The 112,006-nt window shown below is 41.7% G+C and overlaps 4 protein-coding genes across 4 annotated transcripts; 3 read left to right on the top strand and 1 right to left on the bottom strand.

Annotated features, from left to right (window-relative positions):
• The first annotated feature begins 9,543 nt into the window (after positions 1–9,543).
• morn4 (MORN repeat containing 4) lies at positions 9,544–19,668 on the top strand. The gene is made up of 4 exons (XM_080739760.1): positions 9,544–9,612; positions 16,152–16,266; positions 18,223–18,332; positions 18,953–19,668. Exons 1-4 carry the CDS (start codon positions 9,546–9,548, stop codon positions 19,099–19,101), a joined length of 441 nt encoding a protein of 146 aa, XP_080595886.1. The 5' UTR covers positions 9,544–9,545; the 3' UTR covers positions 19,102–19,668.
• Positions 19,669–35,869: 16,201 nt separating this feature from the next.
• st3gal7 (ST3 beta-galactoside alpha-2,3-sialyltransferase 7) lies at positions 35,870–45,312 on the top strand. The gene is made up of 7 exons (XM_080739758.1): positions 35,870–36,253; positions 37,616–37,739; positions 38,395–38,744; positions 39,714–39,900; positions 40,945–41,085; positions 42,038–42,187; positions 42,723–45,312. The coding sequence occupies exons 1-7, from the start codon at positions 36,135–36,137 to the stop codon at positions 42,807–42,809; spliced, it is 1,158 nt and encodes a 385-aa protein (XP_080595884.1). The 5' UTR covers positions 35,870–36,134; the 3' UTR covers positions 42,810–45,312.
• A 3,020-nt stretch (positions 45,313–48,332) lies between these two features.
• hps1 (HPS1 biogenesis of lysosomal organelles complex 3 subunit 1) lies at positions 48,333–105,216 on the bottom strand. The gene is made up of 17 exons (XM_080739757.1): positions 105,058–105,216; positions 104,379–104,513; positions 101,717–101,859; positions 99,572–99,680; positions 98,726–98,886; positions 67,698–67,800; positions 65,392–65,482; positions 64,074–64,138; positions 61,788–61,955; positions 60,201–60,380; positions 57,826–57,902; positions 57,240–57,380; positions 53,164–53,228; positions 50,862–51,007; positions 50,239–50,352; positions 49,803–49,885; positions 48,333–48,616 (listed from the first exon to the last, which is right to left on the bottom strand). The coding sequence occupies exons 1-17, from the start codon at positions 105,172–105,174 to the stop codon at positions 48,454–48,456; spliced, it is 2,061 nt and encodes a 686-aa protein (XP_080595883.1). The 5' UTR covers positions 105,175–105,216; the 3' UTR covers positions 48,333–48,453.
• Positions 73,064–74,115, top strand: LOC308296471 (malate dehydrogenase, cytoplasmic-like; the record flags this gene model as incomplete). The annotated part of the gene is made up of 1 exon (XM_080739759.1): positions 73,064–74,115. Exon 1 carries the CDS (start codon positions 73,114–73,116, stop codon positions 74,113–74,115), a length of 1,002 nt encoding a protein of 333 aa, XP_080595885.1. The 5' UTR covers positions 73,064–73,113.
• Positions 105,217–112,006: the final 6,790 nt, after the last annotated feature.

The following is a 112,006-nucleotide window of genomic DNA, read 5'->3' as shown; positions in this document are numbered from 1 at the left end:
AAAGTCAGCTTTTGCCAAGTGACATTGGTAGGCTACTAGAAAGTAGGCTAATAGTAGCCTACAACTTAAAGTAGTAGTTCACCCCCAAAATGACCTTTTTTTCTATTGATTACTCCAGGCCTGGAATTTCATCATTTTAGGGGCAAGGCCACTTGGCCTTTGTGTTGTCCATTTTTGGAGGGCACAAAGGCCAAATGCCAGGGCTGGAAGGCCATCAAATAAAACAAGATTTTAGTCCATGGAAAGAATTTGTTGAATTTAAGGGTTAGGGATGATAACCTAATCTGCAGTGAAATAGATACATGATGGTATTTACAATCTGAGCCATGCTCAGCCCCGCTTGCCTGACTGCGAGCGCCAGACATCTCACACTACGTTTCACTTCGGGATGAGAGTCTGAAATTGAGGGCAGACATTCTATTTCGGCGGGGGGGGGGGGGCTAAAGCCTATTGACGTCACACACACACACACACACACACACACACACATACACACACACACACACACACACGCGACGGCGACGTGGCGTGACATTGCAAAAATACGTTTTATTTCTCATAACATATTATATGTCTGCATGTTTACGTTAGTGCAAAATGGTATTAAAACGTGAAGAAACGGCACTATTTCATAGTTTATTAAAATAATACGAGTCGAGTCTGACTCCGCCATGACAGTTTTCACGGACCAATCAGAGTCCACTAGACTCTCACGTGGGCAGAGGACACCAATCAGAGTCCACGAGCGAGTCTCACGTGAGCTCAAGAGCTCTGTTTGGAGGGGGCTGGGACCGGAGCAGCCACACCACGTGCCCCAAGCATACAACCCTGATTGGCCCATTCAATGCGCCCGCTCTTTGGGCGCTTTCGAAATAGATTAAAATGTGTGCAGCTTCAGTCCACACTACACACCACCCACCAGCAGGGGGTGGTGATGTGCGGACTGAAGTGTCAGGCTACAGCCCCGCACCAATCAAAGTCACTGGATTGGTTTAAAGATGAGGACTCGGCGGAGTTAAGATTTCAGAATCTCAAAAAGGGACACTACATGACAAGAAAGAGACACCGGTGTCTACTGTCTACATATTACAAGAAAGAGGTACAGTCAGATGGGGCATTAAGGCCACTGTGGCCTCAAGTCATGCCATTGGTTTGAGGGGCACAAGGCCAAACAAAGGGGCAATGACGGCCATGGCCTTCATGGCCTCCATGAAATTCCTGCAATGGATTACTCATACCATGGAGACTTGAGTTTAATCATATTTTTGTCGAATTCCTAAGACAAAACATTGATTATAGTAAATTTACCCCCATTGATTCTGGATGGGGACCCGGATGCATTCTGGTCCCCATCAGGAATCAATGAGGGTACATTTATTGTAATAAAATTATTGTTTTAGGAATGTGACAAAAAAAACAACAAAAAAATATCATTGAAATCAAGTCTCCATGGTGTGAGTAATCAATAGAAAAAGGTCATTTTGGGGGTGAACTACTCCTTTAAGTCCTACTCTCTAGTCTACTGCAGTGGTTCTCAATGTGGGGAGCGGGGATACCCAGATGATAGATATTAGATCAAATTTGAAGGACTAAAATTAAATAAAAATGTGTGTGTGTGTACGCGCGTGGCCGGGCCGTGTGTGTCATTTGTGTGTGTAGCCGTTCATTTCAGGGTTGTGTGCGTGTGTGCACGTGTGCGTGCACGTGTGTGTGCGTCGTGGTGCATCTGTGTGTGTGTGAGTGCAATCTGGCTAGCCATCATCAAGGAAAAGTTTGTCGCTCTTTTCACTTTTGCAGCAATGTGGAAGTCTGTAATCGAGAGACTAGTGTGAGTGTGACTCAACAGCGCCACTGGTAACCAGCTGTATTGCAGCTGAGGCTACAAAGTAGCATACATAGTAGTAACGTGATAGTAACACACGGACAAAGCTATCTATATGAGACGGTGTCACCAACGCTCAAAAATCAAACCAAGTTTGAAGTGAGCAGTGGATGTGAGCAGTTCATTTCGTTAAGCTATAGACCCTGTGTGTGTGTGTGTGTGTGTGTGTGTGTGTGTGTGTGTGTGTGTGTGTGTGTGTGTGTGTGTGTGTGTGTGTGTGTGCGTTGTTGTGTGTGACTGTGGAGCAGTCCATGTAAACGGGGCTACTGGAGATCTCAGTTGGAACTGTTACCCCGCAAACCGATTCCGGATAAGCGATTGAAGATGATGGATGGATGGATGGATATTAGCCTACTGTATGTTGTTTATCACTTTGATTCTTTTTGAGTCTGAAAATCTACAGATCAATCTCAGAAAATGTGAATATTGTGTAAAAAAGCATTGCAGATGCCCTAGCACCCCAAATCATAACTGACTTTGGATACTTCCCACTGGACTTCAAGCAACTCTGACTTCAGAAGGTTGACATTCTCCCTACAGTATGTCTCCTAGGGTAGATACCCTCACAAAAACATGCAGTAATCCTGGTCTCTATACTGCCTCCCCCTGGCAAGCTGGGGCGCCTAATGGAGGGGAAAGGAACTGGTTGGAATAACGTGTTCCTTCCACGCGCTACGTCCAACTGGGGAAACTCCCCCCTGTCAGGTGAAAAGAAGCAACTTGGACTACTCGTGCATAGAAGGAAGCATGAGGTCAGTCCGGTGTCTCCCCAAGCACGGCAGAGGTAGAGCAGAGCCCAGAATTACAGCTTAGGCAATTGGCACTGGGTGAAAAAATGGGTTACAAAATCTATAAATATTTAGAAAAAAAGCAAAAAAAAAGAAGGTTGACATTTCTCTAATATAAATCCTTGTTTTGATTGGTCTCGTGTAATATTGTGATATTTTGAAGTTTTAACAAAAAAATGTTTGGAATAAATAACCGAGCGTGCAATGTATCTAGAATATATGAATGTTTCAAGAAATATATTAACATTTCAAGAATATTTATTTTTACAAAATATTCTAATTTTCTGAGATTGATCAGATCTGTATATGCATATAAATTACATCAAATAATCATATTCAAGCTTGGATGAGGTAAGGTTTACTGCAAAACTAAGTTCAACCTCTGACAACCGCTTTATTAGCAGACTCAGGTCTATTGAAATACATAAATAAAAGACAGGATAATAAAATAATTAAAAAGGTACAAGAACTAATACACAGCACAGGCAGTTACACACAAGTACTTCAGCCAATAGTGTTTATAAGGAAGGAAAGGAAGTGTTTCCTCAATTAAAATGTTCCCTGTCCTTCCATAGCATACTAGATTTCTTATATGTCAAGCCTGCAACAGAGCAGCATAGTGCAGTGTGCAATATGCCTTAACGTTAAACAATGCAACTTTAACATGAATTGAAGGATGCATGTTCAGGGGTTTTCCATGACAAAAGTCACACAAGGGGCTATGTGTGGCCCCCAGGGGCTTCTGGGTGCCACAGGTTAATATGGCACACTGGGGCCCCTAGATGTAGCCCTTGGTGTGACTATTGTCATGGCAGACCCCTGAACAGTGTTTATGTCAAGTTTGGTGCAGATTGGACGAACGGTGCACCTGTGGCACCCAAGGGCCCCCAGGGGCCTCTGATTTTGTCCATGGGGGCTAAATGTCAATTCCTTTTAGCTTAATCTGTATAAAAGTACAGACTGCTTAAATATTGTTTTTAATAGTTACAGTCAATCAAAAGTTTGTTTTTGCTCTCCTGTAAAATTCTGAAAATGTCACTTGGGCCCTTTGCGCTCCAAGCCCTTGATATTAGGCCTATGTTGCAGGATCTCAGCTGTGCAGACAAGTCATGAACATATAAATGAAATAAAACTGGAGACAGAAATGTGCTTATAGCACCATTGCTAACTCCAAATGGGATGATATACTACAACCACATTTGACACATGGTCTGGTGGGTGTACCAGTAGGCTAGCCTATAGGATGCTCATAAGCACTCCTCCTTTTGGTTTCATTGAATAAAAAGGCTTTCTGTGATTAATCCGATCAAAGGCTCTGGATGCACTCTAAAACACATGAGAACAGAGAAATGTTTTTCTTTGTATTTGATCACAATTTCCTTGAGAGCATATTTACACAGGTCAGTGCCATGCTTTGGTTTAAAGCCAATCTGATTATCAAAAGAATGTATATATAGACTACCCAACACCTCTATCAAGAAGGATTCTTTCTTTCCATGAAGAGAGACATGATTAACTACTTTATAGGGTACCGTTAATAGTCCAGGAAAAGGCTCTAATTACTTTCAAACAGTAGCCTATGCAGTTTCATAAGAGGTGTGCAATTGTGCATTATACTGTACACACTTAAAACTGCTGGGTTGAAAAATAACCCAACCGTAACCCAGCGCTGGGTCACTATGGGACGCACCCAGCGCTGGGTTGTCTTAGCCCATGTGCTGGGTTGGATCATTTTAGCCCATGTGCTGGGTTGATCATTTCACCCAACGTAGTGATTGAAATTAACTATATCGCTGGGTTAAATGTGAACCATACACTGGGTTGTTCATTTGCCTCATGCTATTGATTCAACTTCTCAGGTTTTGCTTTTCACACCATGCTAACCTTTAGGTTTGTTCCAATATTTAGCAATTCAACATTGTGGTGCATATATTTATTATGTATGCACTAATGAAATGCTACAATCAGAATAGTTTAGAGAAAATTAACATAGCAATCTCAGAATTACTATGGACTATTCTCTTTCAAACCTGTAGGAGGAGGGAGCTCAACTTTAAGCTAGCAGCCTAGCAGTTAGGGTTAGGGTTTAAGCTCAAATACTGAAAAATCTAATTCTGACATATGACAGTCAGCTTGCCGAGGCAGACACATGGAAATGAAACATTTAGCATTTTTAGCCCCGAAAGCTTCGAAAATATCCCTGGAAACCTAGAAAACTGCTTCCCAGCATGCTTTGCATAACGGGACCAGAAGCGGGAAAATTAATAAACCAACCGCTGGGTTAAAAATAACCCAGCCAGGCGTTCAACTGCATTTGAAGCCCCAATAACCCCTTTGACCCAGCTTGAACAACCCACCAGTGTGTTTACAGTATACCAAATAACCCAGAAGTATGACCCAGCAAAATCAACCCAGCAAGGTGTTTACATAAATAACCCAGCACTTTTAAGTGTGTATGCCCTGTGGTCTTCTCTAGAGCATGTTGCACTTGCCTTTGTTGTCTAATTTGAACATATTCGAAATAAAACTTTTCACTCATTCATTCATATAGCAGTTCAAAAGGCCTTTCAAAATGAAAGAAAAATACAGATCATTACACTACAGCCCTGTTAGATACATAGCCTAATAATAACAGATATTATGATAAAATAAGATATTGAAATGCAGCTGTCATGGCAGCAACAGCAGTAAGTAAGGAAGAGTGAAACACAGGAGAGGGTAAAAGAGTAGAAAAGCCAAAAATAAACATAAAGAGTTAATTAAGTGGCTTGGGAAAGACATCCATCCCTGACATTTACACACACGCACGCACGCGCACGCACACACACACACACACACACACACACACACACACACACACACACACACACACACACACACACACACACACACACACACACACACACACACACACACACACACAGACAGACAGACAGACAGACAGACAGACAGACAGACAGACAGACAGACAGATAATTATTGAAATTCAAATTATTTTGGTGAGTAACCACCATCCAACGTCATTTCTACTACATTATACGGGCCAGCGTACCATTTTTTTGCACCGTTGTCATTGGCGAACGGTTGCACGGCAACCAACTACCTCCCAATGACAGCGCTAGAACCCTTCCAGGCTATGGGGTCTTTGAGGAGAAAACGACCACAGTAACTGCCGGTGTTTGACGTCCGACGTCCCCGTAGCTCGTGCAGACGTGCAGCATCTACACACCTATAGGATTCCATGTTCCAGAGACGGCGGTTGTAGTGCGCAGGTAATTCGCCTCACAATTGGGCTCGTATTGCTTAGGCTGTCATTTTTATGGAGTAGGTGTGCTTTTGCCAGGCGCTCATATTCAGACTTCTATATTGTTCTGACTGCTATAGTAACGGGAGGCGGCGTCCTGCTACATCGTAACGGCTGTCAGGTGATCCCGATTTCAGTGGCGTCAGTTCAGAAAAAGCTATGGCAACATGACTGGTGTCTTGCGCGCTTGCAGACACCAGTCATGTTGCCTTACCTTAGCAACAGGCACGATTACAGTAAATTTTATTATTTCCCCCCTGTAGCCAAGGTATGGCAGCTGCCATAGCTTGCCATACCCAATTGACGCCTCTGCCCGGTTTATACACCGCAGTACGAGGGTGTCGCTCTCGCGTGCCAAAAAAAAGAACAGATCTACAAGCTAACAATGCGTCGCTGGCTTGTAGATCTGTCCCTTTTGACAAGCGTCACCCTCATATATGATGGAGAATTAAGTCTTAAAATTCAACTGCAAATAGTAGCCTATTAACTTTGTTAATATAGGTCTATAGGCTATAGGCTATTATGGTAGAATAATGATGTACAGTAGGCCTACATTATTTTTACTCAGTTCTCGATGAAATGTTTTGTATACATGATTGTTTTATTTCTATTTGTCTGTCATTTAATGTTGTATGAATTGAGTAGGCTACAGAGGGACCCCCATTTAAATAAGCCTAACAGCTGTCTTGTGGTCTTTATCCTTTTAGTTGACCTTGTATCAGTGAACTGTCCTGTAGGCCTACTATGCAAACCTCTAATAAAGTATTCAATCCAAAAAAAATAAAACAAATAAAATAAATAAATGGGGATCTCCTTTTAGTTGACCTTATACCAGTGATTTGTACTGCCATGAAACTGTACTTTTCCTATGCAAACTTCTGATAAATTCTTCTTCAATCAATCAATCAATCAATCAATCAAACAAACATCTAGCTCCAATTCTGCAGTGGTTGGAGGTGATCTATAGGGGTCTTCAATGTTTTTTCAAGCCAAGGACCCCTGAGAGAGAGATGAAGCTGGGATTCCTATAAAATTGGGTTGCAGATTAAACCTTTTCATAGATAGATTCAGACTTGTTTGACAACAGTGAATGTTGGATTCATGTAACAGTGTATCTGCAGACATTTAACCACTTAAATTTTCAATACTTAAACTTAATTGCGACCGTAGGGAGCAGTTAGTATGAAAACCTCCGTCTTCTTCTTCTTTCGTGTGTCATTCACACGCCTCATGTCACGCTCCATATTTGGATGTCCTATTTGGCATATTATGTCATCAGTAAGCCCATATCTGGGAATGCCCATATACTGTATGGACATATTGTCAGTCTCATGTGGTCTCAGTGCGACCTCGCATTTTGCATCATATGATGCAGCATCATATGATGCAGAATGCATTACTAGTCATGCTGAAATACTAAAATATCTCAAAACACAGATTGAACACAAAAAATAATTCGGGATTGTGTTGATCGTGTCCCAAACAACAATAAAATAAGATCTGGTTGTCCCAGAGGTGAAGTGGGCCTTTAAAGGAGTAGTTCACCCCCAAAATTACTTTTTGAAGCGGTGAAAGCCGCTTCCAAGGTGTGGCTTTGTCTGTCCCGTGCATCTCTGCGCTCTGATTGGTTAGTTTTGTCTGTCCCGTACATGTCCCGTGCATGTCCAGAATGAAGAATTGAGGATTGTTGGCCAAGCTTCACATGGCAATTTGGCTCTCCAGACAAAATCATTAATTCAACTAAAGAACATAGAAAGTATAGATCACAGAATGTATAGATCTAGAACACATAGAATACAAATTCACCGCTTCACTTCGAACCAAGGTTTGATTTCTTCTATTGATTAGTCACACCATGGAGACTTGAGTTCAATATACAGGTATATATATATATTTGTCACATTCTTAAGACAAAACAATATATATTATAGTAAATGTACCCCCATTGATTCTGGATGGGGACCTAAATGCATTTCAATGGGGGTAAGGGTCAAGGATCAAATAAATTTACCCCCAATATTATTGAACTCAAGTTGGTGTGACTAATCAAAAGAAAAAAAATCACACCCAATGTGAAGTGAGCGGTGGTCGTGCTTGCATAATGTCTTCAGACTAGGATTTGAGTCTAGGATGTACAGGCTATGCTACACACACACGTTTTGCCATGGCAGAACGCTGAGGAAAAAGGCTACAGACATACGACATATGACATCACTAGACAAACATGATGCTACGTACGCACATTTTACTATGGCAAAACGCTGAGGAAAAAGGCTACAGACACACGCACAGCCACGTATAGGAGCGGTTTACCACTGTTCAAAAGTCATTTTGGGGGTGAACTAACTACTCCTTTAATATAGCAAGGGCCATTCCCAAGTTAGTTATTGAACCCTTTTAATCATGGCGTGAGCTTGATGAATAATTCAAGTATACTGTAGGCAGAATGGCTAGAATTACATCTCAGTAGCTCTCTTACATAGAAGTGTTACGTTTACAAGTCTTACACATTGTCAAATAACTCTAGTTTTTAGTCTTTTTTTCCCCATAAAAACGGTCTGTGACCAAAATGGGTTGCATCCCTATGTTTGAGAACACTGGCTTACAGTAGGCTTTTCTTGTCTAGCGTGTTACAAACATGGCGGTTGCACTGTTACATTCTATTATTGACTCCAATTAAACCAAATCAGTGCCAAGTTCCTTGTGCACATTGCCAGTAGGTCAAGTAACTCCCTCCACCCCAAATTCCTTTCAAATCGGCGCTATAATAGTCAACATTTTTTCACATACAGTATTGTGTTACGTTTTTAAGTCATACAGTACATATACGTCATCAAATATGGATCTACACTGTGAATATGACCTCAGTGTTGCCTGGTGATGAGTGGTGATAACCGCTCCTACATCTGGCTTTGTCTGCATGTAGTATGTCCCACACTTGCCAGAAACCTTGATATCGTGATGTCATCCTTTTCTGATTGGCCAATATAAATGCGTTTGAGGATTGGTCAAGCTTCACGTGACATCACAATATATCGGCAACCACACTTGCAATTTCCCAGAATTGCAACTTTATAGTTTGACGCAGCAGCTCCAGAAAACCCCACTGGGTGAATCCACTTTAGGAAAGATTTGTCTGTGTATGAAAAAAAAGAAGAACATTTACATTACAAGTAGCTGCCGTAATGTTTTTTGGAGCGGTGAAAGCGCTCCCAATAAACAGGTATATCCGTGGGTATGTCCGTGGGTGGCTGGGTGGGTGGCTGGGTGGCTGGCTGGCCGTGTCCGTAGCCTGGCAATACCTTGAGTGGCCACACACAACACACTAGTTAAAGGAGGGGCGCTGTTTTGTGCATGCCAGGCACACTCACCACTCACTCACAGGCACAGTTTACACTCACTCACTCACTCACATGGGGTACAGCTGCTCAAATTCACCGCTCCACTTCGAACCGAGGTTTGATTTTTTTTTTTACGTTTGTTTGTGTGTGTGTGTGTGTGTGTGTGTGTGTGTGTGTGTGTGCGTGTGTGTGTGTGTACTGTGCGCGCACTGTGTACAGGAGGGGTGACCATGACTCTGACCAGAGGATCTTTCACCTACGCCAGTGGAGAGGAGTACCACGGCGAGTGGAAGGAAGGTAAGACACACTGTGACACCCTGGCTGTTCATTTGATTCATTAAAACCAGTAAAGCATCTGTGTCATTTTAGATTTGAGCTATAATACGTAACAAACGAAAAAGTCTGAGAACTTGGTACATGTTAAGCTATCAATCATCACTTAGTTAGCATTACCCATATCGCACCTCTCATACACATTTCACTTGGTCTCTTTATATTACACCTATTGCACTTGCCAGATTACAAAACACAGGTAGAACTAGTTATAATCAATCAATAAATAAAGGTTACAATGTGCAATAACATGTGCAAAGGATAAGTAACAGAGGACCTCTCCGTTACAGACCGTCGTATCTCCACATTCACTGGTCAAAAACCTTGTAACTCCACCTTTATTTGATTTTGGTCAAATGATACATGCAGGTATGTAAAAACACATGTATGTATTACCTGAAAAGTAACTGTTTGACATAAAAGGTTTCTGACCAACAGCAGAGAATAATACAAAGCGTGTTGTTTAAATACAAGATACAAGAAGAGAACCCCTGGCTTTGTTGTGACAGTTATTAAAATTAAGCTAACTGTAAGTAAACGCAATAAGAGATACAGTACGTGGGAAATGCAGTATAGAGTATCGGTCAACTACCAATATAATGGTTTCAGGAATGCACAGTCTCCGGTGCACAATTAGGGAACCGGCAAATAATGATATTATACGAATTTAACAAGGACAAAGGAGACTGAGAGAACATTTTGCCACCAGCAAAGGTAACAGCCTGTTCCCATATGGCTTTGGAGCTCATTAAATGCTTCGCCTGGGATCACTTTTACTGTTCTCATTAACTTTTATTTTTGTAGTCCACTCACTTCTTTCAGAAAACCTAGACTAATACTTTTGCCATGTCCAAACTAGAGTAGGCTAACATGTTCCCTGGGTAATATTATTTCCTTGTGGTCATGGACATTAACCGCCTGAGCCCCGTTTTGTACTTCGTGGTATGACGGCGTCATGCAGAGGAAATACCCGATCTACACGCTGGTAACACGCCACATTGTGATACCCTGTGAGCTTGTTGATCAGTGTTTTTCTGTATTTCTTCAAATACACCCCCCCCCCCCCCCCTCTATCCCCTGTAATGGCATGCCCAAAAAAATAGGGATGCCAGGGTTAATGTGGTTAGAGGCTTTTATGGAAACAAAAAGGAAATGGTAAGTTGTATAATGTTGACAAACACACTTCACAGGTAATCGTGCCTGTGACGATCATGAAAGCTCAAGCTATTAAGGCAAATCCTAATTAGCTAGCATTGGCAACACCCCAGATTGACCGGCTGTATCTTTGTCAAACCTTTGGGATTAGTTGCGACCGTCAGGGAGCAGTTTACTACCAGTAAGACTCCCTAATCGGGAGATAAGCGACCGTTGGTCGCTTATCTCCACAAATATCACAACCTCCACCTCTCACGTCATACGGGTAGCCATAGTTACACCTGGAATGTTGAATCTCCATATATGGAGATAACCTACGCATCACACAAAGTCTGACCTCACCAGCCCATACTTGGGCATGGACGACTTATATCTCCATATACGGAGATGGCCATATATGGAGATACGATGACATCACAGAGTCCACAGCTGATGATGTGGCGTGATGTCATACAATACACAACAAGCCCTATATAAAGGGGCAATTCTCACCAGGGAAGAGAGCATTGCCTGGAATGTTGAATCTCCATATATGGAGATAACCTACGCATCACACAAAGTCTGACCTCACCAGCCCATACTTGGGCATGGACGACTTATATCTCCATATACGGAGATGGCCATATATGGAGATACGATGACATCACAGAGTCCACAGCTGATGATGTGGCGTGATGTCATACAATAAACAAACAAGCCCTATATACTGATGCGATACGATGACATCACAGAGTCCACAGCTGATGATGTGGCGTGATGTCATACAATAAACAAACAAGCCCTATATACTGATGCGGAGATATGAGCAGGGCAAAGGTGTGACGTGTGACCGACCGACGGACGGACGGCCGGTGGAGGTTTTCATTGCGACCGTAAGGTCGCAGTTTAGTTGCGACCGTAAGGTCGCAGTTTAGTATGAAAACCTCCACCGGCCGTCCGTCGGTCACACGTGCGGTCGACCGCACGTCACACGTGCGGTCGACGTGTGATGAGGTCACGATGAGTCATCTATGCCCAAATATAGATTTCTAGGTCAGATGGCCCATAGAGTTTGTGATGTCAAACCTAGCAACCCAATATAAACAAACCTGATGTCAGACCTGAAGTATCCTTTTATACCCATATATGGAGATACAGAGATCTCCATATATGGGCATATTAGAAAGCCCATATATGGGCATATACGGATGACATCAGGGATATCCATATATGGGCATAAAAGGGACAAGGGCTTACAGTTAAGAGATCTCCATATATGGGCATATCAGAAAGCCCATATATGTTCATATACTGATGACATCAGGAATATCCATATATGGGCATAAAAGGGACAAGGACTTACAGTTAAGAGATCTCCATATATGGGCATAAAGGGACAAGGACTGTTACAGTAGATATAGAGATGTCCATATATGGGCATAAATGAACAAGGACTGACAAACACTGAGATCTCCATATAACCTATGGGAATATAAGGGACGAGGACTGTCAGCTTGTAGACCTATTTTCTAAATATTGTTGTACATTAAAAACTTGAAATGGGTCGTTCTGCATAGTACTTGGGATTTGTTGATGTAAATGTTCACATAGAGTGTAATAATTGGTAAAACAAACTTTTGGCCTATTTGTGGAGATAAGCGACCAACGGTCGCTTATCTCCCGATTAGGGAGTCTTACTGGTATGAAAACCTCCACCGGCCGTCCGTCGGTCACACGTACGTGCGGTCGACGTGTGATGAGGTCACGATGAGTCATCTATGCCCAAATATAGATTTCTAGGTCAGATGGCCCATAGAGTTTGTGATGTCAAACCTAGCAACCCAATATAAACAAACCTGATGTCAGACCTGAAGTATCCTTTTATACCCATATATGGAGATACAGAGATCTCCATATATGGGCATATTAGAAAGCCCATATATGGGCATATACGGATGACATCAGGGATATCCATATATGGGCATAAAAGGGACAAGGGCTTACAGTTAAGAGATCTCCATATATGGGCATATCAGAAAGCCCATATATGTTCATATACTGATGACATCAGGAATATCCATATATGGGCATAAAAGGGACAAGGACTTACAGTTAAGAGATCTCCATATATGGGCATAAAGGGACAAGGACTGTTACAGTAGATATAGAGATGTCCATATATGGGCATAAATGAACAAGGACTGACAAACACTGAGATCTCCATATAACCTATGGGAATATAAGGGACGAGGACTGTCAGCTTGTAGACCTATTTTCTAAATATTGTTGTACATTAAAAACTTGAAATGGGTCGTTCTGCATAGTACTTGGGATTTGTTGATGTAAATGTTCACATAGAGTGTAATAATTGGTAAAACAAACTTTTGGCCTATTTGTGGAGATAAGCGACCAACGGTCGCTTATCTCCCGATTAGGGAGTCTTACTGGTAGTAAACTGCTCCCTGACGGTCGCAATGAAAACCTCCACCGGACGTCACACGTCACACCTTTGTTTGTGTACGGTGTGATGTCATATATCTTCAGTATGACATCACACCACATGTGTACACAAACCTTTGTGTACGTTGCTGTGGCAACAGTCTGTTGTTGCTGGTCTGTTAGTGTACGTTAGCAACCACCTTAGCAACCATGGTTTTACCCTAGCAACCAACTGTTTACCCTAGCAACAACTGTTTACCATAGCAACCATGTTTTTTTACCCTAGCAACCAACTGGGCATAAAAGGGATTCTGTTAGGGATCTCCATATATGGGCATAAAAGGGATTCTGTTAGGGATCTCCATATATGGGCATAAAAGGGATTCTGTTAGGGATCTCCATATATGGGCATAAAAGAGATTCTGTTAGGGATCTCCATATATGGGCATAAAAGGGATTCTGTTAGCTGTTAGTGATCTCCATATATGGGCATAAAAGGGATGCTGTTAGGGATCTCCATATATGGGCATAAAAGGGATTCTGTTAGGGATCTCCATATATGGGCATGAAAGGGATTATGTTAGGGATCTCCATATATGGGCATAAAAGGGATTGTATCCCAGATGATGCCCTGTTAGGAGATCCACACTAACAGAATCCATATGGTCCTACCGACAGCTGCTATAAGCCAACCCTGGCGATAAGGTCTGAGTCGAAGAAATGCTTCTTTCCTGGCAAGAATTGCCCCTTTATACTGTAGGGCTCGTTTGTGTATTGTATGACATCACGCCACATCATCGGCTGAGGACTGTGTGATGTCATCATATCTCCATATATGGATACATAAGTTGCTCATGCCCAAATATGGGCTGGTGAGGTCAGACTTAGTGTGATGCGTAGGTTATCTCCATATATGGAGATTCAACTTCAATGAGTAACCATGGCAAACTGTCAACTGCCCGTATGTCTTGATAATTGGTAAAACAAACTTTTGGCCTATTTGTGGAGATAAGCGACCAACGGTCGCTTATCTCCCGATTAGGGAGTCTTACTGGTCTTTAAACTGTTAGAGAGTGAACTCTTACCAAAGTGCAGCGTGAGCGTGGAACTAAAATTGAAGCTAATAAAATGGGTTCAATTTCATCCTGATTGGACGAAATTGGTGAGCCACCTGAAAATGGAGAAACTGAGAGACCTTTAGCAATTATTACCAAAAATATATAGAGGTTTAACTTTTAAAATGTCATTGTATTAACCCAAACATACAACTTACAGCACCTTTATCATCCGGGTTGTTGAATAAACTGTGTACATTGCACCGTACGTATACGTTCCTTGCACAGCCAACATCCTAAAGTAGAAATCCCGGCTAAAAAACCTGCTGGCTTAGGGCTGCTGTAATTCCCACAGCACACAAGGCAGATGGGACTCCTAATTCAGTGGTAAACCTTTAGCTGACATAGGGGGAACGGTACTTAAAGACCCATGTGACATAATGTGTGCATGCTTTATACACCACAGTATGAAGTAAATATAAAACCACAGGTCAAAGTACATCCCTCCATCCATCCCCTGACATTTTAAATAACATAATTTGCGGGGAAATCAGTTAAGAGGTTTAAAATGCAATTCATAACTATTTATGTGTGAATACATTTTTATTTCAACTAATGTGTTTGGTATAGTATGTTTGTTTATACAATATACTTATATACAATATACACAGTTATTACTAACTAAAGGGGAGATAAATGCCATTTCTCCTTTGTACATAATAGTGTATTTGTTGATGATATGTATTATTGTGTTGTTTTTATGCTATGTTGATGAATTGAATACATAGGACCGCAATAGAAACAAGTACCCAGGACGTTTTTGTTTTCTCCTTTTTAGCCTTAATGTCTGACTGTACCACATGCTGTTTAATTTTCTTTGAGTAGTAGTAGTATTCAATACAATTTAAATAAATGCTGGCAAAACTATACAATCGGTACTATCTCCGCTGCCCAAACTGGTTTTTGGTCTTTGTTTAGCCGTAAACATTTTGGCACTTGCGTGGCAGACCAGAGTTTGAATCCCGACCCATGGGAGACATTCAAGGACATTTCTCTTGTAATGAAGTTTGTTGTGTGTGTCTAGTAGTGGAAAGTACTTTTACTTAAGTACTGTACTTAATTACAACTTTAGGTCGCTTTTCGCCCTTAGGTGTCTTACTGGTACTTATACTCTTGTTCTTTTACTCCACCACATTTATTTTAAAACTTTAGGAACTAGTTATTTTGTAGATTTTTATTATCATTACAAAACATATATATACAGTTTGGAAAACATTCTGCATAATGAGCACTTTTACTTTTGGTAATTTAAGTACATTTTGATGCCAATACTTTTGTACTTTTACTCGAGCACATTTTGAATCCCAGACTTTTACTTGTAACAGAGTATTTCTAGATTGCAGTATTGGTACTTGTACCAATACTACACAAACTGTCAGTTTGTGTCAGTTTGTCCGTTTTTTACAACTGTCAGTTGTAAAAATAGTTTGCCCTCCTGGCCCCCAAAGTTGTGGAATAAACTCCCTGTCGCACTTAGAACAACGGACTCACTCGCTAGCTTTCGCCGTGGACTGAAGACTCACCTTTTCAGACTCCACCTAAACCCTTAGCACTACTGGATAAATCAATCACCATACACGAGGCTAGTTAGCATTTGTTTTTAGGTTTTTTAGAAACCTTTTTTCTTTACGGTTTTTATTGTTTTTTTCTAGATAGATATTCATTTGCATTTGTTATATTGCTGTTGATGTACTGACATATTATCTTGTTTATTATTGTGATGTTTTATCTGCTTATTGTAAGTCGCTTTGGATTAAAAGTGTCTGCTAAATGCCTAAACTGTAAACTGTACTTTTCCCACCACTGTTTCCTCAGGTCGGAGGCATGGGGTTGGGCAGCTCAAGTTCCAGGATGGGACGTGCTACACAGGCCAGTTTGAGAACGGGCTCTTCCATGGTTCCGGTGTACTGCAATTCACAGATGGATCTAGGTGTGTTCGGGAGGGAAAGCGTCACAAAGATTTGATCGACTATGTTCTAGGGCATTCACCAAATATTAGAATATTCGAACATTCGAATATCAAAGTCACTCTTCGACGTTGTTCACCGAAGTCGAATATTCGCTTTTTTTTTTTTTCCTTCATGGTTTATAAAGCTTGGCTAGATAGGAAGTCATAAGAACCCTGACAAGCACTTGGAATTGTAGATATTACATTTAATGTAATGTAAAATGACTCGGTTCCGCGGATAAATATTGTGAAAATAGCAGATCTACATGCTCACAACTTGAGCATGTATATCGGCTATTTTCACAATGTTCGCCTCTTGCTTACTTAATATTTGACAGTTTGGCCAGTCCTGTCAAATATTCGACTATTCGAATACTTTGAGGTCGAATAATTCGAATACTAAAAATCACTATTCGTGAATGCCCTGCTATGTTCGGTGAAGATGTTTGTCGTTTTAGTTAAAAATGAGCGAACCTAATTATAGCCCTGTGGGACTCCGGTCAGCTATCGTTGCTGTCGGGCAGAAAGTAGAAACCTCTTATCTGATCTCCATATTCGAACTTTTTGCGTTGCAGCGTAAATTACTTGATCATAACTACAGTGTCACACAAAAGTATCGAGTAGTATAAAAGTATAGAGCTTGTCGATCAGCTATTTTTGCTATTTTGGAATTTGAATCCTGAAAAGTAACAGTTTTGGACCCGGCAGAGACGACACATGATTTAAGCGGTCAAATCCATTTGTACCTGCCTTGAAATTAAAAGGTTTTAGAACCACTAGTATTGTAATTGCATAGCAGACGTGAAGTCCACATACCGGCCTCTGACAGTGTAATCAAACCAGTTCTGGAAAGAGTTCCAAATGTGATGGAACCGATTCCGGTTCCACGATGTTGGAGCCCGGTTCCTTCAGTTCCGGATCCCAACCCTACTTGCAGAGGCGCCAGTGCCTTGCTGTTAAAGGGGTCATGACATCGCTTTTTTCATGTTTCCTGACCTCAATTACACCCCCAAAAAATTTACATTCAACATTCAGTGGTTTTTCTGTAATCTGCAGTTTTTGGAATAATTAGGCTCAGAAAAGTGGGTTAATTTTCCTCTGGATGTACGCATCATCATCCAGGGGAGGGTGTGGTTGTAGGTGAGGGTGAACGCAACAACTGAACTTGTAAATGGTAAATGGTCCATTCGAACGATACAAACACAGTGGAAAGTAACATCAAAGGTGATACACCCTCCCTGTACGTCCAGAGGAAAATTAACTCACTTTTCTGAGCCCTCTAAGCGATGTAAAGGTGGGTCACAGCGGTGGGGGTGTGATTTGCATAGTCTGTTACAGCAGGGCTTTTCAAAGTGGGTGACGGGGCACCCTGGGGTGCCGTAACGGCAGTCCAGGGGTGCCGGAAGATAATTTGATAATATTTGGAATTTATTTGGACACTTGAAAAAATATTTAGTTATTTTCGGTCAGTTCTAACCAAAATGGCTATTATCTCAACACTTTCCTCGCAACATAATCACTAAAATATTGTCACTGTCGGGCAGAAAGCTTGTATCTCCAAGTTTCAAATGTGTACGTCTTTTGGTAAAGCAAGGCCCTGCTTCATCATACAAGACTGTCGCACAAAACTAGTGAAAACAGCCGATCTACAAGCACACAACGCCTCGCGATGCGAGGCGTTGTGTGCTTGTAGATCTGCTGTTTTCACTAGTTTAATACATTTTATAGATGATAAATACAAAACGAACGGTTTTGGACATACAAGGTTTCCACCCGACAACGACGATATGCTATAAATATAAGGTGCTTGGAGTGAAAATTATAATGTAGGGGTGCCTCGGATTATATTAAATATTCATGGGGTGCCCTGAGACAAAAAAGGTTGGGAACCCCTGTGTTACAGGGAATAACATGCACACTTTGTGTACTGTACCTCAGGTACGAGGGAGAATTTGCACAGGGGAAGTTCCAGGGTACGGGAGTCTTCAACAGATACGACGGCATGGCGTTCGAAGGAGAGTTCAAAAGTGGCCGCGTGGAGGGATACGGTGAGTCTGCCTCCATCGATGCTGTACGCTTCATTTAGACCAGTGGATTTCAACCTTTATTCAGGGTCCATTATTTATCCGCTATTTGAGCCACGGACCACCATTTGGTGAGATTTAGCGCCTCTCAGAACCAAAACGTTGAATATGTTGTAATCGTTGGATTAGATTTTGTCCACAATTCCATGCTGTATTGATGTGGTACCATAGGAGAGATACCAGGCAAACTTTGATCAAAATAACAATTCTTCTGCATTCTCTATTTCTGTAGACTTATTGTAAATTAAGTAATGCAGGTGTTTAACAATAATTTAACTCTTGAGAGTATACAGTATAGAATGAAACCAAATTATGCGGGCCATTTGGTCATCAATTCCGTCTTTTAGCTGGGGACCACCTGTAACCCCCTCAAGGACCACTGGTTGAAAACCACGGATTTAGACAAAAATATCTATTCCAACAAGCTTGGCATGGAAAATATTCTGCACCCAACACCAGCACACAACAAGTTCATATCTGGCTTGAAGTGGCTTCACCAGTTGCAGTGCTAATTTCTCTGATCTCTTATCTCTCTCCCTCTCTCTCTGGGCTGATCTCATCTGTGTCCTTGGTGCCGTGTCCAGGGTTGTTGACGTTCCCAGACGGCGGACATGGCATGCCGCGGAACGAGGGTTTATTCGAGAACCACAAGCTTCAGAAGCGGGAGAAGTGTCCGGGAGTGGTGCAAAAGGCCCAGGCTGCAGCCTCCAGCGCCCGCAGTCTGTCATCATGACCCGCGTGACCCAGGAGACATGGTCAGGGTTCCAGCATGACCTCAGGGACTCTATACTGAAGAACACCCCCCTAACCACCGCTTCTCTCTTGTCTTTCTCTTCTTATCTCTTTTGCTCTTGCCTTTCACCATTTTTGGCTTTGAATGCGGAAGACGCGTAAGCGGAAATATGTCGCGTTCATGTTTATTGATGATCACGGATCGTGCCCTCATATGGTGTCATCTCGTGCTGCTTTTCCATTGCATGGTCCTACCGCCTCGACTAGCTTCGATTTCCACATGCAGATACTTAGCACCCCTCAATGTACCGTAGATCAGGGCCTTTCAAAGTGGGTGACGGGGCACCCTGGGGTGCCGTGACGGCAGTCCAGGGGTGCCGTGAGATAATTTTATAATATTTGGAATTTATCTGGACACTTGAAAAAATACTTGAAAAAATATTTAGTATCATAGTTATCAAGTTATTTTCAGTCTGTTCTATGGCTATTATCTCAACGTTTTCCTCGCAACATAATCACTAAAATATCGTCACTGTCGGGTAGAAACCTCGTATCTCAAAGTTTCAAATGTGTACGTCTTTTGGTAAAGCAAAGCCCTGCTTCATCATACAAGACTGTCGCACAAAACTAGTGAAAACAGCCGATCTACAAGCACACAACGCCTCGCGATGCGAGGCGTTGTGTGTTTAGATCATGTAATTTTTAATGACAACGACGATATGCTATAAATATAAGGTGCTGGGAGTGAAAATTATAATGTAGGGGTGTCTCGGATTAAAACAATATTTATGGGGTGCCCTGAGACAAAAAAAGTTTGGGAACCCCTGCCGTAGATAGTCGCCATATCGAAAGTTAAAGTCCAGTGCTAGAGTTCAGTGTTGGAGCATGGTGAATCTCCATGGGAGAGAGTTCCACGGGGTGGCTGCCACACTGAAGGCAAGTCTGTTATTATGGCTGTTATTATGATTCATTTCATTTCACATTTGCAATGGCTAGTTTTGTACTTAAGAGGCCAGCCTGGAGCCATGTGGAACTCCACATTTGCCTTTTTTGCGCTTTTTTGGCCTTTATTTATAGTTTTACACTAGAGACAGACAGGAAATGGGGAGAGAGATGGGGAGAGACATGCAGCAAAATGTCAGGAACGCGACTTAACCCCACAATGCACTGTCAGGCTACATTTTGGGTAAACATTCAGTTAGGTGTGGACCTCCATAGTAAGTTCAAAACATATGAATTCATTTATTTTCAGGCCCAAAATCCATATTTGTATAACATTCTGGAGAAAATACATAGAGAAAAAAAAACTCTTCTATACAGCTTGCCCCTTCATACACACAGTCTAAAAAGGAACCAAGTCATTTTGCCTAATGAAAGAAATCACATCTGTGTGAAGTGACTGCTCTCACAGGAGAAAATACAGTTTTAATTATAATATATAGTGAGATGTCACGTGAATCTTTAACAATCGCTCAGTAGGGACGTACACACAAAGTCACATATTGGAGCGGCTCGCACCAAAAAGGACGGGAGGAAAAAAAGTGGAGTTGAGCCGGCACCATGCCGTGGAAAAGTGCCATTATTGTGCTGTTTGAGGGTAGACAGCTTGTTCTCACCTTGCAGTGGAACAGGTCCCATCATCACATGATGTGTGTAAGTTAAGTGTTCCCTCCAGTGTGGCTTGTGGTTTCCTGTTTAGAATGGAATAGTTACAAAAAGTTAATTTTAGACCAGGGGTTCTCAAACCTTTTCAGGCCGTGACCCCAAAAATAAACATATTTGAACTGGGGGACCCCCATCCTGACAAGCACTTGGAATTGTAGGTATATTACATTTAATGTGACTCGGTTCCACAGATGAATATTTGTGAAAATAGCAGATCTACATGCTCACAACGCCTCGCAGTGCGAGGCGTTGTGAGCATGTAGATCGTCTATTTTCACAATGTTCGCCTCTTGCTTGCTTAATATTTGACCGGTTTGGTATTAAAACGGTCTTGAAAGTCCTTAAATTGTGACTTTATAAATGTGAAGATACCCTGTATACACTTATACTGTGTTTGTTTACGATTGAGTGAGAAAAATAAATTACATTAAGCTAATCATCTGGTGACCCCACAGAATAATTAGGGGACCCCACTTGAGGTCCCGACCCCAAGTTTGAGAACCACTGCTTTAGACAGAAAGCCAAACTCCTTGCAGCCCATAGTGTGATGCTCCATTATCTCAATCAACAGCGCAGTGTTTTTGCTTTTGGAAGATCAGTGTTCACGTTTGCCTTAAACAAGCTATTTATTATTATTATTTTCCCAGATTTTAAAATGTGCCGTTTTAGTGACATGGAACTCTATAGAGGCAGCTGTTTTTAAAGTAGGGATAAATCAAATAGATATGCTAACTGTTTAATCCACTCTAACCTGTGAAGTGTTATCAAATCGAAACCCTGAAAACTTTGTACTGACATGTTAACAACAGCAATCCCTATGTTTTTATTGGTACTGAGAGTTTTCATAATGGTGTAAAGTGTTATTTACGATATGAGGTGTTTATGATACAGTATGTTTGTTTCTGATATGAGGTGTTTGGGTATATTGTAAGACGTTGCTAAGAATCTATGAACATTATAGCCATTATAGCCTGTTGCATTCATACCGTGATACCAAAACAATGCATTGTACTTGAACAGTTATAAAACAAGGCCTTATAAAACAGCATGTCTTTGTGGACTGTCTCTTTGGTTGCATCCTCCTCCACAGAGCCTCTACCAATGACAACCAAGTGGTTAGCGGAGCATTGGGTTTCTATGATCCGACTGCCGCTAACATTTGTTATTAGTCACAGTTGCACAGCTCAATATGGACCCATGCCCTAGGGGGTGGGGGGTTGGGGCTGTCGTCATGAGATGTAACTGTGGTTTTGGGGGCGGGGGTCCGTCTGCTAAATATTAGTCCAATTATTTCTGCCCGCATTTTCAATGTCCCCGATTTTAAACGTTACATTCTCTAAATAAACAAAAGCAAAAAGAAAGAAGAAAAGAACAATCAATTGTTCATATTTAGTAGTCCTGTGTTCAACCCCCCCCCCCCCCCCATGATACTGTAGATTTCCACAGTATGTGGAAAAGGTACTCACACTTTCAACTTAAAAGTAAAAGTATCAATACTGCATTGTAGAATTGTAGAAGTACTCTGTTACAAGTTGAAGTCCAGAATTAAAAATGTACTTGAGTAAAAGTACATCAAAATGTACTTAAAGTACTAAAAGTAAAAGTACAAAATGTTTGAAAATAGCCGATCTACAAGCCCACAACGTGTCGCGATTGAGCTCTGGGGTATTCCCATAGGCTACACTAAATATCTCTGCCAAAAAAAAGCTGATCTACCTGCTCACGTGTATTAAGCTTCTACTTGCTATTTTTGTAAAATGTTCCCCCTAGTATAGGTTCAAGTGGTTACTGACCATGATACTGACACGATACTGACATGATACCGACATGTTACTGACAATATACAGACATGTTACTGACATGTTACTGACATGTTACTGACATGATTCTGACATAATACTGACTGGTATAATACTGACATGATACTGACTGGCATGATACTGACATGATACTTCATGGCTAATATAAAGCTGTATGTTGATATGCATGCTTGCATACACAAAGGCTTTATTGATGTTCAAAAACAACTGTTTTGCAAGTGCAGGATCACTGCCGATTTTGGTCAGTCACCAAACCATGTTCATCTGGTTTGGTGACTGCAAGCTCTTTTAGCTCAAGGCAGGAGAACAACTACAAGGGCAGACAGGAAACACTGGGTACAAACTACAAAATAAGATACAAAGCCAAAACAGTGTACAAGACAAGGAACCAACTAAACAAGGCCAAAATGTCCAAAACTCAAAGTACTAGGGCTGCTCCTCACAGTCCACAAACTAATAAAGTCCAGACCGTGACAAGAAATAGTGAATAGAGTAGTGTGTAGTAAGAAGCTCAATATCACAGATACTACACTGTTTAGACAAGAGAGCTTGGTACAAGTCACAGCTAAAGCTTTCAGTCTTAAATTGACAGGTGTACATTCTAGTTTTACAGAGTGTCCAGTGAATGTCGAGGACTGAATGTGTAGCGTGGCGTGGCTCCACACGGCCATGAGGGGCCGCGAGGAGCGAACTGTGACAACTGCAGCATACCGATAGCTTCCTGCCTTAAAGTCCTTATGGAACCACACGAGATTAAGCCATGAAACGTATGAGTCTAAACTATTTAAAGAGTCAGATGTTACAGGGTTGAACCTTTCCCTTAAGTTAACTATTTAACATTCAACCTGCATGGCATCCCTACTTTGGGGAGCATTGGTTTAGGCAAAATGTTTAAAATGTTCATTGCAACACGTTGGGAGATTGTTGATTGGCTGTTTTTGCATCTGCTATTTTGACATCATGACCAAAGGCCATGCCATTATAGGGTTAAGTAAACCTTTTAGCTTGTGACCCAAAAGAGAGATTAGACCCAAACTAGTGAAAATAGCAGATCAACAAGCTCACTTTTTTTTCCTTCTTCTTTTTACTTTGATTTGACGTCATGAAATTACTGGGGGGAAAAAAATCATTGAATTTTGTTTTTGTTTCATGAAAGATTTGAACTGATTGATTAAAAAACAAAATGTAGGAAACAAAAAACTAAGGAACCCACAAAAATGTGTCGACGACCAAGTGAAGTGGTTAATTCATGGACTGCATGTCCTCATTATGTTTCTTTGGAAGGAGCTAGGGTCTGCTGGACACAAAACACAGAGACAGTAATAACTGACATGTGAGATAAGATTAATCTTACACGGTGTGTTTGCACTTTACGTCTGTTGACATGGTCCTGCCTTCCACTGGTGAGAGGAAGTAAAGGTTGGTGTCTGATAAGTTAATCTGCAGAAAACACTTAAGAGGTTTATCAGACGAATGGGGCACCTTTAAAGGACAACTTTAGTTTTTTACAACAAGGGTTCATATTTTAGATTGTAATTAAAGAATATAAAAGATGAGTGTTTCTATTGTTTTAGAGATTCTTATTTCAGTGGTTGGGGGCATGCGTATATGTGGCTAAATATGTAATTTTACACAGAATAAGCCCATTCCCAAGATACAACGCAACCTGTCATGGTTGGATGTGACTTATGGGGGCTAGAAGTGTTACTGTAAATAGCAATAAAGAAATTGCTGGCTTATTGTGTCTAAAAAGACATATTGAGCCACTTGTACGCATGCCCCCATGCATACACCTGGCCCACATTTTAGCACGGTAAACGCGATAAAACAATAGAACGAAGCAAATGAAAACATTTTAACCCTCACTTTTTCTTTTCTCAAATTACAATCTAAAATATGAACCCTTGTAAAAAAACAAAGTTGTCCTTTAAAACAACACATAGTATTTACTTTATTTCATCCGATAAGAAGAGAGAGCTCAAACAGTCGTTTACGTTAGTTTAAAAAGAGCTCAAACAGAATACAGGATAAACAAGTGAAATTGGAAGTGATTAAGCAAAAAATAATTTAGATTAAAGGAGTACCGTCACCTAAAGGGGTTGAGGGGCAGATTACACTGTGACATGAGCTTCTCTGAAAACGGTCTGAAACAGTCTAAAGCTCATGTCACAGTGTAATCTTCCCCTCGCCCCCCAACAACAGCTGACCAGTACAGTAAGTAGTCATACAGTCAGGCTATACAGACAATTAATTTGATTGGCCATATAATTGCGCATCCCCACAATGACATCATAACAATATTAACTTGTTTTTTTTAAGATGATTCTTAAAGTGACAGTAACCCTTTAGGTGACAGGCCCCCTTTAAATTGGAACTGGAACATTGATCTCATGGCTACTGCTCCCGATGAGCAGATTGGTGCCTTGCATCATGGTTTCCTCTGCCGTTGGTGTGTGTGTGTGTGTGTGTGTGTGTGTGTGTGTGTGTGTGTGTGTGTGTGTGTGTGTGTGTGTGTGTGTGTGTGTGTGTGTGTGTGTGTGTGCGCGCGCGCGCGTGCGTGTGTGTGAGAGAGTGTTTGTTCTGCAGGGGTCTCCCCAGCCCAGCTCTTTAGCAAACACAAAATACATGTTCAGGCCAGGGTTCAGTCAGTGTCTTGCTCAAGGACACTTCAACACCAACCCAGGGGATGCTGGGGATGGAACCAAGCTGCCACTACACTCTACTAGGGCTGACCTTCATTAGTCAATTAGTCGACTAATCGATCGAAATGGGTCTTAGTCGACTAACAATCTCTTAGTCGAATAATGTTTTTGCCTTTTTGCATGGTTCAACTGAGAGATATTGGCCTGATTTGTTAGGGAAAAATAGTAAAAGTGCTGGCGTCGGACAGCGTCAAAAAATGTACAGCAAATTTGAGCGTCCGACGTTGACATCTGCAGTGGAGCACCCTTCATGAATTAAAACGGGAGCGTTCCCAGCGTTGACGCGACGTTTGGCGCGTCCGGTGGAGCCCGGGGGGTTAGAATAGATGTCGACCTATTTCACAGTGCAGACACATAATTGCCTTCTTTGATGCTTTAACGATGCGTCAACGAGGATCAGCTATGTCACAGACGCGACCGCAGTTTTCCCGGTGAACCTGTGCGCAACGGTGGGGGCCGATGGGCAAGGAGGGAGAAACAACTAAAATAAGACCTTAAAACCTGGCGAAAACAGTTGCGTGCATTAGCGCAAGATGACGATAAAGGAAATCATTAAATGGAAAACAATTACATGAACTTCTGAAAAGCCTACTAGGCTTTATGGCGAAAACAGTTGCGTACATTAGAACAAGATAGATGAGGATAAAGGAAATCAAAAGTCCAGACCGTGACAAGAAATAGTGAATAGAGTACAGTGTGTAGTAAGAAGCTCAATATCACAGATACTACACTGTGGAACCGTGATCTTGCCACACGTGAAAAATTGTGGTTATAAACAATAACACAGACAATATCATATTCCGATATTCCGAAATCGGCAAGAGTGCCTCTCAATACATAGGCCTAAGGTACCCTCTCCATCATCGGCAATAGTCAGTGGTGTGTGTTCCCCACACTCCCACGCCCCCACCAATGGCGCTCAGGTTCACCGGGAAAACTGCGTTGCGTCACAGACACACAGACCTTCACTCTGCAGTGCTGAGTCAAGTGACTGGAGTCTAATTTCTCTCCAAAAGCCCTGAATATGATTATAAGGATGACTGTGATTATGGTAAGCTCACATTTCATATCGCACAAACCATGCATATAACTTTCACTAGCCCTTAAAAAAAGAAGAAAAAAAATAACAGATTTTTCAGAATAGAATAGTCCACTATTGGCAATATTCGGCCAATCAGATTCAACAATATAAATCTTTAGTCTGGAACAGCCCTACACTTTACCTTCTAGGCCACTGACACGCCCATAGTGGAAGGTAAAGTATACCCACTGACAAAGTGGATGTATAGCAACAGCCTGTCCGTATAGCCTCTGTAAAACCAGAACGTATGCCAGCACTTATTGAATATTCAATCACTCTTAGGGACACCCTCAATCAGATATTACATATAATCTCATACAGCCACCATCTGTAAGAGTGCTTTTCGGATCATGTAGGCTCTCAAATGTACAGTAAGCAAAATGTTTGAGGAATGCATCGGCTTGTGTCCACTCCCGTTCAAGTTTGACATATTTTTCCTCCCTTTTTAAGCTAAGCAGATCATCTTGAGTTTTGTACCCATGGATGGCATTCTGCGGTGTCAAAGTTCACACTAATCTCCGAGCTTTAAGCAGCCATGTCCTAGAAAGGCAGATTTTGTCAGAGAGCACGCGTTGCATCATGCGGTACAAGGGGTCGACAGGTTCATATCCGAGTATGCATTATAAGATGCGATTTAAGCAGTACTGTACATTGGAATTAAATCATATAGCGCTGTGAGGTAAGCAATGATCTGGTACATGTGGTTCTCAACCCTGAGGGCTAGGGCCCAATTGGCAAAACTCTAAGATTTGATTCATAATATAACATTAATAATGTTTGCAAAATGACAAAAAAGTAGTCTGGCACAAACTGTGCCTATAAAGGCAGTTCACTTGCGTCATGATACAAGGTATCCAGGGAAACCTCAGCAGTGCTGAACTGAAAGTGACCGAGGTTTAAAAAAAGAAGGAAAAAATAAATGGTACGCTTACATTTCATATCACAAACCCCATGGAGTAAAAACTCTTGTCTGTCTCTCTCCCCCAGACTGTTTCTTTCTCCTCTTTTTATAGAGCGTACTGCAGGCTATGCGTGTGTGTGAAGGCGAGGATTTTACTTTAGTTTGTGCGGAATTCTTAGATGTGAAGTTGCCATTTCAGCAACAATTATACACCTGTTCTCTCACACTCACTCGTTTATTTTAATTTATTTATTTTTATTTCTCTATTTTTTTCCTGGTTATCGGGTCGGTCTTGGACCCAAAGTTATGGTCCCGGTTTGGGCATTGATTTCCAGGGCTGTTGAGAACTCTACAGCTACCAAACAAGCCTTCTTATTGACGGTTCAATTACAGACACCATCAAACCATGGCTGCCAGTTCCCACCTGATGTTGTGTGGGAGCTCCGACTGCTCCAGACCGTACCGAATGACTGCCAGCTTGCATAACGCCTTCAGATTGGGAAGTCCTAAGTCTAGGATGTACAGATCGTTATGTCTTGCAACTCATCCGAAGAGGAAGATGCGTTCTCCCACCGTCCAACAGCACATCCCATACATCATAGGCGGTCCTTTGCCCCTGGGCTCAACCTCCGTCCAGGAGATACTCTCTGGATTGAATTTCCACAGATCATTGAAGGTTTGGTGCATGTGGTGACCACCAAATATGTACAGCTCTCCATTGCAGGCAAAAGCTGAATGACCCCATCGTCCTGCTGGAGGAAGCTGTGCAAAAGCTGAATAAACCCGGCGTCCTACTGGAGGAAGCTGTGCAGAAGCATTGATGTTCAGCCAGCAGTTGGTCTCTGTGTCAAACACTCTGATGATGTTGTCCCTGTTGTTGTATCCGATGACGTTGTAGTTGTACCTGCCCCCGAATACAAACATCTTTGTCCCGATCATGGTGGCAGAGTGACCTGATGAACGAGGAGGTGGAGTGCCTCTGGTGTTAATTAAAGACCAGACCATTGTGGCAGTGTCCAACTTGTACATGTCATTGTACAAGACATTGTACTCGTCATACACGCCATCAGCCCAACCAGTCCTTCCTCCATGGATAAACATGAACTTCCCCAAGACACAGGCTGAGTGGTCATACCTTGCGCCTGGAACAGTCCCAGAAACCCTATGCTCGAACCATCTGTGACAGTCCACATGAAACGCATAAAGCACATAAAGCACACGATGCCCACCCCAGATGTAGATGATATCTTCTATAAGCACAGCTGTGAAGAACTGGCCGCGATTTTTCCCTCTTCCATCCACGTGTGTCAATGGGGGCAACTTCCTCCAGCGTAAAGACACTGTGTTGAAAACGTACACAACAATCTGAGCCTTGAGCCAGGGCGTAAAGCAGTACAGTTCGTGCTCCACTGCAACTGAACATTGATAGTATAGTCCTGGTCCTCCCTTCAGATGCAGAGCCCCGGAATACATTTCTAACACTGTAGTTTAAGTCTTTCTCTGTAAAAGTAAGTCCTAATGTGTGCTCTACTGCTTATATTGGTTCAGTGGCACAAATGACTCACAAAGTTTGACAAATCCACAAAGCAAAAACTGATGAAAAAACTGACTGTTAATAAATAATCCATCGACAGCACAATCACAGTCCAGGTAACTTCTGGGGATCCTCTGTTCTTTACAGCAGACAGACCGGTTCAGCAGTGTTGACCTAATCTGCACAAGGGATCCTTATGACCCCATCATAGTACAGTCTGGGGTGATAAGCTATCACTGCGGTGTAGTCTTTTAAAGTCAGAAAACTACTATGTTACGCCATTCGCCACGGTGAAGGGTTATCACCGCGAACCCCGACATCTCTCCTCTGTTTTTACCGTCAGACATCTTCCCATCACCCCGTTCACTGATTGGTCGATCTTGACCAATCAGTGTGCCCCCTGGTTTCAGAGGCACAGAGGTGCGGTGATAGGACTTCACCGTGAGTCTGTGACTATGATGGCTTCCACTTGTTATCACATTTTTAGGTGATAGCTTATCATCTATAAAAGTTGAAGTGATAGCTCTTCACCTCAGACTATGATAAAGCCCTTAGAGCCGGTTAGAGATAGTCTATTTATAAACTGGATAAGTAACCTTATGTAGCCTTATATATGCCTTGATATTATGTCATCCTTTGCCCCTCTCTGATTGGCTACGGCCTACGGGCATACACGGCTTGTGGCCCATGATTGGCCAAGGGGCTTAAACACAGACACACAGGCATACATAGATTTGGCTAATTTATTGATATATAGATAGATTGAAGATAGATAGATAGAAAGATGTTCCCCTATTATGACATAACCAGAATATTGTAGGGACATAACCAGAATAGGGACAATAGGGTTCATGACATGTGCTAGAATGTAAAACAAGCTTAGTGAATTATCAATATTATGGACCCATGGACTGTGAGGCGTTCAAAACACTACTGCATAAAATATATGGTTTGTAATGGAGGTGAGAACAATGTGTATTAGGCAAGCTCTGGTTTATGATATCTTGTGGATGACTAAACATGCACTGGGACAAGCTCACAGAGAGTCACTTTTTTGCCGTGATGAGCCTGTACATTTGCTATTTTTGAAAATGTCTCGAAAGTGTGACCTACTTTAGAAGGCGTTTGGCCTCGATGGGTTAAATCAATGGTTCCCAAACCTTTTAGCTCATGTCATATACCCAAAAGAGAAATTAGACGTTTGCCCTGTGACCCAAACTAGTGAAAATAGCATATCTTCAAGCTCGCAAAGGGTCGCTTCACACCGCGTTGTGATCTTGTAGATTGGCTATTTTCACTACTTCTTTGTTTTCTAATTTGTGGAATGTCTTAGATTTTCTTTTATTTATTCATGAAATTACTTTTAGCATTTATTTTAATCATGGAAGAAATTGCTTTTTTTTGGGAATGTTTTTTTGGGAAATGCTTTGAAATAATAATTAAAAACTAAATGTAGTTAACAAAAAAATTAAGGGAGCCATAAAAATGTCTCTGACCCAGTTTACAGGCTACTACATTGGATACTACAGTGCAGTGATGATAACCAGAGGCTGTGAGCACTCGACTCTCAGCAGCACCAAACCTCAGCTCCTCTAGGGTCTGACGGTCTCCATGGTGTCACCATCCATTGTCGTCACCCCCTCCCCTGCAATGCACAGACAGCCATGTCAGTCTCTTAGCAACCTTGTAGCATATGTACAGTGATGTGTGGACTTACAGTACAGTACAGTACAGTACAGTAGGGACGTGCAGAGAATGTTAGAGAGGCAGGGTCTGAAATATCTGAAAGCAGTGTTGCCAGATGGGAAATGTTGAATTATCGTACCGGAGGCTCAGAATTATCGTATTTGACATGAAACTATCGTACACGGCCAAAAAAAGAGAAATCACTCGCGTAAAAATGTAATTTCACCAAAAAATGCGTCTTTAGTGTAAGAAACGACCTTTTTAGAGACTTGTGCGTGACAAAAACGCATCAGATATGCTGCGTGGAGGCAGGCAACTTCCTGGAGATTACACAAATAAAAGCCTGAAACTGGTCTGGAAAGATGCAACCGGTGTTTTTAATGCCTCCAAGTACAGATCTAGGTTCATATTGACTGATTTCCTGACTTATTTTGAGAAGCCAAACCAGATCCCGGATCAGCAGCCAGGGAAAATAGTGAATTCACACTCTTTTTGGTGATATGCCGAAATTATCGTACATTTTGGCATTTTTGGAATTATTGATCGTACAGAGGGTCAAATTATCGTACAAATACGATAATTATCGTACATCTGGCAACACTGTCTGAAAGGGCCTTTTGGTGAAAATATTGAAAATAGACGACCTCCAAGCTCACAACGCGTTGCACTGCGACGCGTTATGAGCTTGAAGGTCGGCTATTTTCACTACTTGCATTCATGGTCTGGAGAGGGCACTCTTTTACAGATGGATAAAAGGGCAGGGGCTCAAGCCCCCTTTGATGTCTATGTGTGCACGTGCCTGCAGTACAGTATAGGTCACTGGTTCCCAAACAGTGGGTCGCGGACACATTTTTAAGGGCCCCTTTATTTGAGGTTTCCTACGTTTTGTTTTAAATTATTATTTGAAAACATTTTCAAAAAACATTCCCAAAAGAAAAAAATCTAAGAAATTCCATGAATTCGAAAGCAAATGAAGTAGTGAAAATAGCCTATCTACAAGCGCCACGTGCACCTTGTGAGCTTGTAGATCTGCTGTTTTCACTAGTTTGGGTCCCTGGGCAAACATCTAATTTATCTTTTGAGTCGCAGGCTAAAAGGACTGGGAACCCCCTGCTACTGCCATGTACAGTCAACGAGCACTGCAAACACTGGAAACTGTGAAATTAAAGTAAGATGTGTGAGCACCATCATGATTTGCCATCTGTTGACATGCATCATAATATCCAGTATAGACTACATTGGTTTTGTTTTTTGCTACAGTATTTATTGATGCACTGCCATGATTGTTTCTCCCCTAAAACATGATGATTATAGGTATTATTATTATGATTATACTAGGAGGGGGACAAAATGTGTACAGAAATAGTTAAAATTGTGTTTTTATGTGGCCACACCCACCAGTTCATTAGGAAATTGAAATTTCACAGTAAGAACTGTGATTCATATGTGAATCGATTTTTTCCCTCCTAACCACTACAGTACTTCCTGGAGTCTCTGGAGTTCATGTTCAGACACAACACAAAGTCATGGTGGCCACATGCAGAGGAGCAATATGTACAACTGCACATGAGACTGCAGAAAAGTAGAAACTGAGCTACACAGATAATAATACACAAGAGCACACACACACACACACATATATATAGTGAAGTGACAGAATCAGACCACCGCAGGTGTAAGACTGCGCGCTCCCACACGCACACGCACACGCACACGCACACACACACACACACACACACACACACACACACACACACACACACACACACACACACACACACACACACACACACACACACACACACACAGTCCATAACATTTAGGTCAGCCCAGCCCTGGAGGGGAACTAACTGAACACAATAGGTTGGCGGACCTTTCAATTATAACTTAATCCTGATGTCTGCGGCCAAAATACCAGCAAAATATGAGCAAAAAAAAGAACAAAATTAAAATAAAATAAAATAAAACGATTCACGGGAGGTAGGCAGCTGTGATCACCCCATGTTCACAGTGCACGCAAGCTTGTACAGTAGGTCTATTTTCAAAAAAAGGAAGAAATGAAGGTGGTTAATATACGTGTTGATAATCGGTCCAACTGTATCATATCGTCCGTCGGTGGAAACCTGTTGTAGTCATGTATAACTCATGACCTTGTTGTGTTTATATCCAAGTGTTTTCTTTTGTCTAATCAAATCAAAGCAAACCAAAAGCAGCAAAGATAGTGTGATCAAGTAGTATAGGGCATTCATTTACAAAAAAAACAACAACTAAAAGTTAGAACATGGAGATAGGAGGTTCTTCCAAACGATATTTTAAAACAAGCAATGTTTAGTGTTGATGTCAGCTCCTGTTCTATAGAACAGTGTTTCTCAAACTTGCAAATGTCAAGGTTTCCCCTTAACTCTGACACTGTCAGAGTTACAGACCGGGGTCAATTTAGACCCCCCTAAAGGAACCCACAGATTCACTGGAATCCACTTTGAGAACCACTGCTATAGAACCTCTGATGCAATGCAGCGTCCTTTAATAGAGCTACAGTAACAGTCCAATGCTGCGTTCAACTGGAGCATTGAAATACATCATGAGCATTGAAACACTGCCCCAGAAATAACACCCATGTGTCTTCAGCAAACCTGTTCCACTTGCACACATGGGTTGCGTGTGAGCTCGAAGGGTTCGTTATGTGTGGGCTGCTTTGAAAAGTTGCCCCCAATTCTTAGTACGGCTAATACGAGCAACTGCACGCATATTATACAAATCCAATACATCAAATTGGTTGACCGATGATCTTAGATTGCTAACAAAAAAATCTATAATCTGCACATTGAAACTATACACACCATCAACAATGACCTGGCATCGGTCTACACATACTGTAAAACACTATCTAAATGACATTTTAGCCTTTTCATAAGCCTGCAAGGGCGTCGAGGCTGAAAGGTAACTTTCACTTGTGGTTCGGCTCAGGTGCTTTTTTGAGCGGTGGTCACAACGCTCCTATACGTGGCCGTGTGTGTGGGTCTGTCTGTCTGCGTGTCTGTCTGTCTGTCTGTCTGTCTGTCTGTAGCCTGCAGTAACCTTTTCTGACCACACATGTTAAGGGAGGGGCGCTGTTGCACACACACACACACACACCCCCCCACACACCCCCCCCCACACACACACACACACACACACACACACACACACACACACACACACACACACACACACACACACACACACACACACACACACACACACACACACACACACACACACACACACAACCGCTCAGTTCACACGAGTGTGATTTTTTTAGTTTAGTGTAGTTGTCAAACTGTTATTTTATATTAGTTGTGGTTATAGGCATTGTTACAGATTAGGGTTAGGCGTTGTTTCTTTGGATGGGGTAAGGGTCTGGGTTAGGCTTTTGTTTCATCATGTCAAATGACTGGTAGGTTGAGTCCACATACGTACGTGTTATAAGGACAAATTTGCATCATCTTCATAGCTATATGTCTATGAATTTGCGGTGAGAACGGATGTTAGCCAAATATTTTTCAGTTTCAGTTTGCCTTGAATGAATGCATTTGCGAATACTGCTGTATGGCCCTTGGCTATCACCCCCCAACAAATGCTATATTTTTGCAATATTTTCACTCAAATCTTGTATGGGGGTCCCTAGCTAGCGAGCACGTACACACACGCACACACACACACACACACACACACACACACACACACACACACACACACACACACACACACACACACACACACACACACACACACACACACACACACACACACACACACACACACACACACACACACACACACACACACACACACACACACACACACACACACACACACACGATGCTTAAAAATAGAGGGACACAATGCATTCTGTAAAGGTCACAGTCAGATCCAGGGAGGGCAAAGAGCAGCTTATGATGACGGAGGGAGTCAGTTTGGATATCAGTCAAGCTCCTGTCAAGGCAAGAGACTTGACTCACTATAAAACAGATTAAAAGCATGTGAGATGAGACCACAGTGTGAAGCTGCTACTTAAACCACTTTTAACATGGGACACTATTTTGTGCACATCATTGTTGCAGACTTGCAAGCTCACAACACGACAGGTTATGAGCTTGTACATCTGGTATTATTGAAACATTTTGAATAGGGTTTAACCACTTAAACCGGCCCTATATTACTTAATTGACCGGAGTCCCCCAAGCAGTTATACTTGGCCTGTTACTTTTTCCCCCTCTACAACCAAATCCCTTCACTGAAAATGGCCGATCTACAAGCTCACAACGCATTGCCAACACAATGTGTTGGTAATAGATATTGTTAATATAGATTTTCGCCAAGAATAGGGACACTAGAGTTCAGATGGTAAATGTTGCATACCATAAGCAAAGGCGCTTTACAATGTGCATTACATTCAACCATCCATACACCGATGGTGGAGGAAACCATGCAAGGCCCCAAACCTGTTCATCGGAAGCAATTAGGGTTTTACTGTCTTGGGACACTAACTCTGGTGGAGCCCGGGATCGAACTGGGAACCTGCCGGTCGGCAAGCAGCCGCTCTACCTCCTGAGCCACTGCCTCCCCGTTCAAAACTTCAAGTGGGTAAGTGCTGTATGCATGTGTTGTATAATGTCAAAATGGCCATGTTCTCCTGTTCAAGCATTTGGACAGCAAACATAACAGGCACTTCGACGTGGACAAACATTTACTGATCACACCCATGTGGGAATATATAGAATTCCTTCAGACTCTTCCTGCATCTAGCAAGAGGAAAGTCCCAAATTCAGAGTGAACATTTTTAACTAAAATCTTTACTTCTTGGGGTCCCTGGAACAAAATATTTTGAGATGGGGGTCCGCAGCCAAATACATATCATTTTGGGAGTCCTTGACATGACAAAGTTTGAGAACCACTGACATAGCAACAAACATTTTTAAGAAAACTGTTAGGATTTAGAAGACATTCGTAGAATCGGCCTATAGGCCTATCAGCGGTTCTCAAACTTTATCATGTCAAGGACCCCTAAAATGATATGTATTTGGCCGTGGACCCCCATCTCAAAATATATTGTTCCGGGGACCCCCAGAAGCAAAGCCTTGAGTTAAAAAGGTTCACTTTGGATTTGGGTCTTTCTTGCCTCATGCTAGATGCAGAATAGATCCAAGCCTTTTCTACTGATGCAAGTGCACCCCCCCCCCACCCCCACCCCCCCCCCCCACCCCACACACACATACTGTACATGCACACTCACGCGCCATGTCATGTGACATACTCCGCTGCCCTCCTCCCAAGGCATGACAGTGTCATGTTAATGATTAACCATGTGGTTGAGGGAAGAGGCAGACTTCAGTGAGGACAGAAAGCTGGGGCAGCAGCCATTTTAGAGCCTATCTCTGGACCAGGGTAACAGAAAACTAAACAGTGTCTGAAACCTCTTTCAGGCCTGGGCCGGAGTTATTTTGCACGTGTCAATGTCCCGTTCCTCAGATTTGTCCTTTTCAGTTTCTGAGAGATTGTATAGGCTTGTTGTGCGGCCTATGTATGGCAGTGAAAGAGGCAGTGTTATGTTTTCTAGTTGAATGAGTTGGTTAGATGATTAACTGGGTGGATGTACTTCTGCCATGGTGACTCTGAGTGTAGGGGACTCAGCTGAGAGCAGTGAGACTGCATTAATAACATCTGTCATCCAAAGGCTACCAGAGGACCAGAAGACAGACTCGGCAGAATTCTTCATCAGCAGGTAAAACGAAACAATAAAGGTCTTCTGTAAATGTATCCTGCTGTGTACTTGAGCAGTGCTTCTCAAAGTGGATTCCAGGGACTTTGTGGGTTCCTTTATGGGGGTCTAAATTGACCCATGCAAGTCTGTAACTCTGACAGTGTACAAATGGAACCAAATGGACCCTGGCGGGTCCATTTGGTTCCATTTGTACACTGTCAGAGTTAAGGGGAGACCTTGAAATGTAAAAGTTTGAGAAACACTGTACTTGAGTCGCATGATTCTGCCTGTATTATGTGTGGGACTGTCTGTCAGCTGATGTTGTGTACACGGTTGTTCACTGCTCTCCCCCTCCTCCTCCTCGCTTGCTTTTGGGTGCAGGTCCAGTGGTGTAAAGTAATTAAGTACATTTACTCAAGTACTGCTACTTAAGTACAATTTTGAGGTACTTTTACTTTGCTGGAGTATTTCCGATTTTCAATACTTTTACTTCAACTCCATTACGTCCCAGAGGCAAATATTGTACTTTTACTCCACTATAATCATTTGAAAACTGTAGATTTTGATTATTATTGGAGCGGTGAAAGCGCTCCCAATGAACAGGTATGTCTGTGGGTATGTGGCTGGGTGGCTGGCTGGGTGGCTGGCTGGGTGGCCGTGTCCGTAGTCTGGCAATACCTTGAGTGGCCACACACAAAACACTAGTTAAAGGAGGGGCGCTGTTTTGTGCAGGCCAGGCACACTCACCACTCACTCACAGGCACAGTTTACACTCACTCACCCACTCACATAGGGTACAGCTGCTCAAATTCACCGCTCCACTTCGAACCGAGGTTTGATTTTTACAAAACATGCAGTAACCACTTTAGCCCTATTTAAACTTTGGCTATTTAAAAATAGCCGCTCTACAAGCTCACAACGCAATGCGCAGCTTAATGAGCTGGTAGATCTGCTATCTTCAAAATATTTGCATACATTCTTGAAACACAGTATGATATATAATAAAGTATATTTTGTAGTTTTACAAAAGTACTTTTTCCAGGGACGTGCAGAGAATGTTAGAGAGGCAGGGGCTGAAATTTCTAAAAGGGCCGTTTGGTGAAAATATTGAAAATAGCAGACCCCCAATCTCATAACGAGTCGCGCTGCAACGCTTGATGCTTAATTTTTACACAGAAAGGGCAATTCTTTCAACATAAGATGCTGCATTCAAGTTCAGGAGAGTTTGGACAAGGCACGCATTTGCATTTCTTTCACCTTAGTAAAAACTGCATTCATGGTCTGGAGAGGGCACTTTTTCCACAGACAGATAAAAGGGCAGCGGCTCAAGCCCCCTTTGATGTCTATGTGTGCACGTGCCTGACTTCTTCCACCACTGTGCAGGACCAACAACCTCATCCTGAGTGTGTTGCTGTTGGTGGGATGCTACGCTGCTATTCTGATCCCAGCATATTACCCTCCTGATAGGCTGACAGCCACTGATGGCCCACAAGAGCCCAAAGATCTGGTACAATGAATAATATATCATATTTTAAGTACATCAAGAATATGTTTTTAAAACTAACTGGGGAGAAAATAATCTTGATATACGTGGGGCTTGATACTTACCCCAGTTGTGTGCAGTATTACGCGCTGAAAATAGCAGATCTACAGGCTCAAAATGCATCATAGTGTAACACATTGTGAGCTTTAAGCTTTTAGGATCATTAATGTTACATTTGAATATGGAAGGGTGGTCATTGAGCAATGAGCATTGTTCGAAATATGGTCTCTGTCTTGTGGAAACCTATGTAAAAGTTATTTTACATTTGACTTATTATGTTCCTTTTAGGCAGGGTGTTTAACTGTACTTGTACTGAACTATATTTCTATTGTATTGACTAAGCTTTTACTGTTCTCCCTTTTTGTCTAGTAAAATAATCAATCAATCCGTTACTTCTAAGGATTCATATTAAAAAATTGAAAAAGTTGCAGATTATCTTTGCTGTTTTTGACTGAAGTCTGATCAAGTAATAGGGCGTTCATTTGTGAAATAACAAAACGTTAAAATAAGGAGATAAGAGGTTTCTTCATATGCTAGTGGTCCAGAGCTTAAAGGTTTGGGGAACCACTGCTCAAACCATTTCTTTATCCCTCCCCCCCCTCTCTCTCCTTCTCTCCAGCTCTTCCTAAACCAGTCGGCCTCGCTGCCATCAGGCCCCTGCCAGCCTAGATGGAGTGCGGACCACCTCAAAGCCCTGTCCTGTTCCGCGGGTCTCACGGACGTCCCCGTGTTCGTGGAGCCGGGGCAGAGCTGGGTGACGTCCCCCTGGGAGCTGTCCCCTCCTCTGGGACTCCGGGGTAGCGAGGAGCATCTGGCGGCGGCGCTGTCCTCTCTGCCCCGGCCCGGCCTGCCCGCCTCCCTGCGGGGGAGGGGGGGCGGCTGCAGGCACTGCGTGGTGGTGGGCAGCGGAGGCGTGCTTCACGGCAGCCGCCTCGGCTCGCACATCGACCAGTATGACGTCGTCATCAGGTTGGTGTTGGTGTGCGTTATATTGGCCAGTAAAATTAGACCAGTATGATATTTTAAAGGTATGATAAGTGATTTCATTTCATTCAAATATCAAAATGGGTCTATGTTCTGATCGTGACCGAAGGTCGCAGTTTAGTATGTCAAACGGCACATGCTGACTCCGTCTGGACGTGTACACTTTTTTGCGGTCTATGGGTTTGCCGCTCTGACATCATGCTCTGACATCACTGTGATGTCAGGGGAACCACTCTAACAGAATGGGTTTGCGCTCTGACATCATGCTCTGACATCACTGTGATGTCAGGGGAACCACTCTAACAGAATGGGTTTGCCGCTCCGCCATATCTGTGTGGCTGTCTACAGACAGGCATCTCCATGTATGGGCATAAGGGTATGATGTCAGATGTCATAGACATAATAGGACTTTCACATAACAAATGACTGAGTAAGCATGTTTGGGCATATCTCTATATATACACTACAGTACATGGATCTTCACATGGGTACCAGGGGTCTCCATATATGGATAACTGGTCCGATATACATCACTGGCCAGATGGCCAAGACATGGCGCAACCTCGCCCATTAGGGCGAGGTCGCTTGTCGCCCTGAGGCGTCTTACTAGTAGTACTACTATAGAGTGTTTGGTCCATATAAGGACTTCCGCCCTATCCCCTGTGACGAGAAAAAAGCAGTTTCAGTTTTCCCTGTAGGTGGCAGCCTTACTCCAACTGGTGTGTGACGCTGTAGTGCGCAAGTAAGGCATTCATTTACGAAGTTAGAATATGAATATACGAGGAGCTATATTTTCATCCATGCATTAGCTAAACTTCTTTGCCTTTTTAACTTTTTTTAAAAACATTTTAAAATACTTCAATTAGACGATCTACATGGAAACAATTTTTGTCCTCAATGAATGTGGGCAGATGTCTGTCTGAACATTTACCTTGTGTTCTTTGTTTTCTCCAGGCTGAACAACGCTCCTGTACCGGGCTTTGAGAGAGACGCTGGCTCCAAGACCACGGTCCGCCTGGTCTACCCAGAGGGAGCCCCCCACTCCGCTGGGGACTACGCCAACACTGCCATGGTCGCTCTGGTGGTCTTCAAGAGCCTGGATCTGGACTGGCTCACCTCCGTTGTCACCAAACAACCTCTGGTGGGCGAGAGAGAGAAAAAAGCACAACCTCTAAGTCAGTGGTTCTCAACCTGTGGGTCGGGACTCGGGACCCCCAGGGGGGTCCCCAAATTGTTTTGGGGGGTCCCCAGATGATTAACTTAATCTGCAACATTGCTTTCTCTCTCAACAGTAAACAAACCAACACATGGTTTAAGTGTATAGAGGGTATCTGCACATTTCTAAAGTGACAATTTAAAGACTTTTTAATACCTCTTGGCTCTAAAATGACAAATTAAACATTGGCCAAATTGTCAAATATTAGAGGCAGAAATTGTGAAAATAGCCGATCTACATGCTCGCAACGCGAGGCGTTGTGAGCATGTAGATCTGCTATTTTCACAATAGAACCATGTTATACAAAATGTAATGCCTCAACTCTTAGTGCTCGTAGGGTGGGGGGTCCCCAGTTAAAATATGGTTATTTTGGGGGTCCCGGGCTGAAAAGGTTGAGAACCACTGCTCTAAATCACTGGTTCCCAAACACTGGGAACCATTTTGTTTTTAATTATTTCAAAACATTTTCAAAAAACATTCCCCCAAAAGCTAAGATTTTCGTGAATAAAAAATGTCCAATGATTTATCTAAGTAATTTCATTAACGAACAATAAAATAAATACAAAAATCTAAGAAATTTCATAAATTAGAAAACAAATGTTTAAGAAGTAGTGAAGTAGCCGATCTATAAGCCCACAACACCGTAAGTTGTTGTAGATGGAAAAACAAGCAGACTAAGTACTGTACAAAGTGAAAGGTCAAGTTTACTAAAGTACTGACTGTTTAAATGTTTGAATACACAAGTTAACATGAATCCAACATACAGTACACTCATGACAGTGCTGTCAAACAAGTCTATAAAGCCATCTATGAAAAGGTTTAATCTTTAATCTGCAACACGATTTTACACAATATGTAGCGTGGGTTGCCCGTTTCATCTCTCTCAGCCAAGGGGTCCGTGGCCGTGGAAAATGTTGTCCCAGTCTTACTCAGTAGTAACTGGTGTGTCTCCATGTGGATGCTGTGTAGAGCTTCTGGTCCAAGCTGTGGTTCTGGAGGGAGGTGGTGGAGGACATCCCCCTGAGGCCCGAGAACTTCAGGATTCTCCACCCGGAAATCGTCCACAGGACGGGACAGGCCTTACAGAGCTATGCTCACAACCAGGGGAAGGTCAGTCAGAAAGAGATAGGAGGTGGCGAAAAATAAGTTACCACTTAAAGGAGTAGTTCACCCCCAAAATGACTTTTTTTCCTATTGATTACTCATGCCATGGAGACTTGAGTTCAATATTCTTTTTTTTTGTATTTGTCGCATTCCTAAGACAAAAATGTGATTATAGTAAATGTACCCCCATTGATTGATTGATTGAAGAATTTATTAGAAGTTTGCAATAGAAAAAAGTACAGTTTCATGACAGTACAAATCACTGGTACAAGGTCAACTAAAAGGAGATCCTAGAAAGCCGAGGCTTATTCCACAGGAACCACACTTTAAGTATCTCATATAACATTGAAAGACAGACGGATAGAACATAGTACTTTATCTAGGATAATATCAGTTTCAAAAGCATAACATCAAATACAAAGGCAGAAAAATAGAAAAGGGGGGGAGCATGGGGGCTTAGTCTATTTACAAGTCATGGGTAGCAGCTGTCTGAAGGTGACTTTTCATACCAATTTTGAAGGAGGCTAGGGATTTGCTCTCCTTTAAGGCTTGTGGAAGGGCGTTCCACATTGGCGTTCCCATTGATTCCGGATCCAAATGCATGGCACTGGATGGGGAAACCGTTAGGCTAAGTTTACTATAATACATTTATGTCTTAGGAATGCAACAAAAAACTAATAATATTACTGAACTCAAGTCTCCACGGGGTGAGTAATCAATAGAAGGAAAAAAAAAAGTCATTTTGGGGGTGAACCTTACCTTTAAGCCCCATTTCTAAAACAGCGAAAATAGTGGATCTACGAAAAGATGTTTGAAAATGATCACCTATAATGACATTCACAAAATAGGGTTGCCTCGTTGAAAGTGGTTAATAAATTAATGGTTGCAGAGCATACAATAAAATGCTTATTTAAATCTGTTGGATATGCATAGAGGTGTCTTTTCTCCTGCCATACAGATGGTGCCCACGCTAGGTGCCAGTGCTGTGGTGATGGCCTTGCAGTTGTGCGACCAGGTGAGCCTGGCGGGGTTTGGCTACGACATGCAGCACCCAGAAGCCAGGCTTCACTACTACGAGACCATTCGCATGGAAGCCATGAAGGTTCAGGTAACACGAGGCCACTACTAGGCTAGCTCAACTCTGGCCATGTTCAGACGACAACGCTCTGTAGAGAAAACGACGAGGTCCCGGCACATCGCCGCTGCGTTTTGCTTTTTATCCAGCGTTCATAAGAAGCTGCCTCAGGGCATGAAATGATGTAGTGTCCATGTAATTTCGCTAGGTAGCGGTGACGCACGGATAGGCGATTCTACTTCCTGTCTATGTGTTGTCGTTTCTTGTGTTTCTGTTGTTCACACGGTGACGAGAGGGGAGACCGTTGTCAACTTTTCCACCCAACGGAAACGGAAGGCAAATAAAATAGAATCGATTTTTGGTCACTGCATCGATCCATTTCTCGCTTCAAATGTTTCAAAAAAATCTTGAGAGCAATGTTTTGTAAATGACATTATGTGTTTGTTTACATGGCTGCCATGATGAATACAGCATGATGGCTACACTATACATCATTTCAAGTTAATAATTCCAAGCATAATCCTTCATAATAATAAGCACATTTCTTCCCTTTATTGTCAATACACAGGTTGTCCATGACGTCAGCGCTGAGAAGCTCTTCTTGAGAGATCTGGTGGCTGCAGGAGCGGTGTCTGACCTCACAGGGGCGCTGTGAGAAAGCAATGCACTGTAGAGACTCACAATGTGTCGCATCACAAGTCGCGACACATTTTAAGCTTGTAGATCTGCTATTCTCAAAAGGTTTATACATTTTATACATTTGAAAACTTGTGAAATGGGACATTCTGCATGATGACTACTTCCTACTTTTGGTACTTTAACACATCGGATGCCCACGTGATCTCTGACGTCTAATTTGCTGGTGCCCATGGCAACGTGTCATTTTACCTACCGGCGAGAGTACTGGCGAGAAAAGTAATCTGAGTAAATGTAATCCGAGTATGTCCTGTTTCATCACCGCGGTAGCCAAGTGCAGTAGCTACAGTATAGTTTACTGTACAACGCGTCAAACGCGTCGTTGGGCACTCGTAAAGATCAAAGAGATTGACGCGTAGACACCACGTGGGCACCCGATGTGTTAAGTAGTCTACATTTTGATACCAATACTTGTTTGTACTTTTACTCCAGTAAATTTTGAATTCTGGACTTTCACTTGTAACAGAGTATTTCTACATTGCAGCATTGATACTTTCACTTAAAGGAGTAGTTCACCACTTTTCAACCTGTCTTCATATAATAGGTCCTCACTAATGTTCATGATAAAATATCACAATTTTTTTCTACTCAGTCCAAGTCTCCTAGGAGAGCTGTGGGAAGTTCAGAATCCATCGTCTTGTGACATCATCATTTCCCACCCCCCAAAAAAAAACAATATTTTTGAAAAAAATATTTAGATTTTTATTATCGCGAGAACAATGGCTTCCACTTTAAAATTGCTACTTTTCAGGAATAGAAAGCCTGCAGTTTCTATAAGCTGGATTGGCAATCGATGATGTCACAAGACGATGGGTTTCTGACCTGCCCACAGCCCTCCTTTGAGAGAAAAAAAAAAAAGAAAATCGATTTTTGAGTGAGGACCAATTATATGAACATAGGTTGAAAAGTGGTGGAGTGCCCCTTTAAGTAAAACATGCGAGTACTTCTTTCCCACCACTGGCTGTGAAAGGGAGTAAAGCACTGACTTGTGGGGACAATTCATCAGTGAAATCTACAACAACACATTCCCTGAGTGAGAAGGAGACCCACGCAGCTCCATCTGTGCTGCATGGGGCTGGAAGCGGCCGGCGGTTCACATGCCTGGCTTCTGCCCCGAGGGTTATAAATGAGCCACTGAGATGACACAACGGAGAAGGCAGATTAGCGATGCCACACAGCTCGAAGATTTGTTCCTTCTGGCGAGCGTCACCGCTGTGCGACGGAACAGAAATGAACCACGTTCGACCTGCCTATTCCCCGAAAAGCTCCACCGGCTGTCCGTCCGTCCTTCCGTCTGTCACGTCACGTCACACTTTTGCCCCTGTTGGCCCTATCAATGCCAAACTTTGCACACACACACACACAGTCCTTGGATGCATGGCAAATCACAACCTCCAGCCCTGACTTCACATGGCCCTCTTCTAGCGCCACCATCAGGCCGATTTTTGCAAAACACATTTTTGGACACTGCTCCTACAGACTTTGGCCTAAAATCACGCAAATCTCTAAAGTCATGTCATCAACTTGGATCTGTCCCATTTCCCATATTCCCTCCTGATTGGCTACGATTGCCTTCTAAAGTTTGTGTATGTGACGTGACGGTCGCTTATCTCCCGATTAGGGAGTCTTACTGGTGGTATCGTCTCTCAGGCCAGACCCTTTCCAGACTCTTTCCCAATCTTCAAATTGTACAGAAACGCTTAACTCTACCCCTTAACCCCCTAACTTTGTTAAGGGGTAGAGTTTCTGTTAATGAAAATGGATTTTCAAAAATCGTCAAGACTTTTTCTGTTTTTTCGTAAATTAACAGCAACACTATGGTGTCACACAAAAGCAGCAGATCCACAAGCTTGCAACGCGGCGTGAAGCGACCTTTGCAGTTTTTAAATTTGAAACCTGTCAAGAAACAGTTTTTGGACGTATGAGGTTTCCAGTAAAGCACTCATTTACGCGACTGCATAAGCTAAACGGAAATGCGGGGAGACATCGCTATATTTTCTACGTATCATACATAGGGCCTGTTACGCGAAAGCATTTGAACATTGTGTCTGAGTCAACAAGTCTTGTCTCGAGGCCCAGGACTACTATTTTGGGCAAGAAGTTACACCTGGTGGGAAAAAAACTGCGGAAATAGCCGACCTACAAGCTCACAAAGCGCCACAACGCAACGCCCAGTGAGCTTGTAGGTCGTCTATTTTGGCCACGGCGACACCGTCGTATGACAAAGTAGAAAACAGGGATTAAGTGGTTAAGCTTTAGACTTCCTCCTCCGTGTTCACTGAACAGCCTCACCAGCTGTTCACTCAATTAGTGATCACATGGCTGAATAATTAGTCCCTGAGAAATAATCACTATGTGCACAGGCATTTCGCAGTGATGACGACATAAATAATTAATCAGAGACGAATGTTACCGTACTGTATCAAGTTTATAACAGTTCAACAGACAAAGTGACTTATTACTTTTTTTTTTTGTTAAGCATGCAGTATATAAGACAATATTTGAAATAAATAGAGGGTGTTGTACTGTTGTAAGTTCTGTCCTCAACAAGGAACAAACAGATAACAGAAGAGAAAACAAATATATTGTTGCAGGATTCAATCGTTTCACAAATAGAAATAGAAATACAGCAACTTCACTTGATTGTTGAGCCTCAGCCTATACGGTATTGTCATTAAATAGTGAACATAAGGCAAATAATGAAATAATGATTATATGTTACAATGAACAAAAACAGATGACACTATATGAATAGGAATGAATACTTCAAACAATAGCACAAAGTGCACAACAGCGTTTTAAAAAGTGCTAGACAAGGGCCGCTAGTGTGGTGCAAGGGTTAATAATGTACCTGCGCACCACCACAGAGTCGAGGGGTTTGAATCCACCGGAGTCTAGGGGTTCGAATGGATTCACTTTGGCCAAGCGTCTACACCAGTGGTTCTCAACCATCTACAAGCTGCTTGTAGATCTGCTATTTTCCACAATATTTATCTGTGGAGTCAAACAAAATGTAATGCCTCAACTCCTAAGTGCTTGTCAGGGTGTGTGTGTGTGTGTGTGTGGGATGCGGGGTGTCCCAGTTCAAACATGATTATTTGGCAGGGGTGTAAGGATTTTAATCTATTTTAATTTGCAATGATCTACTATATCGATATGCAAAAGCATATATCGTACCGCTTTGGCTTTGTATCGGTATCGTTTCACAATGCAGATAATAGGTGCCGAATAGTTTTGCAGTGCAAATAATTGATTGTATGGAAACTAAGTATTTGTGCCTTGTATTTAGTAATTTTAAGAAGGAAAATTAAAAAGAGGGGTTTCATTACTTTCCCATTCCATATAGCTACTCTTGGTCTATCGATAAACGTGTGTAATCTCTGTGTTCATGTCAAGGTGCGGATTTGTCCATATGTGTTGAAAAATAATGTCCATGTATTTGCTAGAGAATCACCGTGTTTACTTATTTATATCCATAATAATAGATTTTTCCTTTAAAAACATGCACAAAATATTGACACGTTACACACAGATTTAATTTCTTTGCTAAATAGTTAATATATCGATTTTAAATGATTGAATCGAATCGTATCGCCCTGAATGAACCAATATCGTCCATGTATCGTATCGTCAACCATGTATCGTGATGCGTATCGTAGAGTTTTTAAAATGTATCGTTACACCCCTATTATTTTGGGGGGGGGGTCACAGGTACGGCCTGAAAAGGTTGAGAACCACTGGTCTACACAAGCACATGATGTTCAGGGGAGGGAAGCCAGGCGTGGGTGGCTGGTCTCTGTCACTGCACATACAGCACAGTACTGTACTCGTACAGGCCGACGCAGAAAATGTGAGGGGACGGAGGGAGGGTTAACTGCCTTAACGACTTACACTGGGAGAAAGAAAAAGGGGTAAAAAAAAACCAATTGGCTGCTCTAAATTAAAAACAGAGGAAATAAATAAAAGTGCTAGACAACAACATAATCAGTGGTTTCGGTCAAGTCCTATTTACTGTGGATTTATGAGGAGTATGAATGTATGTGCATCATTAGAATGAAGTTCACAACATTAAGGCATTTCCACAAAAGGGGACGGCAAGAAAACTAAATCGTTTCCTTGGCACAAAATGTAATATTTGCTTGGCAATGCAAAATGATGCACGAGCAACGCGTTTGGGAGTCGTGTCTACCGCAGGTTCGGGACCCACCGGGGGTCCAAATAGACCGCTTACGGGTCTGTAACTCATTGAGAATTTCACAGTGTAGCTCGGGGTGCCAGTATTAGTTCAGTGGTTCTCAGTCGTTTTAATTTCAAACACATCCAGTTTGATATGCATTAGCCTCACACACCTCCACACTGTAAAATCATCAGTGTTCATTTACGTAACTGTACAAATCATGGAACCAAATGAACCTGTAAAAGAGTGCACTCTCAGGCCCTGTCCACGCTAGCATGGATGTTTAGCAAAAGCTCACATGTTTCTATGCGTTTTAGGCCTCTTATCCACACACAAACGGCATTTGTGTGTGGATAGTGAAGAAAGTGTAAACATGTATAACAGAGCATTTGTGGATCACGGACGACAAATGGAACCAAGGTGGTCCCCGAACCTTACATTGAGAAACAGTGCGTCTACAGTAGTGGTTCTCAAAGTGGTACCAAGTAGGGGTGGGCAATATAATCGATATGGCAATACATGGCAATAGTTTATTTGCCAATACTGTATCGATACTTCAGGCTGTAGTATCGCAATACTTTGAGGAAAATAAGATAAGTTCCCATGCATAGGAACCAATGGTAGAAGTCCGGTCCTGACACTCTGCTGCCTCTAGATGTCGCTGTACTATAGTAGCTACTTCCCCTTTTCACGGTTCAGTGAGTGAGGTCTCTCGAGAAAATGGCTGCGAACGACGAAAACAACAACATTAGAGCAGCGCCTTCAGATTATAAAGCTGATATATCACAATAGTATCACAATAGTATCGCAAAATATCGTGATACTATTGCATCGTGACCCAAGTATCGTGATACGTATTGCATCGTGAGATTCTTGCCAATATCCACCACTAGTACCAACGGGTCCCCAGCTAAATTAGTTCATATATAACTTGAAAATGTGCACATCTTATTTTTTAAAGCGAGCATTTCTAACTAGAATCGTCGCTTCTGGAGGTACCCTGGCATAAAACATTCACATTGGGGAGGGGGGTCTGCGGGGCAAATAAATATCAACTTGAGGGTCCCTTGACTTGAAAAAGGTTCACTGGTTCCCAAACATTGGGTCGGGAGACCCATTTGTGGATCGCGGCCACATTTTTATGGGTCCCATAATTTTTTGTTTCCTACATTTTTTAATTATTACTTTTTCAAAAAAACATTCCCAAAAAACTACGATTGTCACGAAAGTAATTTCATCAATAAATGAAAGACAATTCCATAAATTAGACAACAAATCTTTAAGAAGTGGTGAAAACAGCCGAAATAGGTCTGCTGTTTTCACTATAGTTTGTGTCCCGGACAAACGTCTTGACTTCTCTTATGGGTCTTGAGCTAAAAAGGAGTGGGAACCCCTGCTCTAGAGCAGAGGGTTGGGCAGCGGTGCTCTAGAGCAGAGGGTTGCGCGAGGGCTCCCACAGCTTGCTGGCCAGCTGCTTGCAGTGCTGCAGGATGCACTCTGTGGGGATGACGCCCAGGTGCACCGTCAGCAGCTCGTAGCACTTCACCAGCTCCCCCTGGTGGTTCTTGCTGTAGTAGCGCAGCAGCTTCCTGCAGCAGAGACAAGCAGGCAGGAACGTGCAGAGCATGTTAGAGACTTTTCTAACTTTTGCCGAAAATGTCAACATTTTTATTTTCGGTGCTTGATACCACACTGAACTAAGCATAGTCAAGGCAAGTCAATACTGGAGATGTGACGTAACGGCATGGATTTCTACACAGAGAGGGTAATTCTTTCAACATAGTACATACTGTAAGATGCTGCATTCAAGTTTAGGAGAGTTTGGACATGAAAATTCTCTTGAATGCTGCCTTCAGGTATGGCATGGAAAGCAGGCTTTTGCATTTCTTTCACCATAGTAAAAAGTCTGGATCTCTTCTCCACTAGTTCCGCCCTAACATCCTAGTCTAGTTTTTATTTGTTGATGAAATTGTCAATAATTTAGTCTTAGCTTTAGCCATCATGGCTTAGTTTTTGTTTAGTTTTCATCAGTGAAAAAGGTAGTCGACGAAATATTTTCGTCATAGTTTTAGTCGATGAAATAAACACTACATGCAGGTCTTCAGCAAAATGCCTCATTAAAGCTCGATTCATACGCAGTTGTGCGCCTATGTCATATATCGTCGCTGTAGGGAAGAAAACCCCACCCCCACTTGATCATACTACAGCTCAGCATCACACAGAAGCATCAAAAGTAGCAGATCCACAAGCTCGTCGATCTACGTACTACTTTTAAAGAACAAGCTTTGTCGTGCAACACAACACTTCACAGTGTGGCACAGCGCATCGTGAGCTTGCGACCGCGCAAAACAAATTACAAATAAACCGTTATTCTCTGTCATACGATAATGAAGTACTCAGCACGTGAAAGTTTTATGTTAAAAAGTGTTAAATATCTCTATAGTAAGATAGATCATTGCTATGGTGTTTGTTCAGTAACAGGGTTCTCCCCGTGCCATTCGATAACGAAAGCACAAAGAAAGCACAAAGGATAAACAAGTGAAAGAGATGTGATGAAACACAGAAATGAGCAGACAAAATAGGAATAATCTTCGTGCGGTCCTCTCTCCTTATTGGATGAAATTGGTATCCCGACATGAACACGTATTTTTACATTTTTACATATTTATATAGACTATTTTCGCTTACATCAACCTTTAATGGACTAGTGATTGACTAATGATTGATGACATCTATTCCAGATATTGGAAATGAATGAACAGAATGCAGGTTTACCTGTAATAGTCCCAGGCTAGCATTCCTATGGGGGCGGAGTCATCAGGCAGGATGGGCAGGTCCACAGCCTCCAGTTTATAACCCTGATTGGTCAGATATCACGCAAGGGGAGTGGGTCATTATTTAAGCAATATTACACAAGAGGGTGTGTGTTATCATGATTATGGGCACTCCTGTGTTGCTGTAGGAACAAGCCGAAGGCGAGTTCCGTAGACAGCACAGAGGCCAAAGAAGCAGGACAAGAGCCTTACAAAGTAAAATACAAGCCGCTTCCCTTCTTAACTGTGATTCGCTGAGCACTATCCAATCAGCAATGAAACGGAGACGGCCAGACTGAGAAGCCAAAGGCAATCAGATGAACGGAGCGAATCAGTCTGGATTCCAGGCTACAGTGATGTAGCCCTGAAGACCAAAACACGACATTCTGTTGACTCACCGTTTCATTTTCAAACCAGAGGAAGTGGCAGAAGTAGTAGTCCCCGTCTCGCAGCGTGACGGTGGAGTAGCCCTTCTGGAGATAGTGGCGAGTGGTCCTGACCAGATCCCACACCTGAACCACATAAAAGATTGTGATGCAAAATGATGTAAAATGACACTGATGCTATCCTGGCTTTTGAGATTTAGAGGTGGAATGGGGTTTGCTCAGGAAACTCAGAAATGTTCCCTTTCAAGTCTTTTTTTTTTTTTTTTTTACCATCTGTGATGTTTTGTAAACATGAAATAAATATTTTTCAGAGTTTACTGAACTAATTCCATTTCTAAATAAAAAAAAAAGGTAAAAATGGGGGGCGCCCGCTGGACTACTGGTCCAGGCGCATACTACTTAGGCATTGCCATATAGGCATGGATGCCTGGCGGCGGCGCCGGTTCGATTCCCGATTCGGACGACCTTTGCCGCATGTCACTCCCCGTCTCTCCCCCATTTCCTGTCAGCCTAGTAGCCTACTGTCCTATCAATAAAGGCAAAAAGCCCCAAAACAAAAAAAAAAGGTCAAAATGACCTGCTCAGACATGAGTGGGGGTTTAAAACTCGTGTTACTTCATAGATGGACCTCTGACCTTGCTCTTGATGAAGTGCGCCAGCGGGCCCTTGCCCAGCTCCGAGGTGGTGCGGTCCGTGACGTTGATGGACGGGGCGATCATCTGACCGGTAGAGCGGTCCACGCAGATGAAGTGGATGAGGCCCGGGAACTCCTCCAGGTACGTGAGGGGACCCGGGTCAAGGACAATATATAAGCTCTGGATGTTCATGTTTCAACTTACCCATTAAGACCTGGGGCCCATTCTAACATGTGTAGTTCTCAAACCTTTCCGTGCCAAGGACTAAAATCCTGCAAGGGTCCATTTGCTTCATCTCTCTCTCTCTCAGCTAAGGGGTCCTTGGCCTAAAAAACGTTGAAGACCCCTGGCCTAATGCATACAGTATCAAACTGGGGCACCTTGACATTAAAAAAAGGTTGAGAATCACTGGTCTAATGAATAAAACAGCTGCCTTCACCTATGTCATGCATGTTTGTGTGTGTGTGTGTGTGTGTGTGTGTGTGTGTGTGTGTGTGTGTGTGTGTGTGTGTGTGTGTTTTCTTTTTCTTTTGCATGCCTGCGTTTGTCAAACTCCCTAAATAATGCAGCTCTTGCTGAAGAGCAGTGGGAGTAGAGGGAAGGCCTGTGGAAATATTAAAAGGAATAGAAGATGATAAGTCTTGTGTGAATGTGAACTCTAAAGCTAGAGATCTGGGCATATATTTGTATGAGCAAAGTGATCAGCCCCTGACACCATGGTAGTACCCAGTGGTGGGAAAAGTACTCAGATGTTTTACTTAAGTAAAAGTATCATTACTGCATTTTAGAAATACTCTGTCACACTCAAAAATCAAGAATTCAAAAATGTACTTGAGTAAAAGTATAAAAGTGTTGGCATCCAAATGTAAGTAAAGGTACAACATGTTTGAAAATAGCAGATCTACAAGCTCACAACGCTGCGAGCTTGTAGATCTGCTATAAAATAGGTCTGCTATAATAGAATAGGGCTAAAGTGGTACGTTTTATAATATTATAATTTATATCTTCAAAGTAACTAGTAACTAAGGTTTTCAAATAAATGCAGTGGAGTAAAAGTACAATATTTGGATCCGAGATGCAGTGGAGTAGAAGTAAAAGTATTGAAAATACTCAAAAGTACACGTACTTGAGTAAATGTACTTAGTTACTTTACACTAGTGGTTCTCAACCTGAGAACCACAGGGGGGTCCTCAAATTATTTTGATGGGTCCCCAGATGATTAACCTAATGTGCAACATTGTTTTCTCACTCAACAGTGAAGAAACCTACATATAGTTTAACTTTTTCTCTGCCATTTTAAACATAGCTGTAGTAAGCAGCTGCCAAATTGTCCTTACCTTTTAACGTGGGCATGCGCACGCATCGTGCACAATCTGTGCGCGACTCATCTAGTAGACGTGTAGACTCGGTGACAAGCTTTCGAATACAAAAAACCCCATTGAAAAAGACATATCCGTTGCCACGCTGTATCTCTGCTTATCAGCCAGTGTTTACATGAAAAAGCATTGAAAAAAGCCAACTGTGCGCTATGGTAACACGTGGACACGTTCGCGCACAAAACGCACGATATGTGCGGGGATCATAATCCAGGCGTGTAGAGACTGGATCAAAGTTTCCAAACGCAAAAATCAGATTGAAAAACGAGCGTTCCATCGCCCAGTAGCTTCCACTTCTGTTACACAGTAAACCAATGGAGGCGGGACTATGGCCCAGGCTCAGACTGGATACGGAAAGCTGGATCCGGTCCAGACCGGAAATGACCGGATACAGTTAGGGGGGCGGGCCTAAAGAGCCAGAATCAGCGAAAATCTGCGCTAATACTTTTAATCCTTTCATAATGATTAAAGCTAATTAAACTATGCAGGCTCTACGGGCATGGCAGCGCGGTACAGCGGGAAATCTACGGGCTCTACGGGGATCGCGAGGTATGAGTTAAGTATATGGAGGGTATCTGCACGTTTCTAAAGTGACAATTTAAGGACTTTTTAATATCTCTAAAACGACAAATTAAACATTGACCAAATTGTCAAATATTAGAGGCAGAAATTGTGAAAATAGTCGATCTACATGCTCACAATGCCTCGCAACGCAAGGCATTGTCAGCATGTAGATCTGCTATTTTCACAATAGAACTGTGTTATGCAAAATGTAATCAATGCCTCAACTCTTAGTGCTTGTCGGGGTGGGGGGGTCCCCAGTTAAAATATGATTATTTTGGGGGTCGCAGCCTGAAAAGGTTGAGAACCACTGCTTTACACCACTGGTGGTGCCCAACAGGACCAGGAGATTAGCAGAGGATATGAAACCATGGTGATGTTCCTCTTGCTCTTCACCAAAAGAAAGTCTTTCCAGTCCAACAGCTTCTCCCTGAGAGAGAGAGAGAGAGAGAGAGAGACAGAGAGAGAGAGAGAGAGAGAGCGAGCGAGAGAGAGAGTGCAGTGAGAGTGAGAGTGAGATATTGTATACAGGCAGCAGGCACGTGCACTAGACATCATAGGGGGCTCGAGCCCCTGCCCTTTTATCCGTCTGTAAAAAGTGCCCTCTCCAGACCATGAATGCAGTTTTTACGATGGTGAAAGAAACACAAATGCTCCCTTTCCATGCCATACCTGAAGAAAGCATTCAAGAGAATTGCCTTGTCCAAACTATCCTGAACTTGAATGCAGCATCTCGTGTTGAAAGAATTGTACTCTCTGTTGATTATGCTTAGTTTAGTGTGGTATCACGCACTGAAAATAGCGCACTCAAAATGCGTCGCAGCTTGGAGGTCTGCTATTTTCAATATTTTCACCAAAGGGCCCTTTTAGACATTTTAGCCCCGGTCTCTTTAACATTCTCTGCACGTGCAGTGTTATGTAAAACCAGGATCCTGTGAAACAAATGCACAGACGAATGAAAATTCAAAGTGTCAATGTTAGTAAACACAGTAGGAAATTGACCTGGTTTCTGTTGTGACCGAGTCACGGCACGAATATTGAAGGCGTGGTATCAATATTGGTTTCTCCTTCATAAATAGGCCGTGGTGAATGGTCATCTAGATCGATAATTACACATACGTACTACCAGGTTCTGTTTGGCTCCTCGTCGGACATCACTGAACCATCACTGAACCATCACTGTGTTTACGCAGTGTTTAAAGCAGGAAGAATCCAGCGGACAGCCAGAAGACTTTCGCCTTTCAGTTCATTTATGAAAAAAACACAAAAAGTTAGATTTTGGAGATAAAAGTTTTCTGCCCGACAACGACAATCAGAGTGTACCGTCCATTCAGACATAGTTTGTAGTTTGTTTAGTGATTATAAATAGGGTTTATGCTTAAACCCTACAGTATATCCTCGTTGTCGGTCAGAAACCTTGTATCTCCAAGTTTCAAATTTGTACGTTTTTCTCGTAAAGTAAAGCCCTGCTTCATCACAAATTTTAAATCATTTATAAAATGATAAATAGAAAACGAACGGTTTCGGACATACAAGGTTTCCACCCGCCAACGACGATACACTTTGTTGACGGGAGCTTGTAGATTTCCACCAAAGGTCTTTCCCAGAATGAGGATGCTCATGGTTCGAGTTGTTAACTGAGAAATGCTTCCTATAGGACCGTCGTTCCCTCCTCGGTTTACTTCATCTGCTCTTGGCATGTGTTTGAGGCGCCGCAGAGCCGCCGCTGACATCTCACCTCCCACAGAAGGAAGTCGGTTTTGATCGCATGAGACGTTATGCTTCTGAGGGCTTTTGTTTCCCGCGAGAAGTCCCGGAAAAGAAAAATCACACTCGTGTGAACTGAGCGGTGGGGGGGGGGGGGGGGTGTGTGTGTGTGTGTGTGTGTGTGTGTGTGTGTGTGTGTGTGTGTGTGTGTGTGTGTCACCCAGGGTACTCAGGCTACATACACCAGAGGCTACAGACACACAGACACACACACACACACACACACGCACGGATACACACACGGCCACGCTATGGAGACGGTGTGACCACCGCTCAAAAACACCAAAGTCTTGTGACTTTTGGTGTCTAATGGTAAAATATGGCTGCGGCGGGTGACAGCTGATTGGAGGGCTCACACAGGGCCAGGTGTGACCGTTTAAATCAGCCATCACCCACACCACACGATGACACGTGACGTCTGCATGTAAGAAAGACGCAGGGGGCCTAAACAGTGGTGGGAAAAGTACTCACATTTACTTAAGTAAAAGTATCAATACTGCAATATAGAAATAACCCGTTACAAGTAAAAGTACGGAATTCAAAATTTACTTGAGTAAAAGTACGAAAGTGTTGGCATCAAAATGCAAAATGTAAAAGTACAAAATGTTTGAAAATAGCAGATCTACAAGCTCACAACGCATCGCCATGTGATGCGTTGTGAGCCTTGTTGTGAGCCTAAAGTAGTTGGCGAGCTAGCCAGATGTACGGAGGATAGAGATGATTGGTAGAGGCCGCCGGAGGGACCCGTCCGAAGGGGGACAAACAGAGAGATCTTATTGGCTGTGGGAGAACGCTGGAGAAACCTACGGCTACCCACAACGCATTGCACCTTGGGTACGTTCGTTCAACAAACCGTCCACGACCTTTACATTTTTACATCTACCTAATGGTGAAGTGTAGTGTAGTTTGGTGTAGTTTTGTGGTAATACTTCTACATTGCTACGTGATGCTGCGCAAATGGAAAATGGATAAAAAGTTTAATTTCCTTTTTGATGTTTTTTTTCTTCTTCATTTGCTTGTCTCTGTTTTTTTGTTTGTTCTATTCTTACTTGATTTAGCAATATTGTTAATCGTTTTTCAGTTGTGTTACGGAACCATGTTCATTGATCTGTTTTGATATTTGATTTTGTATTTAAATGGGGTAGGTAAAATAAGCTTTAGCTTCAGCTTACCCTTTTCGGACCATTTTTTAAGTTTACTGTACTGTACTGTTTGTCTAAAAAGGACAGAAATAAACTTAACTAACCATCTAAATATTTTTCTTTTCCCGCTTCCAGGGATAAAAAACCCTCGTCAACAGAGTCAGTCAGGATTTCCTTCTGCTTGCTTTAAATTAAAATCATACTGTGTCACTTTTTCAATTAAACAAGTTATTTTTTATATATAATCTGTCACTGGTATGTTTTTCACAATAACCATTCCACGTGTTTCCAATGTGTTCTTTGACAACTTCGCTAAACACTAGTAAACACTATGTTCTATTTCCCAACTGACTGCCCCCTACACTCACAGTGTGGTTTACAGTCAATAAATACCGTTTCTGACAATTTGTCGTTGCGTCCCAAAATGTCCTTGGGCAGTAGGACCCTGCAGAGTGATTCTTCAACGCACCGAGAATCTCGGATAACCACGCCCCCGGAGAGCTGCAGTAATCCAAACCGGGCCCCGACCGTCTCAAATGGCTGGCTGTATCCCGTTGCTATCAAATATATAGGCCTAGAGCTAGTGTGTTATGTAGGCTATGCACCTTCTGGCTATAATACAACAATACTAAAAAGAGTTTAAGAATACTTGGCGCCGTCCGTCTTGCGCATCCGTTTGTCAAAATGAAAATACGCTTGTCTGTTCTGACTGTACGACACGCAAGGTGATATTTCTCCATATGTTGGGAGTTAATAATTGCTTCTCTACTGGCTTAACCTAAGCACAATTAAGTAGTGTGGAAATCGTAAAAATTGCATTTCTAATTTCATGAACATCACCTAGAAACTTATTTTGGAAAATAAAAAGCTGATGGCTCATCTCCACCGCCATTCTGGTGGTATATAGTAATAGAAGTATGCATTATTAGGTTGTTATTGTGTCCTGCTGTAATGCCACACAGGACACAGATTTGCCAATGGGGCAGCGTGCATCATTTTCCAAAGTAGAGTCTTGTCTTTTAAAATGCCCTAGAATCGGGGTTGAATTGGTTAAAGGTCTCATGACATTATTATTATTATTATTTTGTTATTATTTAATTTGTTTAGGTTTTCTGACCTCAATTACACCCCAAAAAACAGAACTTTAACATTCAGTGGATTTTCTGTGGTCTGAGGTTTTCTGAACAATTAGGTTCAGAATAGTGAAATGATTGGCTTTTAATATTAATCCTGCCCCCTCTCCTCCCAGCCCCACTCTTTCTACCCCTGGGGAGGCGGAGCAGAGGCAATAATTGACAGGCAAAATCCTTCAACAGCGACACCCGCAGGCAATAGTTTTTAGTTTTTTTATTGCAACTTAGAACACAGATAGAAAAAAAAACTGACATGGCTCCCTGGAGTGGACTTTTCTTGTTAAAACCTTGTAATACTCGTTTGAAGGACCAAGATAAAGACTTTTATGTTTTGTAAAAACAGCATGTCATGAGACCTTTAAAATCAGTGGGGTGACAGAAGGAGGGACTGATACTCACTGCACCATGGCCTGAGCCTTCTCCTGCAGGCCGGGGGACAGGCGCTGCATGCTGTCCGTCCCTGCATGGTTCTCAGTCAGAAAGCACTGTCTGTACACCCCACACAGCTGGGTCTTCATGTTCACACACCACGGAATCAACCTAACACACACACACGCACGCACGCACACACACACACGGTGGAAAAAGCACCCCCAAATGTTTTACTTAACACTCCACATGAGTCTTAACATTATGTCCCTGTTCGCTCACAGAAGAAATCTTTTAAAAATAGCAGATCTACAAGCTCATAACGTGACACATGTAGATTCTCCGTTTAATGTATGTTTTCTAATAATACAAATCTACAAAGTAACTAAATGTGCTCGTTCTCTCTCTCTCTCTCTCTCTCTCTCTCTCTCTCTCTCTCTCTCTCTCTCTCTCTCTCTCTCTCTCTCTCTCTCTCTCTCTCTCTCTCTCTCTCTCTCTCATATTTCCCCAATGTTACTGTATATTTCCCCAATGTTACTGTATATTTCCATGTGTCTTGCAAAATGTAGGGATATTATGAACCATTGTGGCCAGAAGAGGGCAGTGTTAGACTTACTCTCTGTTAAAGCCTGGTCCTCCTCTGGCAAAGGCACGGTTCTTGAACTCAGTCCATGCATTCTGGAGCTGAGCAGACTACAAGGAAGAGAGAAAATAAAACACATTAGCTTTTCTTTAGATTTTTTTTGTTTTAAATTTCAGTTTAGCTTGAATTAATTTGTTTTAAATTCATTCAGTTTTAAAATAGGTTTAATAGTTTAGTCGTTTGTTTTAAAGGCTTAGTTCACTTTTTCAATTAGTTATATCTTTTTATATCTGGTACCAAGTTCAGAAAACATATTGTGTAATAAAACCCCAACAAAACATTATAGCATTTAAGTATTCACAGTTAAAACTGTCACAACTAAAACATATAACGTAGATTTCATATCCACCCCAACTAGGCTTATGTATAAAATACATTTATAAAAGAAACAAAAACCATGGACAGTTTTTTTCATGATTAGAGTTTGTTTTAGTTAGTTTTGCAAACACACAATACAGTTTCCGCTATCCGTTAGTTATTGTTTAGTTAAGTATTGCAGTTAAATAAAATGCTTTTTATATCTATGTAGTTTTCTTTATTTTGTTAGTTTTAGTTAACTACAGTATAGTCCTTGTAGGTCCATTGTTATGGACATTATTATTAATCGTCAAACTATTTACAGTTTCCATTAGTACATGACCATGCCGAGTGTTTCCTCAATTAAAACTTGCATAAGTCAAACTTGCAAGAAAAACTATATTTCCCCAAATGATTTCATGACGATGATGAAAATTAAAGTGCCTTTTGATGCAATTCTATTTTAACAAATTAAAGCATCTGTGTCAATGTCGATTTTTAGCTTTTGGCTCTTAGTAGCAGATCTACAAGCTCACAGCATGTTACTTTGTGCCGCGCAGTGAGCTTATATATCTGCTATTTTTTTAAATAATCTTGAAAGTGTGAGAACTACTGCTTTAGAAGGCATTTGTAGAATCGGCCTCAGATCTTAAACGGTTAACTGTCGCTGCTTGGCATCACATGTGCACATGCACATGCACACAACCACACATGCACAACCACCTGTTACTGTAGATGCTGAAACCCGTGCGACACGTGCACACACAATCACACACCTGTATATGGCTGGGGGCCAGGGCATTGATGAACTTATCCAGCGTGTTACGTAGTTCATGTATAGCAGGCTATACGAGGTAGATAACAGGTCAGAAGTATTCACAGTTGAGTTGTTTTGTTGAAATAAGTGTTAAACAGCTCTGTATTCTGATTGTATTCATTGCTATAGGATGTAGTAACAGGAGTCTCCCTGTCTCTCCAGCTCTTTGGTAAACAGAAAACACATTTTCAGGTTGGGATACCAATTTTATCCAATCAGGCGAGAAAACTCGCACAGGATACAAGTGAAATTTGAAGTGATGACAGAAAGAAATTAGCAGACATAATTGGAACTGGAACACTATGAATTTTAAGCTGTTAAATGGGTTGGCTGTAAATTTTACACCTACAGTTCCTGAACATGTAATTTTCCGTTACTAAACAAACACTCTATAGCAACAATTACTATCAGAATATAGTGTTTTAACCTTTTAATAAACACTTTGTGTTCTCACCCAAAAATATCAAATACTCTACCTTTGAAGTAGTTATTCAACAAGTATTAGTAAAAATCACACCTAGTATGCTATTTATGAGTTAATTTCATCAAGTGTCCTCCTAGCCAATCACAGCACGTCCTGCAAAGCGTGGCCAAAGGGACCCTGGCGTACAACAAACGGTTGTCTACCGGACAACAAACTTTGAGCTGTTTGTGCCAGGATGTAGGCACGACATTGTAGCCAAGCTTCGGTCGGACAGTCCTCGAGAAAAGCGGCGTTCAGAGACAGACAGACGGACAGTACATGCAGAGATGTCATACATTTATAGATCGATGATTATGAATCAGTGAGTGAATCAGCTAAAAAAAAGGAGTTAACAGGACTTAACCACAGGTACTTTAATGCATGTCAAATAGCTGATCTAAAAGCTCCCATATTGTGCGCTTGTAGATCGGTTATTTTCAGTGCACAACACCAGAACACAACTAAATATAATCTTAATCTGCAACACCATGAATATGTAGGATAGGCACTCCTTGAGCTGTGATTATGTATGGTAAATCAGAACATTTTTTAACATACCAATGTATTTTTATCGTAACCAGATTTTTTCCTAATTCAATGGCAAGTATGTATACATTTATTTTAAATATTACTTCTTTTTTTTATTAACAAAAATCTAAAACTAAACTGACAACCAGGAAAATGTTTCTCGAATCCTACAATACTTACAATACACTTGGCCATCAAAAGTCACACCACACATCAAAAGCACGCACTGACGCACAAGCGCACCTGTATATCGCTGGGGACCAGGGCTTTGATGAACTTATCCAGTTTATTACGTAGCTCATGAACAGCAGGCTGACCCTTGGAGGCAGCAGCACCGGCCTGGCCTTCGTTTAAACGCTTCTCCAGCTTAGCAAACACTTCCAGGAACATATAAACGGACATGGCCACTGCACTGTTGGGAATCTGAAGAAAAGAAAAAAAAAACAGAAGACAGCGAAAGGTCAACGTTGAATGGAACCGAGCAAAGATATCGAGCGTTTTTCATGAAACGTTAATACCTAAAAGAATCCAGAAAGCTCTGTTTTATGTCAACACACAGACTCAATCCAATACTACTATGACTAAAGCGTGCCCTCTACTGGTTATGAAATGAAACAAGGGAAATACATTTGAAAGACAAGAGGCCTGGAGTTTGAGCAGAGGCAGATACCGTAGTAGATCTATGGCCCTGGCGGTTTGGCTACCCTGCTGTGCTGACATACAAGTGAGCTGACCAAGGGATCCCTGTTTTGCTTCACTCAAATTCTCGCATATGATTGGGGGGGGGGGGGGGGGGGGGGGGGGGTGCACTCGGTTTGTTTCACATGTGAGATTTCAAAACGATTGCGATAACCTGCAATGTCCACCATCATGGCTTGCCAACTCGGACTCTGTGTGGGCACCAGCTCGCCATAAGAGCTTGCACTCGGCGCAAATGTATTTTAATTGACAAAAAATCTATGTAATGTTAATTCACCAAACTCAAAACGATTATTTCCGGTCTGGGATCTGCCTGCTTCAGTTCTGTAGAAGCCCCATATATTCTAGTTTGAAGAGAAGATAATGATCTGGCGCACTCGACCGATAACTACCCCAGCTCACAGAAATATCCTGGTAGCACTATACCTTTCCCCCTAATATTGAGAATATACCGCGTTTTTTTTTTCTCCATTTGCTTCATGATTGAAACGCATTGGATTTGGTGTGCAATGTAGTGCAGAATCCTCACTGCGGGTCCGAAAAGGAGTCATAGAAGGAGTCAATGAGTTTTTACCGCAAGCGAAAAGACGCACGAATCGAACTGGGTTCGATCTGGTAAAAAAGCACACTGCCGCAGCCACTGGCCGCACGGCAAATTCGGAGCAGATGTGCATGATGCGGTCATACTCATAGAGAATCATTGGTTTCTTTAAAAAAAAAGAAATTGTCAGTTTTTTTTTTCGGGCGAAAAATCGCGCCTGTCTGCAAAGCGCTTAAAGACAAATAAAACAAATGGTATAAGTGAGCGAGCATGAGCTTGGGTTGTACAGCAGGGGTCTTCAACAGGGGGTCCGGGACCCCTCGGGGTCCTCAGAGTTACTACAGGGGGGCCACCAAATCTTTGTGTGATAGGATAATCCTTTTACATTAACAACTTGAACCCTCACATCCCTATTCTGAGGAGAACTTTGGCCTAAAATAGCAGATCCACAAGCTCTCAACGCCTCGCAGCGCGAGGCGTTGAGAGCTTGTGAGATCGGCTATTTTCGGCAAATAGGTTGGGTGTGGATCGGTAAAAAAAGAGCAGCTGAAAACGTTGAAGACCCCTGCTGTACAGTATTACCCACAAACCTTTGTGAGCAGCACTAGCGTGATCCCCGGCCACAGTGGCAGGCAGTACATGGAGTGAGGCATCATGGGATAGAGGCCCTCTTTGAGTGACACCTCCAGGAAGACTCTGCACGGGGTCAAAGGGTCATGGGGCGGGACATCCAGACTCTGCAAGGTGTCCTCTGCCATCTTAAAGAGAAATAATTATATAGAGGGCCAACAGTTTATCCCACTAATCCATTTAATTAATCATTAAATATATATATATTTGTATATATTATATAAATATATATATATAATAATTATTATTAAATAAGTTTAATATGTGAACGGTCACAGCTTGTCCCTATCTCTGTCTATAACGCCTGACACTGTGGTTCCCCTGACACATCACTGTGACATCACAGTGATGTCAGATACTCAGGGATCTCCATATATGGGCATAAACAGGTGACATCACAGTGGTGTGGCTGTTTCAGACAGGGATCTCCATGTATGGGCATAAAATGGATTGTATGTTGTGATGTCATGGGAACGACTCTAACAGAATCCCTTTTATGCCCATATATGGAGAATCCCTGATGTCATCAATATTAAGCCCATATCTAATAGGACTTCATATGGGAATGCCCATATATGGAGGAGGACAGCCCATATCTGTGTTGCTGGTTCTACAGGGATCTCCATGTATGGCATAAAAGGTATTGTATGTATGATGTCAGATGTGATAGGCGTCATAGGATTTTCACATAACGAATAACTGAGTAAGCATGTTTGGGGTCTCACAGCATATCTCCATATACAGTACATGGATCTCCATATATGGGTAACTGGTCCGATATACATCACTGGACAGACGGCCAAGACATGGCAAGGTCCCTTGTCGCCCTGAGGCGTCTTACTAGTAATAATAGAGGGGGAAAAAAAGATGTTGGGGTAATTACATTTTATTCATTTAAAAAAATTGCGATGAAAGTAGACTTACATACCGTAGACGCTCAATGCATCACAATGTGACGCATTTTGAGCTCGTAGATTAGCTATTTTATTTGTGTGTGTGTGACAAAAAATAGGGCATAAGTGATCAAACAAATTGATCTGGTCAAAAAAATAGATTTTTGTCTTTATTGCCATAAAAAAAGAAAAAAAAAAGACTATACCAACATAACACACACTTCTTGAAATCATGTGATTAATCGAAAAAGTAACCGACGGAATAATCGCTGAGAAGATGATCAATAGTTTTCATCATTGGCCCTAGAATGATGTCATCAGTTGTTTGGTCTTCATTAAAGATTAGTCTATTGTTTGCTTATATATTTTAGATCAAAGAACCTCCTGCCTTGGAGAAATGGTTAGACATTTTTTTCATGCACTCCCACATTTTTGTCCCTCAGCTATTTGTCTTCCTGTTATGTTTTTTTTTTTGTTTGTTTTTTTGTTATTGGAATTTGATTGCTTTTCTGTGTGTGTTTTAACCTTGATGTCTTGTGTATACACTTTTCAAGTACATCACTTTGGTCGGCCCTTGGTTGTTCTTAAATGTGCTTCATGAATAAAGGTCAGTGGTGTAAAGTAACTAAGTACATTTACTCAAGTACTGTACTTAAGTACAACTGTGAGGTGTTTTTTTTTTCTTTTCTTTTTTTTACTTTACTGGAATATTTCCAATTTTCAGTACAACTCCACTACATTACTCAAGTACATTTTGAATTCCGGACTTTGCAGTATTGATACTTTTACTTAAAGCCATACTATGTAACTTTTCCAACAAAACTAATCTTAAAATTGTCCTAACTATTAAATCGCTAAAGTTTTAGAACCCCAACTCCGCCAACTCCATTAATTTCAGCCCCTAAAGCCTTCTGTAAATATGTTTTCTATGATCCTGGCCGGGGAACGGATTTCCCGGCAAAATTACGTCATCTGCATCATCCATATACGCTGTATAGGCTTATACGTTGGCCAATCACAGCGCCGATCATACACTACCGGCCAATCACAGCGCGTCTTGCCGTCTCTTCAGGAAGTGGCTTCCGTCAGCAACAGTGTTTACACTGGTGAAGGAATCTCCCACAATCCTGGTCTAAAAATGACGGGAGACGGCTCTACGGATTCGTATCGGGGAGGCGGTCGCGGTGGTCGCGCGGCGCCGTTCTGGTGGTCCGCGGCGACTCTGGGCGAAAAACGGCCGAAAAAAGCAATACCGCTACTGACCAGTAGTTGAGCAACTTCCATAGTATAGCTTTAAGTAAAACATGTGAGTACTTTTTCCACCACTGCCACAGGCTTTGAATAACACCATACCTGTATGTCTGGATCCACAAACTCAAACAGAGGAGTGCCCCCCATCTCCTCCCTCTCTGGCCTGTCTGAGGACACAGAGAGAAAAGCAAGTCAATAAAACCTGCATATCGTTGCAGTCGGGCAGAAAACCTTTTCATGTTTAGGCGGAGCTAACCGCTCCTACATCTGGCACTAGTTGTATGTCCGTCCGTCCGTCCGTCCGTCCGTATGTCTGTATGTCCGTCACACAGAGCTTGGCATTGGCCAAACTTTGCGGGACGCATGATAAAATTAACTCGTAAAAGACTATAAAACCGCTCACTTCACACTGTGTGTGATTCTTTCCTAAATGAATGCCCTAGTTTGCCGCACAAGAGCTTTTGCACAAAAACAGTGCGTCTCCGTGCGATGTGAGCTTGTAGATCTGAAATGTTCACTAGATACAAAACATTTTGAAAGCATGACAAGTGAAAGTGGTCATGTCTGTCAGTGAGTTTTATGGATAGCGAACCTATGAATAATATTAACGAGAGCTTCACGACATTCCATTGGAACACAGGTTCTTCCAGTAACTGGAAAGTAACAGTTTCTGACACGACATGTGCTGACGCACTGTACATCAGGGTTCCCCAATAGGCGGCCCGGGCTACTGTCTGGCCCCCACCAACCCCAGTAATAATGGTGGTATAAAAGCAGCAACAACACTAGTATATCGTCGTTGTCGGGTGGAAACCTTGTATCTCCAAATTTGTATGTTCTTTCGCAAAGTAAAGCCCTGCTTCATCATACAAGGCCGTCGCACAAAAGTAGTGAAAACAGCAGATCTACAAGCACACAACGTTGTGTGCTTGTAGATCGGCTATTTTCACTAGTTTAAATCATTTTTAAAATGATAAATGCAAAACGAACGGTTTTGGACGTACAAGATTTTCACCCGACAACGACGATATATCTGAACTGTCGCTGGAGTAGCCGGAACGCCACCGTCGCCCCCTGCAATGTTCTGGCCCTCGGCTTGGACTGGTACCCTAGACATAATTCGGCCCTTGGGGAAAACTAATTGGGGAACCCTGCTGTACATCAATCCCACGTCCACTACGCAGATTTCCTTTGACTAACGTCCATAGCAGGTCATGTACAGTAGGTTCCCTTGCCCCCTCCCCTTCTTCTTTTTCCCCTTCCTCTTTTTGTGGGAATAACCATAAACAATGGAGCTTGCACAATTATTATTCCCCCCACTGTTGTTACACCTGTAAACCTGTGCCAATAAAGTCGATGTGGATTCTGTTTCTGACACACAACAAACAAACAAGCAAACACGCCACCATTTAAAAACTACCTGAACTATTTGATGGGAGGGAACCACCAGTGGGGGAGGGCTCTGGGGTGTAGAAGATATCTGGACCTGAACCAGAGGTGCTCTCCACATCCTATACAACACACACAAACACGCACGCACGCGCAAAAACACAAACACACACACGCTCGCGCACAAACACACACACACACATGCACTAGGGCATTCACCAAATATTCGAATATCAAAGTCACTATTTGACATTGTTCACCAAAGTCGAATATTCGCTTTTTTTTTTTTTTTTTTTCTCTTTAAAAAAATATATATATTTCTTCATGGTTTATAAAGCTTGGCTAGATAGGAAGTCATAAGAATGAGTTGTCAATGCCCCTGGAATTTGTTAATGCTCTATACCAGGGGTTCCCAAACCTTTTTAGGCCGTGATCCCCAAAATAAACATATTTGAACTGGGGACCCCCACCCTGACAAGCACTTGGAATTGTAGGTATTACATTTAATGTGACTCGGTTCCGCAGATAAACATTGTGAAAATAGCAGTTCTACATGCTCACAACGCCTCGCAACGCGAGGCGTTGTGAGCATGTAGATCGGCTATTTTCACAATGTTCGCCTCTTGCTTACTTAATATTTGACAGTTTGGCCAGTCCTGTCGAATATTCGACTATTCGAATACTTTGAGGTCGAATAATTAGAATACTAAAAATCACTATTCGTGAATGCCCTAACACGCACACACCATGACTTATTCATATGTACTGCACATCGTATATAATATAACGCATCAATCAGTGAATTGGTAGCAGCTGTGTAAAGTAATTTACTAATAAGTACTGTACTTACTTCTAAGTTCTACTCCACTACATCTCAGAGGCAAATATTATACTTTTACTCCACTACAATGACGTTAAAACGTACCGATTACTTTGTTCGGCCCTATATACATGTTGGCCATTTGAAAATAGCCTAATCTACAAGCTCACAATGTGTCGCGACGTGATGCATTGTGAGATCGTAGATCTTTTTTTTTTAATGTTTTTTATCCCACGGTTTTTGTAACCCATTTTTCTCACCCGGTGACTACCTAACCTGTAGTCCTGGTTTCCGCTCTCCCCCTGCCGCGCCAGGGGACATTGGGGAGCACCCGGCTGGCTAGGGGGAGGTAGTATAGAAACCAGGACTACTGCATGTTTTTGTGTGAGGGCCTATGCCCAAGGAGACACGGGGAGAACATGCAAACTCACCACAGAAAGGCCCTATCGCCAACCCCACCTAGGGTGTGGGTGCTGATGACGCGGGTGGAGGAACACGCCCCCAGCGCCCACAGCTTCCCCCGGCGGGAATCAAACCCAGGACCTTCTGGCTGTGAGGCGAAGTGCTAACCACTGCATCACCGTGCCCCGCTCGTAGATCTTTTACTTTCAAAATACTTTTTACACATTTGAAAACTTGTGAAATGGGACATTCTGCATAAGGACTACTTTCTACTTTTGGTATTTTAATTACATTGTAATGCCAATACATCGGTACTTTTATTCAAGTACATTTTTTATTCCAGACTTTTGAGTGTTTCTGCATTCAGGGTTCCCACAAAGCTTTAACAAATTAATTTCCAAAACTTTTCCAGAATATTTAACCTGATTTCCAGGACTATATAACAATAATTCAGCTCAATAACGAGTCGCTTACTCCTATGCACAATGCCTAAAGACAGGTAGTGTATGCCAGTGGTTCTCAACCTTTTCAGGCCGCGACCCCCGAAATATTCATCACCCTGACGAACACTAAGAGTTGAGGAATTTTGTATAACAAGGTTCTGCCTCTATATATTTGACAATTTGGCCCATGTTTAAAGGAGCTATAGTCAACTTTTTCTTGAAAAACGGATGCTAAAATAAAAATAATGTTTCGAAAATATTTTATAAAAAAAAAAGCTTCATATATGTGTTTCTATTCAAAAATGACCACAAAAAGCATAAAATAATGATAAAATAATCATTTTGGCCATTGTCAAACCGACACTTTGTTTACATTCTAGTCTATAGACTAGGATGTAAACAAAGTGTCGGCCCTACAATGAAAAAGTTGACTATAGCTCCTTTAATTTGTCATTTCAGAGGTATTAACAAAATCAATAACCAAAGACAATGCATAGATATTTTTCCGGGACCTTCCAGGACCCTTGATAAATTCCAAAACTTTTCCAGTACTGGAAAAATATTTTTCTAATTTCAAAATATTTCCCGGAACTTCATGACTGTGGGAACCCTGAGCATTGCATTTGACTAAAGTAAAAATACTTTCCCCACCACTGCTTGGTAGTGACCTACCTCGGTGCCAGAGTCGTCCAGGTCCATATTGCTGGGATACATATTCTGTACCATGATGATGAGCGCCAGCAGGTCAGAGGTGGAGAGCGTGCTGGCATTACGACTGGACAGTGTGTATGCATGAGAGGGAAGAGAAGCAAAGAGATGGTTCACTTACTTCACTATACAGGGTTCCCACACATTTTTACCAATTCATTTCCAAAACTTTTCCAGAATATTGACCCAATTTCCAGGACTATATAACAATAATTCAGCTCAATAACGAGTCATAATCGTGACAGCCCTAACAACACTAGGTTTTGTAAAACACAGATCCTCAACCGAAATAACATTTCAAGTCCATTCATTTTAAAGGGCCACTTCACCTCTGGGACAACCAGATCTTATTTTATTGTTGTTTGGGACAAGATCAACACAATCCTGAGTTATTTTTTGTGTTCAATCTGTGTTTTGAGATATTTTAGTATTTCAGCATGAATGATGATGCATTTTGCATCATATGATACTAAAATATCTCAAAACACAGATTGAACACAAAAAATAACTCAGGATTGTGTTGATCTTGTCCCAAACAACAATAAAATAAGATCTGGTTGTCCCAGAGGTGAACTGGCCCTTTAAGATGATTTTAACTAATGGGCGTAGTGTGGGGTAAACTTATGTTTTACAAACACAGGATTATGATGTTATTACACAGAGTCCATGGCACTTTGGTTATTAACATACTAGAGGTTCGCGGCCCTTCGGGCCGCTCACATCTAGAGTCCACGCCCGCTTCTTTACTAAAAAACTTTTTTTTTCAAAAAAAAAAAAGTTTTTTGAAAAAAAAAAAAGTAAAAAAAAAAAAAAAAAAAGTAAAAAAAAAAAAAAGTAAAAAAATAAATAAATAAAAAAAATTAAAAAAAAATTTTTTTTGGGGGGGGAACTATTGTGGCAGAACTATTGTGCCGCAGCGCACGTTTCCGGTCGGACATATTTGACCGCCGGACGCACTGGAGAGAAGTGACTGGCTGTGTCCGAAATGCGGAACACGTTCCCTACTCCCTAACCCTAAATGAGGGATCCAGATGTAGTGTACTACAGTAGTGAACAAACCAGCGCATTTCGGACACTACCCCGTCGCCATCTGGTTGCGTCATCGCTGTCGCACAGTTAAAACACTCTAGCGCTGGCTTTTGGAGCAATAAATAATGCGAATTTGCAAATTTTGTTCTCTGGTGACAATGCTGTGGACAGTTGTTTTCTTTAGCCGGTGGTTCTGCTACGAGCGGTTCTGTTGCGTTTGCTCAGCAACAGGTGGCTACGCCTCCTGCCATGCAGAGACGCAGAGACGAACCTGCAGTGTGCGTGTGCGCGTGCACACCGCATGTGCGTGCTCAAAGCGCGAGACAGCGGCCGTAGCGCAGTGCATTGTGGGGCGGCAGGGCTTGAATAGCGCTTGAATAGTGACCATCGAATCCTCACTACAAATCCAAATGCATTGTGGGATACTTCAGTACACTATATTAGGGTACAAAAATGCTCACTATACATTCGGACACTAGTTCAAAATGGCGGAGCCCCATTTTAGTACACTACATTAGTGAATAGGGTGGATTTCGGACACAGCCTCAGTTATGCCTCTGCTATTTCTCTGCCACAGTGGTGTCAAATTTCACTCCACTTATTGCGACGCCCCCCTCTGTTGAAATTGGATCCGCCGGTCCCATAGCTGGGAATGAGCCAATGGAGGGCTGTCACCATGGCGACGGGGGGCGAATGATAGCGTTAGGGGCGGTATTCCTTACGTCCTAGACGACTACCTATGAGTTGAAGTCGATGTAAAGGGGGCGTGAATGGGCTTGGAAGTGGGATGCGGCAATAGGAGGAATGTAATAATAGATCCTGTGTATGTAAAATGTACGTCCATCATTTTTTTCTCATGTGAGAAAAGCCATTAAATTTTTTTCTTTTCACCTTTTTGGTGCTACAGTATGTTCATAAAAAAGTAAGAATTTGACCGTTTCGCCCATCAGCTGGATTTTAACAACACAGGACCAGCTCCAGAGCCACAGGGGGGCTAAATGTGTGTTTATGAGCTAAAGAGTCTCTCTCTCACACTCTCTCTCTCACACACACACACACACACACACACACACACACACACACACACACACACACACACACACACACACACACACACACACACACACACACACACACACACACACACACACACACACACACACACACACACACACACACACACACACACGGTTCTCATGCCAGACTTACATAACAAAGATTGTTTGATCTGCTGTCTTTGTTGTTGGAATATCGAACATCGTGAAACATATTTTGTCTTACATTTTGACATGTTTTTTTGTTTTTTTTGGCGACGGATTGCCAGACACCCACAGCGCTGCATAGTCAGCTACAGCTCTAGTTGGCATCGTTAATAACAGGGTCGAACATTGTCGGAAAGGCTGCGTCGCAGACCCTCAGGGTTCCATGAAGGGTCTGTAACTCTGAGTTATGGGAGTTCTTAATTAAAAAAGTTTTGAGAACCACTGCTAGAGGGGTTGCCAAGAAGAGTGGACCCAGTACAGAGCAAGGACATAGTATCCGGCTTGCAAGTTGAGGCGATATAGGAAGAGACTTCAAGAGAAAGTTCATATGAACGGCCGCTAGTATCGCTGTTTCCCCAGTGCCAGAAATTATTTTGCTCCATTAAAGTGGATGGGTTTTTGCCGACTTTACACTTGATTTTATTAATAAACATTGTCATAAATACTGTATGCTTCCAGTCGTTAGTTCAAAGTCTTCTTTCAATCACCATGATATGCGTTTTGTTAAATTATGGTCCCATGTATTTTAAAATCTGTGATAAAATCAAGCTTGATTGACAAGCTCCCAACCAGTAGCATCACCCCCTGCTCTGTACCAAACAATAGATTTCTGCTCCCATTTCTATTTTCAGGACAGGATGTAGAAAGATGGTGGCATGCACACGCTTGCTAAATAGGCCTCATTTACCATCTGTAAAGAATATATGGGTGTAATATTTACGGCCTATGGTACTAGGCCTGTCACGATTTACTAAACCCACGATTCGATTCGAATCACGATTCAAGGTTGACGATTCACGATTTTTTCACGATTTTTTCAACAAATTTATTTCCAGAGAAATTACCCCAAAAAATCCACAATTCTTACAATTCCAGTATTTGTTTTGCTTTTAACAATACTGTTTTCTCTTATGCTCTTTTCAATACAGTAGAACTGTCAAATGACAAAAAACAACAATAACATTTCAGTTCACAAGGAATCCTGTATGTTTTAGATGTTCTCTTATCCTCTATACAGTAGCAAATAGCACATGACAGATAGTGTAAACTTATCAATTCTTAAATGTCAAATCCTGTTCTTTTTTTAAACAACACTCTTACACTTTTTTCAATACTGTATCAAAGAATGCATTTTTTTGTGGTACATATCAAGCCAACTGTATTGTAAGCCAGGCACAAACTAAGGCATAATAACAACTCTTACCCTCTTTTCAAAATCAATAATTCATCAAAGTCAAGACCTAGTGTCTCATTGTGGATAGACTGTTCAAAGTCCCTGACTTTCTAACACACCATTCCACCAGCTTATATATTGAATGTGTCAATTCTTGTTTACCATTCCACCCGTCTTATATATTGACTGTGTCAATTCTTGTTTTCACTAGAAACGTTGTTTCCACATTGTAACCAGTGGCAGAGACATGCATCTGTACGTAGCATTGTTGTTGTTAGCCCTTAGCACTGATTAGTGCTATGCTCTGTAGCAGCAAAGTAATGACACAGCACTCAACTAACTGCTCTCTTTGTCAATCGAAATCGCGGAGCTCTTCTCTGCAGCCCAATGGAGGCACGCTGGCAGCTGTGAGTGGGTGAGCCTTCCTACTGTAGCTGCCGCTGCCTGTGTCTGCCTGACACGTTGAAGACAGAATGGAGATTAAGTCGAGGGCGACCTCTGGTGGTCGAATCGCGATTCGTTTTTAAAAAAAACGATTTTCACCGTCCCCCAATAAAATCGATTTAAATCGATTTTTTCGTAAATCGTGACAGGCCTATATGGTACAGAGCCTACCTACTACCCAGGTCAACTAAGCATTCTTTTAAGTTTGTTTAAGTACAGAGGGCTTAAGTGGTTTGTGCTGTGCTGGGCAAAACAAACACTGGAAGGCTGGCGTAGCAGTCCGGTGCACCTAGGCCGCTAATGCTAAGGCCTGGCGACCTTTGATGCGTGTCACTGCCCATCTCTCTCCCCATTTCCTGTCAGTCTACTGTATTCTATTAATAAATGCCTCCCACCCCCCAAAAATATAAATGTATCTAAAAACACACTGGAACAATTTAGAAGGAATTCATAAGAAAACCTGACAGCTGTTTATGTTGATCTAAAGTTACCAGATGTGTTTTGTTGTTGGAAATGTGATGGTGTACACTGTACATTAGGGCATTCACGAATAGTGATTTTTAGTATTCGAATTATTCGACCTCAAAGTATTCGAATAGTCGAATATTCGACATGACTGGCCAAACTGTCAAATATTAAGAAAGCAAGAGGCAAACATTGTGAAAATAGCAGATCTACATGCTCACAACGCCTCGCAACGCGAGGCGTTGTGAGCATGTAGATCAGTGGAACCGAGTCAAATTAATACCTAATTGTCAGGGCTTGTCAGGGTGGGGGTCCCCAGTTCAAATTATGTTTATTTGGGGGGTTACGGCCTAAAAAGGTTTGAGAACCCCTGGTATAGATTATTAACTAATGCGTTCACCAGGGGCATTGACAACTCATTCTTATGACTTCCTATCTAGCCAAGCTTTATAAACTATAGAAAATAAACTATTTGGAACTATATCGAATAGTGACTTTGATATTCGAATATTCGAATAGTTGGTGAATGCCCTACTGTACATGTCAGTTGGCGAGGGCTAATGTGAACACTTCCAAGTCTTCCATACGACGACGATGCTCCATTTCACACACGGTTCTCTGAACTCAATTTGCAGTGGTATAAAGTAAGTAAGTACCTTTACTCAAGCACTGTACTTAAGTACAATTTTTAGGAAGCCTTCAATGACGTGGTATCAGAATGGCATAAACTGGCATACTGGCCGATACCAGCATTTTAAGCAATTAATCTGCAGCTTTCCTGTTTGTCTGCTTTTTAGTCTGTCTGACAGGGGTTGCTATGGTGATCAATTTACCATATTAGGGATATCAACACGCATGGAATTCTTTGATTGGTCGGCTCAACCCATCAGCTTTGTGGATTGATGCTTGACGTTTGTGCCTTAAGTGGTAAAGCATTAGAGCTCATCCCCGGAAAGGGATCCTAGAAGTCATAATAACAGACAGTACATCGCCATCCGCTAACAGAATGGCCAAACCTATCCGTGTTCTGGTGACCGGTGCCGCTGGACAGATCGCCTACTCCCTTATGTACAGCATCGCCAAGGGAGACGTGTTCGGACACGATCAACCTATCGTCTTGGTGATGCTGGATATCCCGCCCATGGTGCCGGTTCTGGATGGGGTCGTTATGGAACTGCAGGACTGTGCCCTCCCACTCCTGAGAGAGGTGATCCCCACCTCTGACGTAGAGGTGGGCTTCAAGGACCTGGATGCCGCCATCTTGGTGGGCTCCATGCCCAGGAAGGAGGGGATGGAGAGGAAGGACCTGCTGAAAGCCAACGTGGCCATCTTCAGAACCCAGGGATCAGCCCTGGAAAAGTACGCCAAGAAGACCGTCAAGGTCTTGGTTGTGGGAAACCCGGCCAACACCAACTGTCTGATTGCGTCCATGTCTGCTCCCTCCATCCCCAAGGAGAACTTCTCCTGCCTCACTCGCCTGGACCACAATCGGGCTTCATCCCAGGTAGCGATGCGCTGCGGTGTGTCTGCCAACCATGTGAAGAACATCATCATCTGGGGAAACCACTCCTCCACCCAGTACCCCGACGTCCACCATGCCAAGGTCACCGTGAAGGGCTGCGAAAAGGCTGCCTTCGGCGCTGTCCAGAACGACGCCTGGCTCAAAGGAGACTTCATCTCAACGGTTCAGCAACGCGGCGCAGCGGTCATCAAGGCCAGGAAGCTGTCCAGCGCCATGTCTGCCGCCAAGGCCATCTGCGATCACATGAGAGATATCTGGTTCGGGACCAAAGAGGGCGAGTTCGTCTCCATGGGTGTGTATGCTGGTGGAAACAAGTATGGAATCCCAGAGGACCTCGTCTACTCATTCCCTGTCCAGATCAATAACAAGACCTGGAAAGTGGTCGATGGACTTGCCATCACCGACTTCTCTCGGGCCAAGATGGACGCCACAGCAGCCGAACTGGTGGAGGAGAGAGACACCGCAATGGCCTTCCTGTCCCAGTGACTCATCTCCCTCTGACCCACAGCAGCAATTAGATCCTCCCAGCTTGCGGCTGTGACACTGAGCCCTCCAATCTAAACGTTCCACTGGCATCTGCGAGTCACCTCTCTCTGTGTGTGTAAATGTGTCTGTTTCAGTCGGTCTGAAACTAGAAAATAAAAACTTAAGTAACAATGCAAATGATGTAATTGATGTAATTAAGACTAGAATTACATTGAAAACATTGTTTTTGTTTTCCCACCATTACATCTTCAGTGTGTTGACATCCTTTCTTTCTATTATAGCCTACAGCTCCTATAATTCAAGGCATTCCTTGAGATTTAAAATGTTTCCTATTACTATAAACTGTAAATTTAAGTACAATTTATATTAACTGTTCTGCTGCTGTTGACGGCGCTCACCGTCATTGAAAGGGTTAATACCATGGCGCCGTTGACGGTGAGGACTGTGAATCTTACTGTATATACAGTAAAGATATTATTACTTACTGTACGTCGCTCCGGTCCCGCCCGCATCGGCAATGTCGGCGATTTGTTTACAACGCACGTTGGGCGTGCACGCGAAGTGAAGCTCCTCAATGTTAAGTCAATGGAGAGGCCCATAAAGAAACTTCATTTAAACAAAATAGCCATTTTGAGACATTTTGCAGCAGATCTAAATGTAAACAAGGCACAAGGCAGGGCGCAGCCATCTTCCTCTTCTTGTCCCACACTGTCATGTGACTAGATGACGTAATCGTTGCCGTCAAGTGATAATCCAAAAAAACAAAAACAACCCCCTTCCAGCCCTTCAAAATAATAGCGGCGGCCTATGGAGGAAACTGCGTGGCACCGAGGCACCAAGCAACTTTCAGATTAAGAGGCACTAATTGTGTTAAACACATAATTAATTAAGATTATTCTCTAATGATCGTCATGAGTTGACTCTCATACACTAATCTCTCAAGACAGACTGATGCTACGCAAAGAGGGACAAACAGAGTGGGCATTCCCTTTTCTTTGACGATTGCTAGCCAGATTTGCTCATACACTGTATCTATCAGCTGTTCTGCTCGCATTCGCACATGTGTACGATGCCTAAGACGTCCACAGGAGTCTTAAGGTTAATGGTTAATGGGCGGCGATTTGCTGTTAAGACGCCTGGAGAAGTCTTACCTGGTGAACAGGTACCGCGGTAGCGGCTGGTGAGCGAAAACACTACATATCCAATGATGCAACTCGGCCACCAGCATCATGGAGGAGTGTCTATTCTCCATAGGCTCCTATTCATTGCTGATGCAAAGAAACGGCTTTATCTCGGAATCTACTTCCACAAACGCAGAGAAGGCCAAGAACTGTTCTTTTTCACCGCAACATTGGGCCGTGACAGTAGGCCGCGTTTAGGATTTTAGTTTTGCAACCAAATATAAACAAATTTTAAAATCCTCCATTTCCACAACATGCACACGCACGTGGCTTCCGGGGCTCTTCAAAATAAAGCGTGAGTGAATTGCGGCACTCACAGCCAAATCATTTCCAAAATAATGGCATCCAATAACGATATGATACGCACATGAAAGCTGCAATTCTCGGAAATTGCGAGTGTGGTTGCCTATTTAAACGCCTGGATAGCCAAAATGTCAGGTGAATCCTGACATTTGGTGAATCGTCAAGCTTGCACCACTCCTCCATTGAACTCAATGGACTTTTTGCATTTTCCTACTTATAGTCTGGATTGTTTACCTAGAAATAAATAATAAATAAATAATAAAGTAGCACTAGAACTATAATGTGTTGCCCCTGTTGGGCAATCACACTAACTAAATAGTGGTCTTCAAGAGACGTGAAGGCATGGTAGGAAGGCAACTGACTGGCTCTGTTCCTTCTCTACTGCATGCCTCCAGGACTCAAATCTGCCAAAGATCTGACGTCGTTCTAAGGTGATCGCCCAGCGTCCTTTAATTGCATTTACTACCAAAACCCTGCTCATATCTCCACAACCGTTGCCCCCATCCATGCCAAATTTTGCACACACACTCCTTGACTGCCAAACTACAACCTCCAAGGACCCCCAGAGCCCGAGGGACCTGGGGACCCCCAGATGTAAAAAATGACCAAATGTGCTCACACGTCACACGTCACACTTTTCCCCTGCTTATATCTCCGCACCCGTTGACCCGATCCATGCCAGATTTTACACACACACTCCTTGCCTGCCAAACTACAACCTCCAAGGACCCCCGGAGCCTGGGGGACCCCCAGATGTAAAAAATGACCAAATGTGCAAAAATGACCAAATGACCACCCCAACGGGGCTGCTCACGGGGAATTCCCGGGGACCACCGACTCCTGGTGCTCCAGAACGGATGCAAAAGTGGTGGCGCCCCCAGTGGAGGACCCCCTGCCACTGCAGCGCACATAAAATGCCGTAACTCGGGCTAGGAGCGTCCGGGAGAGCCGGGGCCGGTACCTATTCGTCCGCCAAGGCAACGCGGAGACCCCACCCCTCATTTCTCACATGGCCCTATTCTAGCGCCACCTTCAGGCCGATTTTTAAAACACATTTTTGGACACTGCTCCTACAGTTTTTGCCCTAAAATCACGAATATCACTACACAGCATGTCTACACTCATGTCATCAACATGGATCAGGAAGATTTTGGAAAAACAAATTTTTGCCCTATTTGTGGAGATAAGCCACCTACGGTCGCTTATCTCCCGATTAGGGAGTCTTACTGGTAAAATATTGGCACTTTGGCTACCAGAGTGTGCAGCCAGCTTCTTGAAGACCACTACTTCGCTATAGGGACCGCCTCGACTGCACACACACACACACACACACACACACACACACACACACACACACACACACACACACACACACACACACACACACACACACACACACACACACACACACACACACACACACACACACACACACACACACACACACACACACACACACACACACACACACACAGCATGCTGAATGAACCAAAACAAGCGATTCCTCAAGAAAGACAGGCTTGGGGATCTTTTGGGAATTGAATACATGCAACCGGCCACCTGAGCGCGCCGGTCTCAATGTTTGTTAAAAAATAATAATAAACTAGCCCTTACCCGTTCAAAGATATGAGCTCCAAAATGATGTGCAGTGTGTGGGTTATGGGATACTGTGCACACAGTATATGAGGGATGGAAAGTAACTTTAACTGGTGCTTGCATGATGTAGGAGCATCAATGTAAGAAACCCGTTTCGTTTAATGGCTACAGACCTGCCTGCACACACACCCCCCCCCGTGTGTGTGTGTGTGTGGGTTTGTGTGTGATTGTGCATGGCCTGAACAACAGCGCCCCTCCCTTAACATGTGTGGTCACAAAAGGTACTGTAGGCTAAATAGATATAGATACACCATAAAAATGCTAATATACAGCATACGATTTGTGAAAGTGACAAACGGGCTTCACAGTTATGTCAGGTGTGTTCATATGCTGATGGTGATGCGATTTCAGATCAATTGCTCCAGCCACCGAGGAGAAACGCTGTGACAGACAGACAGACAGACACTCACTCACTCACTCACTCACTCACTCACTCAGACATTCGCAAAATTATAGTATAGATGGTCTATATCGGTCTACTTTCAACCCTGATGAGAAGCCAAAACCACCACCACATTCCGCCAAAGATGGCTAATTTATGAAGATACACCATCCCGACTAGAGGTGAAATGATACACAAAGCCTACAAATGGTCTCCTAAGTGGGTGCTGTCGTCTGACCTCAAATCTTGCGAACGTCCAATGTTTACTGGTGCTAGATCCCGCGAGAGTGTGTTGCTGGGACAGAGAACGGTCTATAATAAAGTTGATTTTGTCTTGATTTGTCTCTCTGAAAAAAAGCCATTTTAGTATGAAAATCTTATTTCCACACAACTCCTCTAAGGTATATTAATGACATAGTTTTCCCCTTTAAGTTCAGTGACCATGGGGCTAAAGAATCACTCGGAACATCTCCCATTGGAAATAATACACTCCAACCTGCTTCCGGGTCTCCTAAAAAGGCGGCTGCCTACTTCACGCAGATACGGAAATAAACCAGAGATGTTACTTACAGATGTGCTTTTTCAACTCTTCAGTATTTACTGCTCTTTTCCTGAACATTTCCTGCAAATGTTTTTTTCCACAGGTTTCTTTTCCTGTTTTGCCTTTCTAATTTTTATGGAGAATGGAGTGCATTTTTGCAGAAACTCGTAAATGTCAAGAAACCACTCCATTCCCGTTGAAAAGCAGAATCCACCTTCATAGATAGATTTATAGTCAGAGAAGGTCATAAAAATAGAAAAATAGCTGATATATAAGCTCAATGTTCTGCAAATGTTCTGTCTTGCCAATGGCAGGACAGGTGTGACGTTTTGAAATGGCACATCTGTATGTCTTGCTATTATCGTCTTGGACAATAGACCTTTTCCATGGCAGCCATATTGACACATAGGTAATGTTATGTCCTGTACAGGTGTTATTAATAATACTAATTAAGGTTCTGTTCCATTTTAGTGTATCAGAGTCCTTCCAGTTTGACCTGAATGGAATATGGAACATTGATTAGTATCATTGGTAACACCTGTCCTGTACAGGATGTAACCTCAACCTGACCACACTATTTATGTCACTGTGAAAAAAGGCCTATTGGTGGGAAATGAGTAATATGTTCTCCCTAACCCCAAGTTTCATGCAAATCAGAACGTAAAAGATACTGTATCCATTGCTTTTGTTTTTAAATTCTTTTTTTAAAATCTATTTCCTGTGTTTGTTTAGGTGATTTTGTTGTGTGGTCGATGTCCCTGGACGTGGCCGGGGGATGGGGGCTTGAACAACGAAAATGTTTCATTTGTAATGACTGACATTGTCTAAAATCTGAAACAATAACTAAAAAAGTGGAAATAAATAGAGATACTGTATCCTACAACAAAGAAACAGCTAAGAATAACCCTTGTCCGTCCAACTTCTCTGGCAGTGGTAATAGATATTAGAAAAATAATTCAGTACCTGTGTATATGAGAAGCAGATGTGCTTATGCCGTCTTCCAGACATGTCGGAAAGGTCAGAATTTTGGACTTCCTACACGTCATAATGCAGTGGAACAACCGTTTAAGTAGAAATTTAAACTTCAAGCATTACTTCTCAACATTGACGTACGGTATGCGAGATCTAGGCATAGTTGTTGACAACACAGTGGGTTCAAATTGTGGACGGTTAACAGAATTGCCTTTTAAAAACGTATTCATAATCTTAAAACGTACTTTTAACCACTTAAGTCCGGCCCCTACAGTATATACTTTGTTGGCCAAGGTCCCCCAGGGGTCTGTACTTGGCTCCCTCATTTTTCCCTCTACACCAAATCTCTTCAGATGCACACGCACAGCAATTCGCCGTGAGCTTGTAGATGTTCACCTATTCTCACCAAACATTTAAACTTGCATAATATCCTTGTTATTTGCGGAGCTCTTTGCAAAAGCGTTGTGAGGTAGGACTCTTTTCTAGAATTCTTTTCTAAAAGCGAATAATAAAGTGGTTATTGTGAAGATTTATGATCCTAACTCTGTTTAATTTCATCCTCTGTCCTTTTCCATTGCAGGAAGGGACACTGAGGGGACAATGTGAAAGTTGAGTTAATAATAAATAGCCTAAATCAGAGGTCTTCAACAGGGGGTCCGCGACCCCTAGGGGATCCGCGGAGGTACTGCAGGGGGTCCGCGAGATTGTTGCTTGATTAAACAATAAAAAATATTTTATTTTTCAAAAAAAAAACTTTTTTTTTTCCACATTTATGTTAAAAAATAAATCATGATTCTATCCATTTTGAATAGCTTGAATACATGATTACTATTGAAAGATTGTTGATAGTATTGACATTGGTTCTCAGTTAATAAGTACTATTTAGTTTATAAATGGTAGTGGTATGGCCACCCTGCTCGCTATAACTTGTTTAAAATAAAAAAGATATGTCGTAGCCCCGACGCCCCAAACCTACGAGGTGTTTAGGGGGTCCCTGCTCCATCTCCCCATCAGTTTGGGGGTCCCCGGCCTGAAAACGTTGAAGACCCCTGGCCTAAATAGAAACTTGTATTGTATGTGCAATTGTGCATTTGAGATGACAACGCCTTCTAGGAGCACCGTCAAGTTTATCTGCCCGATATTCAAAAAGGCTAAAATAGGACCAGGTTTAGAAGAAAGTAGAGGAAACCAAATGTTAAGATGTTTTTGAAAACAGGTCAATTATAAATGAGCATTCCATCTGAAAGGAAAGCATATGGCACAATATCTATCCGTATCTCCTGCGACTCTGCAAATTAACTGAATTCCTGGAAGACGTCAAACATCTTTTTGTTTTTATTTTACAGCACTGACTTCCATTAATCGTGGGCTTATAGAGTATATGTCATAATGAAGCCAAAATGCACACGTGTTAATGCACACACACACACACACACACACACACACACACACACACACACACACACACACACACACACACACACACACACACACACACACACACACACACACACACACACACACACACACACACACACACACACACACACACACGTTTCAAGCTTGTAGATCTGCTACTTTTCATTTTTGTGTGATGCTGTAGGATAATGAAGAAGGGAATTAATTTACAAACCTTTAAAGAGGTGGTGCCATAGTTTTGTAATTTCCTGTTTTGTATGTGACTATGGAGTTAACATTACTCTAACACAGCGGTTCTCAAACTATGCATACAAAGTGGGGTCACGGGAAGGTGCCTTTGGGGTTGCGAATTGGAAACCAAAAAAAGAAGAAATACATTTATTATCAAGAAACGATAAAAAAAAGAAAAAAAAAAAAAAAGGAAGGTCGTTGCAACCAATGTGAGGACGCCACCTTGACTCCTCACACACACACACACACTGCACCCCATCTTTAATTCATTTCGGGACAGATACATTTTTTTTTTGTACTTAAGCCTTTGCATAGGCCAGGGAATGGCTAGATTATGAAGAACAAAATCTTCCAAACTGCACCTCTGGAATAATACACCGACTCGGTGACCGGTGGGGGAGACTTGGACCATTCCAGCAAGGAATTTCACAGCATGAAATTTACAAGACAAGTTGCTGGAAAGAGCAAAACTACACCTGCAATGAAAGTAAAAAGCTGTGTTGAAACATCTGCCATGACAACTACCTGGAGTAGAGGTCAAAACACTGTGCAGGGGAGTGCTACGCAAACCAAGATCCTTACAGCGGTGCCAAAGTAAAAAAGATACTTCAGGGTACGGAAGAAGGCAGTTACCTGCCGAAACGTTGGTTTATTTTTACTCTGCATGTATCCAATAATAAAATATTGGCACATTGGCTACCAGTGTGTGCGGCCACCTCAGGGGTCATCAATATGTCCGTACATGGACAAAATTAGTCCGTGGCAAAGGGTATTTTTTTACACACCATTATAATGTATAACTAGAAAAATATTGTTCCTTCGAAACAATTGTGGGCTCGCTTCAAGCCAGAAAACAATGGCTATAAAAGTACAAAATGTCAAGATCGCAGGCAGTGCTCTCTTTGACGTTACTGACGTCAAAGATTGGTCCATTTTGTTCCAAAAATGTGTTGTGCAAAAGTTGACCCGCTGGTGGCGCTATAACAGGCCAATGTAAGAAGGGTGGTATCTGTTCCTTGACCTATTGGGAATGTGCTTGCAAGATTTCACGCACATTGCAGGCTGTGTTCATGATTTGAGGTGTTTTTGGCTTTGGCCACTTTATCGCTGCTTGCAGCTATATTCATTATTATTATTTTTTTGTGTGTGCACTTCATAGGCATATTAGATAAAGGTCCTTAGATTGTGTGTAGAATGTTTCATGCAAATTGCAAAAAAAAAAATCCTAACGGGTTTAAGCGTTTCACAAACTGCTCAAAATGATATAGCGCCCCCCTTTGGCCAATTGGGGTAAGATTGGTTTTAGTGATATTTGGACTAACACTCTACATCTTTGCCAAATGCCATGAACATGTTACTTTGCATGTATGATTTAGAGGCAGAAGAATAATTTGCATAAAACTGCAATATTCATTGAATTTATTTAAAAAAGCATGTTTCAATTTTAAAGAAATCCGATCTGACAGATCTTTAGATATCGGTCCAAAGTTCACGTAAACAAAGTTTTGTGCACGTGGAGCGAAAATTCCAGAATAAAAGCGGGTTTACGCGTTTTACAAACTGCTCAATATGGCGGAAAATCGAAGGGCGGAGCTTACTTAACAACGACACAGATGTCTTCCGCTCGAGTCAAAGCACGTGTGTAACAAGTTGCATGTCTTCAAACAAAACGAGTCATGACTTATGCCCGTTTGAAGTTTGAATTTTCAAACGCTTCGTATAGCGCCCCCCTTTGGCCGATTGGAATAAAATTGGTTTCAGTGATACTTTGACTAACCCTCCACATCTTTGCCAAATGCCATGAACGTGTAACTTTGCATGTATGATTTAGAGGCCGAAGAATAATTTGCATAAAACCGCAATGTTGATTGAATTATTAAAAAATTATATTTCACTTTAAAAAAAATCTGGTTGATCAATCTGACCGTATTGGTCCAAAGTTCATGTGAAAAAAGTGTTGTGCACTTGACGCGAAAATCCCAGGAGGAGATAGATTTTTACTGTTTTTCATATAATTCCGAATTGTGGGAGACCTAAAGGTCAGAGGTCAAAAGTTAGAGGGTAAAAGTTGTTCGGCATGAGGAGACGCTTAAGTGTATACAGGTTTCATGGCTGTACCTAAAACACAGCATGAGCTATACGTGTTCAAAGATCGCACTTTCGAAGGCTTCCTACAGCGCCACCATTTGGCCGATTGCTATAATAAATAATAGCACACTTCGCCACTGTAAGCTGAACACATTGATGTTTTTATTTTCATTTTCTCACTAAGTATGTAGGAGTAGAAAGGAACCGAAGTTTTGAGGAGAACTTGATATAGTATATAAATAAACTAGAAAAATATTGTTCCTTCGAAACAATTGTGGGCTCGCTTCAAGCCAGAAAACAATGGCTATAAAAGTACAAAATGTCAAGATCGCAGGCAGTGCTCTCTTTGACGTTACTGACGTCAAAGATTGGTCCATTTTGTTCCAAAAATGTGTTGTGCAAAAGTTGACCCGCTGGTGGCGTTATAACAGGCCAATGTAAGAAGGGTGGTATCTGTTCCTTGACCTATTGGGAATGTGCTTGCAAGATTTCACGCACATTGCAGGCTGTGTTCATGATTTGAAGTGTTTTTGGCTTTGGCCACTTTATCGCTGCTTGCAGCTATATTCATTATTATTATTTTTTGTGTGTGTGCACTTCATAGGCATATTAGATAAAGGTCCTTAGATTGTGTGTAGAATGTTTCATGCAAATTGCAAAAAAAAATCCTAACAGGTTTAAGCGTTTCACAAACTGCTCAAAATGAAATAGCGCCCCCCTTTGGCCAATTGGGGTAAGATTGGTTTTAGTGATATTTGGACTAACACTCTACATCTTTGCCAAATGCCATGAACATGTTACTTTGCATGTATGATTTAGAGGCAGAAGAATAATTTGCATAAAACTGCAATATTCATTGAATTTATTTAAAAAAGCATGTTTCAATTTTAAAGAAATCCGATCTGACAGATCTTTAGATATCGGTCCAAAGTTCACGTAAAAAAAGTTTTGTGCACATGGAGCGAAAATTCCAGAATAAAAGCGGGTTTACGCGTTTTACAAACTGCTCAATATGGCGGAAAATCGAAGGGCGGAGCTTACTTAACAACGACACAGATGTCTTCCGCTCGAGTCAAAGCACGCGTGTAACAAGTTGCATGTCTTCAAACAAAACGAGTCATGACTTATGCCCGTTTGAAGTTTGAATTTTCAAACGCTTCGTATAGCGCCCCCCTTTGGCCGATTGGAATAAAATTGGTTTCAGTGATACTTTGACTAACCCTCCACATCTTTGCCAAATGCCATGAACGTGTAACTTTGCATGTATGATTTAGAGGCCGAAGAATAATTTGCATAAAACCGCAATATTGATTGAATTATTAAAAAATTATATTTCACTTTAAAAAAAATCTGGTTGATCAATCTGACCGTATTGGTCCAAAGTTCATGTGAAAAAAGGTTTGTGCACTTGACGCGAAAATCCCAGGAGGAGATAGATTTTTACTGTTTTTCATATTATTCCGAATTGTGGGAGACCTAAAGGTCAGAGGTCAAAAGTTAGAGGGTAAAAGTTGTTCGGCATCAGGAGACACATAAGTGTATACAGGTTTCATGCCTGTACCTCAAACACAGCATGAGCTATACCTGTTCAAAGTTCGCACTTTCGAAAGCTTCCTACAGCGCCACCATTTGGCCGATTGCTATAGAAAATAATAGCACACTTCGCCACTGTAAACTGAACACATTGATGTTTTTATTTTCATTTTCTCACTAAGTATGTAGGAGTAGAAAGGAACCGAAGTTTTGAGGAGAACTTGCTCTAGTATATAAATAACTAGAAAAATATTGTTCCTTCGAAACAATTGTGGGCTCGCTTCAAGCCAGAAAACAATGGCTATAAAAGCACAAAACGTCAAGATCGCAGGCAGTGCTTTCTTTGACGTTACTGACGTCAAAGATTGGTCCATTTTGTTCCAAAAATGTGTTATGCAAAAGTTGACCCGCTGGTGGCGCTATAACAGGCCAATGTGAGAAGGTTGGTATCTGTTCCTTGACCTATTGGGAATGTGCTTGCAAGATTTCACGCACATCCCAGGCTGTGTTCATGATTTGAGGTGTTTTTGGCTTTGGACACTTTATCGCTGCTTGCAGCTATATTTATTATTATTATTTTATATTTTTTTTGTGTGCACTTCATAGGCATGTTAGATAAAGGTCCTTAGATTGCGTGTAGAATGTTTCATGCAAATTGCAAAAAAAATCCTAGATTAAAAACGGGTTTAAGCGTTTTACAAACTGCTCAAAATTATATAGCGCCCCCCTTTGGCCATTTGGGGTAAGATTGGTTTCAGTGATATTTGAACTAACCCTCTACACTATTTTGTCATGAAAATGTGACTTTGCATGTATGTTTTAGAGGCAGAAGAATAATTTGCATAAAAATGCAATATTGTTTGAATTTATTAAAAAAGCATGTTTAAATTTTAAAAAAAATCCGATCTGACAGATCTTTAGATATTGGTCCAAAGTTCACGTAAAAACAGTTTTGTGCACGTGACGCGAACATTCCAGAATAAAAGTGGGTTTAAGTGTTTTACAAACTGCTCAAAATGGCAGAAAATCTAAGGGCGGAGCTTACTCAACAAAGACACAGATGTCTTCCGCTTGAGTCAAAGCACACGTGTAAGCAAGTTGCATGTCTTCAAACGAAACGAGGCATGACTTATGCCCGTTTAAAGTTTGAATTTTCAAACGCTTCGTATAGCGCCCCCCTTTGGCCGATTGGAATAAAATTGGTTTCAGTGATACTTTGACTAACCCTCTACATCTTTGCCAAATGCCATGAACGTGTAACTTTGCATGTATGATTTAGAGGCCGAAGAATAATTTGCATAAAACCGCAATATTGATGGAATTATTAAAAAAATATATTTCACTTTAAAAGAAATCCGACCAGACTAGTTTGACCATATTGGTCCAAAGTTCATGTGAAAAAAGTTTTGTGCGCGTAACGCAAAAATCCCAGGAGGAGATAGATTTTTACTGTTTTTTATATAATTCAAAATTCTGGGGGATCTAAAGGTCAGAGGTCAAAAGTCAGAGCGTAAAAGTTGTTCGGCATGAGGAGACGCATACATGTATACAGGTTTCATGACTGTACGTATAACAGAGCATGAGCTCTATCTGTTCAAAGTTCGCACTTTCGAAGGCTTCCTACAACGCCACCATTTGGCCGATTGCTGTAAAAAATAATAGCACACTTCGCCACTGTAAGCTGAACACATTGATGTTTTTATTTTCATTTTCTGTCTAAGTATGTAGGAGTAGAAAGGAACCGAAGTTTTGAGGAGAACTTGATATGACGGTTAGATATTGTCACTAGAAAAATATTGTTCCTTCGAAACAATTGTGGGCTCGCTTCAAGCCAGAAAACAATGGCTATAAAAGTACAAAATGTCAAGATCGCAGGCAGTGCTCTCTTTGACGTTACTGACGTCAAAGATTGGTCCATTTTGTTCCAAAAATGTGTTGTGCAAAAGTTGACCCGCTGGTGGCGCTATAACAGGCCAATGTAAGAAGGGTGGTATCTGCTCCTTGACCTATTGGGAATGTGCTTGCAAGATTTCACGCACATTGCAGGCTGTGTTCATGATTTGAGGTGTTTTTGGCTTTGGACACTTTATCGCTGCTTGCAGCTATATTCATTATTATTATTTTTTTTGTGTGTGTGCACTTCATAGGCATATTAGATAAAGGTCCTTAGATTGTGTGTAGAATGTTTCATGCAAATTGCAAAAATAAATCCTAACGGGTTTAAGCGTTTCACAAACTGCTCAAAATGATATAGCGCCCCCCTTTGGCCAATTGGGGTAAGATTGGTTTTAGTGATATTTGGACTAACACTCTACATCTTTGCCAAATGCCATGAACATGTTACTTTGCATGTATGATTTAGAGGCAGAAGAATAATTTGCATAAAACTGCAATATTCATTGAATTTATTTTAAAAAGCATGTTTCAATTTTAAAGAAATCCGATCTGACAGATCTTTAGATATCGGTCCAAAGTTCACGTAAAAAATGTTTTGTGCACGTGGAGTGAAAATTCCAGAATAAAAGCGGGTTTACGCGTTTTACAAACTGCTCAATATGGCGGAAAATCGGGGGCGGAGCTTACTTAACAACGACACAGATGTCTTCCGCTCGAGTCAAAGCACGCGTGTAACAAGTTGCATGTCTTCAAACGAAACGAGTCATGACTTATGCCCGTTTGAAGTTTGAATTTTCAAACGCTTCGTATAGCGCCCCCCTTTGGCCGATTGGAATAAAATTGGTTTCAGTGATACTTTGACTAACCCTCCACATCTTTGCCAAATGCCATGAACGTGTAACTTTGCATGTATGATTTAGAGGCCGAAGAATAATTTGCATAAAACCGCAACATTGATTGAATTATTAATAAAATATATTTCACTTTAAAAGAAATCCGCCGAGACTAGTTTGACCGTATTGGTCCAAAGTTCATGTGAAAAAAGTTTCATGCGCATATCGCAAAGATCCCAGGAGGAGATAGATTTTTACTGTTTTTCATATAATTCCAAATTCTGAGGGATCTAAAGATCAGAGGTCAAAAGTCAGAGCGTAAAAATTGTTCGGCATGAGGAGACGCATACGTGTATACAGGTTTCATGGCTGTACGTATAACAGAGCATGAGCTATACCTGTTCAAAGTTCGCACTTTCGAAGGCTTCCTACAGCGCCACCATTTGGCCGATTGCTGTAAAAAGTAATAGCACACGTCGCCACAGTAAGCTGAACACATTGATGTTTTTATTTTCATTTTCTCACTAAGTATGTAGGAGTAGAAAGGAACCGAAGTTTTGAGGAGAACTTGATATGACGGTTAGATATTGTCACTAGAAAAATATTGTTCCTTCGAAACAATTGTGGGCTCGCTTCAAGCCAGAAAACAATGGCTATAAAAGCACAAAATGTCAAGATCGCAGGCAGTGCTCTCTTTGACGTTACTGACGTCAAAGATTGGTCCATTTTGTTCCAAAAATGTGTTGTGCAAAAGTTGACCCGCTGGTGGCGCTATAACAGGCCAATGTGAGAAGGTTGGTATCTGTTCCTTGACCTATTGGGAATGTGCTTGCAAGATTTCACGCACATCCCAGGCTGTGTTCATGATTTGAGGTGTTTTTGGCTTTGGACACTTTATCGCTGCTTGCAGCTATATTTATTATTATTATTTTATAATTTTTTTGTGTGCACTTCATAGGCATGTTAGATAAAGGTCCTTAGATTGCGTGTAGAATGTTTCGTGCAAATTGCAAAAAAAATCCTAGAATAAAAACGGGTTTAAGCGTTTTACAAACTGCTCAAAATTATATAGCGCCCCCCTTTGGCCATTTGGGGTAAGATTGGTTTCAGTGATATTTGAACTAACCCTCTACACTATTTTGTCATGAAAATGTGACTTTGCTTGTATGTTTTAGAGGCAGAAGAATAATTTGCATAAAAATGCAATATTGTTTGAATTATTTAAAAAAGCATGTTTCAATGTTAAAGAAATCCGATCTGACAGATCTTTAGATATCGGTCCAAAGTTCACGTAAAAAAAGTTTTGTGCACGTGACGCGAAAATTCCAGAATAAAAGCGGGTTTACGCGTTTTACAAACTGCTCAAAGTGGCGGAAAATCGAAGGGCGGAGCTTACTTAACAACGACACAGATGTCTTCCGCTTGAGTCAAAGCACGCGTGTAACAAGTTGCATGTCTTCAAACGAAACGAGTCATGACTTATGCCCGTTTGAAGTTTGAATTTTCAAACGCTTCGTATAGCGCCCCCCTTTGGCCGATTGGAATAAAATTGGTTTCAGTGATACTTTGACTAACCCTTCACATCTTTGCCAAATGCCATGAACGTGTAACTTTGCATGTATGATTTAGAGGCAGAAGAATAATTTGCATAAAACCGCAATATTGATAGAATTATTAAAAAAATATATTTCACTTTAAAAGAAATCCGCCGAGATTAGTTTGACCGTATTGGTCCAAAGTTCATGTGAAAAAAGTTTTGTGCGCGTATCGAAAAAAACCCAGGAGGAGATAGATTTTTACTGTTTTTCATATAATTCCGAATTGTGGGAGACCTAAAGGTCAGAGGTCAAAAGTTAGAGGGTAAAAGTTGTTCGGCATGAGGAGACGCATAAGTGTATACAGGTTTCATGGCTGTATGTATAACACAGCATGAGCTATACCTGTTCAAAGTTCGCACTTTCGAAGGCTTCCTGCAGCGCCACCATTTGGCCGATTGCTGTATAAAGTAATAGCACACGTCGCCACTGTAAACTGAACACATTTATGTTTTTATTTTCATTTTCTCATTAAGTATGTAGGAGTAGAAAGGTGCCAAAGTATTGAGGAGAACTTGATATAGTATATAAATAAATAAATAAATAAATAATGACAATATCTAAAGTGTGCTCGCCTTTAGGCGAGCCCACAACTAGAAAAATATTGTTCCTTCGAAACAATTGTGGGCTCGCTTCAAGCCAGAAAACAATGGCTATAAAAGCACAAAATGTCAAGATCACAGGCAGTGCTCTCTTTGACGTTACTGACGTCAACGATTGGTCCATTTTGTTCCAAAAATGTGTTGTGCAAAAGTTGACCCGCTGGTGGCGCTATAACAGGCCAATGTAAGAAGGGTGGTATCTGTTCCTTGACCTATTGGGAATGTGCTTGCAAGATTTCACGCACATTGCAGGCTGTGTTCATGATTTGAGGTGTTTTTGGTTTTGGACACTTTATCGCTGCTTGCAGCTATATTCATTATTATAATTTTTTTGTGTGTGTGCACTTCATAGGCATATTAGATAAAGGTCCTTAGATTGTGTGTAGAATGTTTCATGGAAATTGCAAAAAAAAAATCCTAACAGGTTTAAGCGTTTCACAAACTGCTCAAAATGATATAGCGCCCCCCTTTGGCCAATTGGGGTAAGATTGGTTTTAGTGATATTTGGACTAACACTCTACATCTTTGCCAAATGCCATGAACATGTTACTTTGCATGTATGATTTAGAGGCAGAAGAATAATTTGCATAAAACTGCAATATTCATTGAATTTATTTAAAAAAGCATGTTTCAATTTTAAAGAAATCCGATCTGGCAGATCTTTAGATATCGGTCCAAAGTTCACGTAAAAAACGTTTTGTGCACGTGGAGCGAAAATTCCAGAATAAAAGCGGGTTTACGCGTTTTACAAACTGCTCAATATGGCAGGAAAATCGAAGGGCGGAGCTTACTTAACAACGACACAGATGTCTTCCGCTTGAGTCAAAGCACGCGTGTAACAAGTTGCATGTCTTCAAACGAAACGAGTCATGACTTATGCCCGTTTGAAGTTTGAATTTTCAAACGCTTCGTATAGCGCCCCCCTTTGGCCGATTGGAATAAAATTGGTTTCAGTGATACTTTGACTAACCTTCCACATCTTTGCCAAATGCCATGAACGTGTAACTTTGCATGTATGATTTAGAGGCTGAAGAATAATTTGCATAAAACCGCAATATTGATTGAAGTATTAAAAAATTATATTTCACTTTAAAAGAAATCCGCCGAGACTAGTTTGACCGTATTGGTCCAAAGTTCATGTGAAAAAAGTTTTGTGCGCGTAACGCAAAAATCCCAGGAGGAGATAGATTTTTACTGTTTTTTATATAATTCAAAATTCTGGGGGATCTAAAGGTCAGAGGTCAAAAGTCAGAGCGCAAAAGTTGTTCGGCATGAGGAGACGCATACGTGTATACAAGTTTCATGACTGTACGTATAACAGAGCATGAGCTCTATCTGTTCAAAGTTCGCACTTTCGAAGGCTTCCTACAGCGCCACCATTTGGCCGATTGCTGTAAAAAATAATAGCACACTTCGCCACTGTAAGCTGAACACATTGATGTTTTTATTTTCATTTTCTGTCTAAGTATGTAGGAGTAGAAAGGAACCGAAGTTTTGAGGAGAACTTGATATGACGGTTAGATATTGTCACTAGAAAAATATTGTTCCTTCGAAACAATTGTGGGCTCGCTTCAAGCCAGAAAACAATGGCTATAAAAGTACAAAATGTCAAGATCGCAGGCAGTGCTCTCTTTGACGTTACTGACGTCAAAGATTGGTCCATTTTGTTCCAAAAATGTGTTGTGCAAAAGTTGACCCGCTGGTGGCGCTATAACAGGCCAATGTGAGAAGGTTGGTATCTGTTCCTTGACCTATTGGGAATGTGCTTGCAAGATTTCACGCACATCCCAGGCTGTGTTCATGATTTGAGGTGTTTTTGGCTTTGGACACTTTATCGCTGCTTGCAGCTATATTTATTATTATTATTTTATAATTTTTTTGTGTGCACTTCATAGGCATGTTAGATAAAGGTCCTTAGATTGTGTGTAGAATGTTTCATGCAAATTGCAAAAAAAATCCTAGAATAAAAACGGGTTTAAGCGTTTTACAAACTGCTCAAAATTATATAGCGCCCCCCTTTGGCCATTTGGGGTAAGATTGGTTTCAGTGATATTTGAACTAACCCTCTACACTATTTTGTCATGAAAATGTGACTTTGCTTGTATGTTTTAGAGGCAGAAGAATAATTTGCATAAAAATGCAATATTGTTTGAATTATTTAAAAAAGCATGTTTCAATGTTAAAGAAATCCGATCTGACAGATCTTTAGATATCGGTCCAAAGTTCACGTAAAAAAAGTTTTGTGCACGTGACGCGAAAATTCCAGAATAAAAGCGGGTTTACGCGTTTCACAAACTGCTCAAAGTGGCGGAAAATCGAAGGGCGGAGCTTACTTAACAACGACACAGATGTCTTCCGCTTGAGTCAAAGCACGCGTGTAACAAGTTGCATGTCTTCAAACAAAACGAGTCATGACTTATGCCCGTTTGAAGTTTGAATTTTCAAACGCTTCGTATAGCGCCCCCCTTTGGCCGATTGGAATAAAATTGGTTTCAGTGATACTTTGACTAACCCTCTACATCTTTGCCAAATGCCATGAACGTGTACCTTTGCATGTATGATTTAGAGGCCGAAGAATAATTTGCATAAAACCGCAATATTGATTGAATTATTAAAAAATGATATTTCACTTTAAAAGAAATCCACCGAGATAAATCTGACCGTATTGGTCCAAAGTTCATGTGAAAAAAGTTTTGTGCGCGTAACAAAAAAAACCCAGGAGGAGATAGATTTTTACTGTTTTTCATATAATTCCGAATTGTGGGAGACCTAAAGGTCAGAGGTCAAAAGTTAGAGGGTAAAAGTTGTTCGGCATGAGGAGACGCATAAGTGTATACAGGTTTCATGGCTGTATGTATAACACAGCATGAGCTATACCTGTTCAAAGTTCGCACTTTCGAAGGCTTCCTACAGCGCCACCATTTGGCCGATTGCTGTAAAAAGTAATAGCACACTTCGCCACTGTAAACTGAACACATTGATGTTTTTATTTTCATTTTCTCACTAAGTATGTAGGAGTAGAAAGGAACCGAAGTTTTTTGATACTTGATATGCCTGCCTGATAGATAAATAAATAAATAAATAATGACAATATCTAAAGTGTGCTCGCCTTATAGGCGAGCCCACAACTAGAAAAATATTGTTCCTTCGAAACAATTGTGGGCTCGCTTCAAGCCAGAAAACAATGGCTATAAAAGCACAAAATGTCAAGATCGCAGGCAGTGCTCTCTTTGACGTTACTGACGTCAAAGATTGGTCCATTTTGTTCCAAAAATGTGTTGTGCAAAAGTTGACCCGCTGGTGGCGCTATAACAGGCCAATGTGAGAAGGTTGGTATCTGTTCCTTGACCTATTGGGAATGTGCTTGCAAGATTTCACGCACATCCCAGGCTGTGTTCATGATTTGAGGTGTTTTTGGCTTTGGCCACTTTATCGCTGCTTGCAGCTATATTTATTATTATTATTTTATAATTTTTTTGTGTGCACTTCATAGGCATGTTAGATAAAGGTCCTTAGATTGCGTGTAGAATGTTTCATGCAAATTGCAAAAAAAATCCTAGAATAAAAACGGGTTTAAGCGTTTTACAAACTGCTCAAAATTATATAGCGCCCCCCTTTGGCCATTTGGGGTAAGATTGGTTTCAGTGATATTTGAACTAACCCTCTACACTATTTTGTCATGAAAATGTGACTTTGCATGTATGTTTTAGAGGCAGAAGAATAATTTGCATAAAAATGCAATATTGTTTGAATTATTTAAAAAAGCATGTTTCAATGTTAAAGAAATCCGATCTGACAGATCTTTAGATATCGGTCCAAAGTTCACGTAAAAAAAGTTTTGTGCACGTGACGCGAAAATTCCAGAATAAAAGCGGGTTTACGCGTTTTACAAACTGCTCAAAATGGCGGAAAATTGAAGGGCGGAGCTTACTTAACAACAACACAGATGTCTTCCGCTTGAGTCAAAGCACGCGTGTAACAAGTTGCATGTCTTCAAACGAAACAAGTCATGACTTATGCCCGTTTGAAGTTTGAATTTTCAGACGCTTCGTATAGCGCCCCCCTTTGGCCAATTGGAATAAAATTGGTTTCAGTGATACTTTGACTAACCCTCCACATCTTTGCCAAATGCCATGAACGTGTAACTTTGCATGTATGATTTAGAGGCCGAAGAATAATTTGCATAAAACCGCAATATTGATAAAATTATTAAAAAATTATATTTCACTTTAAAAGAAATCCGCCGAGATTAGTTTGACCGTATTGGTCCAAAGTTCATGTGAAAAAGGTTTTGTGCGCGTATCGAAAAAAACCCAGGAGGAGATAGATTTTTACTGTTTTTCATATAATTCCGAATTGTGGGAGATCTAAAGGTCAGAGGTCAAAAGTCAGAGGCTAAAAGTTGTTCGGCATGAGGAGACGCATACGTGTATACAGGTTTCATGCCTGTACCTCAAACACAGCATGAGCTATACCTGTTCAAAGTTCGCACTTTCGAAGGCTTCCTACAGCGCCACCATTTGGCCGATTGCTGTAAAAAGTAATAGCACACTTCGCCACTGTAAACTGAACACATTGATGTTTTTATTTTCATTTTCTCACTAAGTATGTAGGAGTAGAAAGGAACCGAAAATCCCGTCTACTTACTAGATAAACAAATAAATAAATAAATAATGACAATATCTAAAGTGTGCTCGCCAGGTACTGGCGAGCCCACAACTAGAAAAATATTGTTCCTTCGAAACAATTGTGGGCTCGCTTCAAGCCAGAAAACAATGGCTATAAAAGCACAAAATGTCAAGATCGCAGGCAGTGCTCTCTTTGACGTTACTGACGTCAAAGATTGGTCCATTTTGTTCCAAAAATGTGTTGTGCAAAAGTTGACCCGCTGGTGGCGCTATAACAGGCCAATGTGAGAAGGTTGGTATCTGTTCCTTGACCTATTGGGAATGTGCTTGCAAGATTTCACGCACATCCCAGGCTGTGTTCATGATTTGAGGTGTTTTTGGCTTTGGACACTTTATCGCTGCTTGCAGCTATATTTATTATTATTATTTTATAATTTTTTTGTGTGCACTTCATAGGCATGTTAGATAAAGGTCCTTAGATTGCGTGTAGAATGTTTCATGCAAATTGCAAAAAAAATCCTAGAATAAAAACGGGTTTAAGCGTTTTACAAACTGCTCAAAATTATATAGCGCCCCCCTTTGGCCATTTGGGGTAAGATTGGTTTCAGTGATATTTGAACTAACCCTCTACACTATTTTGTCATGAAAATGTGACTTTGCTTGTATGTTTTAGAGGCAGAAGAATAATTTGCATAAAAATGCAATATTGTTTGAATTATTTAAAAAAGCATGTTTCAATGTTAAAGAAATCCGATCTGACAGATCTTTAGATATCGGTCCAAAGTTCACGTAAAAAAAGTTTTGTGCACGTGACGCGAAAATTCCAGAATAAAAGCGGGTTTACACGTTTTACAAACTGCTCAAAGTGGCGGAAAATCGAAGGGCGGAGCTTACTTAACAACGACACAGATGTCTTCCGCTTGAGTCAAAGCACGCGTGTAACAAGTTGCATGTCTTCAAACGAAACGAGTCATGACTTATGCCCGTTTGAAGTTTGAATTTTCAGACGCTTCGTATAGCGCCCCCCTTTGGCCGATTGGAATAAAATTGGTTTCAGTGATACCTTGACTAACCCTCTACATCTTTGCCAAATGCCATGAACGTGTAACTTTGCATGTATGATTTAGAGGCCGAAGAATAATTTGCATAAAACTGCAATATTTATTGAATTATTAAAAAATTATATTTCACTTTAAAAGAAATCCGCCGAGATTAGTTTGACCGTATTGGTCCAAAGTTCATGTGAAAAAAGTTTTGTGCGCGTATCGAAAAAAACCCAGGAGGAGATAGATTTTTACTGTTTTTCATATAATTCCGAATTGTGGGAGATCTAAAGGTCAGAGGTCAAAAGTCAGAGGCTAAAAGTTGTTCGGCATGAGGAGACGCATACGTGTATACAGGTTTCATGCCTGTACCTCAAACACAGCATGAGCTATACCTGTTCAAAGTTCGCACTTTCGAAGGCTTCCTACAGCGCCACCATTTGGCCGATTGCTGTAAAAAGTAATAGCACACTTCGCCACTGTAAACTGAACACATTGATGTTTTTATTTTCATTTTCTCACTAAGTATGTAGGAGTAGAAAGGAACCGAAAATCCCGTCTACTTACTAGATAAACAAACTAGAAAAATATTGTTCCTTCGAAACAATTGTGGGCTCGCTTCAAGCCGGAAAACAATGGCTATAAAAGCACAAAATGTCAAGATCGCAGGCAGTGCTCTCTTTGACGTTACTGACGTCAAAGATTGGTCCATTTTGTTCCAAAAATGTGTTGTGCAAAAGTTGACCCGCTGGTGGCGCTATAACAGGCCAATGTGAGAAGGTTGGTATCTGTTCCTTGACCTATTGGGAATGTGCTTGCAAGATTTCACGCACATCCCAGGCTGTGTTCATGATTTGAGGTGTTTTTGGCTTTGGACACTTTATCGCTGCTTGCAGCTATATTTATTATTATTATTTTATAATTTTTTTGTGTGCACTTCATAGGCATGTTAGATAACGGTCCTTAGATTGCGTGTAGAATGTTTCATGCAAATTGCAAAAAAAATCCTAGAATAAAAACGGGTTTAAGCGTTTTACAAACTGCTCAAAATTATATAGCGCCCCCCTTTGGCCATTTGGGGTAAGATTGGTTTCAGTGATATTTGAACTAACCCTCTACACTATTTTGTCATGAAAATGTGACTTTGCTTGTATGTTTTAGAGGCAGAAGAATAATTTGCATAAAAATGCAATATTGTTTGAATTATTTAAAAAAGCATGTTTCAATGTTAAAGAAATCCGATCTGACAGATCTTTAGATATCGGTCCAAAGTTCATGTAAAAAAATGTTTTGTGCACGTGACGCGAAAATTCCAGAATAAAAGCGGGTTTACGCGTTTTACAAACTGCTCAAAGTGGCGGAAAATCGAAGGGCGGAGCTTACTTAACAACGACACAGATGTCTTCCGCTTGAGTCAAAGCACGCGTGTAACAAGTTGCATGTCTTCAAACGAAACGAGTCATGACTTATGCCCGTTTGAAGTTTGAATTTTCAAACGCTTCGTATAGCGCCCCCCTTTGGCCGATTGGAATAAAATTGGTTTCAGTGATACTTTGACTAACCCTCCACATCTTTGCCAAATGCCATGAACGTGTAACTTTGCATGTATGATTTAGAGGCCGAAGAATAATTTGCATAAAACCGCAATATATATTGAATTATTAAAAAATTATATTTCACTTTAAAAGAAATCCGCCGAGATTAGTTTGACCGTATTGGTCCAAAGTTCATGTGAAAAAAGTTTTGTGCACTTGACGCGAAAATCCCAGGAGGAGATAGATTTTTACTGTTTTTCATATAATTCCGAATTGTGGGAGACCTAAAGGTCAGAGGTCAAAAGTTAGAGGGTAAAAGTTGTTCGGCATGAGGAGACGCATAAGTGTATACAGGTTTCATGGCTGTATGTATAACACAGCATGAGCTATACCTGTTCAAAGTTCGCACTTTCGAAGGCTTCCTACAGCGCCACCATTTGGCCGATTGCTATAAAAAATAATAGCACACTTCGCCACTGTAAACTGAACACATTGATGTTTTTATTTTCATTTTCTCACTAAGTATGTAGGAGTAGAAAGGAACCGAAGATCCCGTCTACTGATTGCCTGCCTGATAGATAAATAATGACAATATCTAAAGTGTGCTCGCCTTATAGGCGAGCCCACAATAATGACAATATCTAAAGTGTGCTCGCCAGGTACTGGCGAGCCCACAATGACAATATCTAAAGTGTGCTCGCCTTATAGGCGAGCCCACAATAAATAAATAATGACAATATCTAAAGTGTGCTCGCCTTATAGGCGAGCCCACAATGATCATGAGACCCAATTACTGAAAGTCAAGTCTCCAGGTTTCCTTCCGAAAATGTACGACACTGATTTACTCTGTCACTATGGCATATTACGAGTCCAACTAGTACTAGTGGTTCTCAAACGTTTTATTTGGACCTCCTTAAAAACTCTTTCTGTGCCAAGGGCCAAAATGGCCCCAAGGTATGTGTGCCAGGATTTTGTATGTTTTTCTTTACTATGCAATTTTTTTTATAAAACACAGACACAGTTGTTGTGATTCACAGACACAGTAGTTGTGATTCAGTGGCAAAAAGAATTTTGTCAATCAGACAAATGGTTCCAGAGATAGAGCTGTTTGAATACAAAAAAAGTGTCCATCCACTAGAATGAACACACATTTTCTCAATCAGCTAAACGAGGGAGCCAACACACAAACAGAGAAAAGCATCTCTCTGATCTCAGGTCATTTTGACATCTTTAAAAAAGAAAAAAAAAAAAATGTATAGCCTTTGATCAAAAGACGTCAAAGACCATTGGCACACAGGGCCCATTGAAAAAAGACGTCATGAGACGTCATTGGCACTGAGTGAGAACTCTGAGAGTGTACAAAATGGAACCAGGTCCATTTGGCTCCATTTGAACACTCTCAGAGTTACAGACCTGTTATGGTCATTCAGGGGTAGGGCTGTCACGATTATGCCATTTTACATGACGATTAATTGTCACTCAAATAATTGCGATTAACAATTTAATTGTGTATTTATCGTTGACAATTACATTTCTGTTTGGCTTTTAGGCTTTGAAGTTGCACATGGTAGATATGACACATAACCTAAATATACAAAGAAATTACTGACATAATTGACAAAAAAAAAAGAACATTGATAGTGGAAATAGCCGATCTACAAGCTCACAACGCGTCGCATCGAACTTGTAGATCTGCCATTTCCACAATTTTTTACTTTAATGAAAATATATGAACATTTTTCAACATGGAAACGATTATGACGATTATGAAAAATAATCACAATTAAGACGATTATGTAATAATTGTGACAGCCCTATTCAGGGTCAGTCCCTTTATGCATTTCTGGTAACGTTATTGTACGCTCATTTTGTATGTCCATGGCATAAACAGTTTTTTTGACAAAGATGTCCATGAAACGAAAGGCTCTTGCACAACTACAGCGACAGGTGCTTTCGAGGAGAGACCAAACAATGGTCGGTGAACTGAAAAGGCAAAGACTCCACGCACACGGTCTTCAAAAGCAAAAAAGGGGAATTTAATAAAGAGATGCAACGTTTCGGTATTTAAACCTTCATCAGGCAAACTCGCTTTTCTCGCATTTGAAGACAGTGTGCGTGGAGTCTTTGCCTTGACAAAGATGTCCACCACAAGCCAGCATGGCGACCGTTTACCTGGAGTAGAAGGCCAGGAGCTTGGTGTGCACCAGGATGAAGGCGTGCAGCACCTCCTCTCCCGCCCGCTCGCCGCTGCCGTTGAGCTGCTGCACCAGCCGGCGCTCCAAGAACTCGATGCACTGCTCGCACAGCGTGGGGTGGATGAGTCGCTCCACCGCCTGACGGGGACAAGCGGACACACCAGGAGAACGTTGAGTCAGAAAGATGCGACTCTGGAGAAATCCGCCGGGAAATTAATTCCGTCGTACTGTTTATATTAGATATTGTACTCAGAAAGTTTACAAAACACAGGATCACTTTGTTGGGAACGGATACTCTGACCGAATGGCGTTGGCTGTTCATAAGTAGCAGATATACAAGCTCTCATCGCGTCACGTACTGCGAGCTCGTGCTGTACATCTGCTTTTGAACATTTTTGAAAGTGTGAAAACTAGTTAAAATTATTACTTTTTAACTCCCTTGCCGCCGAACGAACGCTCGTTCTTTTATCCTCTGCGCCATAACGAGCGTTCGTTCTTTTACCTGTCTGAGCACTGTAAGCAGAAGAGGGATGGCGTTTTTTTCTTCTTTTTTTCACAACACAATGAGGGATATGCTGGTCTTTTACAAAAAATTGCGGTTGGAAATAATGGATGGATATTGTTTTATAAAATCGCAAAGGTAAGCTACTTTTATGGCATTAAAAGACATCCTTAGATCCTTATAACATCATATAAATGGTGGTAAAAGTATAGAATCCCCCAAAATAAAAAAAGATTAAGCATGATCCTTCAGATTATGGTTAATGTGATTCAGAATGAATGTGTGGACCAGCAGTCACCCCTTCATATAGCGCTGCAGTACCTCAACTAGGAAGCTCTGGTCGTTGGCACGGAGGTGGCTGTAGGTCTCCAGCAGGCCCTGCAGATGTTTCCACAGCCTGGTCCTCTGCTCGGTGTCCTGAGGCCGCAGTCTGGCCAACACACAACACACAATTCATTGGAACCTTACAGTCGAAATGCAACTAGAAATACGTTTTTCACACTTTTAGAGCATATCTGTAGTGACAAATTTGAGTATTTGTGTATTATAATGAAACAATTAGAGCCCTAAGCCCAGCCCCTAAACAGAAACGTCTTGCGTGATGACGAACATCAAGAAAATGTGTAATTCACGAGGTCAGAATGACTGACAGGTGACTGTGTCAATAAACGTCATCAACTTCAACTTCAGCGACTCCCCGTGAGCCGCTGGTTTGCGTGTCTCCCCCCTTCCTCCGCCTCCCCGTTCGTCCTCTCCGCACAGCAGAGCCAGTCTGTTGCGCTGGCTTTCCTCTGGTCCAGCCAATCACAAGCCGCGGCCGACATCTGATGTCCTATGAACACAAATTTGTTTCTGTAGGCGCTGCCTTGTCAGTCTATAGCGCGACGCCGTGATACTGAGCACCCGCCCGTCTTTACCTATTAATGTCTTCAATGAGTTATGGCCTGCCTACTTTTTGACCGTCAAATCACATTCACCCAAGTGCTCTGTACCTCATTTCTGGACAGTTTCAGGACAGTTTTCATAAGGAAGTGGAGTGAGTGGAAAACTTGGTTTCATCTTTGGGTCTTTAATACAGCATGTCAGGAGCAGTGTTCATTTTGTCTAATAAAACTATGATGAAAAACAAATTGTCAACTACCTTTTTTCCACAGACGAAAACTAAATAAAAACTAAGCTATGATGACTAAAACGAGTCACTACTGAGACTAAATATATTGACAATTACCTCAACAAATAAAAACTTGGGAGGGACTAGTGGAGAAGAGACAGTACAACTAAAAGACAAGTCATTTTATGGTTGTTTGCGATCGGGCGTCAACTGTAGATTTCATCGATTAAAATCTTATGATGTTTAGTCGACTAAAACTAGACTAAAACATATCAGATGACCAAAATATGACTTAAACTACAGTATTTTCCGAACTATAAGGCGCACCGGACTATAAGGCGCACTGTCAATGAATGGTCTATTTTCGAACTGTTTTCATATATAAGGCGCACCGGACTATAAGGCGCACATAATAGACGCTACCGTTGCGTTATGCATCCAACAGATGGAGCTGTGCTAAAGGGAATGTCAATGTCAATGAATGATCCATATATAAGGCGCACTGGACTATAAGGCGCACTGTAGTTTTTTGAGAAAATTAAAGGCTTTTAAGTGCGCCTTATAGTCCGGAAAATACGGGTAAATGGAATTTTATTCAAAAGACTATGGCTATACTAAATCAAAATCTGGTCAGGAATCAACACTGGTCAGGAATCGCACTGGACTATGTGATAATCATGACATGCGTGCACCGCATCTCAACGCCGTCTAAAGCAGTGATTTTCAACCAGTGGTCCGGGGACCACCAGTGGTCCTTGAAGGGGTTCCAGGTGGTCCCCAGCTAAATGATGGAGAGTTGGTAACCAAATGGACCCTTATATGTAGATCTTTGACTCTTGAGAGCGTAAAATGAAACCATTACATACATTTTATGCTCTCAAGAGTTAAATTATTGTTAAATATCTGCATTACTTAATTTACACGAAGTCTAAAAAATAAATCAATACAGCATGGAATTGTGGACTTAAAGCTGGGGTCTTCAACAGGGGATCCGGGACCCCTAGGGGGTCCTCAGAGTTACAACAGGGGGGCCGCCAAAATCTTTGTGTGAGAGGATAATTATTTTAAATGAACAGCTTGAACCCTCACACCCCTATTCTGAGAACTTTAGCCAACAATAGCAGCAACAATATTTTTGGCAAATAGGTTTGGTGTAGAGGTTAAGTGGTTAAATGTCTGAACGTGAAATGTCAAACAAGTCTATGAATCCATATACATACGGTATGAAATCCGTGAAAATCTGCTGCACAATTTTATACAATATCAATATGTATTAGGGGAATGGGGGTCCCTGCTTTATCTCCCTATCAGCTAAGGGGTCCTTGGCCTGACATAGCAAACTATCCCCCACTCACTCTCTCCTGAGGAGGTTGCTGCTGAGGGTCACCATGCCGAAGAGGACCTCGATCATCTTCTTCAGCGCGTAGATCTTCCTCCGCAGGTCGTCCTCCACCTCCTCGCCGTCGCCGTTCACCGCGATGTACAGACACTCGTCAAACTGTGTGGCGGAAAAAAATATTCGTTATATTATATTTTTATGTTTTATTTTATTTTATATTTTACTTAAGTAAAAGTATCAATACTGCAAAGTAGAATTACTCCGTTACAAGTGAACTGTATTTAAAAATGTACTTGTGTAAAAGTACAAAATAAAATAAGTACCTTTAATGTACTTAAAGGGGAAGACCACCCATTTTCAATATTGAACTATGTCATTAATATACCTTAGAGGAGTTGTGTGGAAATAAATAAATAAAATTCCCCCTCTTCTGTGTTGCCTAGAACTGGAGGATTGATTTTGGGGTTTGTATTGCAAATCACAACTTGATGACATCACACATTGTACTTTACAATACAAAACCCAAAATCGAAATGTGCATATACTCTCTATACACTACTTTATGTTTGTTTACTGTTGAGTCAGGAAAACAAAGTTGCACATTAAGTTAATAATCAGGGGACCTCCCAAAATAATTTTGTGGACCCCCCTGGGGGTCCCGACCCACAGGTTGAGAACCACTGATCTAAAGGGTCATATAAAACGGCTCATCAGGCAGTGAGAAGAGGAAGTGAACCAGTGTATGTCAGCAGCATTCACATCATGCGGTGCAGTCGGACAAAGCCCGCTCTGATGCGCAAACACGGCTCACTCACACCACATGATATAAATGAAGCTCCGCCGTTAAAGAGACGCTGCATGGATGTTGATCACAACGTGCTCACTGTTCTGTGTCACGATCTGCTTCAAATCGCCTCCGTCGGGTGGAAACCTCATACCATGTACAAGAAATTCTAATTAAAAAATGGCTAAAGCAGCAGATCGACAAGCGGGAAATGCACCGCTTCGCACCACGCTCAGAGCTTATGGATCTGCTACTATTAATGCTTTTGTGAGACGCTGTAATGTGATCAAGTAGGGCGTTCATTTTACGAAAAAACACAAACAGCTCAAGTAAAGAGTTAAGATGTTTCTGCCCAAAGGCAACGATGTGCACATTTACAGCATCTGCAACCCAGAACATAGTTTATTACAGTGTTTCTCAACCTGTGAGCAGTGAGGTTATTGTAAGTTGGCCTCCAAATATTTTATTAATGATATATAAATACGTGCCCAAGTTAAAAGGTAAGAAAATCGTGGCAGTAAACGCGAAAATCTGTTTTTTAAAGTATACCAGTAGTCCCACTGATACAGGCCGCAACGCAATCATTTTATTGTTCCTAAACGTGCTGTGAATATGCACGCGGTGCACCCTCTTTCCAGAAGATTCGTTGCTTTTTGAGATTTTCAAGCGTCCTGGTCCAGAAAAGGTTAGGAACCAACCTGGTTTACTGAATAAAACAATTCTAGACCCCAAATCCACCTGCTGCCTCTCTAGGTAAAGGCTAGTAAGAGATGCACACTCCAAAACTGCCGCCCTACACGTGACAGTCTCTGCACCTGTTGGGCAATGACCCTCTGAAGGCGAGAGGGTGGTGAGGGGACTGTATGACGGCTCAACACATTAAACAATCTGTGTGCTTCTAAGACATGCAGATATCCTGCCCAGGGCACCTGACACCCACACTAGTCTTGCATGGCCAGACTCGCGAGACTAGTGCATTAATGTGATTTGACATCACTGATGTTGATGACAAGTGATACGCATACTTTGTGTTGTGTTTTATCGTCAATCTGGACAAAATCATCCCACACGACGCTGCTATTTCCAAGCGAGCTTTCGTTTCAAGCATGCACAAGGCAAGCAGGAGGTAAACAAATCCAGTCGGCGCGCACCCCTATGGTGCGCACATGATCAATCAGAACATGCAGACATGCACTAACACAGACCCTATGCCACAGGCACACACACTGTTCCTCTCCCATTTGGAACACATTAACGTTTATAACGTTTTTGAACAAGCCATTAAAAGGTTTTTGTTAAAAAATAAATTAAAAAAAAAGGAAAAAAATCATGGAGTGTGGTTGTTCTGTGGTCAGGGTTCCCACACATCTTTACCAATAAATTTCCAAAACTTTTCCAAAACTTTTCCAGAATATTTAACCTGATTTCCAGGACTATATAACAATAATTCAGCTCAATAACGAGTCGCTTACTCCTATGCGCAATGCCTAAAGACAGGTAGTGTATGCCAGTGGTTCTCAACCTTTTCAGGCCGTGACCCCCGAAATAATCATATTTGAAGAGAGTTGAGGAATTTTGTATAACACGTTTCTATTGTGAAAATAGAAACACCTCGCCGCAACGCGAGGCGTTGTGAGCATGTAGATCGGCTATTTTTTTTTCACAATTTCTGCCTCTAATATTTGACAATTTGGCCAATGTTTAATTTGTCATTTCAGAAGTATTAACAAAATCAATAACCAAAGACAATGCATGCATAGCTATTTTTTCCAGGACCTTCCTTGATCAATTCCAAAACTTTTCCAGTACTGGAAAAATATTTTTCTAATTTCAAATTATTTCCAGGAATTTCATGACCGTGGGAACCCTGGTGGTGAAACATGTTAGTTGTTACCTGGTGTAACACGTATGTGTGGTTGTTCTCTGTGGTGAAACAAGCGTAGTTGTCCCCCAGTCGGTCCACCATGGTGCTGCAGGAGATGATGATGGGAGCAAACAGAGTGTTGATGCTGTCCTCGAAGGCTGGAGGCTGAGGACACACAGACCAGTGTTAATTTTGTCGACTAAAACTATGACAAAAAAAAAAAAAAAAAAAAAAGTTTGTGGACTCCTTTTTTAACTGAGGAAAATGAATTAAAAACTAAGCTATCATGACTAAAACTAGACTAAATACCATATATTGACAATCTTGTCAACAAATAAAATGTGACTAAAATGTCAGGGAGGGACAAGTGGAGAAGACATCCAACTAAAAGACAAATCATTTTATGTTTGGTCACGCTCTGAAAACGCGATCTACAAGCTCAAAATGTAATGCGATGCGAGCTTGTAGATCTGCTATTTTGAAAATATTTGTACACATGTTATTTGTTTCTTGAAATGGGACATTCTGCATAATGACTACTTTTACTTTTTGTTTTTGATACCAGTACTTTTACTCAAGTACATTTTGAATTCCGGAAATGTTTCCGGACAGTAACAGTGTTTCTAAACTGCAGTATTGAAACTTTTTCCACCACTGACGATTATGCAAAACAATTGCAGATTATCTCAAAATGATGAGCGAGGCCTACACTCTGGCCGTCCTCCTGCGACGCTCCATACTGCCGTGTGATCTTCTGCTGGAACTCCGGGTCGGTCCAGTGGAAGAGAACCTCGGCGCTCTCGCTGGTTATCAGCAGACACTTCATCTGTAGCACAGATCCACCGCTGCCTTGCTTCACTGTAGCGGACTGTTTACTGCACCCATGACACACAACGACGTGTGTGTGTCGCTTCGAGGAGGGGTTGGTGGCACCAGTGGGCTCTATGAGCAAATAACAATATTTCATGTGAGTAATCATTCAGTGCAGGCCAGGGGTCTTTCTGCGTTTTTTCAGGCCAAGGACCCCCTTAGTTGAGAGAGAGATGAAGACGACAGCAGCAGCAGGGAGCCCCCGCAGGGAGCCCCCCCCCCCCCCCCCCCCCCCCCCCACACCACACCACACCACGCACGCACGCACGCACACACACACACACACACACACACACACACACACACACACACACACACACACACACACACACACACACACACACACACACACACACACACACACACACACACACACACACACACACACACACACTACGTACTGTATAAAATTGTGTTGCAGATTAAACATAGACTTCACAGTTCACACATAGCTTCATTAACTATCAGTCATGAAGTGTAAATTAATGATAGACATTTAACCACTTAAACCCTTACATTTACTACCTACTATCTACTACTATTTACCAATTACTATTTACCAGTTTTAGTGTACTGTACTGTACAGTTTTGTATTGTAAAGATTTATGTATGGATGGTCATATCACCACATTTTTACAACCTGCTCAGGGTCTACAGATGAAAATTAGCTTAATATGGCTAACTCTGGCTCGTTTACATTGATGTGAAAGCTGACAATGTGCTTTGTCAACGGTGTTACTTTGTAGCAGTGAAAGTGCTCACTGGAACTGCATGGATAGGCCTGCATGTCACAACTATTACATAATCGTCTTATCACAATTATTTGACATAATCGCAATTATTTTGTCATAATTGTCATAATCTTTTCCATGTTGTAAAATGCTCATTATATTTTCGAACCGGTTAAAAAATAGTGGAAATAGCAGATCTACAAGCTTGTAGATAGGCTATTTCCACTATCAATGTTCAAGTATAAAGTTGTCAAATATGTCAGTAATTTATTTGTATATTTAGGTTATGTGTCATATCTGCCATGTGCAATTTCAAAGCCTAAAAGCCAAACAGCAATGTAATTGTCAATGACAAAAACACAATTAAATTGTTAATCGCAATTAACATTAAAATTAACATTAAAATATAATCGTCGTGTAAAATGTCATAATGGTGACAGCCCTATATGGAGATCAGAGGAATATTTGCTCTTTCAAAGCATTATCTTCACTGGAACAAGATACTCAGTGCCTGGAATGTAAAATCTCTCCTGAGGCATATCTGAAAGGTCTTGATAAAGCCCTGGAATGTCAGAGTGGAATGAAATGTGTTGCCGCCGTTTTCTCTTAACCGATTGTCATGAAATCATTATGTTACTCGTGTGTCTGATTCTCAAGAACTATTTCCAGAGACTTGAATTCAAGGATATTTTTTTTTAGTTTTTGTTGTATTCCTAAGACAATAATTTGAGGAGACTCTTTGTGTCTCCAATAGGGAACTAATGCTGGTCATCAAATTGTCATTGTCTTAGGAATGCGACAAAAACGAGTAATCAATAGAAAAAGTTATGTTGTGGGTGAACTATCCCTTTAAGTCTCAATGGGTCTGTCTGTCTCTATTACACACACACACACACACACACACACACACACACACACACACACACACACACACACACACTTCCTCAAATTACATTCTGCATTGTTCCTTACCAATATCAGCCACTTGACATGTGTCTCTCTATTATATGTAATTAATAGAACGTTTATGTATTCAAATATAACACCTAAACGTTCTATGAATTGTAGAGAAACACAACAATAACAATAACAGCATTATTACAGCTCATGCATTTCATAATTAAATGCATGAGCTATAATAATGCTGTAATGCAAACATATGTTGGTGGTTTAAAAAGTTGCTTTGGTTTAATAAGTTGCTATGAATTGTTTGTCAGTTCATATGCGAAAGAAATTGAACAGTGCATGCATGCATATCAAACTGTGTTCTCTTTGACAAGCGACACCATCCTAGGTTACTATACTGTAAGCCTATATAAAATCCCCCATGAAACACCCTGAGCCGCACGGGACACAGTGACGGTGTGTCCCGTGCGTATACAGTAGCCTACAACAGTTTAAATGTACACAACAACAACAACAACAATAATAATAATAATAAATAATAATAAAGCATCAACTTACTCCATACAGTGGTACGACGGACGAGGCAAACACTATGCAATCCAATGACAAAGTCGATAGTTTTGTAGCAACATTTCCACTGTAGAGAGTAACTTTTTAAACAGTGCAGTCAACTCCCTGCTTCCGTGGTCCATGGGAGTCATGTGACATTATTGGCACCAGGCTTTCTCTTTTTTTCCCTCCTTTCCTTTTTTTTCTTTTTTAACATCTTTATTGACAGTAAAAAGCACGTACAGTACAAACAAAGAAGTCATACAGCAGGGCAGTGGTTCTCACACTTTTTCATGAAGGACTACCAAATTGACACTTATTAGCCCGCGGACCCCCATTTTAAAAGATATGCCAAGGACCCCCATAAAGAGATGATTTTTACAGCTCTAGCAGTGATTCTCAACCATTTTAATTTAAGGGACCCCCAGTTTGACATGCATTAGCCGGCTACGGCCTACGGAAACCCATTTACTGAGACCCTAATTCACCCAATTTGTTAGTCTTCTGGTTGGTCCCTGACTGACCAACCAGCAGGCTTTATCTGCGTTGTCCCGCCCTGGTTCCGCCTTTTTTAAGTTGAATTTAGTAAAACATAATTTTTGGAGAAATAAAAACATTTAATAAACATGCTGAGTCACTATACTGCCACTGAGCAGCTCCATTTTACTGAAACCAAGTTTGAAATTAGAATTGAACACAGAATAACAATATGAAGCAACTGAATTAAAATGGTAGCGGATGGAGTGTCCCACTGAGTGTCTAGCCTCGCGTAGCCAGGTTTACTCATCTGCGAAGAGAAAAGCCTGGTGACAATATGAGGCAGAGACAGTTCTAGGAGGTGGGGCTGAATTTTCCCCGAAGTTGTCTTTTTTTCACAGTGCGGTCTCGCTGCAAACGTATTCTCCGCTGGAAAAAATCTGGTCTACGTCTCCTGCTCTGTCGTTGCGCTCAAAATATAAAAAAAAATGATTCAGGCGATGTTACATCTAGCGAGTTAAGAGCTACAATCAATTTTAGTTTTTTTCGCTGGGGAATGTAGAAAGACCCGCTGCCCGCACCGCATGACGTAACTTCCGTTAAACGCAGCACTTCTGCTAGAAATCTTGGAACCAACCGGAAGGTATATTGTGGCCAGGGTGCCGAGTGTCCCACCAAGACACAGTAACCAGTGGGTGTGAAGAGGAGCGGGATAATGGGCGGAACTTGACAAAGGGTGAATTAGTGTGGTTTCCCCGCAGGGCAACACACAATTATTGTTATTGGCATTTTTACTCATCATCTGATGCAATTTCTCTCTAAGGGTTTTCCCATTGGATGACATGTCAATCATCTGATGTAACCATTCACCCAGTCAGACATCACGATACCTTGATATTGTGATGTATATAGTCTATATTTCCTTCTATATAGGCTATACTCCGATATTGTGATGGTACCCGTTTTCCCCTCACTGATTGGCTCATTAGAGTCAACGGCAACCACACTTCTTTCTAGTTTATAGTAGTTAGTGTGGTATCAACCAGAATATTGTTCTTGGCGTTTCTTCTCATCATCTGATGTAACCCTTCAGCCAATCAGACATCACGATTTCCCGTACCCTGATATTGTGATGTCGTCTCCCCCTTGTTAGTGTGGTTGCCCTGCACTGGCTGACAGTACAGAGGCTGGGCCTTTAGCCAATGAGGGAGCAGCGTTCTCGGTGACGTCACCATTGCCACACACGTGACCTGTTGGTGGCAATGGTGACGTCACCGACATGTGTGTGTGTGTGTGTGTGTGTGTGTGTGTGTGTGTGTGTGTGTGTGTGTGTGTGTGTGTGTGTGTGTGTGTGTGTGTGTGTGTGTGTGTGTGTGTGTGTGTGTGTGTGTGGCGATCATCCGTGCTTTAGATACGGTACCTAGAAAAAGGCTTGTTTTGAACAATCTGGGAGAAGAGGCTCTTGCTAGTCATGCAATACAGTTCCCACCTGATGTCGTGTGGGAGTTCTGACTGCTTCAGACCGAACTGCATAACTGCTAGTTTGCACAGTGTCTTCAGTGAAGGACTCATGTCTAAGATGTAAAGGTCAGATCCCCCAAAGAGAATGATACGATCCCCCACTGTGCAACAGGTCATCCCAGATGTCTGACGTGGGGCTTTCCCCTTGAGCTCAACCATCTTCCAGGAGATGGTCTCTGGATTGAATTTCCACACAACATTTAAGTTCATGTTCGGACTCCAGTTTCTTCCGCCAAATATGTACAGCTCTCCATTGTAGGAGGCATAGGCAAAGGGGGAAGCTGTGCAAGGAAGCTGTGCAGAAGGAATGCTCAGCAAGCAGTTGGTCTCTGTGTCAAAGACTCTGATAGTGTTCTCATTGTCCCCATGGCGTATGCATGAAAAAAACATCTTTGTCCCCAAAATGGTGGCGAAAATGGAGTGAAACCATGAAGCAGATTCTTTTCTGTCTTTGATGAAAGACCAGACCATTGTGGCGGTGTCCAACTTGTAGATGTTAATATACTCTAAGAATCCTTGTCCACAGATATACATGAACTTTCTCAAGACACAAGCTGAGTGGCCGCTGCTCTCCTTTGGAGCTGTCCCAGAAACCTTGGGCTTGAACCATCTGTGGGTGTCAACATCGAATGCGTAAAGGTCGTCACAGTTTCCCGAAGACACTCTTCCTCCTTTTGTGAATGTATGCTTAAATCCCCCAAACATGTAGATGACATCCCCTATCAGTACAGCTGAGTGGCGTTCACGCGACGTGGGCACCTGAAGAGGACATTGTCCTTCTCTAGTTGTAGCTGGGGGCAACGTCTTCCAGCTTAAAGACACAGTGTTGAAGACATCAATCGTAAAAGTATTGTTGATGCTGACGTTGACGAACTTTGAGCGCCTTCCAAAGGAGTACACCTTGTGCTTCACTGCAACAACTACATCGCCTGTTCTTTCTTGTCCGTGCAGACGTAGGCCTACAACCCAGAACATTTCTCAAACCATTAATACGTACAATTGCAGCAGATATGAAGCACTCTCTGTAAAACAAGTCTTGTTGTGTGCATCACCGCCTATATGGGTTCAGTGGCACAAACGTCACGCTAAATCGCGTCAATACGCAAGACAATGTGTTGTGTTGGCCAAACAAGGTAGTCACCAGTAAGACTCCCTAATCGGGAGATAATCGACCGTCACGTCGCATACACAAACTTTATAATGCAATCGTAGCCAATCAGGAGGGAATATGGGAAATGGGACAGATCCATGTTGATGACATGACTTTAGAGATACTGTGTACCGCTTTGCATGATTTCAGGGCAAAATCTGTACTTAGCAGTGTCCAAAAATGTGTTTTGCCAACATTTTTCACTTTTTTGTCATCTGCTGTATATGGTATGGCCATATTATCACTACAGATATGCTCTAAAAGTGTGAGAAAAAAAACATATTTTTTAGTTTTTGTCACATTCCGAATGCAATCATTTAATGTCCATAGTGGTTCCCTATGGAGACACAAATAGCCTGTCAAAGGGAATGGAGTTGAATGGATTTTTTTTGGATTTTTTTTTTAAGAAATCCTCAAATGGTAGGTAGAATAAAAGTGTGGTGTAACCGTGCCCTTACAAAAGTTTTCAAATAATTGTAGTGGAGTAAAAAGTGCAATATTGTATTATAATACTAATATTATATCTCTGAGATGTAGTGGAGTAGAGGTAAAAGTACATAACATTTGAAATACTTCCTATAGTAAAAAAAATAAATCACACCTGTGTGAAGTGAATCTCACTTCACGCTCGAAAATATGGTTCCTAAAGAAACAGTGTGGGTTCGGGTAGCACGCTGGGAACAGTATGATGATGATGTATACTGTAGATAGACCTATGTGCTCATCATTATATCGTCGTTGTCGGGTGAAGACACAGTTCGTTTCGCATTTTTCATTTAAAAAATGATTTAAACTAGTGAAAACAGCCGATCTACAAGCACACAACGCCTCGCGGTGCGAGGCGTTGTGTGCTTGTAGATCTGCTGTTTTCACTACCTTTGTGCAACAGCCTTGGATGATGAAGCAGGGCTTTACTTTGTGAAAAACATACAAATTTGAAACTTGGAGATATGAGGTTTCTGCCCGACAGTGACGATATGGTCCAATCAGAAAAGGGACATACAGATAGGGACATACGTCGTGAGTATTTGATACAATGGAGAAACACTGTAAATATACACATGGACAAAGCCACATATTGGAGCAGCTAGCACCGCTCCAAAATAAATAAATAAAAACAACACAAAATTGTACTTGAGTACTTAGTTACTTTACACTACTGATTTAGGGTCAGTGCTTATACAATGCTGACTGACTGACTAAGTCATAAGAAGTCATGTGCTATAGTCTAAACGTGGGCATATGACTGAGACAGTATAACAATGGCTTGGTATTCCTGGAATTCAACAGTAGGCCTATAGGCATGTTTAACTCGGATTAGAGGCCTTTTCCGTTGCAACACCTTCTTGAGAATCTAATTGGAATTAAAGTGACCTCATGAACCTTCAGAATGCATTCAGTAGATCAGTGGTCCTCGAGGGGGTCCCAGGGGGTCCGAGGCTAAAGGATTGATA

Source organism: Nannobrachium achirus, assembly GCF_963921795.1.
Source record: "Nannobrachium achirus genome assembly, chromosome: 13".
In the NCBI taxonomy this organism is placed as follows: Eukaryota; Metazoa; Chordata; class Actinopteri; order Myctophiformes; family Myctophidae; genus Nannobrachium; species Nannobrachium achirus.
Note: the sequence above shows the minus strand (reverse complement) of the source record. Positions and strands in the feature narration are given on the sequence as shown.

Excerpts from the sequence above, each read along its gene's own strand:
- morn4 (XM_080739760.1), top strand. The coding sequence starts at position 9,546 with ATGACTCTGACCAGAGGATCTTTCACCTACGCCAGTGGAGAGGAGTAC. Across the intron at positions 16,267-18,222 it reads CAATTCACAGATGGATCTAG|GTACGAGGGAGAATTTGCAC; the intron begins GTGTGTTCGGGA and ends ACTGTACCTCAG. Across the intron at positions 18,333-18,952 it reads TGGCCGCGTGGAGGGATACG|GGTTGTTGACGTTCCCAGAC; the intron begins GTGAGTCTGCCT and ends TGCCGTGTCCAG.
- st3gal7 (XM_080739758.1), top strand. The coding sequence starts at position 36,135 with ATGGTGACTCTGAGTGTAGGGGACTCAGCTGAGAGCAGTGAGACTGCA. Across the intron at positions 39,901-40,944 it reads TTGTCACCAAACAACCTCTG|AGCTTCTGGTCCAAGCTGTG; the intron begins GTGGGCGAGAGA and ends GATGCTGTGTAG. Across the intron at positions 41,086-42,037 it reads ATGCTCACAACCAGGGGAAG|ATGGTGCCCACGCTAGGTGC; the intron begins GTCAGTCAGAAA and ends CCTGCCATACAG.
- hps1 (XM_080739757.1), bottom strand. The coding sequence starts at position 105,174 with ATGAAGTGTCTGCTGATAACCAGCGAGAGCGCCGAGGTTCTCTTCCAC. Across the intron at positions 65,483-67,697 it reads TGGACGACTCTGGCACCGAG|GATGTGGAGAGCACCTCTGG; the intron begins GTAGGTCACTAC and ends TGTGTTGTATAG. Across the intron at positions 50,353-50,861 it reads CGCACTTCATCAAGAGCAAG|GTGTGGGATCTGGTCAGGAC; the intron begins GTCAGAGGTCCA and ends TATGTGGTTCAG.